This window comes from Dioscorea cayenensis, chromosome 5, assembly GCF_009730915.1.
Source record: "Dioscorea cayenensis subsp. rotundata cultivar TDr96_F1 chromosome 5, TDr96_F1_v2_PseudoChromosome.rev07_lg8_w22 25.fasta, whole genome shotgun sequence".
NCBI classification, from domain to species: domain Eukaryota; kingdom Viridiplantae; phylum Streptophyta; class Magnoliopsida; order Dioscoreales; family Dioscoreaceae; genus Dioscorea; species Dioscorea cayenensis.
The window spans coordinates 20,456,954-20,601,132 of record NC_052475.1 but is presented as its reverse complement, the minus strand read 5'-3'; the positions used below and the strand labels follow the sequence as shown (position 1 = coordinate 20,601,132).

The window sequence follows — 144,179 nt, the reverse complement described above, 5'->3', positions numbered from 1 at the left end:
TAGGTCCTGTTGCACCTTTCTTTTCAGTTAAAGGTTTTGCAAGGAAGCACTCAAGGTCTTGACCTGTCAGTAAACCAGGAAATTGGCATACAAGGGTAAATCACAGTCCATAGCAGAGGAATAAATAAAATACCAATTATGGATAAAAAGTTATACCATCTAGATGGTATTTCTGCGAAGTCTCTGATGCTCTCCAGGCTGATGATGGATGAGCAAAATGCACAAAACCAAATCTGTTCACTTCTCCAGACTTAGCAGGTGGAAGGTACACCTTCTTGATTTCTCCATGACGCTCAAATAGCCTTCTCAATTGATCTCGAGTCACATTTTTAGGTAAGTTTTTTACATAAACTGCTTGACCCTGGAAAAAATAAACAAAAGGCCAATGCCAAACAACAGTTCTGGAGAACTCACCTTAAACATGTAAATGCAACACACAAAGGAATGCTAAAGGTAATAAAAAAGATATTTTAGAACCTTAGTTGGAGCCCAAATCACCGTAGGCACATTGGAATAAAGCTTGAATTTTGGATCAGACATTTTATCTCTAGAATAATATGCACAAGCATGGTTGTAATACTGAACAAATGCACGACCCTGATCACAGTGATCAGAATTCTCCTATAACAAATAACAGTCAAGAATGAAAACATGCACAACATGTGAATCAGAAAAAGGCAAGTAACACAATTATTTCCTAGTTAATATACAACCAGCAATATCCTGGGATATATGTGTCTGCAATTTACCATTTTTAATTCCACATGACTGACTCCAGGACCGATCTTTTCCAATGCTTCTATCAGAACATCTTTTGTCATGCTTCTAGGAACATTATAAATGAGTAAAGAACGTCTTGGATAAGATCTTGAGCAGCTTAACTTCTTTCCCTGAGACAAAAGAAAGCCTCAAACAAAAAGAATCTGAAGGCTGACCTCTATGAGAATAAGCACCTAAATATTTTCTATATCATATTATCCACATCTGCTTGTTTCAATTTTCTAGGTAAGAACAAACATCTCTGAAAAATAGGCAACAGAGAACATGTGCGCTGTAGAACTTAAAGTGATTCACATAAAAATTACTATTTGAATATTCCATTAATCATATAAACTTAAAAGTAATACAAAATGATATATAGAAGTGAGCAAAGCTAACACAATATTGGTTTAGCAATTTGTCTTGCATTGCCACAGCGGTGACATAAATGATGCCCCCTATAGTGACATGTTACTGCCCGACTTTGAAATAACCATATCTCAAGGATTTAGTGAAGCCAAAGGTTGGCAACCATTTTTCTTACCACCAAATTGAAAGTTGAAAAAACACATATGAAACAAACAAAGAGCATCAAAATAAAGGACAAACTAAGAAAGAATCGGTATCAGAGTAACAATCTCAAATCTAACAGAAAGATACCTTTAATGTAATATTATTCAGCTCTTGGACTGCCATTGCAGCCAGCTCATTACTTTCGTATTCAACAAAAGCACCAGAAAAATTTCCTGATGAGCATTTCTTTTTCCATATCTTGACCTGCCATCACAATAAAAAACATACATTCAAAAAATTCAAAAAGATAATAGTCAATGATTTAGGAACATGTAAGCTCACCCGAGCTACTCGCCCAACAGATTCACAGAAAATCTTCAAATCTTCCTCAGATATATCACTTGATAGACCAGCAATACGAATCTCAGATCCATGAGGAGGACAAGCCAGAAGTGCTGCATGGATCACAGCTTCAACATCTGCTATCATATAATCTTTCATATCAGTGCCCCCATTAGAGCTAGTGCCAGTACCATCAACAACTTTCTCTTCTTCCTCTTCCACTCCCTCCATCTCCTTAACTTCTCTTTCCTCTTCAGATTCATTTGGTTGTACAGGCTCTGCTGTTTTAACAGATTCAGCTTGCTTAACAGCAGCAGCCCGTCCCCTTCTACTTTCCATCTTCTAATCCAGAAAAAATCTTGCAAGGAAACTGTGATAGGGGTACAGAAGCCAGAAGCATTTGGAGATGGAAACAAACAAATTTGGAACGGAGGGAAAAAGTTGAGACCCAAAAAAGAGTTCCAGCATAAGAATGGTGATTCGAACCAAGCCATAGCTTTGAATCGAAGGAGAATCAATAAGCAAGAATCTCTGTGGGGTGATAGCAGAGCGGTAAAAACTGAGATGAACAAGATAGATTTTCATAATGACAACTAAGAGCACAACTCTTGAAAGGTGCCATAAATAACGAGATCAGTTTCATGAGAAATAGCATCAAGCTGAAGCAGATATTGTAAAATTACAGTTTGTGGTGTAATTGCATTACCAAAATTCAGTTCCCGAAATAAAAAAAATTAAAACAACGATTGCTACAAAATCCGAAAAAGTAAATAGAAAGAATATACAGTCAAATGAAGAGCCAATAAAAATGTCAAAACAAACAATATCTATGAGCAAAAAAAAATGGATAAAAGAAAATAAACTCTTTGACAATACAATGGGTATTTAATTTAATGAATTTTATTCGCTAAGAAAGTTGACCAGCATTGGATTTAGGCATTATAGATAACCTTCAATCCAAAAGACCTGGCAACCTAAATAGGGAAAAAAAAAAAAAGAACGCAAAAGTTAACAAATTGAGATTGTTTATATCAAAGGAAATTAAAGAATAGCCTTTTTCCAAAAGAGATCCATTTCTTAGCTTTTTTCTGTTACCCAGTGGCAAAAACACACTGTAAAAGAAGTTTCAGCCAAGTATGAAATCCTTCACAATCACCAAAAGTGCACACCTTTTTTTTCAAGAAAACATCAAGAAATTGATGGGAAACCTAAACAACAAAAAATCTAGTAAAAATTGACAGAATAGACGAAAATCCAAAAAAGAGGGGGAAACAAGTAGTTTAGATTAAAGGAAATCAAATGATATCCTTTTTCTAAAACACAATGATTTCTTAGCCTACCTTTCTGTTTCCCTGCACTCCAAACACACTCTGAAGCAATTTTAGGCAACGAACAGCATGAAATCCTTCAAAAATCATCGAAAATTCAGACATTTTTCAAGAAAACACCACGACAATGATGGCAAAATCTTAATCGAAGAAAACTCAAGAGATCACCATCAAAATATATGAAAATCCGCACAAACATGGACATGATTCTTAGAAACCACAAGATAGCTGAACCAATAATCAAGAAAGAAAGATTCGAGAGCGAGCGCATACCAGCGATGCTCCAAGTTCGACGTCGATCAAAAATCACACCACAAATCGAAAAACAGAGAAAAAGGTGGTGGTTTTATCATACGAATGAGAAAACCTTTGAAGAAAGCGCCAAAGAGAAATTTGCGTTTAAGCCCACGTTTTATTTAGATATTAAAAAGGAAAGAACTCAATTATTATAAAATTATTTATACCAGAACGTATAAAATGCTTTTACCCCAAAAAAATTTATAAAAATATAAAACAAAAATTATATACATTTTTTTAAAATACTTGTTTGGAAAGGTGTGGAGTAAAAGAAATTTTTTGTTTGGGTTGAAGGATAAAAGTACATGTATATAATTTGACATAATTGATTATAATAAAAATTAAATATTTCAAAACTAATATTTTATTTTACTAATAAATGATAATAATTATTTATTTACATTAATAAATTAATCAATTTAATTATTAAGTGTATATATTCAAAAAATAATTTTTTTATAAAATAATAATTCTTATATTAAGTTGTTTGGTTAGGGAATAATACTTGTCCGAACCAAAAACATGAGTAAACATTTTTTTAAAAAAACAAGATTAAGATAGTAAATACAGTTTATTGACGGTCCAAAAGCAAAATAATCTCAGCATATATGCTTAAGAAACTCATTTTTCAAATATTAGAGTTTCTAAACTCACAGAATGTGTGATATGATTTATGTATATTATCCTTTTTATATATTTATTTTTAATCATAGAAAGTGACGCGAATACTGATACGACAAACTCTTATCAAATATCAGGTACCCCAAAAAAAAAAAAGTCTTAAATATTTTGAAAATAGATGAAGAAAATCAAACAGATACAAGGCATTTTTACCAGTTTAAAAGCCAGTGTAATAAACAAACAAATACATACTAAGTTAGTGAGTACAACATTCAATACTAACCTCAAAGATTCCAATCACACCTGATTTAGATACATCTGATCAAACACACCAGCTTTCAGATCTAATTAAAGACCTCTGAATCCAAATTTTTAGTCCAATAAACAATATGATGCTGCCAATTCCCATGGATGTCATTAAGTCAATGTTATTTTGCAGAACCATATGAATTTTCCATCCATTCTTCATTTGCCAACTCCTGAAACACAAACCAGAATTTGGTCACACAATTACCACTCTGCATTTGTTGATACAAATCCTCAAGGATTCCACAAACTCCTTCAGCACCATGAGGTAATGAACCCCCTGCAATGAACACATGAACCTTGTTTTTCACCTCAATCCAACTCTGCCCAGGGCTCTTCTTCAACCCTTTCGCCTTCGTCATCACCCTCACCGCCGCTGCCTCCTCCCACATCCCACACACTGCATATGTGTTTGACATCAACATGTAATTCCCTGTGCTTGAGGTTTCAGTTCCAATAACTTTCCTAACAATGTCCTCTGATATGTTCATGTTACTATATATCCTGCAAGAGTTCAGCAGAGCTCCCCAAATACAAGCATTGGGCTCCATTGGCATCCTCTGGACAAGCTCTGCAGCTTCTTGCAATAGACCGGCACGTCCAAGAACATCAACCATGCAAGCATAATGCTCCATCTTTGGTAAAATCTTATGCTCAATTACCATTCTATCAAACATTTTCCGGGCTTCAGAGACACGGCCAGTGTGACTGCATGCTGAGAGAATTGCAACAAAGGTGATGCCATCAGGCTCAAGTCCATCTCTAACCATGGAATTGAAAGTATCCAATGCTTCATCACAGAGCCCATGCATTCCATACCCAGCAATCATCGAATTCCAAGTTATCAAATCCTTGTTGTCCATTCCATCAAACACTAAGCAACCATACCGGAAACTTCCAACCTTAGCATACATATGAACTAATCCATTTGCTACCAATATAGTACCATCCATTGAAGCTCTGATTGTGTGAGCATGGATCTCTCTACCACATTGCAATGCTGATAGCTCTGCGCAAGCCGAGAGAAGAGTAGCAAGAGTCACTGAATTTGGCATAACCCCTGCACAAACCATTTTTCTGAAGAGCTCAAATGATCTTTCTGCCATTCCAGAAGACGCAAACGCTCCGATCACCGCACTCCAACTCACCAAATCTGGTCTAACCTCGGAGCTAGACATTTTAACAAACACCTCATGTGCATCATGACACAATCCAGCCGCAGCATAGCCTGATATCATACCATTCCAGGAAACCACTTCCATTTTCCCTGCCACAGAGAACAAGACTTCGGCGTCCTCTCTATTGCCCATCTTCCCATAAGCACACACAAGCGAGTTCCTCACAAAAGAGTAGTCTTGAAAGCCTTTCTTTATAGCAAAGCAATGGATCTCCTTTGCTTTAGACAATGCACCATTGCTAGCATACGCACAAACAGATAGAGTCACTGCAACGGATTCCGGTGTGGCCTCGCCCCCGCGCACCCTCATTTCAGCAAACAACCTAAGAACCTTTTCGTGCCGGCGGCACCGGGCGTGCGCTGAGAGCAACGAGGTCCACGAAACAGGGCTCGGCCCCGTCCCCCAAGACTCCATCCTCCGGAACGCATCACAAGCGTTTTCACAATCAAAGTTGGTCGCAAACCCAGAAATCAACACGTTCCAAGAAATGACATTTCTCACAGGCATTCCGTCGAACACGTAGCCAGCGAGGTCCATCCGGCCCATGTTCGCGTACATGGCGACCAATTCGTTGCCGACGTGGAGGTGACATTCGTACCCAATCGCAATGGCGTGGCCATGAATGCACCTGCAAATATTCGGATTTGCCGGAAAAGGAGGCGGCTTTGAGTGATGAGAGGGAAGGTGAAGGTATCGGGGAGGACGGCGGCGGAAAGCATTTGCTTGTAAAGAGAGAGGGTTTCGGCGGGGCGGTCGTGCAAGAGGGTGGCACGGAGGATGGAGTTCCAGAGGAGGGAGGGGACCGGGGTGAGGAGTGGAGAAGAAGACGGAGAAGGCATCGGTGAGGAGGTTGAGGCGGGAGTAGACGGCGACGAGACGGGCGGTGAGGAAGGCGGAGGAGGTGTGGTGGTGGAGGAGGATCTGGGCGTGGGCTTGCTTGGCATGGTGAGCGGTGGCGCACCGCCGGAGAAGAAGGTCAAGGGCGTCGGCGTCGAGGGGGAAGTGCGAAAATGGCGGCGTAGCGGCGGAGGCCATGAATCATCAATGCAATCTGCGGACTCCAGAAGGGAGGGCTTTTTGAAAAAGTTGTGAAATTTCATGTGAAAATATCAAAATGGTACATAGTATTTTGTGTTTTTCACTCTTTTAGTTCTTTTAATATAAAATTCGATATTTTCGTTCTCATATTTGTACATTTTTTGTGTTTCCCTATAAAGTGATTAAACAAAAAAAAAGAGTGGAAGGTGATTACAGAAAGTCTGAATTTACTTCATAAGCTCGGTTCTGACATCTTACAAGAGAGGGGATTTCTTTCTTATATAGAGAAGGAGAGAGCCCTTACATGGGTAAAAGAATGCCCTTGATTACACATAATGATATTTTTGTACAATACACAAAGAGTGCTAATAGTAAGATGCCAGCACTTAATTTAAAAATAAAGCAAACAAGATAGTGTATGTACAGCACAAATACTCCATAGGGCTACATTGCGTAGGGATTGGTCTCTTCAATCTTCCATAAATTGATTAGATTCCTTGCCTTTCCTTCTTCATCATCTGAGTGAATTACAAGGAGATTATTCTGTAAATCAGGATTAATCTCACCAAAGTGAGATTCCATTTGTTCCATCATTGAGCTTCCTTTAAGAGGACGATAAGCTGGAAAGTGATCTCCAAAGGTGTGTTTGTTGTACCATGCTCCAATCTTCTTAAGATGTTTTGTTGTTCCAAGAGAGAAAGATAGAGTATAGCTTAAGGGTATTTCAAGTGGAGTAAATCTTTGAGGAAAAAAAATCTTCATGGTTCTGTCCTCCATTACATTACAAGTGGCAATGTAACGATGAATTTAGAACCCTTTTTTGCTAACATGAAGACCCCATTGTTGGATATGTTTTGTAATATCATCTGGGTTGTATAGTAAATTCTGTCAAAATATCTTAAATTGTTTGTGTAGTAATCAAGACTTGATAAGGATAACTTCGATAAATCAGACAGATTTCAATGAAATGCCTTTCTTCGTCAGGGTAACTAGTTTCATATACTAGAGGAATGGATTCAATGATTAAGTTAATAAAAGCTCTAACTTCCATCTTTTTGAATAATTTGTGAATCACCCTTCTGAGTTTCAAATTATTTGTAAATAATTTTGCAATTCCATAAGATTTTCCAGTGAGAAATATTTTCCTTCAAATTCTTGGTCTTCCCATAATGATAGTTCAATTGATAGTTTGATGACCACAAAGCCTTTTTCACAATGATAGTCTTGATGTCTATGTGGTTCTTCTTTGTAGGTCATGCCAGTAATAGTGAACCCTGGGACAAACTCTCATTTTGATGCAATTTTTCTTAATTAATTGGGTTTGGATGAAATCTTCATATTTTGATTGCATGACTTTTTGATGAATTATTTTCTAAAATTCATGTAGCTGAGGAAAACTGGTTAATTGTTCTTCCCTCGCCTTTTTGCATTCCTTGAACATATTGGGCTAGTTCTTTGTAGTCTTTTTCAAGATTTTCTTTCTTTCCTTCTTTTTCTATTTTTTTTTCTTTTTTGCTCCATTCAATCTCAAACTCTGAAAAGTGATATTTTTTTTTTCTGTTGGGACATGGCATATTCAATGTTTTGGGCTTTTTGTGGACATGGGGGAGACTGGGAAGCTGGTGGAAATAAAGGATCTTCTATTAGTAGTTGCAAGTTTGTGGAGTGGAAATACTGATCTAAAGTCCTCATGACATGCACAAAATGGCTTGGATTATTCTTAGAAACCCAAAGGTTATCTAACAGGACATGTTGTTGGATTTGCAATTTATATGGAGTTTTGAACCCAAGTCTTGAATGTAGAGAATGAATAGGCAAAATTTCAAAGTAGGCTCCAAAGGAAGATTACTTTTATTTTCCATACCTGCAAGAATAAAGAAAATTTTGTTTAGTGATTTAATTTATATAAAAAAATTGATTCTTTACGGGTAAAGGACGCTTAATTTCCACAATCAAGGAAGCACACAAATGGACTTGCTGATTTAGCAGCCACAGGCTTCTTGATGCATATGGACAAATTAAGGACTAGGGATCACAATGCATAGTTCCCACAATCAAAGAAGAATGGGAATGAGCCTACTAGTCTTGCAGACATAGTCTTTGATGATGCAATTGGACAAACGATGGGCTTTTTGGGACTTTGTAAAATTGTTGTACTTAAATAAATATCTTGTCTAATTATTTTTAATCCTGATATGATTTCTTTTACTTCTTTTTCTAAATCCCAAATCCTTTTTCTAAGGATATTTTTTGTTTTTTGACAGAATTTTCCAAATCTTTTGCTATTAGTTTTTTTCTTTTTGCTCTAGCTTTTTTTAGATCTATTAATCCTTGTATATTTTTAATGATTCTAGATCTTGTATATGTTAAGGAATAGGTTAAAATATCAAAATGGTACCTCTATTTTATGTTTTCGGTCATTTTAGGCCCTCTATTATAAAATCCGCCATGTTGATCCTCTTATTTGCACATTTTTGTCTTTTTTTATCCCTCCAGTTGATGAGTCCGCCTTTTTGGTCCCTCCAGCTAATGAATTAGAGGGACCAAAAAGGACAGAAATGTGCAAATACGAAGACCAAAAGGGTGGATTTTATATTAGAGGGACTAAAAGGGCGGAAAACGCAAAATAGAGAGACCATTTTGATATTTTGACCTAAGGAATATTTCAAAATTATTTTAGTTTTAAATTCATTCAATTCTTCTAGTAAATCATGTAATTCATCCATATCTTCTATACTAGTATCTGTTTTCCTACTTCGAGATCTATATGATGCAAGAAAAGTAATGTCCATTAATTTTCAAATATTATAAAAAGTTTTCTGAATAATTTTGCTTAATTTATCTGCTAAAAAATTATTTGTTCCTTTTATATGTTCTATATGAACTTTGAAACCATTTTCTACTATATAATCTACAAAATTTAACCATATATTTGTAGAAAGTTTATTTTCATATTTATTGTGATAAAAGGAAACTATAGCTTGGCAATCAATTTGCAAAGTGAATTCTTCAAAAGATATGACAAACAATTTGAATGTTTCTAAAGCTTTCACTGGTGCTTTTATCTCTGCATCTGTGGCTGGATATATTTGTATTATATGTTCCACTATCATATCTACTTACTTTTTCTTCTTTTATCGCACTTTCTTTAGTTGGTCTAAATTTTAAAACTACTCCCCATCCTCAAATTCTTCCATCAGATTCTATAACTAAATAGGCATTAGGAGGTGGTAATTATAAGGGCTTTAATTTTCTAACTACATCCTTAATTTTTTGGACTAATTTGATATCTTCATTATTAAATTTTCTTTCTCCGATTTGTTTAGTCTTATTGTAAAGAGTTCCAGCTAATTGACTTAGATTTGGAATGAAATTTCTGGTATAATTTAATTTTCCTAGGAAAGATTGAATCTGCTTTAAACCTTCTAATTTATTAGGCATTTCTAGTATGCTTGCGAAATATATTTCTGTAATTCAATTTGTCCTTGGCATATTATTATTCCTAAAAATTCTATTTTTCTACATCTTATTTTCATTTTCTTTTCTGAAATTACTAGACTATTATTTTTACATTCCTGGAAGAAAATTAATAAATGTTCTACATGATCTTTTAATGTCTTACTAAAAATCAAGATATCATCTATAAATGTTACAATAAACTCATGACTCTTGAAAATATTATCCATTTTTCTTTGAAAGATTTGTGGGGCATTTTTTAAACCAAAAGGCATTACTTTCCATTCATAGTGACCATTATGTGTTATAAAGGCAGTCCATTTTCTACTATTTTCTACTAACTTTACTTGCCAAAATCCACTTTTCAAGTCAAACTTACTATAGAGATAAATATTTTTAATTTTATTAATTAAAGCTTCTTTTTGTTTCAATGGATATCTATCTTCTTCAGTATTATCAATCTTTTATAATTAAAAAGGTATAATACCCAAATTGGTCCCTTTACTTTTATCTCTCTTCCATTTTGGTCCCTCTACTCAGAAATGCTCCCAACTAGTCCCTATACTCTTGAAAATGGACCCACTTAGTCCATCTACTTTTAGTCTCTTCCCAACTAGCCCCTCTACTCTAGAAAATATAGGGACTAATTAGGCCATTTTGAATCGTAGAGGGACTAAATGGGTCCATTTATTAGAGTAGAAGGATTAGTTGGGAGTATTTCTGAGTAGAGGGACCAAAAGAGAAGAGAGAGAAAAGTAGAGGGACCAGTCCAGGTATTATACCAATTAAAAACCATCCTGCTCTTTCCTCTAATTATTTCACTATGTTTATTACTATAAAGGCTCTACTTCTGTGTGGACTTTGAGTTTCTTGATATATTTCTAGTTCTATTAATTCTTTAATATGTTTATCAAATTTCTGTTGTTCATAAGATGTGGCTTTCATTACAAGACATGTAATTCTTATATTTCGATTTATAATTTCTAATACATACTTATCTTTTGTTCTATCTATATTTTTAATGGGATTTTCTCCTATGGTGCCATCCTTTTTAAATTCTTCTATGATAGGTCCTAATTTTTCTTTTAAAATCTCTAATAGATTGAGTTCTATTTGTAATTCATTATATTCTTCATATTCTTCACAAATTACTTCTCTTACTAATGGAGATGCTTGGATTAAATCATATTTTTTTAAAAGATAATTACTATATCACCTGGAACTATTAATCCTCCTGATTGATGTTTAATGAAGTTCATTTCCTAAAAATGAATTTAATTTTTTCATTTTCTCTAAATGGCTTGATCCACGTTAAAGTTAATGTATATTTTTGAGCATTTATTCCTATTATACCATCAATTAATTTTTTTGTTAATAGTATTTCATTTCTAAAGGCATCTTTTACTAAAGATTTTTTTAATACTTCTTCTTTGTATGCTTTTGGGATTATTTCAGATGCTATATAACTTCTACTAGCTCCAATATCTATTATTCCATTAATAGGTAATTTAAATCCATCAGAAATTTTATCGAAATCAATATTTAATAAATTATTATCTTTATATCCTATAGGATGAATTCTTAAATTATTTTGGTCATGAATCCCTATTTCTTCCATTCTAAAATTTTCTTCAACTATTTGAATCCCTTTTCCTTTATCTTTAACTTTGCTATTTTCTAGTGTTAATTTTTCAACTTACTTCATTATTAAGTTTTTCTAAGTTTTTTTGGAGTTCCAATTATCCTATCTCTATTTTCAAAATTGAAATTAAATAGTTCTTCTGCACATTTTCTACAGAGAGATAAATTACATTGGTTACATGTTACGTTGTGTCTTAATACATGATATCTAAAGCATTTCACATATATTTTTTTAAAATTTGCTTTAAAAGATTCGAAATTATGTGCACACTTAAAAAATTCTTTAGTTTGATTATATTGTTCTAATAAAAATTTTGGATTTTTATCTAAATTATAGGTATTTTCTAATTGTCTATCCATTCTAGACTTCCATATGCTTCATCAAAGGCTATTGTAGGTCTTATTTCTATAAGATTATTTACCTCATTTCGGCGATATATACTACATATATCACTATCATTTTCACTTTCATAACTATCTATACTAACTCTATCAATTTTTTTTAGCTAATTCTAATTCTTGATACATATTTAGCCTTTCTTTTTTAACTTTGTCACTTTTACATTCTTTAGCAATAATGACTTTCTATTCCACATATATAACATTTACATTTTCTAGGTGGTTTGTGTTGTTTAATTTTTTTTAACATGATTTATTTTAGATCTTACTTTCTTATAATATGTACTTCTTTTTAGATTTCTACTTTCTTATATTCTTTATGTATATCTGGTTTTTATTTGGTCTTGTAACTTATATGGATTTGTATTATTATATCTCATTCTATAATCTAGATTTATTATCATTCTTTCTACTATCCTTGAATCTACATAATTTAAGTAAATATTTCATTTTTCTTTAGGAATTCTTTGAGAAATTTCATTCTATATTAAGGTGGCTTATTTAATTCTTCCTTTGTCTAGATTGTAAATGTGGGATATTGATTTTTTTTTAATTTTCTTTTCTTTTCATAATGATAATAGCTGGAGGGACCAAAAATGGCGAAAATGTGCAAATATGAGGACCAAAAGGGCGAATTCATTAGATGGAGGGACCAAAAGGATGAAAAAGTACAAATATGAGGACCAAAAGAGCAGATTTTATATTAGAGAGATTAAAAAGATGGAAAACGCAAAATAGAGGGACCATTTTGATTTTTTGACCTTTTTTTATGCATATTTTACATTTTTGGGGGAAAATTTTGAAGGGAATTGTTGGGAAAAAATATTTAAAAATATCCTTTTTAATATTAAAAATATCATTTATTTTTTGAAATATAAATTTATCATAAATAATGATTAATTTCATAAAATATTTATTATATATACATTTTAAATACATATTTAAAAAAAGGTAAAACTTAAAGAAATTTCTAAAATTATTTAAAATTTTCATCTTAAAAGATCCAATCCGTGAGGGTTAAAAAAAGCGGTTCTAAGTAAGAGTGAGCAAAAAAGAAAAAACCTGGATCCCTTGATATGATCCAATATCTAAATTTTTGGAGAATTTTTTTAGTACCCCATTCGAAAATCGGTTACTATGAGGCCGCACAACCCAAATTGGGGGTTGTGTGGCCCCTGTGCGATGGCAAGGAACCTGCACAACCTAGGTAGAGGCTCGTGCGACCCTCATGCAGCCATACAACCCCTGTCCCCCACCCGAGATCACCTAGTTCATGATTTTCTAATCTAATTCAATTCTTGTGTGGGGTCTGTGTGGTCGCGCACTTACCTACACACCTGAGAAAGTATAAAAGGCTTAGGGTTTTTGGAAGGGAGCTTGCCGCCATGCATCTCCAAAAACTCCTAGGGCACAATACCATTGGAGAAGGATGATTCAAGGGAGAATCAAGAGGAGAAGAAGGTGAAACTCGAGGAAAACATCAAAGATCTCGACGACACTGATCCGGCGAGGTCTCATCACCACCATTAGTAAACAGAAAAAGGCTCTTGCAATGAAACTCTACATTATTCATTTATATCTCTTGCTTTCTTCTCTTTTGATATCGAACTAAACTCCCAAGGCCACTAGGCTCCAGTGAACCTTGGGAGAAAACTTAAATGGATGGCGCTTTAACTTTTAATTGATTGTTAGCATGATTTATTTTGGTTTTAATCTATAATTTTCATGTTAAATCTATAATGAATAGATTCTGTAGGTTTTGATTGTTGAATGATGCTTGTAGAGCAGGATGCTTACATGTATTAGGTCACACATAGATTGAAGGGGATTAAATGTGTCGACAGGCCTAAGGCTTTGGGTGCCAGTAGTCCACCACCTGTATTAGGGTTTAACTCTAGCCTAGAGAACATTAGGGTTTCCCTAGCCAAGACTTCTTTGACATTGTAGCTATATCTTTCGGATGGAGGAATCTGTACAGGATTAGGGCTACATTACTTAGGTTTTGGTGTAGTCAACTTTAGAGTCTAGCGGACCAAAGCCTAAGCCAACATCATATTTAATTCCCAAATTCATTCATGCTTGTTCTTCTCCAAAGGGGATCCTTGCCTGAGGTCTTTCCTCTCATTATTTCTTGTTATGTTTATTTGTTTGCGGGGTGTGCTTTAGCTTGTTTGTTAATTTTCTTACTTTACAATCGAATAATCACAACTGTTTGGTAGATTAGATAGTGTAGTCGAAGAGGAAGTAATAGTAGCTCTTGGGACCCCAGAGAATATGACCCTCTTGCTTTCGCTCAAGAGGATTATTACTTAATAACCAGTGCACTTGCGGTATTCATCAGTAATAATGTGACATTATGGGTTGGTGGTGTAAAGTGAAGGGCGATAGTGTATTTGGGATGTTGGTGCCAAGTTTTGTGTCAAGTGGGGGAGATTATTAGATGTGTAAAGCAAAACTTGCCAGGAAATATTCTATGGAGTCGAAGTATTCAAAAATTTTTCATTCTTGGTCTAGAAAGCAGAATATTTTAGGAATATTTGGATATTCCTTGGTCTACAGGATCTTGACCAAGAATATTATGGAGACCATTAAGGCAAATTTTAGGTGTTTAATACATAATGTTTAGGATTGATGTATCAATAGTCTATAAATAGAGGGGTTCTTCCCCTTGTAGTTGTATAACAAAACACACAATCTCTATTGTACGCGTGCACACACACACACACACACACACACTCACACTCTCTCTCTCTCTCTCTCTCTCTCTCTCTCTCTCTCTCTCTCTCTCCTCCTTATGCAATATAATCCAGCTGGTTGTGGTTTTTTCTCCACCCATCAAGTTCTTCCATAAATATTGTATCTCATTTATTATAGTCTCTTGTGATATTTTCTTGTTGTTGTACTGGTTATATTAGTTGTGTCATGTTATTATTAACAATGAGGGTCAATTTTAGAAGGTAAGCATCTTAGCTTTTTCTTTGGTTTATGATTTCTTGCCCTTTTATGAGAACTTTATAAGATTTCTAAATAAGTGTGTACATCATTTCAATCCCTATAGCTTTGTTGTGAATATTAGTATTATCTACACTTTCGAAAAATCTTGGTTTTTATTTAATTTTTGAAAAGATGTTGGTGCTAAAAGCATGTATTTACTCTGGAATTTATTGCAAGTTGCATGCGATGATCACTGTCTAGAAATGATGTGTGGCGTACTATGCGAATATAACTGGTTTTGATTAAGCGGGGATTCAAGATTTTTAAATATGTTTTAGTCACTATCAGGTTTAGAAATTATATACTACATGATCATGCCCTGATGTGATCTTATCAAGCTTTAAGAATTTCTAGAATTATTCTGATATTGTCAAGTTTTGAAAATCGTATAATTTGTGCTCCTACTTTGCACTAGTTTTGTTGGGCTCGAAATATTATTAGGTTTACACATAGCTATAATTTAAAAAACTCCAAACTTTACATACATGTATATGCATTCTTATCCATTTTAGATATTTATAAACTTTTTTTCCTTTATGCATACATACATACATACATACATACATACATGTAAATATGTATATATATATATATTCTACGATACTTGGGTAATTCTCTTGATATTTGTATATGTGTCTATGCCCTTATACCTCTGGAGATGTTTAGATTACTAGTGTTTGGATTGTTTCAACATTATCTTAGATTGATATTTTTATAGCATTGAGTATTTTTAATTATGCATATATCCATAATTTTCCGTATTAGTCATCAAACTTAATATTTTATGGGAATATTTATATTTTGAGAGTTGTGGAATGTTGTTATGGTTTGCCTATTATTTGTCCTAGTGCATCTAGTTTTATTTAAGAATTATTTGGTGAAATGGTATTTTTCTGAAAACACTATGTACTACAATATGGCTTTGAAAGATTTGAATATTGTTGTAGTCATATATATCCTGATTTTTTTGGAAGTTTGTTTATTATTTTGGTGAATAGTATGATTGGATTATTGAATGTTGTTACTATCTGCATTTCCAAAAAAATTGTACTTGTCCCTATATATGCTTATATTTATTTCTTTGCCAATTGAGGGACTACATTAGCCATACGACACATATTTGTTATGCTGATCCAATTGCTTATCTGATATTTGGATCAAGGTACCCAAAATTGACTCTAAACATCTTTATAACCTTATCCTAGACCATCTATTGTATATGATAATTTGATTCTAGCATCTTAGAAAAGACTATGATATGGTATATTAGAGTTAGCCATGAAGTGGGAGATTTTATTACAGGATTCCTATTTTGAAATTATGTAAAACACGGTTTAGTTTGAGGGGTTTTACTTCTCCTTTATAAATGTTTTAAAGGTTTTGGGGCTATTGTGTATTTTGATGTATATACTTATTTATAATTATTTTGTTTTTATTTTGCTGGATGCTTAGTGAGCATGTCAACTCATCATTATATTTAACTTATTTTCAAATCAAGCGGGTAGAACCCATAGAGTAGAAGATCTCAATCAGTGTAGTATGTCCTATACTTCATGTATATTTATTTAGAGTATTGTAGCATTTTAACTTAAGCTGTTATTTGTCCTATGTAAAGACTAGGTGTAGTACCCCAGAGTTAAACCTACTATGTATTTTTCTAATTGAACCTTGTAGTATTTTTTGCGTGCTTAGACATTCAAAGAGAATAGTATTTTTATCTTTTTTATTTATTTTATTCTTAATATTCTTATGTTACATAGTAAAGTAATATATATATATATATATATATATAGTAAGAACAAAAGTTAAAAAAAAAAAATATTTTTTTCTCAAGTCAAGAGATGATTAGAAGATAACTAAAAGGAAATGCATGCAATAATGGTAACGACCCATGATTTTTTCACAAACAATATAAATTTAGATCAAGCGGGAAACCAATCCATCTGATAAATAGTTATCTATCTTACATGTTATAGGTGGATTCATTTGATTAATAGCCTTATCTTAGAATCCTTTCTGACTATGTGCTAATAATTCCACTATCACTTTTATCAATAATGGAATTGTTTCCTAACAGAGATAGCATATATAATTCAACATGAATATAATAAGTCACGTTTACATTAGTGTGTATTGCTATAATTAAGATGTTTTTATGTAATATGTGGTATATATTATAAGTAAACTTGCATTTTTCACTGAAAATCTCAAATACGATACAAATAAAATATTAGTATTTTTTCTTTACAAGTTAGTTCAATAGATGAAACCCAAAGAGCGAGAAACATCAACCCTAAACATCAAGAAGCCACAACAGAAGATCCATGTCCTTATGGAAGAGGGATAAGGTTAGGTTCTGTAGGCGAAGTTCACCAAGATGGCAGCTAGTTTCTTGGTATTCCTTTGTGTTAGGTTTTAAAGTTGCATTAGTGGGCCTTGCTAAATAGTTAACCTATGATAGTTCAAATGGAGGCCAATGTACTTAAAACCTCAAGGTTATTGGTGTGATCCTCTATGAAATGTATAAGTCCCCTTAGAATTTTAGTTTTTATCCAATGTGAGACTATAATCTCACTCCATCAATTCCAACATCCTCCCTCAAGTTCAAGTGGTTGCATGTCTAGTTGCAACTTGTCATTTGCCTTGGACTTGTACTTCAAGCTTTGGAACCTCATAGGAACTTTTTCTATTTGGGCTTGTGCTCTTTTTACTGGGCATGAGTCTTAGAGGTCCAAATCTATGATTTGTAACTTTTTTCCATTGACATGAAAGGTCTTCTTTTATTTTCTTTTCTTGTTAAGCTTAATGGGCTTTGATACCATGTTTGATTTTAGATTTGCATTAGTGAGCCTTGCGTTCCCCATCTCTCTTGTGCCTGATCCTGCTCAATCTACATGGAATTTCCACATAATGATGTTTTTCTCCTTTGATTCTCTCACGACAATGGTTGCCACCTTTACTTTTGAGATCAGCTATCACCACTCGAATTGTCTAGAGATGTTCAAGAAGGCTTACACTAAAGCAATGTCCTTTATGAAACAAAAAGAGAAGTTGCATGCACGATGACGGTTCATTCTTGGAAACATATCAACAACTTTAGAAACATGTGAGGGTTGAGCATCCTAGTGCAAAACCATAAAAAATGGATCCTATTCTTAAATCGGGAAGATATTATCAACACAATCATAGCATCAAATCCAAGATCAATAGTTTTGGGAGATTATGTGGTAGGCTTTGATGGTGGCTTTGATACCATGTTAGATTTTAAATTTGCATTAGTGGACCTTGCTTAATGGCTAGACAATCTTCAAGTTCACTAACAAGGAGTGACTCAACAACAAGTCTCCACACTACTCTATCATCCTCCTGTCAAAGCATTGCTCCAACTCTATAAGCATGGTAGAAGCATCTTGTAGTCTATGCTAATCTAGGCAATTACTATAGCTTTTATAGTTAGTATTGTAGCGTTGTTATTGTAAACCTAAGAGGGTTATTTAATTAACCTTAAAAAGCTTTTGAAGTTTAGTTTTTTTTCAGAGATAAAGCTTGAGGAGTTGGAGGATGAAGAATATAATGCTAAGAAATTGAGGAAAGAAATATTTGAAGGATGCATAGTTGTATTAGAAGAATAGAAAGAAGAAAGGAAGGAAGGGAAGAAAAGAAGAAGAAAACATAGAGAGCTCAACTGTAAGTGGGTTAGGATTATTTAGTATTCTTGACTCCATATTTGCTTTCATCTTGATGTTTGTAGAATGAGAAATTGGTGCAACATTTGCAAAATTCATTTGATCTTCTCATAGACTAGGAAGTGTTTTTTGGATTGAAGTTATTGTAGCACCTAAAGAAATTAGATATTGGTTCATGCATCTATTTACTCTTCCCATGAACTTCTATAGTATTTCTTTGATTTATGTTAGTTAGAGAAAGTGTAATGTGGGTTTTTATCCAAATTTGTGTGTCTAGAGGAATGCTTGCAAGGTATTTGAGGAATGTAGATGTATGTTTTTTTTCTTGTAAAAATTAAATGATAATGTGATGGGAATTTTGATATTGATGGGAAATTGTAATGGAATTATAGTTGTTTTACTAGTCAGTAGCTTGTGTTAGTTATATAATTCAAATTTGGGGTGTAGGTGAGGTAGTGTCATATATATATATATATACGGGTGAGTGCTTATTGCTCAATATGTAGTCATAGTGTAAGTTTATGAGTTATGAGATGGAACATAACATTTTGGAGGGCGAAGTGGGTGGTTGATGCTTGGCATGTGTAAATTGGTTTGTATATATGTACTCATATTTGTATCAATGCGCTACATAGTGGTAAATTCATTATATTGTTATTCTATTTATGTCTTCATAAATGTTGAAGATAGAGGAGAAATGAGAAGTTAGGTAGTGCTAAGAAATTTACATCTCCTAATAGGCTAGAGGGGTTTGGATTGCTGATACTGTAACTTTTTACTATAGAATCGAGAGAATTAAGGTTTGTTTCTGCACTTGCGTTTCCCATGATTCTGTCTTAATCTTGCTTTCAATTGAATTAATTAATTAATTAATTAATTAGAGAGAGAGAGAGAGAGAGAGAGAGAGAGAGAGAGAGCACGCATAACGTGGGTATTGTATACTACCTTGGGGTATTTGGAGCATGCTTGTCAGGTGTTTGATGAAATGCTCCTTGAATCAAGTTTGTCTAATGATGTTTGATTTAATGCCTAAAAAAATATTTGTGAGAGAGTGTGTGACTTATATATATTTGAATTGATGCTTCTGACTATATGAGTAGCTTTGGTGTAAGTTCCTGAAATTGAGAAATATGTGCATGATTATACATACTTGAAACCTAGAACAGGTTAGAGGAGGCTTGGTTTAAATTACTCTTGAATTGATAAGCCTTGGGATTTTATATAGTATTTTATTAGAGGTATACTATACAAGTATTGGTGCAAGCCTTGAGTTAAGTTAAAGAGAGATATATGTCTTTGTGTTTGAGGGTAATGAGGGATTAGGAACTATAAAAGTGAGATATTAAGGAATTTAATTGTTATAATATCTTTGGACGTATGGAAAAATTGGTAATTTTGATGTTGATAATGATGTTGTTGGTGATATTGGTGAAGACTTTAAGTTTAAGTGGTAAAGTTGAATGCAAATGTGATACTTGAGAACTATGTGTCGAATGTGATGTTTGAGAACTATATATGTGTAATGTATGTCTAAGAGTACAAAGCTATAGCATAGTATATGCATTAGATTCCATGCATAGATTCATTACGGGGAACCTTGTTTTATATTTGGTTTACAATTCCCTATATTATGCCTTTTCCTACTTGTTTTAAATTAGCTTTCCCATTTATGTAATAATGATCTTATTGCTCAGTTTACCATGTTTTAGAATTTGCTTTGTTTATGCCTTCATATCTGAATTTTCAATAATTTATAACCTATGAAGTTTTTAAAAATACAATTTGACCTACAAATATATTCTTGATTTTGATATTTAAAGATGAATGTTTTGTCGAAGGGATTGGCTTGAAAATAAGTCTTCCTATGGCTCTAAAACTATTGAGTATGTGACATGTTCTTGCATGTGTAAAAACACTACTTCTATTATGAAATCATATATATTTCTATGCCAACAATATTGTTTATTATACTATGATATTGAGATATTATTTTCATTAGTGACAAGGAGCCAAGAGCTCCACTTATTACAGTAGGGGTCTCCACTTCAAACCTATTGAGAAGTGGCATGGTTGAAAAAATTATAATTTCCCCCATTAAGGAGGCTCAGAGGGAACCTAATACTGAGTAGGGAGCATATCCTCACAAATATTGAGACACAATGCATCACTACACATGTGAGCTTAGGCCTACACCAAGGCAAACTTTGAATTCTTAGAATGCCTAAACTTTGATTTTTAATATATAGCCTTTGATTTCTATATATTATATTTTGTACTTGTGTATTGTTTCCTATATTCTATGGTGCACTTTATTTGCAAGATTGTAAACTTAAGCTTGGCTCGCTATGTTTTGAACTTGATCTTGTGGTAGTTATCATATGCTCGGTGCATGGGCTAGGCCTGACACCTCTGCATGCAAACTTGATTACACCATGGAAGCCGTTGAACCTGTGATAAGTGTATAAATGACCATATTTTCATATGATTTTATAAGATTAATTGGCATAGATTGTAGCATTCCGTTTGGAAGACAATGCTTAACATGGTGCAAAATTTGATTCGAGTTCATGGGCAATGCATAATGCATAAAAAGTAGCTAAAAGAAGCAAGGCTGAAGTAAAACAAGGAAGAAAGAGCTCTTTCGACATCAAGACCAAGAAAAAAGGGCAAAAAAAATACCTTATGGTCTCCTTATGACTATCATGTATGGTCATAAGATTCATCCAGAAAAACTTACTAGCCTGCTTATGCCTGTAAGCAGGAGCATAACTACTAGACAGAGAGGCTTACAGGCAAGGCTTATACCTGTAAGCTGAGCCATTAGGTTTCATCCAGAGGAGCTTACGAGGAGAGCATGCACTCGTAACGGAAGTCTCAAGCACCATCCAGAGAAGCTTACGGTCCACCAATTATGGGCATAACCTAGATTGTAACACCAAGACAAAAGACATTACAAGCAGGCTTAGGCCCATATGATGCCCGTAAGGCACACACCCCATTATTACGGCCTCATTCTTTTGCCCTAAGTTGCCTATAAGGGGTTAGGTATGAAAGATTTTATTGAGGGCTTGGGGTGAAGGGGGACTTTTGGCTACCGAGAGTAGGAACGAGTGGAGAAAGAATATCAAGCCTTTCTCCAATAATCCAGCAACTTGGAGGGCTTCATCCATGGTCTAGGGCATCATATGAGCAGTCGAGGAGAGTTCTCGACAACGTTTGTGGATGATTCACCTGCACTCTAAGGCAACGAATCTTAGAGAGAGTTTTAATGTTTTTATTTAGTCTCTTCGTCTTCATTATATTGTATAATTGTTCTCCTTTTATGGAGAACTAAATTTTATGGTGTTTGGATACAATGTAGTCAAACATGGACCTACCCAGCTAATTCAATCAAAAAAAGCAAGAATTGGCCACAAGGTTAGTCTGGCCATACCCTTTAGCTCAGATTTGAAACAACCAGGTCAAAAACTGAGTGATCTAACTGATTTGACCGTAAACCAATTTACTCGACCAGATATAATGGGTTAAACAATTAGGTTTTTCAACTTGTAACAATAAAAAATAAATAAATAAACAAACACCATGAGAGAAGTGAAGAAGAACCACAAGGGAGAAAGAAAGTGAAAGAGAAGTCTCGGTCCTCAAGTCAAGAAACACCTAGGAGAGAGAGAGAGAAAGAAGTCTCGGCCCTCAGGTCAAGAAACACCTAGGAGAGAGAGAGAGAGAGAGAGAGAGAGAGAGAGAGAGGGAGGGAAGTGTGTATGCCTTTTGTGAGTCCTGAGAGCATGCGGGAGGGTATAGAATGATGAGGTTTTTTTTTATATTTTATGTTCTTAGGAAATTAGTAATAGTATATAAAACTAAAATTTTAAATATTAAATTTAATTGAATTTAAAATATTTAGAAAATCAAACAAAGCATATAAAATTAAATTTTTAAATATTATATTTAAAAAGTTGTGTTTTTTAATTATTAAAAATTATATTTTATTATTATTAATTATTACAATATATTTTTTAATATTTTATTATTGACTCTTGTTTAACCCAAATTCAACCTCGGTCGAATCCATCGACCCCTAACCCCTAAGCTTGGCTAGGTTAATGCCCGGGTCGAGTCTGACTACCTTGTTTGGACATGGATAGAACCTAGGATTTACTTTTTGATGACATTGATTGCGGACTCTGAAGCTTGTATCGGATGATCTATTGTAATACTTTGTTGTTGAATTCATGATTGATGTACTTGTGTGGTCATGATTCGAGAGATCCACTTGGAATAGACATACCACAATTGAAGGAAACATGAGTCTTCCTAGAAATAGGCCACTTCGGGATTGAGATCTCTCTCCCTATGGTTCTTCTGAGTGAGTTGACACTAGGATTCCAATCGTAATGCAATCATTGGAAAAGATTATTACGAAGAGATTCCAATCTAGCTTCATTTAGGATTAGGGTCAATAGCTTGAGACAGGGATTGGCTACTTATTGAATCTGTGTTTTCTCTAGATAGAGTTCACCGAGTGTAATGCAGTCCTACGGTAGTCTATATCAATGCCGCATGGGACTAGTTATTGTTCTCCTTGAGAAAGAGGGCAATATGATTTAGTAACTCTCTTGATTCAACTATATTGCAAAATCTAGTGCAACCTTATCTGGAACCTAATCAACCTCTAGGGGAAATCTATGCCTAAATACTCTTCTTACATGCTTGACCTACCATGATTTTACTTCTGCTCTAGTTCTTAGTTTATGTTTTAGATTTGACCCACAACTTCATTTAGGCCAATTGATGAGCTGTGAATTAGTACTAGTACTTCTAGTTTCTCGTGGATCGATAATCCTGCTTTTAGCACCCTAAAGGTTGCTAGAGGTTCGTGGGAGTACTCAAAAGTAAATTTGAAACTATTCTGAAAAACTTTGAACTTGTTGCTATTGGGAAGACCTGTCATTTTCCTAAAACACTCATATTAAAGTACTATCAATTATCACCAGAGAGATGTCTAAGAGTTAGAATCTGGTTTGTGGTGCAGTATTTTTTTATAGAAATCTAGCTCCATATTGTTAAAGTAATATTAGCACCTGGCATGCCAAATTACTTAAGCACAAGTGCAACCAGGAATTCCTCCATGCTGGAACCTCTACATAAACAAGTTGACCTGAGATACAATCTTCAACCTCCATACCTAGCCAAGTTGAACCCAACAATTAATGAATGGCTGCAAACCTATAGAGCATGAACCCACTAGGCCTGCAAGGCCTCAAAACCTATCTCAGAGTAGAAAGATATAACAAACCAACAATATCACATATTTACTAACTTTTAAGAGTACAACATCATCCAGAAATACAAAAATCCAAAATACAAGAATTAAGGTCCAGAACAAACAATACAACAACTCAAATACCACAATAAAAAAGGTATAATACCCGAATTGGTCCATCTACTTTTCTCTCTCTTCCCTTTTGGTCACTCTACTCAGAAATGCTCCCAAGTAGTCCCTCTACTCTTGAAAATGGTTCTACTTAGTCCCTTCTACTCTAAAATTGGCCAATTATTGACTGTATTTTTCAAAAGTAGAGGAACTAAATGGGAAGAGATTAAGGGTAGAGGGACTAAATTGGGTCATTTTCAAGAGTAGAGGGATTAGTATGACTCATTTTTTAGTAGAGGGACCAAAAGGGAAGAGAGAGAAAAGTAGAGGGACCAATTCAGGTATCACCATCTATTAACATCTTGCTAAGCACCTACTGGTCTACTACTTTTTCTCTAGAAAAAAAAAATTTTAAACAACTTTATGAGCTTGTTAGCTCAATAAGTAATCTACATAAAAGGATATTTGAAATTCAATTTTAGATATCGAAGACCAAGCATAAATTATCAAAAATTTGAAACAAGTTCATATTAAAGAAATACATCGTAGATATAATTCTATAGCTGAATCATTTTCAAATTATACTAGAACCAGAGTAATGTCAAAAACCAAAAGTGCAATATGAAATATATCAAATTCTTAAAAGAATGATATGAGTCTCCAAATTCGCTATGGTTAGCAGAATACATATATTCATCCTCGGTGACTCTAGTTAGAATAACATAAGTCATTTATTTATCCTCGGTGGTTCAACACTAAAAAACTAGAAGTTGTTATTCTTTTACTAACAAACCAGTGTGAAATTGCAGTTTTATTTTCCAAAAATTCATGTCGACATGATCATTATTTGACTCCCTTTCGATAGAGTTGAACATAACTCATTTAGTGAAAAAATATTTAAACAAATCTTAGAGCCAACCTTCAGAAATATCCGTAGGTTTTTCTAAACTTCTCTACATCAAAATACAAAAAACAAAAGTACATAAGAATTTAGCATGGTCTCACTATTCAAAGAAAATAGCCTGCTTAAATTCTAAATATTCTAAATAGATAAATAAATTCATAAATAATCAATGTAGGTAAATGAATGGTCAGGAAATAAACATGTAGATAAAAAAGATAAATAAATAAGTAAATAAAAGAATAATCAAATAAAAAAATGAAATAATAAATTAATGAATAAATAATCAGAAATAACATTAGGAACAAAGCACTAGATAAATAATGACAAAAAATAAAAAATAAAAAGTAATAAATCAGGAAAAAAATAAATAAATACTTTTGAATATCATATCATAATAAAAACACTAATTATATATTTAATGTCAATAATTAAATTATTGATAGATGAAAGAATAAATAATAAATAATTATTTTTCCAAATAATCAAGTAATAAATAGATATTTGCAAATGATTGGATAAATTATGCATTATTTGCTGAAATTTTATAATTAAAAGAAATACAAAAATTTCATACGTGTTTTACTTACTTGACTATTGTCCAATTCCAAATAATCCTAACTCTTACAACTAGGTTAAACCTCCTAGATAAGACCCAAGTACAAGCAAATTCTAATTGCTTAATAATATTCCTATTATCATAGCCTTAGATTTGGGCTACTACTGTTGGGGTTTGATTAAAGTTGCAAACGTGAAATATGCATATAAGTTTTAGGAGTTGATGTGTCAATAAAACATGGGATGTTAAGAATGAGTCTTTTGTATTGGTCAACATAATAGATATGGTCTGTTATATGCTAACCTAGTTTTTAGTGAGTTAGTTCTAGCTAATAGCATGCATATTTATGGTTTATATATATAATATCTTTATGTAACTAAAGATTGCACTTCAATAAATATTGTTTTTCATTATTCTTCTTTTTCTCTACCTTTCTTCTTTGTTTCTTGCTCCCAACATTTGGTATCAGATCTATTAAATGTAAAAGACCTATGAATGATCAACATAGGCAGCAATATGTCAGGTCTTCCCCTCTCCCCTTCCTATTTTTTTATGGTGAAAATTATGAAGTTTTGGTTATATATCAAGATGAAAAGCTTAATTGAAGGGGTTTGGTTTGTTACAGTCAATTGAAAATGAGAGGAGCATACAATCTTTGGGAGACATTCCAACATGGTATCAGTGACCATTAAACTTAACAGCCCAAGGAAAAGACCCAAGGACTAGTATATAAGAGAGAGAGAGAGAGAGAGAGAGAGAGAGAGCTTTGAGACTCAAGCCCAGTAAAAGGAGCATAAGCCCATGCAGAAAAAAGGGCCTCTGGGTTCCAAGCCTTTAAGTACAAGAGCAAGACAAAAAAAAAGAAGAGTTTCTTTCTTTAATTTCTTCCTCTGTATGAGCCCTCATTTTATTGGAGTTCTGGAAGATTCAAGATATATTAGTCAAATAATTTTATCAGAACTAATTAATGTTTTACAAGCACATGAGCAAAGAAGAAGTATGAGAGAAGGAGCAGAACAAAAGTTAAGGAAGCTTTTCTACCCAAAAGTTCATCTTCTAAAGGGGAAAAAAAGAAGAATAATCTAATGTGAGTATTGCAAGAAGCCAGGCCATGAAGAGAAAGATTGTTGGCACAAAGGAAAACCACAATGTTTCAAGTGCAAAGGATTTGGGCATATACAAGTAAATTGTAAATTTAAAAATGAAGACCAAGCAAATTTAGTAGAAGAGGCCGAAGAAGAAGTTCTTTTTTAAATTAGTTGTGAAAAGTACATTATCTAGTGAAGAGAAGTGCTTCACTAGATGATGCACTTTTCACAACTAATTTAAAAAAGAACTTCTTTGGCCTTTTCTACTAAATTTACTTGGTGAAAATTATCAAGTTTGGGATGTTAGGATGAAAGCTTATTTGAAAAGGCTTGGTTTGTGGTAGTTAATTGAAGATGAGAGGAGCATACAACCTTTGGGACATAATCCAAAACTCAATCAAATGAGGGCTCATACAAAGCAAGAAACCAAAGAAAGAACCTCTTTTTTGAATTAGTTGGTGAGAAGTACACAGCTAGTAAAGAGAGGTGTTTCACAAATTTCTTGGAAGTTTGGAGAGAAGTGCTCCATGAAGTTTGTAATTTGGAGAGACGTGCTCCACAAGTTTCTCTTTTAGAGAGAAGTGATCTACAAAGTTTGAATTTTTATTTATTTATTTATTTTTGAAACTTTGAATTAAGGGAGTGTGTTGGAGAATAATTCAAAGTTCTCATTGTAATCTTGTTTAATTTCCTAATTGTTTTTATTTTCAATTTATATTTTATAGATTTTTCTTTGTTTCTTTGTATGACTAATTTAAGCAAGTGAGTCCACAACAAAACTAATGCAAATCTAAAATCCAACAACTGCTAGGTAATACAGAGTTTTGTGCAAAGCACCTTCCTGACAAGTAATGCAAGCTCCACTCAAAATGTGATAGGATAGCTAGCTATGTTATTAAAAGAATCAGCTTCAAGTCTTTTTCCAAATATAATAGGTGATACCATCCAATTTTAAGGTGTGATACTCACAATTATACAAAAGGGTATAGAAACATAAAGAGATAAAATTTACCATCACTACTAGAGCAAACTAGCGAGGCTATGAAGCAATAATGGGATGACATAAGTTTCAACAAAATCACTCACAACCCACAACTATTGCAAAGAATTGCAATTGGGCTGCAAAATGGCAATGAAAAGCACAAGTCACACAAATAGTTTTAAGGTTGAGTCCTTTACAATGAACACCTAAAAAGGCATGCAAAGCTTTCCATAACACACCCATATGGATCTTAAGGGTCATAACATAAGCTAGGGAATTTAAGATTGCACTCATACTAACTTACAAGAGAACAAAAATCTTCACAAGTGCCCAACTCCAACTCACTATCTGACAGATTATAATTAAAAAGATTTTAGTTATAAAGTTCAATTTGACATGTGTCATCATGAAAATACCAAAAATGTGAAAGAATGGATCCAAGGGACCATACATCACATTCACATAACAAATATAATGAGCACTCACACCTAGGACTCGTAATTCTAGATTAACATCTCAAAAGAATTTTACAGTAATAATAATGATAGAATTTAGCATGCTTAAGTACATTGCAAAGGGCAGGCAAAGCATTACTTCAAAAATAAAATGTTCTTAAGGAGCTATAAAGAGCCTAAACATGCACACACACGGATTTCAGCCAATCTAGCACATATACAAGAATTTTTAGCAACAATTTCCTAGGATTTAATAGCACTACTAGACATGAAGTTTACTCAAACAAGGCTTCATCTATGCCTAACCATGAGATTAAAACTAAGTATCGAATTTGAACTCATGCTATTAAAAGAGAGCAACGCCACCTACCTCTAATACTTGCAGATGAGTTAGTGACGACACTACTATCACTTTGCCATCAACCTCATCATGCAACAACAACTGAGATTCAAGCTTCTTATCTTCTTAAAAGCAAGAAGAGTGAAGATGATGAGTGCATAATATACACAAAGAATATATGTTATTTGAATGCATTTAGCTTGTTTTCTTCCATAACATTTTATATTATTAGTGCTACTTTGGTTATTTTGTGCTTCATTGAACAAGTAAGCAGGTTTCAGAATAAAAGAAAACAAATATGAGCGAATCAAAGAGAAACGAGTGGAAAAAGAGCATTCCAAAGAAGAGCATGGCCTAAGCTCGACCGTGCTTAAGCCATGTAGATCACAGGAGTTAAGAATTCAAAGTGCATAGCGCAAACATGGTTTGATCTCTCCTTAATGATCATGTAGAAGGAAGCATGAGCGTGCTCAAGGCCAGTACATAACACAAGAAGCAGTATTTTCAGTGCATGGTCCAAGCACAGGTAGCTTGCTCCTTGCATGACCATGCTTAAGTAATCACGTTCACAAGATTTAAGCCATGGATTTCACCAGCAAAGTGCACAACCTCAAACACACACCAAACACAATTTTGCACTAGTCGTACATGCAATTAAAAGCCCAAAAATTAGGTTTTCTAAGGGACTTTTTGATGAAGAATCAAGGTGACAGCTAGGGTTTGAAGGAAGATCAAAAGGCAGCTATTGAAGGATGAACAACACCGTTCTTGCAGTCCTTGGGCATCACGATTAACGACTTGGTCTTCCGTAACCTCAGAGCTCCATCACATCCATTGAGAGAAGTTTGAGGGAGTTTTTACTATACATTCAATATTGTTTCTATTTTTGCATTGTAATTGGTTATTTCTTAATATGGGAGGTTAAACCGTCCTTCAGTGCCTCGAGCCATGACTATTAAGACTATTTGTATTTGATTTTCTTTTATTTATAATGGCTATGAGTGTGAGAGCCTCAATTGCATATCCAATTGACATGATTAGGATTGAAAAATAAATCATGTTACGTTATACATAGGAGATAAAGGTTGAGTGCATGCCTAAATATAGGGTGTATGGTGTTGAGTTCTCCAGATTAGGGTTAAACCTAATAGAGGGATTCACAGAGCATAATGATTTTTACCGTATGAGATTAGTGTTGATTGTATGGACCAAAAAGATAAACTAATTTAGGAAATTCCACTGTCTAAGAGTGTTCAACAAATAACTAATATAGGAAATCAATGCAAAGATGTCGTGAGGGGATTGAATCTGATGCACAGCTTCATCTCCTAATTTTAGCCTAAATTTTTCATCTCTCCTTCTTAACTTTTAATTTTCTTAATTAGGGTTAGCAACACCAATCCATTTCTTCCAACTAGATAATAGAGGGTGAATTAGTACTAGGAGCACTCGTCCCTGTGGATTCGACTAGCCGATCTTCGAGTACATTTTATAACTTCTTATGACCAGTGCACTTGAAATGTATAAGCAAGGGGGTATCAGAAGAAAAACAAGAGATCACAGGCTGCATTAGGGTAAGAGAAGCTTAACAAAAATATTTGTTGTCCAAGCTTTGGTAATCATAATAAAAGAAAGGAAACAAATGACGGGTACACAATCATGATGCATCCTAACCACGCAATTGGATTACAACCCATTCCGATTGTTCTCTACTACATGATGCCACATGTTAGAGACTATGAATTCAACAAGACATATATCACTATCAACAACACCAGAGATCTAGGCATCGAGGGATTGTTGCCCAACTCCATCCACATCCCCTTTCCCAATAATGTTGTACATCCATCCATGCACCAAAGTCAAAGATGCCATGTTATCCTTACAGATAGGCTTTAACATGCCACCCTACCTCGCTTTAATGGGTGGTATGCACAACCGAAGTCTAATCACCAAGGACCAGATCTTCACAATTTGGCTTTCCACATCGATTAGGTTGCTGAGAATCAAAACATAATTATTACCAAGGACAATGATAAGTGTACATTTATACGTTATTTAATACCATTTTGTACAATTATTCAGCATGTATTAGAGTATTCTTATGGAAGGTGGTGCTCAATATGATGAAAATTATATTTTCAGGCACCAGGTAATGCTAAAATTCTAGAGAGAGCCAAAAGAAACAATCAAGAACTAAAACGAGGAAGATGGAACTCTTTAGGCATCAACAACTAAAGAATAGGCCAGACGGAGCTACTTACAAGCACCTTACACCTGTAAGCCTCATTTAAAGGACCTTGCGGGGCATGCTTATGCCAGTAAGGGAGCATAAGGATCAACAGAAGGACTTACGGGTAGAACTTACTCCCATACGTCAGACCGTAAGGGTTATCCCAAGGAGGTTAGGAGGAGTAGCATACGCCCGTAAAGATGGTCACAAGTGCAATCCAGAGAAGATTACCACTCAGCGCTTACGATTGTAATTAGCTAGGCCATAATACCAAATAGAAGACTTTACATACGGGACTTACAGCCGTAAAGTGTCCCGTAAGGCACGCGACCCATCATCTTTAGCTCCTTACATCTTCATTCTTACGCTCGTAAGAAACTCGTAAGTAGCTAGGTATCAAACATTCTGATCAATGTTTTGAAATAATCTTTTGATGGCCAAGCTTTGGAAAAGAAGGGAGAGTTTTCTCTAGATCTTTGAGGGTGAATTATCAAGGAGAAAGGGCTTACCCACCTGGAAGGAAGAAGACTAGAGCCATCAAGGAGCACCTTGACGCCATTTGTGGAAGATAAGGAGGAAGTTCTTCCGCAATCTCAAGAGGCGCAATAGAAAAGGGGTTTTAATGTTTTCAATAAATCTTGTTGTCTCTTATGAATTGTATGATTGTTTTCCCTTGATGGAAAACTAATTTTGTAGGTGTTTGGGCATAGAAGAACTCTATGGTTAGATTTTATTGACATTGGTTATGGATCTTTTATTCTTTACTTTGATTTCTAATTATAATCCTTTACTTTTGAATTTAATCTCATGTTCTTATTGTCTTGAATGCTATTGAGGCATAAGCCCTAGTTTCATGTATGATGTACTTGTGTGATGAGTCGAGAAACCCACCTAGCATAGGCAAGCCACGATTGAAGGGGATTTGTGAGTAACCCCAGAGATAAGGTACTTTGGAGTTGAGAGTTCTCCTCTCACAATCCTCCCAAGCGAATTGGCAAGCAATTATGTACTCTTTTCAATCATATGGAGTAGATCTAGAGAGAGATCTCACTTCTACTTTGTATGGGATTAGGGGCGATCACTTTGAGAGAAAGGTTATCTACACTTTGAATTCTTGTTGATTTTTGTTAAGATTTCATAGAGTGTAATGCGATGAGGGTTGTTTGAATCAGTATCATACTAGATCAGTTTCTATTCACCTTAAGAAAGGGGATAGTATACTTTAGGGTTTTTCTCGGTTCAAATAGAATTGCTAACTTACAATCATTGTCTTGGATTTATAAAACCCTAGAGGGAGTCTATGCCCGAGCAAGATGTTTTCCTTTCTTGCTTAGCCGTAATCATTTCAATGCCTTTGATTTCTGTTTACTTTTTTATTATTTGTTTTCACATCACATATTTTCGAGTAGGCTAGTTTTTGGATTAAAGACTAGTACTAGTAGACTCTATTTTCCCTGAGGATCAATACCTTGCTCTTTAGCATACTTTATCATAAGATCGGCACGTACACTTGTGTCCCTATCATTTCATATCCTCAATGTCTGCCTTTCCACATCCATTAGGTTGCAAAGAATCAAAACATAGCTATCACCAAGGAGTATATCTTCATGGTTTGTCTTTCCACATCCATTAGGTTGCTGAGAATCAAAACATAGCTATCACCATGGACCATATCTTCATGGTTTGCCTTTCCACATCCATTAGATTACTGAGAATCAAAACATAGCTAGGCTTTCTATGCTCAACATGGCAACACTTAAAGCCAAAAACCGAAAGCCTTCTCATACAAAATTTCCACTATAATTTTGTCCTCCTCCGACTCAATTGATAACCCTTGCTCTAGGGGCTTAGACAAGCCAATTTCCATGGAGATCCTAGTAAACTTGACCCATGTAAAATTGACTATGTACGTGTTCATTGACTTTTAGTAGCCTCCCAAGGTGCAATTTGATGTGGGCAAGCATCTCACCATCCCAAACTAGATCAGAAGATGGTGTAACTAGATCCACACTACCACCGTATCAAACTTCTTGAAAATAGGCTGAAAAATTTCTCTTCAAAGTGTCAATTGCGCTCGGCATCGTCCTTCCGATGTCCAAAGGCCTTCCTGTAAGGGCTTGTTAATTATCTCTAACAACTAGCACATATAAAGTAGAAACCATTTGGTATATCAATGATGATTGAGAATGAACAAGAGTGACTCCAAAGACTATCAAGTGCCTCTTTGTCTTGATTTAGATGCCTAGAATTTTGCCAAAAAATATAGTCCGCATCATCTTTTGTGCCCTAAATCAAAAGCTTCTCTTAGCACAAATAGTCTCCTTGACAGTGGTTTTCAATTTCTCTATAGTGATCTTTTGCAATACACGATAAGCCATACTAGGCTAAGCCATATTCCCTCTTACCACAATATTGTTCGAAGATCTAGAGATAGGTTTAACAGAGATAGGTGGTTTACCATGATTTAGAGATGTGACTTCCCCCACCCACCACAGCAAAAGAGGATGAAGAAGTTGGGAGTTAAACACGCATGACCTTGAATGTCACCATCCTAAAAGCTTCAAATATTGGTAGATGTTTAACTATTGCAATAAAAAGATAGATATTGTTTTATAAGATTATATATATATATATATATATATATGCAAATATAATTATTTTTTTAATTATGGGAGTATATACCAGCCACCTCATGGATTATTTATTAATTTAGGATTTTAATTAATTAAAAAAATCAAATGGTTGTAATTAAAGGAATGGTGGTAAATATAATAAAAAGTTTAGAGGCAAGATCAAAATAAAAAAAAAAATTTGAAGACAGACATTTTCAATAGTGACAGCAAAGAAGTTTGTTATATAGAGATATATAATATTCGACAATATAAATATTTTACACTTAAATAAAAATAAGCTTGTTTATCTATAATAATTGTTTGCCTGCTAATATTTTTAGTGATTAACTGATTATTAATTTTAAGTTCGAATTGATCCCTCTATTAATTTTCTATAAAAAATAAAATAAAAAAAATCCAAAATTATAATTTTATACGTTGTTTTCTTGCCACTCAAAATGGTCACATGTGAGAGCTTTATGCATCATTTACCATGCTGAAAATTCTCTGATAATTGAAAAAGCAACCCATCTCCATCACTAGATTAGCCAATTCAGAAACAATATCTTCACACAAATCTTATACTAGTCTTTGAGTTCTTCCATCCAACTAATTATGTCTAATTAGCCTCTGTCACAATTAAAATCACACACAAATTTCCATGACAAAATGGACTTGAACTTTTCAAAGTCTTCCAATTAATGCCCTTGCACCTGCATGTCCATACCCATTACTATCATGAAATCTTTCACATATCCTGGTATTAAGATGCTGTAAGCTCACATATAGTCATGCATTCCTTAACTTAATAAAGTGATATTAATTTGTAACCTCTGATATCAACATCTATTCCAAAAGCTTCAAAAATGTGATCTTTGTGTAGATATTCAAGTACCACATTGTCAACATTTTGAAGGAAATTAAGACCTTGTCATTGCATTTGTGAAAAATAGAAACTAAACATTAAATGCATAAAAAGTCCTAAACTTTACACTATCACATGTCCTTACATATATATATATATATAGATAGATAGATGTCTATTCAAAGACGTGACCTACAAGAGAAGATGTGAAAATTCCTTTGGCCTGGAGATAAAACAGCTCTTGGATCATACTTGAGTTTCATCTTAACAAATGTGTCCCATTTAGTAGAGCCAAAATGTTTTTTCCAGTCTTCTTGGGAAGTGTAATGCGGTAAATATTGCTTATACCTAATGCCTCTCTTGTCACAGAAACTTAGTATCTCAATGTTTTGATCCTGTAAATACTGTAAGTTTCGAATCCCTGACCGCAATAGTCCGATCGAATAGAATATTTCTTCATCAGGAACCACTGCTGACATCCTTTCATCCCACCTGCAATACATCGCACTAATTATAAGTAGTGAAATTTTTTGATAAAATTGTGTTACTATTACTGGCTAGCTATATACTTATTGTATTCATACTTGTTCTTGTTCATAGGGTATATAAGAATTGGACCCATAGGGTCTTTGTTCTTGAGAATGCCTTTGAAGACTCCTTCATTGATGTCTGAAATCCTGGACTTAGGGACAAATATATTGAGCCAAGGATGAGGAACATCCCAAAGTCCTTCCGAACGAAGTTTGAGTTCTCCATCATGCACTCGATTGAGAAAATCTAAAGTATGAGACATCATTAGTGAACACAAATCCTTTAACAAAGTTTAGCTCTTCGATCACCGATTCCATCTCCTACCATTCAATTATAACGATAAATTAGTTCTAGCTCTGATACCATGCACGTTAGATTTATGATAATTAATTTACCTTATCAATGGAAGATGATGTAGCCAAGTTGTAGTAGATGGACCCTTCTAAACAGTAAAGTGGTCCATGGTCAGCTGCAAGTGCACCAATTCTCACCAAATCTTTCCCTGTGAAAAAACTAGACCTCCAATTGCTTATAAGACTTTGATCCATGAGAATTGAACCCTCCACATACTGAAAACCCTTTTTCGTCCTTCCCTTCTCTTGATATAAGTCTTTCTTGGTCCTCCGTAAATGCGACAAAATCAGTGTAAATGAGCCTCACCCATTTCACCTTCAATATCACATGCATGCATGCACTATTTGTATGTTAATGTTTTTTCACAATAGGATGAAGAAGAATCAAAGAAAACAGATAATTAAGTAGAGATATTTAATTACCCTATCAGGCGCTGCTTCGATGGCAATTCGAGCTCTTGTGATGATCCCAAACTGTCCTAAACCTCCCAAAACAGCAAAGAACAAGTCTGAGTTATAATTCTCTGAACATGTAACCTTCTCTCCCTTCCCTGCAGTTGTAAAAAACCATCACTGACATGTTTAATATTTGTACACATATATACACACACATATATATAGATATATATATTTGGTTTGTATTTAAACATGGTATGAATAATTCTAACCAGTGATAACGTCAAGTTCGAAAACATTAGATATTTGAGGACCATGAAGAAATGCTTGGCCGCTAAGCCCAGCGTTTGACAATGTGCCGCCCACGGTGAGATAAAGATAATCAGTCCATGCCCGCGGTGCAAGCCCATATTTAAGAGTCTCATGCAACACTTCGATCCAAAACTTCTCACCACCGGCATCAACATACATCTCCTCCGGACACACGACTATTCGACCATCGTTCTCTCCTCCGAGAGCCCTCATCTCTATGACAACACCTCCCGGGGCCATAGCCTGGCCTTGGAGAGAATGGCCATGGCCTCTGGCGGCAATTTTTATTGGCTTTGATACCATGTTAGATAATTTCACGAGAGTAACTATATCATCAATGGATGATGGGACGGAGAACGGCAATGGCCGGAGAGGCTTCAGTGACATTACCGAAGTCTTTTGATGCAGGTAAAGTGATGGAGGGATCAGTTAGGAGTTTAGTGATGATATCATCATGGGATTGTATGCCAAGAATGAAGAATGACATAAAGATTGAATAAGCAGTGGTGTTAAAGAAAGAAGCCATAGTTGTTGTTGAAGGGAATTGGGAAATGTAAGATGGTATTTATAGAAGGAGAACATGGAGAAGAGATCTCTTGAGATCTAGTTTTGTGGTTAGGGTGACGTAGCTTTTTTCTAAATATTTCTTATATAAAAATATATATATATATATATATATTTTTTTTTATGAAAGATTTGTAGGACAAGTCCTAGAGATCCTATCACTTTCTTGGGGTAGTGAAAGAAAGTGACAAAACTAATAAGATCCATGGGACATGCTCCTTGTTGCATCACTTGTTCTTGTTATTTATCTTTTGAGCTTCATTAAAAGAAATTTTGGTTTTTTTATTTTTGTTTAATCTAAAGTCAAATATATTTTGGTGAATGTTCACATTATCTTGGCACCGAATTATTTTATTTGTCGTATTAAATTATTCTCTAGAAAAAACGAAGATAATTATGTGATTTGAAAGAGGAAAAATGACTCGATGACGATCATGTATATGGACTAATTAAATTATAAAAAAAGAAAAGTATTTATAAATTATTGAATAATATAGTTTTATATATTCCTATTTTTTACTAACTATTTATGATGATATTTCATTTTTTTATTTTTTTATTTTTTTGTGATAATTTAAATTTTAGATTAATGTATTTTTCTAAGCCGAAATACATATGTTTTGGGTCATTTTATGACATGAATATAAATAACATGTAATATCGCATCTTAACGTTATTTTGTACATAAATACAAAGCATCAAAATCACATTGGTTTAATGAGGATTTAAATTTAATATCAAATTTAAAATTATATAAAATTGCAAATCCAACCACCAAAACCAAAACAAATATTTACTGATAAAGAAATAAATAAGGACCATGCCAGTAAACGAGTTAGGCAAGAAAAACAAGAGAAATGGATCTCATGTGGTCCAACAAATCAAAGCAAGAATATCTCAATGGCCTACAAATTACTTGCCTACGGTTTTCAGTTGACTTGACTCATGAATTTCAAGAAATTTATCACTTAAAATAATTTAAAAAATTATTATTATCCCATAACATTTAGTTTATTAACATCAAATTATTTATATAATATGTTCATTTTTTTGCTGAGAAAATGAATTTAAAGCTCAGTCCATACAGAGTAAGTATATAGATAGGTTGACATATTAATTTTTTATTTGTACATATTTTTAACATAATTTATTTATTTTATTAAAAAAAAATAATAATTTATTTAAAAATTAATAAAATTTATAAATTAAATAATATATTATATTATATCAAGGTTGGAAAAACAACATGTTGCGTGTTGGCGGGTTAGATGAGCATGGTTCAATAGTGCCCTGTGCCCTTAAGATGTGAATGGATGGTTAGGGTCAAACTTTCTCTTTTCTTTGCATATATGCCCCCAGAAAACTTAATAATTATATTTTTAAGAAAACTAACATTTTTTTCTTGTATTAATTATGCATACTACTATGATAAATAAATTTAAATATTCATGGAATTCAAGATAGAATATTTAATTTTAAAATTTATGAGTTAGATTTACGTAGAAACAAAACATAGAATATTTTTTATGTCTGTGTAATTCAACCAAACACATTATTATATCTAAACCCTCCAACAAACTTTAGATGCAATTATGATGTTTTATTAAAATGCATATATTTGAAGAAACCTTTCTCATATGTATTCAAGTATGTCTGAACTTTTTATTGATTATTTAGACAAGTACTTTCTTTACAATCAGAAGAGATTTGGTCCATGGCATATCTTAGCATTTAGAAGAATATGCCTGGGGTAATGTTGGTGTGATTATGTCAAAAGTAAGATTACTATTTTTATTTTAATTTAATTTATTTGATTTTTGTTTTTGTTTTTTTTATAAACTCGACTTCATGTGTGGTCAAACAAGCCCATAAACAAGTGGGGTCAAGCACAAGAATCGCGAGTGGAAGGGGGGCTCAAGCTAGGTGGGACTAATAAGCATAAAGGAGGGGAGCACAAATTCGAATAAGCTAAGTGGGGCCAGCACGAGAAGAGGAGGGGAAGCATATAGTGAGCTAAGTTTGTCTGGCACGAGCTGGCACATTGTCAGATGATCTCATCACCTACATGTGAGCTCATGTGGACCCAGATCCGACAAGTTCATCATGCTTAGCTTGACTTTTTGAGAGCTCACTGAGAATTAATGGAGCAAACTCACGAGTAATTAAAAAAAAATTGAAATATTAAACAAATTGTATTTTTATAAAAAAAAAATATCCACTACATTAAAAGATAATAGATTGTGAAATGGGGTTTTAGAATTATAAGGATTGAGGACTTATAGAACATTAAAAAAAATTATATGGGATTTTTTAAACTCTTTGAGAATTCAAAAACACTTGTAGTCCATTCAATTATAAAATCTAAATTACAACTCAAATGTACTTTTTAATTCCACCTGATAAACAAACCAACCCAACCATTCCACATAATCAAACCAATTACTTTTTATTTTATAAATAATAGGCGACAAGCGCTATTTTTTATGAATATAAATGATATCGAACAGTAATGGAGCCTGTATGTACAGTACAAAAATAATATAAAAATCCTAGATGAACAGTGTGTGAAATAGTACTGCTGGAGGAGAGACTTGAACCCATGACCTCCCTCTTTTAACTTTGATGTCATACCATTGGACTATATATATATATTTTTGAATAATAGGTGACAAGATACCGACAAATGATACAAAAATAATATAAAAAAATCTTGAGATAGCATGTAAATACAGACTTTTAGGGGAGATTTGAACTTCATATATCGTTTTCTAACTTTCGACAATTATTTTTTTCATTAATTTATATTTAATAAAATAAATACATAGAGTATCTACATTATTTTTATTTTATTTTTATTTTTTTTAATAAAATAAAGAGATTCACAAAAACTAAATGGGACTATACAAGTCAAGGGGCATGCATGTGGCTTTGTGTAGACATGCTCTGACGGGAAGGGGACAACAAACGTCGTACATGAGAAAGTATTTGAAGTGTGGTCACAAATTAAAAATAAATAAATAAATTCATCAATTTTAATTCTTGCTTATAATTGATCAGAAATAAGTTAGATTGAATTATTGTCTTGTTTCATTATTTATAATTGATGTCGATGTTATTCTATGCATGTGAAAAATTTTTTTAAAAATAAATAAATAAGTGAGTGAACACAAAATGGTTCTAATTTTTGAATATTTAATTGAGTCATTCCTTCTAATTGTCTTGCTACAAACTTTAATATGCATGTTTATTATTACTTAAAACTAAATAATAAGAGAAATATGTAATGAATTTTTTTTAAAAAAAAATGGATAAATCATCATTTTATAAAAAGAAAAAAAGCGTAATAAAATATTTTAATTTTGCATGTTTTACCGCACTATGCAAAGTACAAATCTTTTTTGTGAAATAACCCAATTTTGAATCGGATGTTACTAATAAAAAGTAAAAATTTTAAAATTTTAATTATAATTTTTTAGTTTATGATAAATTTATCAATATTAATAAATTTAATATCAATTCATAAATATATTTATTTAATTAGTTCCTTCTGGTAAAAAAATAGAGAGCTAGATAAGGGGGGACCCTCATGCCCAGTTCCCAGGAAATACAAATTAATATGTAGAAAGCTTCAATAAAAAAATTACATAAAAATTATGTTAAATATTGATTTGAAATTAAAGTTATGTCTCATATTACTAGTGGATTTTTTTAAACTTGGTCTTTTATTCATCAAAAAAAAAATTTAAAATAACATAAACACTAAAATATCATGGCACTTACTTATACTTATTGTATTATCTTTTTCTGCAACATGGGTTATTCATTTCCTATTTTTTTCCCTTCTTTACACAAATGTCATATAATATATAAAATTAAGAAAACACCAAATGATAAATCATTCTATTTAATTACTTCTAAACTTAGGAGAATCTTTTCATAGCATGGCTCATATTAATCAAAAATATCTTTTGAATAGACACCACTACTTTAGTTACAATTTTTCCACTTTCAACTTAGCTATTTCTCTTGATAGAGTATGTATTGATCTTTGCTTCATAATTCAAAGTTTCATTTATTCTTTTTGAACATATTAATTTGGTTCACACTTCACAATAATCTCTATAATTTGGCGTGTTTCACAATCTTTTGTTCCTTGATAATTAAGCAAATGCACATGCATGCATGGGTAGCAAAAATAAGCACAACTTAAAAAAAAAAAAAAGAACTTAATTAAATTTAAATTTAAATTGGTAGCCAAACTTTCAAAGTCAGCATGACAAGGATTTTATACATCAAATCAATATATCATAACATATGGAAATACAATTTCTTTTGGTAAATACACCCACACACACATATATTGTTTATATGAACAAATAAAACTAATTACATGCTTTTATTTTAAGGGATGATCACTTTTATGTTTCACTTGTTCTTTATCAATATCTAGCTAAATGGCTACAAATTAAGTTCAATTAGATCAATAGCATGGTTTTTTCGATTTTGAAAGAGTTGTTAAGTTATTCTTTTTGGCTTAAGTGAAAATGGTTTTTAAAATTTTATTAAGCAAATTAAAAATTACAATATGAACTACAATAAATTAAGTTTTAAAATAAAATCTCTTGCTATAATTTTCTTTATTTTAAAAACATTAATATATAGCACAAACCATATGGCCTAAATATAATTATTAGTTAATTTTGTAACTATGAATTTAGAACTGGAATAAATTCTTATATAAAAATTTTATTAACTAAATCAATTTAATCAACATTTAATAGTAAAAAACTATTCAGGATTTATTTAACTACAATTATTATGTTTAATCAATATTAATCAAATCAAAACTCAACAAAACTCAGGTTAATTTGAGCTATTATTTTTACCAATATGAATTTAAATTATAAAACATTTATTTGAAAAAAAGAAAAACTTTTCCTTCATCTTGGATCCTTCCCTTTCTCATGTTATCAAGTGAATAATTAGAAAAACATTCTATTGCGCCAAAAAGCTTGAATATCATACCTAACAAGATGATGCCAACTTGCAAACCTTTTTGTTTTAACCATGAATTAACCAATAATATATCATGTTTGTTTTATATAGGACCCAAAATCGAACTCCAAAACCCGCACAAAGCGAGAGTATAGATGTTTGTTAAGCTTGCAGTTGCACTCTACACTTGTGTACATATCGAGTATTTCTCTAATCATGATCAAAATACCAAACTAGTCAATCAAAATCTATTTTTTGCTTCTTAAATAAATAAATAGATACTCAATCTATTGATGAAGATCTCGTATCTTTTTGGCATGGTTTAATATAGCTAAATATCCAAAGAAGCCAAAATATAAAGTTATGACCTTACTAAAGAGAAAAACCAAAGAGAAATTTTCATTTTAATATTTGCGCTCTTGAATTAAAGTCTTTTAACTTTTGTTGGTTTCTCATTTCATTTCATTGTATTTTTCTTGACTTTTTTTATTACTCTATCAGCCATTATTTGAATATGATATTATCGTAATTATTTAAAAATGATTTATCTATGTTTCTTGAAATTTCTTGATCATGTAGGCCGGCACGATTTTTCTTTTTTGTCTCATCCCGATTTCTTTTCTCTAGAGTGATCTGACCAAACATCTAGAAACATAAATCCAAGATCATATTTGTTATAATACTTACTTCTTCTATTTATATTATATTAAATTAGATAATCATTTTAAACTTTTATATATATATATATATGTTCTAATCACTTTTGTTGAATTGTAAGATCATGAAAAAGTAGAAAAGCAATACAAGGAGGGAAAGTAAAGGTGCCCTTTATTTTATTTTAAAATTTTTTGGGTTTGTTTTGACAAAGATCTCAATGAGATTGATGTTGGCCAGCCTGCCAAAGATTCTTTCCTTCATGAAAACCTTTTTGATATTTGAAATCCTTGCCAAGGATCTCTAACCACATGCAACTCCACTTGTTCTTTTTCTTTCTGTTATATATATATATATGTATATATATATATATATATATATATATATATCTTTTCAATGAATTTCCAGCTTGTGTTTTCATGATCTTACCTATATATTGATTATCAACATATGAATATTATATTATTATTTAATATATATTTATATACATATATAACAACCTTATAATTAATTTAGACTAATGAAAGAACAATTTAATGAATTCCACAATGAGAATTAAAGAGAAGGAGGCGTGTTTGCGAAGAAGCCAGTGTTTGCTTGAAAGGAAGTCAAAGAAAAGGAATCGTTTATAACGTGCAGTACTGTTTTAATGGTTCATGTCTGCCACCTTTTGAAAACAAGGTTGCAGGAAATATAAGTACTGTCACTTACTAACAACACGAGAGTTTCAAAACTTGGATCTCTTGCCAGTGGATTTGCTGGTTTTTTTTTTATATACTACTGTTCATTATTCATGCATGAAAAGTTATAAGACTTTGATGTACTATATTGATGTTAGTCAGTCAATTTGTGTGCAATCTCTAGCTCTCTAGATCAGGGTTAGGGTTAGTAGTTTCTTGGCTAGATGTCACTTTATGCCAGCGTGTCTGGTGTACTACCTATGTTATTGTCATCAAAGTTTAAGACAAGTTTGCATGTGATGTCCAGTGAAGTTACTGCATGCGTTGATCATATATCCTGCTCACTTTGGTAGGTTACCAACCATTGAGACTTGAGACTCTCATGTTTTGAGTTGCATTGTCCATTAGTATTCATTAATTGATTTATTTTTCATAAATTCATAATTTTATCAAATATTTTATATATAATTGGGTATATAATCTGAATTAGCTGTTGTATAGGTAAATCTAATTAATTATACTATGCAACAATAATTAATATCTATTGATCACATTAACCTTCATTAATTAAGTTTGTATGCTTTCACGTACACGTGTATAAGAGTGAGATTCTCTCGTCCGTGACTCACTCACAGTTTTCAAAGAAAATGAAAGATGATTATCGTGTTACAAGCTAGCTACATGCATGTGCATGCATATGTGAATGAATGACCTACATGCATGCACATGCATAGCAGCATATGGGCATCTGCATGCATGGGAAATTGGAATCATTATATTTGGTTGCTTTTTAAGGTCATCAGAGAAGAATATATAGATATATATTGTGAAGAATATGTATATGACATCACATGATGAGAAAGAATGAGTTGAGTGGCAGGCAAGTGAAGTAGGAGATGAGCTGGGAATCATGGAAACAGGCAGGCTTTATAGGATCTGGTAGAAGATCTGATCAGAAAGCGAGCAGATGTTACTGGACAGCATGCATGTGTTTGGATTCTGGAACAACATGAAATGTTCTCACACTGTTTGCACTTTAATGTGCAAAAAGGTTGGCTTATTAGCTGGTTAGATTCGAACAGCAAGATATCTCAGTTACTTAGAAACAAACTTCAAGGACCTAAAACAGTACTTTGAGGAAGGACTTAGGTCTTGTAGTGGAACAAGTGGGGTCCTTTCTTTTTCTGCAAAATTTAGACGCACTCTCAAAGTTTCAAACTGTACCTGCATATCAATGCATGCATATTCACTGTGTTCCCTGTGACACAGATATAGTCTAGTTTATCAAACATGGACATCACTGACAGTCAATTCTATTCAGTACTCTTTTAATTATTAATTCTAATACTGCATCTTGGTATATTAATAATGTTATATATAAACAATCCAAATTTAAATCTGTGTATGGAGAAAAAATAGGAGCTGATCGAGTTTATTTTTAAAATTTAAATTACAATTTAACTTAACAAATACAATTAATATTGGAGTCACACTTACTGCTTTTACAATCACAGACATGAACAATTAATACTCATCAGGATGTGTTTGAAATTAGACCCTCATATTTATATGTCATAGCTAGATTTCTCCATTTATACTAGCCTAGTAGCTTTCCATGTTGTTTCTAGTCATGGATATGTTATACCCCCTATCTCTCATTCTCCTATTACTAAATGAAACCATAGTTGCAACAATGACAATCATGCCCACCCTCAGCTTCAAATCTGAAGGAAACACAGGCATTATTTGGTAGCAATTAATCGAGCACGGCATCTATATATACATGTGGTACTAATTGCACAATTAATAGTGGAAGAATCTACGCGATTATCTTCTGCTGATGAGCTAAGTATTTTTCATGGGCGGATCTAGGGGTGGGAGGGGAACTCATCTCCCTAGGTTCTGGAATTAGGGAATACCCAAGTTCCAGCCTATTAAAACCTGAAACGTGTCCCCAATCACAATAGAAAAAATATAATAATATCACATGAGACACGTGTCAGAATATAATAGACTGGAATCAGTGTATTCCCTGATTCCGAAACCAGGGAGATGAACTCGAGAGGGGCAAGGGGGTGCTCAAGCTCCCCTTGCCCATGAATATAATATATATATATATATTATTGATTGAAAAAATATATATATATATTATTAAAATAATAATAGTATAATTTGTATAGACACTCTTTATTTTTTAAAATTCTACCCACAATATTTTAAAAAAATTAAATAAAAATAATAAAATTATTATATTAAATTAAACTGATGTTGGGATAATAAATAATAATAAATAATATCACTAGCCAAAATAGTTCTTCAAATATTTTTGTTTTTAAATTTTATATTTAGATATATTTTTTTATTGAAATTATTAATATATAATTATAATTTTTTAGGATAATAATAATAATAAAAATAATAATAATAATAAAAACTTTTTAAAAAATTGCAATTACTATCTCAAAATACCTAAAATCAAATCATTGCATTAATTGTATCTATTGATGAGTTTTTTCCCCCTTTTTACTCAATCTATTCCAAGTATCTTTCATAATAAAACTTATTTTATTTTTTTAAATTTGTTTCATATCTAATTTAATTTGCTTAATTTTTTGTGTAATTATATGTTACGTAAATTTATTTGATATTTCGCTAAATCTTTGTTTGATTATTTATTATGAAAATTATTGTGAAAATTGTTAGATATTTGTTGTGATTAATTGATTATTCGTTAGATTATTTTTTAAATAATTGTTGTATTTAATAATTATATTTGTGTTAAGTTTTTTTAATTGTATTATTTGTTAATTAGTGTTTAATAGTTAGTTGACTTATTTACTAATTATGTAAATATTATAGGTTTTTTTACACATATAATATTAGATGAATGTATATTTTATATTTTTCGAAATATTGATTATTATCCTCTCAAATCTGAATTAATCAAATTATTTAATATTTATAATTTTTTTAAATTTTAATTCAGTACCCCTAAATTTTGTCTCTAGTTCCGCCACTGGTATTCTCACTAATATATTGGGACTTTTGGTGCTGATCTATGTATATATATATATATATATATATATATATATATTATTTAGGATTATTAGGTCATTACCCAAAAATTCCAAATATTAAAAAAAACTCTTAAGTTTTCTATATATTTAAATTCATATTTTTTAAATGATTTAATATGAGATTATTAATTATTTTAATAGACTGCAAACGCCTCCACCGTAAGACAGTATTTTCTTACGAACATTACTTATGGGTTTTGATTCTTTTGAACTAAAACATAAATGTATCCACCTTTGTTTTGTGACCATCTTTATCTTCTTTTTCAATACTAGCACTACGTTAGTTTTGATCTATTTGCGAATCTTGTCAAGGTGTACGTCAACAGTTTATAAGTTTCTGGATTGAAAGATAAGACGTTAATTAAATTTTTAATTTTTGAACTGTGGCCCAACACCTTATCGTTCCCTCATCTTAGGGTGCTTAACCTTAAATAGATATAATTAAGTTTGAAAATGATGATTTCATGATAATCGGAAAATAATGATTTCCTGAAAAAAGTTAATGGAAAATGACGATTTCATGAAATTCTAACTAGGGAAATGTTAATGCTATAATTTATTATTTTTTTATTTTTGGAAAATTGAATAGACTATAATTTATTAAAAGAAAAGAGACAAAGCATGAGAACAACATGACAAAAGCTGATATAGACAAAAGCTAACTAAGACACAACAATGAAAGAAAAATAAAAGCTCACATGAAAGGGCCAGACTACAATCATAATACGAGGTTTCTCAAGCTAGTGATGGTCTTCTCGAGTGGAAACTAATGGACGAACTGTCCATATTAGTGACCCATGTGCCCATAAAATTGAGGCTTTTTTTTAATCTCCGAGATTAATTCCTCCAAGTTTGCCATTAATCCATTTAGAGCTATAAGAATCCATACAAGAAGAGTGTGATTTAATTAATTTTACAAATTATCATACCCCAAACCCGATAGAGCAGGACCAGACGCACTGACAAATGACTGTAGTCCCACCGGGAAAAAACCTAATAAATCTACAAGGTCTCAGAACCTGTTTTAGGACGAAAAACATAATACTCTAACATAAATTCAAAAAACAGACTTAAGGAGTTCAATACAACCCAGGGGTACCAAAATACAATATACAAAATACAAAATATATGGTTCAAAATAGAAGAATACATCAACTTAAGAAGACAACAAGGAGGTATGACTACTGTTTAGCCTGGTAAGCAAATGCTTGGTCTACTACTCCTGATCTAAAAAGTGGTTGAAAACCAAATCATGAACTCACTAGCCCAGTAAACAATCCAAAATATATATAGATAGAAATATATATATATATATATATCACAAATCAACATGATCAGAAAATTTAAAACATGAACTGAGATAATTTATTTATCCTCGATGACCCGATATCAGATATCATTTATTTACCCTTGGTGACGCGAGATTGACATCAGATATCTTTATTATTTCATCGACGAATATGTGTAAAACTACAGTCTCATTTTTTAGAAATTCTTGTTAACAATGTTAATATTCACTACTATTGATAGGGTTAAATAAAGTTCATTTGGAGACAAATTATTCATACAATTCACATAGCTGAAGTACAAAAATATCCACATGTTTTCTCAATTTCCCACTCGACACTAATAGTGACTTCTGGAAGGGTCTTATAATTAAAGACATCGAACTATAACTAAGTCTCTAAAACAAACAACAATTCATGGAAGGGTTTGAGAACATGTTTAGCACAATATAAGGTAATAAGGCACATCCTTATAACCTTATTCCCAAGAAAACAAATCCCAAGCAAAAAATTCCAAACAAGGAAGTGCATGAGAAAACAACACACAAGCAAACAAAAAGAGAAATTTAACTGCCTTAGGCATAAGCAAAACATGCCAATATGACTAAGTGAACAAGAACTAGGTATTTGCTTAACAAATCATGCATGGTATAACATAGGTTTGCAGGTTAGGGTAAGGGTGTAAAATCCTCTATAGGTTCGGAAAAATATGCAACCACACTCACACTCTCATTTACTCATATATATATATAGGGACATCTATTGATCTAGGACCCATCATTGATCTAGGGACATCTATAGATTTAAAATCTAGGGACGTCTACAGTAGCCATTGGATTATCATTCATGAATAGTATTAAACAGTGTTATACATTGATGCACAATATCATAAACAGTAAATCTGCATAGTACTATATAAATAATAGTCATTGGATAATTAACTAACAGCTGTAAATAAACATCCCTAATTAACAGTCATCTACATACGTACATATTAGCACTAGATGGCTCTTAAAAACATATGTATACATATATGAATATAATATAATATCAAAAAAAATGCAAGAGACCAAATATATATAAAAAAAGATGTCTTTAACACACACAGAAATTCACAGCTTAAAACTTAAGTATGCCCATATATAAACATTAACTATAAACCAATTAATGGTTAGGACTTGGCATTTACATTTGAACTTAGAGTATGAAAATACTCAAGGTTGCACAACAAAATTTTAATCATGTGCACAACCAAGCATGGAAACCAACCATCATAAGGGTATTGACACTACTCAAACTACCAACATAGTAACTCAACATTTTCCAAACATATATGCAAGAGTTGAAAATGCACTAAAACAAGAAGAACAACATATTAAAGGGCAATACAATCAAGCAGAAGGAAGACTTGTTGTGATTAGGAGGAAGGTGGATAGAAGAAACCTAAAATTGATGACTTTGAAAAGCCAACTGCGCAAAGATTTCTGAAGTTAGGAGGCACTACATTATCAAGGTGGTAGCTGACACGGGGCTTGTCGGCGTGGCAACCTTCAAGACTCCTCCGTGCGGCACTTGTGCGCACTCACAAGTCAGCCTGCTCTCGTTGGTGCAAAAACCTACACCAGCCCAAGGACACGCACACAAAGTATAGCAAGACACAAGGATAAGAGAGAAAGGCTTAAACTCTCTATTGATGAATGGAAGCTATTACAACCACCCAAGACACTCTCCTCCTAAGAGCACTCCGGGCTCCTAGTGTTACAAGAGAAACTCTCTCAAGTGAGGAGAGGAGATGAGAATGAGAAATGGAGGATTTGAGGATGTGAGGATGATCATCCAAGGAGAGGAAGGTCCCTTTATATAGCCACAAGAAAGGTATCTTGGCCAAGGGGAAAGAGACGGCCGCATTCCCATGATTCCATGGCCGAAAGGAAGAAGACGAAACATGTTCCCCATCCAATGGCTAAAGTCCGAATAGCCGGGGTCCGTCGTCACTTTGTGTTTCCCACTTGTCTTCCATCCGTCCAGTAGTGCGGATAATTGCTGCATCCGCCCCTGATGTCTCGATAATCGCCTCATGCTCGATCGGAGAGCGGTCTCCGCCCGTACGCTGTATGCCTATACGGATGATGATCGATATTCTCCATGTCTTGGTAGTTGAGCGGGTCGCTACTCCGCCTCGGTCACGAAACCGGATCATGCCCGAGTAAAAATATCCGACCGTCATGGATCTAGACGTCTGCAAAAAGCGGTCTAAGGGAATGGAATAACCACTCCCGGCTTCACTTGGCCTTGTCACTCCCGCGCCAAGGGCGTGACGCCAAAAAGCCCTGTAACAGTAGCCATGAAGGAGAGAAGCAAGGCTTAGAGAAAAAAAAAGTGGTGACCAACTTCAGGCTATCCGGTTCACATTTTTTCATAGGAAATTAAAAAAGACAAAGAGGATAGATTTAACATCCAAAGCTCATAAGATCAACTATCACACTGATGGCCATGGCCACACAAATGATCTAATGCAAAGACAAAGCAACGCAAAAAGCGGTTATTGTGTTCTAACCAAATGACCAACAAATAGCCTAAATTAGTAGGCTCCCAAGACCACAGAGACTATTATTGCTCTTGTACCTCAGAATCTAACTTCTTTGAGGAAGGTGGAGGATGAAGGCAATTAAAAATGTGACAAAATTGGTCCTGCACCCAAGCAACAAAAGGGAGCACAACGAATAAGTGATTCACAATTTCCTCTGCCGCAATACATAGCACGCAAGTGGCCATGGAGATTCTATTGCATTTCCCACTTTACAAGATTGTTCATGGTTAGAATCTTATTGTCACAAGTGAGCTAGTTGAAAATGATGATTTTGCAAGATTGTCCATGATCAGAATCTCAATTCTTTTTCAAATGAATAGACTGATTGCAAGAATATCTTTGCTAGGGTGATGCCATTCATATCCATATAATAGAAAATGATTTTGAGACAAATTGACCAAAGGAGTAGTGTATCACATATCAAAGTTCCAAATCACTGGAGTAGTTAGAAGAAACTTATCAATTATGAGAGAATTTGCCATCTTCTTTACATCCAACACATTATTGAAGGTAATCCCTAATGATCCTGCACCTTACCCAAGATATAACTTTCAATATCTTGATTGAGAAAAAACGGGCACTATATAACTTTCAATTTGTTAGGTAAAAGAAACTTTTTTTTATTTTATAATTAAAACTACAATTCACACTATCTTATTAATGTTGCACTATATATCGTATTATTTTTTTTACAAACAAAACAAGTCTATTTATACAAATGTAGATATATACAATCGGTGCTTTGATTCCTATAGGATCAATTACACTAGTCTAATTAACCAAATTTGACAAAACAACTCAAAAGGGATGTTATCATTAGAGAGACAAGTTATGTAATTCAAAACCAACTTAGATTATATTTTTTTCGTATTTCATACACATATTTACACAATGTTTTAAATTTTTGTAATTCCAAAAAAAAAAAAAAAGGTGGTGATCAAAAAATTGAAGTAGCTATATAGGACTCCTGTTTTCCTCAATTAAATGATGATGAGGTGCTAGAACTACTGCCAAAACATATACTTCAAGAGTTAAGACTTTTAGGGATAATAGTTTTGTGTCTCCTTGCTATTTTGGTACAAATATTAGATTATTGTGTCAAAAACATTAATTGACACTATTGTTTAGATTAATTGAACAATCATGAGTAATTTTCTTATTTAGTGCTAGATCCAATTCAACCTCCAAAACCTTGAAAAATAACTCTATACCTTCAGGCTTTGCACAAAAAAAAATGTTATCTAAGCCAAGTCTATTTCTAGGGCCGTATCTCATAAACCATGATCTTATACAATCTGAAATTGTGCTAGTACTTAGCTAATATAAAACACTGCTACTTCCTAGTTCAACCCTTCTCCATAATCTATATCTGAAGGATCTAAATTTGGAGAAAAAAACCTTCTGGTTTAAAGCCAATTACAATCCCTACAATTGCATGTATGTAACCATGCATGTTGCTTTCGCTTCATCATGCTACCAACCATTATACTCTTAAATGTCTAGCATCACTCAATTTCTTTAACCTCTTCACAATCTAGCATCCATGATTAGACAAATGAGACACTACTCTTTTATGATTTGAACAACCTCTTGATGGCTAGAAATTCCTTTTAGCATCCACAAAATGATTAACATCAACATCCTCATCATTCCCTCTTTAGCTACAAGTCCTCGCATTCTTTTTCAACAAGCTTGCTTTATTCAATCTTCCGTGTTAGACTCCCCACCACCTTCAATTCGCATCCTCAAAAGTAATTCAACAATACTTACATTTCTTTTTAATAAAAGTGGATAAACTATTAATTTATTCAAAAGGAGTAGAACGGAAACAAAAAAACCAACATGAATGATTGAAAGAAAAGTACAAGAAACACTGAAACAAATAACTCTCACCAGAGATGAGGGGAGCAAAGAAAAAACAAAGTAGAACAAACTGGGAAGTTGGGGAAGGGAAGCAGTAAGACAGGTGAAGGCAACCGTCTGAAGACACAGGCATATCTTAGCTGCAAGGGGAAGGGGATTACTCCTGGTCCATGTTGTACTCTGAATCACCGGGAATATCTGTGAATCTTGCGCTCACGAAGTTGAGAGTGTGCTTTATCTTTTCCGAGGCTTCCGATAAGGTTTGTTGATTTGCATGAGGAATTGCAGAAAACCAAGAAAGAAGAGTGTTAGCGACTTTAAGAATAATAGTAAAAGGAGGTAAAGCATTGGAGTAAAAAATGTGGTTGTTTCGCTCCACCCAAGTATGCCAGATAATGACTCTAGCACTGAGATCCCATAAAGTCCGAGATCTAGCATTTAAGGATGGTAACCAGGAGGTCCATAAGCTAGGAATAGAAGGAGTAGTCTCGCGTAAACATAAGGTATGAAAGAAGAAGTTCTGAATTCGATTCGAGAATTTGCATTCAACAAATGAATGTTCCACATTTTCTGATGCTTTATGGTAGAGTACATATGTATCTGTGGTGTTTTGGTTGCAACCTTTTTTGAAAAGGTTTGTGAGCGTGAGAATTTTATCTTCCCAAATGAGCCAACAAAAGAGCTTGATTTTTCTTGAGCAATGGACTTTCCAAAATTGAGGGAAGAGTGGGCATCTGGTCCCTCCATCAATAAGCATCTTATAGAAAGACTTTACAGAGAAGGTTCTACTTTTTTCCAATCACTAGTTATTTATGTCCTCCTGATCATTAGAGCAATCCGGTAAAGAACTCAAGATTAGAAGTAGATCATCTAATAAAGCTGTGTGAAAGAGACTCTCTGGGTGATTAATGCAAAGAGAGAATTGTCTTAGAGTTATCCTAGGAAATAGACAATCATTGAAGAAGGTTGGCCATCATTCTTTTATTGTTTGCCAATTGTTCCATCAGTTAAACCAAAAAGAAGTACTTACCCTATTCTTGCCAGTTTTGGAGAAGTACAAACGGAAGGGGGTAGAGAGTCTTGAACTCCTGCTTAGAAGAAAGATTTATTTCTGGGAAATGGATGAAACAGAACACCATGAGGATTTCTATTTTAGTAGTTGGCGTTGATTATTTTGGCCCAACAACTATTTGGGTTGGTAGTGATCTTCCACCACCACTTCCCTAGTAAGGCTCGATTAAATTCCTTAATGACGAGAATTCCCCAACCACCCATATTCCGAGGGCGACAGATTCTTTTCCAAGCAACCAATCTAACTCCTTTAGAGCTCAAATCTGGCCTTTTCTAGAGAAAATCCCTTCGAATCTTATCAATCTCATGGATTACCCAGGCTGGAATCTTGAAAAATGACATCCAGTACACTGGGATTGTAGAAAGAACGAAGTTGATAAAAGTTAGGCGTCCCCTAAGGATAGGTATATTGTTGTCCAAGAAGTGAGTTGAGATCGGACCATCCCAATAAGTTTTGTCCAATCTTGACGCCTTGGTCGCCGTCCTGAAAGAGGGATTCCTAGGTAAGTAATGGGGGAGGCTATCTCTGCAACAATTAAGGATCATAGCAGAGGCAAGATTTGGTTGGTAGCCATAGTTTGTGGAGTAGAGACAACTTTTTGAGAAATTAATGGAAAGACCAAAAGAACCTTCAAAGAGATAGAGGATTAATTTGATTATATGAAGGTATTCTTGTCTTTCAAAAGAGAAAATGATCAGATCATCTGCGTTTTATAGATGGCAGATGTTTTTTGATTGATCTAATGGAACACCAATCAGGGCTATTGATCGTAGAGCATGAAGGAACATCGCACTGAGGATATCTACTGCAAGAGCGAAGAGAAGAGGAGAAAGAGGATCTCCTTGTCTCAGGTCTCATTTACATCAAAAAACCCCATGAGTTGTCCCATTTATGAGAATATGGGTTTTTGCAGTTTTGAGGATCATGTGAATCCAGGTTAACTATTTTAAGCCAAAGCCCCTTGCTGCTAAAATCTCAAGAAGAAAATCCAAGTCTAAAGTGTCAAAGGCTTTTACGAAATCTACTTTGAAAATGTACCCAAAGCTACACTTGGACACAGCTACACTTGGTAGATCCTCCGTTGGGCTATTGACACTAAGCTCATTTATATATAGTTTACCAATTTATAAATCATTTTTAGAGTATATATAGTTTAAGCTCATTTATTAAGCATTAAGCGTCAAAGGCTTTTACGAATTGATAGATCTCCTTTATTTTTATCTTCTTGAGTAAAAATAGTGTTAAAATCACCACAGATCACCCATGGAACGGTGATAGAATTTCTTACTAATCGGAGTTCATTCCATAATTGAATTTTAAGAGGGCGGGCATTTGGCGCATAAACGTTAGTACAAGCCCATGTTGAATTATTAGCTCGGTTTGTGAATTCAACTGTAATTGAAAAAGTTCCTTTGTGAATAAGCGTACCACTAACTTGGGAATGATCCCAGGCTATGATGATGCCTCCAGCTGTTCCCAAAGCTGGTAAAAAATCGTAGGTGTCCAAGCGCGGACCCCTTATTGATCTCCAACAAGAACAGTGTATGTAACAATACTTACATTCAACTCTCAAAAGCATTCCAATAAACACCTTAAATATGTACCATCCATGAATCCCAAATTTACAGTCAAAGCAAAAAGAAAAAAAAAGAATACCTTAATAATCAAATGCAAACAACTAACATAAACAAAGGAAGTCCTTGAGGCCTCGGTTTTCCCTTTTTTTTATATAATATTTATTTAATATTGATATATATAAACTAGAAAAATGATTTCTTAAAATATATATATATATATATATATTTTACAAATTGATACAAATAATCTAATAAAATTATAATTTTAGGAAAAAAATATTTGTGAAAATTTATTATTGGGTTCTTTGACATTTTAAAAATGATTTATATAGTTTTTTTTTGTAAAATTCTATTATTTAGTCACTTAGTTTTTTATACTATATATACTTAAAAAAAACTATAGTTATAAAAAAAATTATAAAATTTTATTGTTTGGCTATTGACATTGGGTTATATGACACCAATTTTTTTTTTGGCAAAAACTTATTATTTGGTCTTTTGGTTATTTATAAATTAGTATATATATATAATATAAAAAAATATTTTTTTAGAACCGAAAACTTTAAGGCTTAGTGGCTCAACCCCTATACCTATATATATACCCATTTCATTTCCTCACATCAATCGATATGAGACTATATTTTTTTTTAGTTCCAAAACTTTGTTCTTAATTAATTTCCCATTGAATAATGAAACTTTATTGAAACTAGAAAGTTTGTTACTTTTCACAAAATTTCTTGACCATTTTGCTTCTCTTCCTTCTCATTTTGTATTAGCTAAAGAAGAATTAAAATCATTGTTTAGTTTTGACTTATCCTAACTTGAAAATATTACTATATTTTATGTATCTACTATTTAATTTTGCAAGTGTATAACATTAACTAAGATTCACTTCATGTGCTTCAATTAGTTTGTCATTAATACGAGTTTACATTGTTCCCCTTGGAATCTAGATTCAAAATAAAAGTTTTCACTCATTAATTGCAACAGGATGATAAAAATCAAATAAGTAGAAATCAAGCACCCCAATATGTTGTGGATGAACGGTTTGAAAGGTTCAATTAGCATCCAATTATCTTCCGATATTTTTTACTAATTTCTGCGAATTGCTAGTAATTATTTTAAGTTCATTGACTTCTTTGTTTAAATTGTGCAGAATACAAAACACAATATTCATTTTTGGTAGGAATCACTAAAGTTCTCAATACCAACCTTTTAATAAAATTGATTGCTGATGGGATAGAATATGTATACCAAAGGTATTAAAGGACTCTGTTTATTTCTTCCCTAGGAACTTATTTAGATAAGCTACTTATCTTGGAAGATCAAACAAATCTGACTTGAACACTAGGCCTGGCCTGAAATGCTTAAGCTATAAATCCATGTTTAACTTAAGGCTTAAATTAAGGTAGATGGAGTATGCTTGTTTTAAGCCATCTATGCTAGGGTTTGTTGTTTAGAACCCTAGTGATATATATCTTGCAAAAGTTAACTAATATTTTCATCCACATATTCTTAATGATGACATGTAATTAACTTTGGTACTCCTAGTGTTTCTTCATTTTTTCAAAACTAGTAAATTTCTATTATGTTATAGACTAACTATGCTAGTGTCTATGCTATTAACTGATCTTATCAATGGTTTACAGGAATCTTCGAAAGATCTAAAACATAAAAATTCCCACTTTTGAATCTTTCACTCAATTTGGCATAGCTTCAATAATAGTGAAAAATATTGACAAACTTGGTGTCATATGGCTTAGACTATCTCCAAGCCAAAACTCTATATTTGGGGCTTCAGTACTCATAAATACATCTTCTACATTGAAAGCTTCTCCAACCACCATCTCTATTTTTAACTCTAAAATAAAATATTCTAAAAATATTCTTCTCACTTCACAATTTATATATTCATACTATCAACAAATTTAATCATCTTTAAATTTTTTTCACTTTTAAATATTATATTATTTAAAATATAGTTTTAATTTTTATATTTATTATAAATATTTATTAAATATAAAATAAAAATCTGATTGATAAAAAATACAAATACAAATATAAGCATTACATTAATTACTTAATAAAAACATAACATACAAACAAGCACCATTAGTAAAAACAACACATTATTGGAAACTAAAATAGCTCACAAGTTTTTAATTATCTTCGTTATTTGCATAGTGCAACCATAAATGTTCAATTAATGCATTGCGAAGTGCAATATGAGTGTCTTTGTCCATAATTTGGTTGTAACGACCAAGAAATTATTCAAATTGAGCATCTTCATCTTGTACCAATTCAGCTACTGGGTGCGCCACTTCTGTTACATCCACGATTGGTGCGTTAAGATCTCGTTCATCCTCGACTATCATGTTGTGCATAATAATGCATGCAGTCATTATGTTGTGTAAGACATTTTTCCCTCAAAAACCTTGTTGGTCCTTCCATAATTATAAAATGAGATTGTAGAACACGAAAGTGCTTTCTCGATGACTTTTTGATATACTTCTGATCACATTGCAAAATATTTTTTTTTCGGGAGTTCGTGGTTGATGAATAGTTCATACAATAGTAGACTATTTTGGATATATGTTATCAACTAAATAATATCCCATATGGTACTCATTTCCTTGAATGACATAATGACCAAGAGGAGCAATACATTGTGCTAGGTTGGAGAGCAAATTTGAAGACTCCAAAACATTTATGTCATTGTTGGTGCCTGGCATACCGAAATAAGTGTGACATATCTAAAGATCATAATCTGCTTCTGCTTCAAGAATAATGGTTGGGCATCCATAGTTTCCTCTATATTATCCAGCCTATGCTATGGGACAAATTTTTCCACTTCCAATGCATACAGTCCAAAACTTCCTAACATTCCAGGAAAGCTACATTGTTCTCTAATGTATAAGAGTCTTGCAATATCATTAGCATTAGGTGATCTAAGATATTTCTTAGCAAAAATCTCTATGATGGCTCGACAAAATCATTTGAAGCTTTCAATTACAGTTTATTCACCGATTTTGATATATTCATCTATAGCATCAATAGATTTAACCATATGCTAGCATTCGAAAAGCAGTAGTAATTTTTTGTAAAGTAGATAACCCAACTCGACCAAGACCATCACAGCGTTGTTGGAAGTAACTATCATGGTCCTTAACTGCCTCAATAATGCGAAGAAACAAACTTCGTGACATATGATATCTTTGGCAAAACATTTCAGCATTATACCATGGATTCTCCGAAAAGTAATTATTCCACAAATTGCAATCTATTGCTTATGGTTATGATTGATAACAATATGGCCTGCAATAGAGCCACCATGGGAGTGACGGTTGTTCAGATGACTAAGGGTTAACTCTAATATTATGTTATTATTTTGAATAACATGATGCATTGCATCCTCTTCGCCATTGAAAAGAGATCATACATCCATAACAAATTGTCATCATCATCTGAAGATGATGATGACAATATGTTATTTTCAGTATTTGAACTTCCTCCAATGTTGTAATTCATTTTGAGTATTTGTTTGTGGGCTATATGAATGTAAAGAGTAATAATAAGGCCCATTTATAAGAAATGGGGGCATTATTTAATTTTGCTTATCTTTTGGCATTGGGAAGTGTGATAAGATAGGGTTTGATAGGATAAATTCAAATCCAATGATGTGGATGTAGATGAAATCCATCTGACGGTGGGTAAGAACATAAGGTGGCACATTATTCAAATTGCTTACTTCTGGCATTGAGAAGTGTGATAAGATAAGGATTGATAAGATGAAATTAAATCCAATGGTGTGGATGTAGATGAAATCCATCCGACAGTTGGTAAGAAGATAAGGTGGCACATTATTCAATTTGCTTATCTTCTGGCATTGAGAAGTGTCACATTATTCAAATTGCTTATCTTCTGGCATTCAGAAGTGTGATAATATAGGGTTTGATAAGATGAATTCAAATCCAATGGTGTGGATGCAGATAAAATCCATCTGACAGTTGGTAAGAGGATAAGATGGCACATTATTCAATTTGCTTATCTTCTGGCATTGGAAAATGTCACATTATTCAAATTGCTTATCTTTTGGCATTGGAAAGTGTGATAAGATAGGGTTTGATAGGATGAATTCAAATCTAATGGTGTTGATGCAGATGAAATCCATCCGACGGTTGGTAAGAAAATAAAGTGGCACATTATTCAATTAGCTTATCTTAAGGCATCAGGAAGTGTCATATTATTCAAATTGCTTATCTTCCAAGGGTTTGATAAGATGAATTCAAATTGCTTATCTTCTGGCACTTTAGCGGGTCATGTTACTGGTTAGGTGTCTTCAAACCCATGACCCTGTGGGTTGAATTCTTTTTTTTTATTAGTTTATTTTATCAAAACTTTTTTTATTAGTATAAAAAATACATGTTGCTCATGGGATTTGAACCCATGAGCTCAAAATTAGGAGAATAACAACTTACTACTGGAGCTATAATTTATTTTTAACCTATTGTTGGAAAAGACTATATATATAGATAGTTGTAAGATGGGGATCAAAAAGTTTTATATACAAATAAATTTCTAAAATATCAAAGTACCAAATAATAAATTTTCACAAATATTTTTTTATAAGAATAATTTTTTTGTTAATGTTTTTTGGCCCATTATCACCATGCCCCTATGCATGTATGCCCCTAAATTCCTTTAAGTAAGGGGCACTCTTATTTGTCATATATATATATATGTGTGTGTGTGTGTGTGTGTGTGTGTGTGTGTGTGTGTGTGTGTGTGTGTGATTATTTGTATTACTTTGTAAAAGAAAATAATAACATTTTAAAATATGTACATAAATTATAAGTATCAATTGTAAAAAAAAATAGTTTAAAAAAAGTAAAAAGATGGGTCAAGTGGTCAACTTCTGGCTCTCTTCTGAACATAAATATAAATTTCAATATATTTGAATAATAGTTGGCACCATATTCTTTTGATTAGTTATAAAAATATAGGAAGCTTTAAAATTAGTGACTTTGATTTCAATAATAATATAATGAGCACGATAATAATAATTGGTAGAGTTTGAGACCAAAGTCAAAACAAAGAACTATCCCTGATTGCAATGAATAAATAACTGGATGATAATTTTGATTCAAAATAAGAGAGCTAGTTGATATTTAATTTTTCTAATACTCAAGAAGATATGTTGAGGACTTAATTCAATAGTTAAACAAATTAAAAATGTAATATTTTTTTTTTATTTTGACTTGTCTCAAATTCTTTTATAAATTATTTTTAATTTTTTTGATTAAAATTAAAAATTGTTTTATGATTTCTTTGTATTTATTTGCGTTTTATATCACCAAAAAATATTGTAGGCTTATTGGTGAATGTGATGGTTTTTATGCAAAATGCCTAGGTTCGAATCCCATCAACAACACAAACTTTAACTTTTAAAAAAAGATTTTAATTTTAGAATAAAATATTGTTTAAATAATAATATTTAAAAATTTAAAACCCGCCCTTCAAACGGGCTTGGCTCGGACCCGACGGGTTCTATTGTGAGGTGGGTCGGGTCCGGTTCACTCTGGTGAGGAACCGACCCGACGGTTCCTTATTGTGGCCAGGCCTGACTCGCCGGCCCATATATATTTTTATTATATTTCACATGTTACATGGTCGTTCAATATAATTGCTAGTCTTCAGGTCAGGGTGGCCCCATTCACATAGTGGTTGATCATGGGAACCACAAGGATTGAACAAGTTATATATATATATATACTAATATTTTTTAAGGGTAAATTTTTTGTTATGTCACTAAACTTGGACTCATTTTCACTTCGATCACCGAACTTCAATTTATATGATTTGATTTGATTTAATTTTTTATTTTATTTTATTATTATTATTATTTGATTTGATTTGATTTTTATATTTTACTTTATTATATTTTTTATGATTATATATATATATATATATGCCTCGTGATTTGCATTCACAAGTAATCTTGATATTTGGATATTTTAAATCGCCTCGAGATATGTACTCTTGGCTGATATTGAGATTTGAATATTTAGATCGCCTCGAGATATGTGCTCTTGGCTGATTTTGAGATTTGAATATTTTGAATCACCTCCAGATCTGTGCTTTCGGAGTGATCATGAGATTTGTGTATTTTAGATCACCTTGAGATATGTCCTCTTGGCTAATCTTTGGATTTGAATATTTTAGATCGCTCGAGATAAAAGCTCTTGGCTAATCTTAGGATTTGAATATTTAAGATCACCTTGAGATCTGTGCTCTCAGCTGATCTTGGGATTTGAATATTTTAAATCGCCTTGAGATCTGTGCTCTTGGGCAATCTTAGAATATATATATATATATATATATATCCTAATATTATGAAATTTGTTAATCATATATTATCCTAATTCCATTATGATTTGGCTATGAATGATTGTGATAAACATATTTTAAAATTTTGATTTGATTTGAATTAGAACACGTATAATTAATTAATATTTGAAATTTTTTATATAAACAGTTATGAGTATAGCTTTTGTAGCTATACTTGATAATATATACCCCATAGCTAAATATATACATATTAAAGAGCCAACAAGAAAAGTGAGACTGTGGTAAAAGAAAGAATACATGTTACAATTTAAATTGTTATAGAAAATAAATTATTATATTATATCCATCTAATTTTTAAAAAAATAATAATTCAACTCCTTTTATATAGCAAAAATATAGTAATAATAAATCTAAAATGCTTTATGTAATGAATAGACTGTTTGAAAATATTCAAAATAAATTAAAATCTAAAAAAAACTGCCAGTGAAAGACAAAATCCTCATTAAATATATATTATGCAATGGGAATCAATATGAAAAACACTAACAATAGGAGAAGATTCTTTCCATGCTCATATTCATGCCTGCCATCACCCTAAAAGGTTGAAAATATATATATATATATATATATTTTTAAGCTTTTGGATGAAAAAAAACAATAAACATTAGACTCTTTATTGCGAAAGAAATAAAAAACCAAACACTCATTTCCTAAAACCCCTTTCAATAACACTCTCATCAAATACAATACGGTCATAATTAGTTCACCATTCAACACTTAAAAATACATCAAAAAGTAACTAGCAAAAGTCAACTTAAAAAGCTAAATAAAAAAATTATTTTTTTATTTGGATCTCTCCGTATCTCCGTAAAAAAGATAACCCAAGTCTTTCTTCATTTTTATCTACAACAAAAAAATAAAAATAAAAAAATGAAAAAAAACAAGATAAAATTTTTAAAAAATAATAAACTGAAAAAAACAAGATAAATATTTTAATTTAAAAATAAAAAAAAATGTAATATATATCTTTAGTTTACAAGCATGGTATAATTTTCTCATAGCAATAAATCTTCATCATCAGTACCAGGATCGGATTCTGTATCTACTTCTACTAAAATTTCATCAATAAGATTCACAACAAAGGCAAAAGCTAAAAAGCATTTACACTATTTCTCCCCAAATTTATTAAGCCATCATCCTCTTCAATTTGCATTGCATCAACATTTCCCAGACCTTTTATTGGTAAATCTTAAAAATTTTTAGATTGATTTTTTAAAACAATAACCCAATTAGGATTGTAGTTTTAATTGAACCGAATGAAAGGATCCAAATAAAAATTGATTCAAGATTTGTTTTTTTACATTATTTATTATATGCAGCATATAATTATATTTATGTAATTATATTTATTATATTATATTATGTTTTCAATTCAGTCAGGATGTCTAAATAATATTATGAAAATTTTTATCCAATTTAGTTAGGGTATAACATCCTTGTGAAATTATGATCATAGATATTTGTTAAAAAAAAAACATGATCATAGATGCATCAATAATATTTACTTTGAGAAATTTTAATTGAGAAATCTATCAGATTAGGGCACCAGTAAATTTCAAAAGCATAAATATCTACTAAATCAAATTTTAAATGTAAATATTCAAAAACCCCCAATAAAACATGAAATAGATGGGATTTTATAATTTCCGGCCAATATGAAGAAACATATTTATATTAAAAGATGGGCTTAAAATTAATCTTTCACATTATAAGTTACATTGCTAAATTTATATGTAAAATTGTTTTAAAAAAACAAAAACAAAAAATAAAAAATAAAACTGTAAGATAAAAAAATATTGGTTAATTTTTTATTTAATTCTTTTCAAAGGAACTAAAATAATTAAATAATTTTATTTTGGATGAAAGTAAAATACTTTCAATTCCCTCCTTGTGTTATTTGGGAGGGAAATAAAAATTTTAATTTCCTCCTTAATTTTAAGATACTACTAATATTTGTTCTTGTTTTTTTTTATCAAACCCTAATTTATAATTTTTGTTGTGTCATCTTCCTCTACTATAGAGATCAAAGCTCTACTAATATTCGTGAAGATCTTATCAGGTATGTCTTTTTAAAATTAATCTTATTTATGCATATTGAGATCAGGGATTGTAGTCATATGGTTCCAAATCATACTAAAACATAAAATACTTCAAAAATTGCAATTTCATGCCTAAGCTTCTATAGAATTTCTAAGTTACTTTTTTTTTTCTTTATTTCTTGTCAACTTTATCAAATTGGTGGCTATACAAAATCAAGTTAATCAACCCATATTCCCCTTCAACACAAAACCACACACACCCCATGTTATATGTCATCTCTCTCTTTGCCCCCTATATTCACACAATTTCTTCATAGATTTTTTTTTTGTAGCTCTAAATCATGACATGATCGTATTTCACTTTTGATTATATGCAATTGTTTTGAATATTTAATATCAAATTTTATTTACACAACCTTAGTAATTATGGTCTTTTAGTTTTTTTAATATTTTTCTTTCATATTGTTTTATGTCAATTTTGTCAAATTGGTACCTATACAAAATCAAATTTATCAACCCATATTCTTCTTCAACACTAAACCACACACCCCACTGTCATGTTATATGTCATCTTTATCTTAAATAAATATTGTTTGATTCCTTCTTTGATTCTTTTCAAAAGGAAATAAAATAATTTTAATTCCCACCATATATTTTTTGGATCTAAGATAATTAAATAATTTTATTTTGGATGAAAGTAAAATACTTTCAATTCCCTCCTTGTGTTATTTGAGAGGGAAATAAAAAAAATTTCAATTCTCTCCTTAATTTTAAGATGCTACTAGTATTTATTCTTGTCTTTTTTTATTAAACCATAATTTATATTTCTGTTGTGTTATCTTCCTCTATTATTGAGATCAAAGTCTTACTAATATTTTTGAAGATCTTGTCAAGTATGTTTTTTAAATTAATCTTATTTATGAATATTGAGATCAGCGAGTGTAGCCATATGGTTCCTAATCATACTAAGACATAAAATACTCGAAAGATTACAATCACATGCCTAACTTCTATAAAATTTCTAAGGTAGCGTTTGGTTGGATGTAATTCTAAATGCAGTAGATTTCTAGTTACAATGTAACTGGAAATCCTTGGTTTTCAAAATACAATGCAGACAAATCTTGTGCTTGGTTGGATGTAATTGAAATTACCGTATTATAAAATTTTATGTTTGTTTGAAAAGATTTGTAAATCTGGAATTGAAAAATACATGTGTATATGTGTATGTATATGTGTATATATGCATATATGCATATATGTATATGAGTGTATATATATGTATAAATATATGTATAAATATATGTATATATGTGTATATATGCATATATGTATATGAGTATATATATACATATACACATATACATATATATATATATGTATGTGTAAAAATACCTGTATATGTTTATATATATATGTAAATGTATATGTATGAATATGTGTATGTGTATATGTGTATATATATTTCTATATATGTATGCATGTATGTATATATATATATATACATTGGTTTTCAATTCCCAAGATTTGGTTTTACGCCCAATTTGGGTGTAAAACCAAATACGGCAAAATTTTTTGGCAGGTAACTAAGGTTTCCTTTTGTTTCATTTCGGTTACTGAAGTTTGATTTGTTTCCAATCGGTCACTCAAATTTAATTGTGTTTCACCAGCAGGTCACTGGCGAGTAATTGGATACTTCTAGCTGACGTGGCGCCCAAAAAATTTACACTCAGCTCGCCTGTGACACCTCATCATGTTGTGTTGGAGACACCACACCAGCCCTAAATCCTCCACATCAGCCCTATATCTCTTCATCTCCCATTATGAGAAGCCGCCGCCAGCGATCACCACTTTCGCATCCATTCTTCTTCTCATTTCCCCATCCTTTTTCCCCTATCGACGATCACCCGACAAGTGAGCGCAAGCTCCACCACAACGTGAGAGAAGGGAAGCATCGCCATCGGAGTTCAGGCAAAGAACAATAACCTTTTTTGGAGTTAGGGCACACCAACAAGTTTCACTACAATACAATTCTTCTCCAACCTCTTCTTCTCCCATCGATAATCACCTAATAGTGAGGGCAAGCATCACGACTTAGCGAGTGAACACAACCATCACCCTTTTCTAGAAAGGGTTTTCCAGCAGGTTGTAGTCCCATCTTTTTTCTCCCAGGGTTTCTTCTTCCATCCTCATCTTCATTTTTCTCACAGTTGGTAACATTCTTTTTCTTCGTGTAGGTGGTCATCCAAGCAAGGAATCGGCTGTTGCTTCATGTTCTCTGCCAGGAGAGGTTGTTGGAAGAACGATCTGTGAGCATGTCAATTAATTGGGAGGTTCGACTTGAGGGAGGGGAAGCACCGGAATATTGTAAGTGTATTTTTTGTTTGGAAACCCTATAATTTCATGATTTCTGTCATTCTAAGTGTGTTTTAAAATATTTGCTTTTACATTAGTTGGATTTGAATATAGTTTTTACTTAAATCGTTGTCAATTGGATTGGGTGTCACTGTTTTCATAATGTTGATGTTTACATTTACATTCAGTATATTAAGTTCACTAGTTCTGAGAATCTCAAGCGGTTTAGTTAAATATGGTCAATTAATTTATCTGGGAACCATCAGATTGTATACAGGAACTAAAAGATACAACCAAACACCAAATATTACAGATTGGCTTAGGTTGTCACCATTCTTCAAGTGGAAGAACTTGCATATTAGTTGTTAAATTTCTGCCACAGTATGTCAATGTCTGTAGAAATGAAAGATTTTGTATAAATATGAAGCAATAAGAATTTATGATCTTGTACTCCATCCAAGTATTATTTTGTGGATGAGCTAATAGTGAATAAACCCCAAATAATGCCAAAAAATAAGGTGGTTTGGTGTGTAAGTTATAGCATGTCCATCTTTGTAATGAAGCTGATCTACTGATTGATAATTAAAATCACATCAAAAGCATAAGCCAAAAATGAAAAAACAAAAAACCTTCAGAAATGATTAAGCAATCTATGATTTTGAATACTGTTACAATAAGGTTTCCCTAATGTAATTCTTCAACAGTACTTCTCATCAAACTATACACAAGTCATGAGTATAATATACATCCAAAGAATGTTGGTATCTGTCATTCCATTGATTCTACGTTTTGGTCTAAATTTACAATCTCCACCAATCCATAACAACTAGTCTAGAAGAAAAAGGCCAGAATGTTGTTGTTTATTCCTATGTAATATGTAGGGACAAAGGAAAGTGATCAACATAATTGACATGACTAATAATAATCATTAACCTATTGGTTATGCATATTTTATTGAAGCAATGCCCACATCTCCTATGTTTATGCAATTTTTATATGTAGAATTCAGTTGTGATGGTGTGATATTTGTTCACTTTATATCCTTCCATGTTTGCATTAAACATCTTTGTTTACTTGGATAAGTAGCTCCCAATTTTACTTTTGTTGTCTACTGTGCTAATCCATAACAACTAGTCTAGAAGATAGGAATGGGGGTGGGGCGGGGCGGGGCGGGGGGCGGGGAATGGGATCCCCGTCCCCATCCCCGCTCTCCACGGGGCGGGGATTCCCCGGTTAAAATTCCCCGCTGGGAAAAAATCCTCCTCCACTCACTCCCCCGCGGGGATCCCCGCCCAACCCAAAACATTAATATAAAAATTTTCTATAAATAACTATAATATTTCTAATGCATTTATGTTACACATGCTAAAGATGCTATATACAATTGAAAATAAAAATATAATGTATGATGAAAAAATTTAGACAAATGGATATTTGAATAAAAAAAATATAATGCTTATATGTAGCAACACATGGATATTTGAATAAAAAAAATCTAGACAAATTACAATTACCTAATTATCCAATTCATTTTAAATTAAATAAATAATTAGTTTTTATGAATATTAGAAATTTGAAAAATTAGAAGTTTGAATTTTAATTTTGTAGATATATTATATAATAATTTTTATTAAAAATAATTTAAGATTTTTATTAAATAAATATGTTTTAATGAAATATATAAATTTAAATAGTTAATAAGTTGTATGAAATAATTGTGAGTTCCATAATAATAACTAAAAAAATATTAACAAATAAATATTTATTGATTATATATATATATATATATATTATTATGTTAATGTTGAAAATAATCTTTAATAAATATATTAAAAAAATATATAATATATTCTTTTTGGGGAATCCCCGAGGAGGATCCCGTGGGGCGGGGAGACCATTCCCGCCCCCTACCCCGCTAGGCGTGGAGGAATTTTTCTCCGCTCCCGCCCCCAGCTGGGGATGTTTCGGGGAATCCCCGGCCCACCCCCATTCCTACTAGATGAAAATGCAGTTTTCCATTGTTTAACACTCTAGGTTAACAATTTTCCCCCATTGACAACTCACTTGTTGACAAGTACAGGGCAGGAAGTTAAGTGAAACAAAGTAAAACTTGAGTGGCCTAATTAAAATTAGCATACTGAATGTATTTTATTTGCTAGTTATATCATATTATATCCATCACAATGAATGTATTCCGAGTAACACCCTCCCATTCTTTGCTTTAGAGCAACCTGAGCTATGGGATAATGAGGCTTTTGAGCCATAAATCCTGTCCTCAAACCGTTCGGCTTTGTAATGGGTTGGTGGGATTCGTTATTCATTCAAAGTCTTAGGGATGTGAATGCTAATCGTTGTATGTAGATTTCAGTTGTGATAGTGTGATGATGTGAATGCTAATGTGTGGACCATGTTCAGAAGGTGCTAAGTTTCCTATTGAATGGTGAGTATTGTTGTTTTATCTTATAATAAAATATTATTATTAATTATCACTTCACAATGTTTAAACAGATTCACTAAGTTTTTAAAATTTATAATATTGAATAATTTTATCATATCATGTGGAGAAAATTGCCACGAAACCATTGCGCTAAGTAAAAAAATATTACTTTAGAGATTATCTTATAAAATGCTTAGATTTTATTTTATTTTATTTCCTGAACCATAAAACATGCTAATTCATTAATATATTTATATAAATATATCCCATAGAGAAAATGCATGTTGCAAGGTGATCCAAAATAGCAACATGACTTTCAAAATAAATGGGATAAATTCCAATTTTGCCCATGTGTGCGTATATATATTATCTTTCCTCCCTGATCACTTCCTATGGCCGTACTAGCTTTTTTTATATTTTGTGAACTTTTAATTTTAATTTTTATGTTTTCCATTATATTTATTGAATATTTAATTTAATATTTAATGCATTCAAAGTCTTAGAAAAGTGAATAATAACAATGTATGTAGATATTAGTTGTGATGGTGTGATATTTTTCAGTATCAGATGCAGAGTTATTTACAATTCAAATGCACTACATGTATAATGGTATAGAGAGGATGGCAGGATATGTAGATTTTGTTTGTTCAGACCAGATATCAAAGATTGAAATTTTAACCATGGCTAAACAGTTTAATATAGATGTGGAAAGATGCAGCATATGGTGGTTAGATGGAAATGTTGAGAATAGAAACTTCAGGGAAATAGTAACTGATGTGGATACCCTTGCAATGGCAAAGTCTGTGGACTCCAGCAAAGAGGTCCATGTAAGAATAAATATTAGAGATACAATGGGGATGTCTATTGCAGAATGGTGTGGCACAAGTGGTGTTGGTTGCAATATTGGTTGGGGTGCTAAGGAAGGATCTGAAGATGAGGAAGACACTGGGGTAGATGACTTGGGGGCTGTTTTGACAAGGAAAATAAGTAGGGGAAGAAAAGGTAATGAAGAAATGGAGATCAATGACTCAGATTACAATTATGATGATGACTCTGATGAAGAAGTAGATGGAGATAGGTGCTTATCTAGATCTCTGGAATCTGTGAGTGAATAACCAACAGTTGTTGATGATGACGCAATGCAGTCCGATTGTGCAGAAACAGATGATCTACAATCTTGCTCATCAACTGATTCTGAAGGGATGGGATCTGCTAGAGAAAAATTTTCAGAGTTCAATGAGAGTGTTGACATGAGAAATCCTCACTTCAAAATTGGCATGAAATTCAGGGACTTCAAAGAGTTCAAAGAGGCAGTGAAAAATTATGGGATTAAAAACAAGTATGTTATGAACTTTAGGCCAAACACAAAAATTAGATGCAAAGCATACTGTGCAAAAGGATGCCCATTCTATTTGTGGGCCTCGCCAATGGTGAAGGATGGGATAATAATTCAAATAAAGTCAGGGGTACTGAAACATGAATGTGGAAAAGAACACAGGAATAGGCATGTAAATGCTAAGTGGATAGCAAAAAATTACATGGAACAGTTCAGAGCTGACCCTGCATGGAAGTTGGCTAGAATTGTTCAAGCTGTTAGGACCAACCAGGAGATTGAAATAACAAGGCTGACAGCATATAGGGCTAAATCCATTGCCTTAAGGTAACCATCAATTGCTTCATGGGCACTTAGTATAGGCAGCTAGGTATTGAATGATTGTGTTGCTAATTTTTTTTCTTCTATTTCCTTCTCTTGTTTGTGTGTGTCTTTATGTTGAAATTAGGGAAATAGATGGTGATGAAGAGTCACAGATGCGCATGCTGTACGATTACAAGCTGGAGCTCCTTCAGACCCATCCTAACTCAACGATTAAATTTAGATGTGATCAAGGAGGCTTTGAAGCAATGTATGTGTGTTTGTCACCTTTAAGGGATGGGTTCTTGGCAGGTTGCAGGAGGATAATCTCAGTGGATGGGTGTTTTCTCAAAGGATTATATGGGGGCCAATTACTCACTGCAATTGGAATAGATGCTAATAACTCTAGTTACCCTATTGCATGGGTTGTGGTGAATAAAGAAAATAGGTATAATTGGATGTGGTTCTTACAGCTCTTAGCAGATGACTTGATGATTAGAGACAGTCAGAATTGGGCCTTCATGAGTGACAGACAAAAGGTTTGCAACAACCCTTAATTTTTTTCCTATTGGTTTGTTTAACTTTAATGCTTTGTTTGCAATGTTATCTGTATGCCTAATTTTTTCTTTGTTGTTGTGTGTTCCTATTGTTGTGGGGTGGTGGTGTGTCCTATGTAGGGTCTAATTAATGCAATAGATGAGTTGTTTCCCGATAGCGAGCATAGGTTTTGTGTGAGACACATTCACACCAACTTTAGGAAAATCTTTATGAAAAGATGTACAACCACTCATTGCCCTAGAATATTAAAAAAATTAGAGACATACAAGAAGATGAGTTCTTTTTATAAAACTACTTGGTCAGGGGGGGCTAAGTATCAGGTTTTAGGCCCTGATGGGCAGTTTGTTGTTGACAAACAAGAATCAAGTTGTTCTTGTAGGGTTTGGCAGCTCTCCGGTGTGCCCTGCAGTCATGCAATCTCAGTGATTTATTACAACAAAGAAAAGCCAGAGAATTTCTTGCATGAGTGTTACACTGTGGGCATATATTTAGATATTTATGGACACACCTTAAACCCCACACATGACAAGGATTCCTGGCCTAAAAGTGATCAACAGCCAATGATTCCACCTATGCCTGTAAACAAGAAGAGGGGAAGGAAGACACTGCTAAGGAGGAAGGAAATAGGGGAAGAGAATAAAACATTCACTAAAGGAAAGGTGGCCAACAAAGGAGGCAAAATGAAATATGGCATATGTGGAGCATTAGGACATAACAGACGATATCATGGGAAACAGGTAGGTGCTGTATTTATAATTAATTATGCCTTGGAAATTAACTATGGAGTATGGTTTCCGTTTTTTTTTTTTTTTTTTAATTTGTGTATTCTTTTCATGGTAGGTTAACTTAGACAATGCTCAAGCAATTGGGCCTCAACACAGCCAGGCAGATGAGGATGTGTATGTGGACATGCCAATCCAAGCAAACCCACAAGTCAGTTAATCTTTGTTTCACTATGAATGTACTAATCCTCCATATTAGCAATTTTCTGTAAGATGTTTGCATAAAATGCATGATAACCAGGACATTCTGAGTACAACTTGCCATGTACAAACACAAGTGGCTAGTGATTCACTTGTTGACATCCTAGTGCAAAATTGGTCACAGGTCAGTTATTCTTTGTTTATGACTAAGAAAATTGTATATGTTCAACAATAATAACATCCATTGCAAATTAGGGAAATTGTTTCTTATTTTCTATTGCTTAAATGATAGGGAAATCAGGATCATTTGCATGCATTTGGGATCAATAAGGCATTTACCGGCATCCAAGAACGGCAAGAGAAAGTTACCAAACCTAATGAAATCTCCCAAGACCCCACTTCAGAGGTTAGAATCATTTAACTTTGCAATATCAAATTCTCAACCCTACAACTATCTTTCATTTGTTTTCTATGTTGCAGGTAATGTCCACACTTGATCAAGTTTTTCCTGCAAGTACAATTCCCACATGTGGGAATTTGGTGAAAAGGAACAAACTCGGCATTAGAAGAATGGGGTGTTGGAAAAAGGAGGGAGAGTGACAGCTGAGCACAGGTAATGGAAGGGAACATTTGACCCAACATGGAGGCAGAGGGAAAGGGAAAATTCATAATGAGAATGCAAAGGAGGTGAATGTTGGCAAAAGGAGGAAGGTGTGGCTTCCCCCAGGGATTGGGGCTCCTGGTGGTGGTGGTGTCACTCAGGAGAGACATTATTGAGTGCTGACAAACTCTGTATTATTGTTGATTAATGTGACAAGTTTGTTCATTTTTAGTTTTTGTCATTTTGGAAATGGATGTGGAGGTTTTGGTTGTGTGTTGTTGGACAAGTGAACTTAATACACTGAATGTCTAGTGCTATTAGTAAATGTAAATGACAATATTATGTATAGAATGTTCCCTTAAATGAAGTATTTTTGGGTGAACTTTATGCACTGAATGTTTTCTGTTAGCAATTGATTGAACTTTAAAATTGTTTACATGCAGGAATGTTATTGTTATAACATGAAATATGTGTTGTGTGATGAATACTTTTCATTGTGGTGATTTCTCAAAGGATTGTATTTAAGTTCATTTGAACCAAAAGAGAAATATGTTATTGTTGTAACATGAAATATGTGTTGTGTGATGCACCCTTGAACCTGCAGGATTATATTTGGGCTCACTTTGTACCAATTATTACATTGTTACAGATTATTTGCAAATCTCAAATAAAACATCAAAGTGTTTAATACCATGATAAGAGAAAAAAATAAAAAAACCAAAAGAGAAGCACTAAAAGTATGAAACATCTCTCCCAATTCAAACCAACCATTTAAGTCAAAACGGCTCTCATAGGCATTCCAACAAACACCCTAGATGCTATCAAAGCTTATGAACTATCTTCACACCAAATCTACCAAAATTATCACAAATAAAACCAAATTACACTCCAATTGTACAGAAATAATTTTAGCCTCTCAATTATACACAAATATTGGAAACAATCAACAACTTACAAGCTTATGATCAACTTCTATACAAATACTAAGGTTTGTGAATTGATCTGATTGCTTCCAAATTAAGGAGTTGCATCTACCAAGAAGTAGTAGATGCCATAATGAAAAAAAAAGCTCAAATTTCAAATTTATAAACAAAAGAGTCTGCACATCCTAGCTAGGGCTTTGATGAAACTCCATGCCATGGCAGTTGTAGCGCTCACCACTCTCGTCTCCATCAACCCACTATCTACCTATCTCCTCACATTAATCACGTTACCTTTCATCTCCTCGCTATCGGAGTACCATCGTCTTGGTTGAGTGATGAAGAAGGAGATGCTGACGTGGCAACCCAAAGATGATGTGGATGACTAATGTGATGTGGCAGCCATCTGAGGTGTCACAGGCGAGCTGAGTGTAAATTTTCCGGGCGCCACGTCAGCTAGAAGTATCCAGTTACTCGCCAGTGACCTGCTGGTGAAACACAATTAAATTTGAGTGACCGATTGAAAACAAATCAAACTTCAGTAAGCAAAATGAAACAAAAGGAAACTTGAGTGACCTGCCAAAAAATTTTGCCAACCAAATACACCAAAAAAACTATTGTAATGTAATCCCGATTACATCAGGGTTTGCAGATACACCCAAACAAACAATGAATTTCATAAAGTAAAGTATTTGATTTTACATGTAAAACCAAATACACCCAAACAAACACACCCAAGTTTCTTTTTTTATTCTCTTTATTTCTTGGCAACTTTATCAAATTAGTGCCTATACAAAATCAAATTAATCAACCCATATTCTCTCTAAACACTAAATCACACGCACTACCATGTTATATGCCATCTCTCTTTTTGCCCCCTATATTCACACAATTTCTTCATAGATTTTTTCTTGTAGGTCTAGATCATGACATGTTTGTATTTCACTTTCGATTGTATGCAATTGTTTTTAAATATTTTATTTCAAATTTTATTTACATAACCTTAGTAATTATGGTCTTTTTGTTGTTGTTTTTTTTAAATTTCTTTCATATTTTATGTCAATTTTATCAAATTGATACCTATACAAAATCAAATTTATCAACCCATATTCTCATTCAACACTAAACCACATGCACCATACTATCATATTATATATCATTTTTCTCCGTGTCCCCTATATTCACACAATTTCTTTATAGATTTTTTTTTTCTTGTAGGTCTAGATGATGACATGTTTGTATTTCACTTTCAATTGTATGCAATTGTTTTAAATATTTAAATTCAAATTTTATTTACATAACCTTAGTAATTATGGTTTTTAGTTTTCTTTTTAATTTTTTTCATATTGTTTTATGTCAATTTATCAATTTGGTATCTATACAAAATCAAATTTATCAACCCATATTCTCCTTCAACACTAAACCACACGCGTGACGCCCCCCACTATTATGTTATATGTAATCTTTCTTTTTACCCCCTATGTTCACACATTTTCTTCATAAATTTTTTTGTAGGTCTAGATCATGATATGTTTGTATTTCACTTTCGATTGTAAGCAATTGTCTTTTAATATTTAATTTCAAATTTTATTTTCATAATCTTAGTAATTATGGTCTTTTAGTTGCTTTTTTTATTTTATTTTTCTTGCATATTGTTTTATGTCAATTTTATCAAATTGATACCTATACAAAATCAAATTTATCAACCCATAATCTCCTTCAACACTTTTTAAGTTTCCCTTTTTTTGGAATTTAGGTGTTAAGTTTTTCCATTGAACCCCTGAGTTTTAATTAATTTGGAACTTTTGATTTTTCAAAAACAACCCTCCTTGTCATTTCACAGAAAGCTCTTGAATCAAAGTTTATATGTATTTTTTGGTGATTTAAAATATATAATTTTTCAAAATCAACCTTATTTATTTACTATTTTTATAGGGTCCATACTATAGCATGTTGTTTATTCATTATTCACTAGATCCCACTATGAGTCCATGTGGGAGGGGTTATATTCTCCATATCTCCATAATTGAATAGCATAAAAATTTTACAATTATTGCGTTATAGTCTTTGATATATTATGTTAGACGCACGTAGTATGTTCTCATTACTCTGTGCGAGGGTGTTACCACATTTTGGGACCCAAGATGTGAATAAAAGTCGGGTCATCCCAATTAATGAATAATTGATTTATTAATGTAAACATGAACTTACCCAAAATAATATAAAATACATGGTTGCTACTTTAATATAATATATATACATATATATACAAAAATTTTTAATATTTGAATTAATATAAGATTGTATATTATTAATTTTACAATTCCATATATATGCTATATGATAAATAATATTAGTCTAATTTTATATTTTAAAAGTTATTTTAAAAATATTAATCTAATGAGTATGATAATATATTTATCATTATTAATATAAAAGTTTTATTTATCATAATATTTTTGAGTTTTAAAAAATTAGACCATAAGATTATTTCATGTAATATATATTATATTATAAATATTTAATGTTTAGTATTATTGTAATATTTTATTTATGTTTTGGTGGGAAAATTATTCATATTTGATGTGTGAGCTTTCATGGTAATTAAGCATCCAATTTTTTAAATATAAAATTCATATCTTTTAGAATATACTTACCTATATAAAGTGTTAAATTTTAACTTTTAAATTTTAAAAATCATGTGTGAGCTTTCATGGTAATTAAGTATCCAATTTTTTAAATATAAAATCCATATCTTTTAGAATATACTTACCTATATAAAGTGTTAAATTTTAACTTTTAAATTTTAAAAATCATGTGTGAGCTTTCTTGGTAATTAAGTATCCAATTTTTTTTTAAAAAAATTAATATATTTTTAATTTATCTTTTTATAATTTATATCAAATAACATGATAAAATACTTTTAATCTAGCCCAATTCTATTGCATACCATCATCTTTTTGTTCTCTCCCACGGTTTCCTGTCTTTGATAATCACCTTTTTCTCAATTAGTAAGAATATCGGAAAATGGGTATCCAAAGGTTGCTTCTGTTACTGAAGACAGTCATGGCTCCGATCACCATCGAGAAGCTGAGAGATCAGACTATCGTCATTAAAGACTATTCATGACTCCACAAGGGTGCTTTCTCATGTAGCATAGAGCTCTACAAGGGATTCCCCACCTCCAGGTATTTGATCTACTTGATTCTTATATATTTTTTTAGTTATTATTTTTTCGATTTTATTATCATTGCTATAATACCCTAATGATGAAATAAATTTAAATAGACATTAATTTTTTATTTAATTTGCTTTCATCCCAGAAAGATGATAATATATATTATTTTATTATCATTAGTGCATGCTGGCACTAATATATGGGCTGTACAAAAAAAATTAATTATATTATTATTTTAATCATCCAAACCAATAAATATATATTATATAGATTATAAAAGTAATTTATTATATGGTAATAGTACACCATATATAACCATGGGTTATTATAATATATCATTAACTTGTAATATTATATGGTTAATAACTTTATTATGATAGAATCCACTAATAAATAATTTATATACACTACAACAAAAAAGGAGGTTTGTGACATTCGTCATGTGTCGTTAAATAGCTGAAAACGTATACCGACTTTTGTAACAAACGTCGATTATATGTTATAATTGCTATAGTCGGTATATTTTATTGTGACATTTTCATGAAACTTCAGTACCTTTATATTCCAACATTTATTATGATATTTTCCTAACATTTGTAAACAGTCGCAATATGAATTTTATCCTAACATTTGTATATGGCTTGAGCAACACTTTTTTTTTATTTTTTATTTTGTGTAACATGTGTAGATGTTGCCATAAGTTTTTATCACATTAATTTTGAAATATTGCAACATTTGTAATTGTTGCTATAGAGATTATATAGGAACATTTGTTAAAGGCCTCTTAAATTACTTAGATTGACCTTTTGTAAATACTGGTTTAATAAAATAGAAATTGTGAATCCAAATTAAGTCGATATTTTTTAATGTTAGTAAAAGTTATTCATCATATCTAATTTTAAAATTAAATTTTATTTTTAAATGTTTGTTCAAAAATTATTTAGTAACATTTGTTAAGTGGTTTTCAAAACTCTTATATAGACATTTCATTATTGTTGTTTTAACCATATAATATTTGTGGATGATAGCAAAATGCAACATTAGCAAGTGTTGAAAAAAAATTATATTTTTTTACAATACTAATTTAAATATTATTTGTATACAATTTAAATATATAAATATGAAATAAAATTTAAATTTTGTAAAATTAATTTACATATATAATATAATAAAATAGTAATTAAAATTATTTATCACAAATATAAAAATTCCACCTACCATTAAAACACTAATTAAAATAATGTTAATAGGTTCTACAAATCTTAAATAAATAGCTTCAAACATTATAATAAATCTAACGCTTCAATCCTTCGAATTGTCTTCAAATTTATCATGGTGGTCTTTTGTCTGCAAAATAAAATATACAAATACATTAGTTGATATCCAAACCAATTTAAAAAAATAATAAATGAATAATAAATTTAAAAATTTAAAAATTTAAAAATGTAATCACTAATTAAAATAATGTTAACATGATCTACAAATCTCAAAGAAATAGCTTTCAAAAATTATAATAAAGCTAAGGCTTCAATCCTTGGAATTATTTTTAAATTTATCATGGTGGCGTCTTATTAGCAAAATAAAATATATAAATACATTAGTACATATCCAAATCAATTTAAAAAGGAAAAGTAATAAATAAATAATAAAATTTAAAATTTTGAAAATGTAATCACTAATTAAAATAATATTAACATGATCTACAAATCTCAAAGAAATAGCTTTCAAACATTATAATAAAGCCAAGGCTTCAATCATTAGAATTATCTTTAAATTTATCATAGTGGCCTCTTATCTACAAAAATAAAATATACAAATACATTAGTAGATTGTAAAATCAATTTTTAAAAAAGTGATTAATAAATAATAAAATTTAAAATTTTAAAAATATAATTAGATGATATTATAAAAATCATAATATGTTTATTATCTTTATAATGAAATTGAGAAGTAGTTAATTGAGAACAAGGACTACTTCTAGTATCTCCAACTTACAATAATTTTTATTTTTAACAAAATCAACATAATTTAATAATAATTATTATATTATATTAAATATCAACATATATGATATATTAAAATCAATAATATACTAATTTGAAATACTAAAAAAACTATGTGGAGGATATATTATTTGCATAAAAAAGAATACAAATAAACTTTTTTATTTAAATGGAGAATATATGAGTTGTACTATAATAAGAACCTTTAAAAAAATTAGGTGTAAATATCAAAATGTGCCTCTATTTTACGTTTTCAGCCCTTTTAGTCCCTCTAATATAAAATCCACTTTTTTTTGTTCTCGTATTTACACATTCTCATCCTTTTTGGTCCCTCCAGTTCATCAACTGGAAGGACCAAAGGGGCAGATCCGTCAATTGGAGGGACCAAAATGACAGAATTGTGCAAATATGAGGACCAAAAAGGCAGATTTTATATTAGATGAACTAAAAGGACGGAAAATGTAAAATAGAGGGACCATTTTGATATTTTGAACAAAAATTTAACTTAAAAAAAAAGAATAAAATATAAAACTTCAACAAACCTATCACCTATGTGTGGGTCATAACTATAACGATAACCCTATAAAAATAAAAATTATATAAAGGGCAAATTGTAAAACTTCACCAATGTTATGAGTGTCTCATAGCAAGAACATTATAAAAAATTTTTAAAATTAAAAAACGGAGTTAATTCTAAAACTTCAACAAAACTAAGGTTAAGGCCATGTTTGGTTGCCACTAGATTTCATATGAATGGTGGTCATTCCCATGAAATTTAGTATTATGTAGAAAATAAAATAAAATGGTGTTTGGTTACTATTTTGATAGTAATAAATTCCTATGAAATCACATGATTCCATAGGAATTTGTAAAAGAGGTGACCCCAAATTTTTTTCCTTGTACATTTTGGGCTGTGCGAGTGTGAGATTGGGAAATAGAAAGGCCTTCATCATTCTCCACCATCTTCATTCTTCACGGCCGCCACTTGCCGTCGCCGTTTGTCGGACCGCCAAAGAAGGGCTCACCGTCTCCATTCTCTCTCTCTCTCTCTCTCTCTCTCTCTCTCTTATTTCTCAAGCTCACGGCAATCCGAAGCTTCGCCTTTCCTTGCTCCCATTCTTACTTCAGATACAAGGTACTGAGCTTACTTCTCTTGTTTCTCAAGGATCTCAAGGTTTTTTTAGTTTATTTTAGTTGAAACTGGAAATTATGAAAGAATCTCAAGGTTTCTCAAAGGATCATGGCTGGAAATGGAGGTGGAGCAACAGCAAGGGTGGTGGGGCGTTTGATTAACACTGTAACGATGGCAGCCGGTTCTGGTGAAACAAGAGTCTCTCCAGTTTAGCAGGTATACGCTCATACCCTTCGTATCTGATCCTTTTTCTCCAATGGTATGCATTTTCTTGTTATAAAGAGCTTCATATCTTGGTGGTATGGATTTTTCTGTGATGATGAGGAGGTGTGCCTTTTTTTGTTATAAAGAGCTTCATCCTTATCTTCTTAATTGGGTTTCATAGTTTGGTGTTGTTCATCCTTAACTTCTTGTTGTTGTTCATCTCAGTAAATTAATGGAGTTTTTTGTTTATATGTGGAGAATGTAACAAGATGTTATTCATCTGGGTAAATGAGTACAAAGTTCATGGTTTTGCTTTTGTTTCTAATTATATTTGTTATCTAGATGTTATTTACCTTGACTAACACTGGGCAAGGAGAAAAACAGTTGTAAGAAATTCAAATTTATATCAATATTTCAAAACAATTTAAGAAACTTAGAAATATTTCTCTCATTTTATCTTCAGATTTTAAATTTAAACATACAAATCAAATATAAATTATCAACAAGTGTTTATCTTGTCAATGGTTTTCTGCTATATACTTATGCTCTCATGATTTTACTTTATCTTATCAATGTTTTTATTTATCAATGGTTTTATGCTATATACTTAAGCTATTTACAAATACATCTGTTTTTTGTGGCTAATAATCTCACATCATTCAATAAAAACTGATAAAATGGCTACATTAATGATTAACATATACGTCTCAATGTGCATGTACAACCAAACTTTTACATTTATATAGGATTGGATTCTAACTACAAAAATATCTTTTAATACCAAGCATGGTTTATTTTAGATATGTTTTTATTTTGAATTGGGTTTTTTCTGTAATGATGAGGATTTGTACATTTTGTTCAGTCATGGCTTTTTTTATTATTATTATTGGTCTATTCTTTGTGAAAATCAAGATCATGCCAATATATATATATATATATATTGAAAGTTTGTATTTGACCAACGAACAGGGAATGTGGAAACTTTTTGATTGGTTCTTTGATCTGTAAAATATGATGAGTTTTGGTGGAGTTCCACTTCTGTTGGGAATTCATTTCCTTTGTTATAGTTTATTAAAGTTTTAAACTTTGTTCATTCCATATAGAATATTTGTCATTGGATACATAAAAAAGGGCATCGTTATCCATTACCAGTTTGTTCATTGTTTGGTTCTAGCCTTCAAATTGAGAACTTTATGAGTTCTCTGATTCATGATACATAAAAAATGAGAAACGTTTTTTATATGTATGGTCTTAACTCTTGTGTTTATCTACAATAAGTTTTCTGCAACTTGTATTATATGATTTCTGAGGACTTTTCAGCTGTTTATTTTTTAATACATAGCTGAAATTTTCAATCTTACTCAATTACTTGCTTTTATCTGCATAATATTGATGTTCATTTATCATCTAAATTTTTTTCATTATCTGCAAGATCTTGATCATTAATCATGATTAGAGTACTAATTATATTATATATTATTTTACTAGTGTACTGCCACACACACACACGGCTTTATAAAGGGGGTAAAAGCCATTAAATCAAGGTAATAACATAACTGAAAGAGAGCTAGATAATTAATGGATAGCTTCATCAACAAAATCTATAGCTATGCAAGAATCTATGAGACATCTTGGTAATCCCATTCTGAAGTTGAACATTAAAGGTTGATGATTATGTCTTACCAAAATGCTCTAATTGATCAACCAAAATATTTTTCTCACCAGAGATATGCTCCAATTAATTTAGCATTTAAGTATTTAGCAATGAAGACCTTGTTACTAGTTCTCCAGAAAATGTAGTAACCTTTATAAGTGAACTATCATGGTCACTAACATTAATGAATTGTGATATATATATATATATATATATATATTTTGACTGCACTTTTTTTGGTTTTGGAGTATAAAATAAATTCTTCTATTATGGTCAGCATGTATGATGTGAGAATTGGATTTGATTGATGCCATCAATCTTATATATGACATACAACATTAAGCCATTCCTTTTATATATGACATACAGCTAGATATTCATCAATCTTATATATAACTATTGCATGCATTATTGAGCCGTTCCTTTTTATAATTCTCAGTGTTAGCTTGTCCTTAAAACCTATAAATATCTTGCATGTTTGATTGCTTTTAAGGCTCATTATATTAAGATAAGATGTACTTATATATACACACATGCATGCTCAATGAATCAATGCTTTGTTATCACTTATCAATGTGTGTGTCTCTGACATACAACTAATACCATTTAATTTTGTATTATAGATGGCAAATCAAGAGAAGTCCGACACAAGAACCAAATGGAATGAAAATCATAGGGCTCATCTAGTGAAATTATTAGGTGATTATAATGTTCCAACGTATCGGTCACAAAATGGATGGACTAAAGAGGCATGGAATAGAATATTTCATGACATGGTAACGAAATTCCCTAATTTAAAATGCACTGTTGTACAAGTTAAAGCATTAGAGCAAGAGTTCAAAAAAATTTACAAGCTTCTAAAGGGGTTTACCCAATTAAGTGGATTTGGATGGGATTATGAAAAAAATATGGTAGAAGCCACTGAAGAAGTTTGGGCACCACTACTTGAGGTATATATTTTTATCACATAATTTACAAACTTTATGCAATAATTTCTTTTAAACATTTTCATCAAAACACTTTCCATATTTCACAACATTGCATGAGATTTATGAAGGTAAAAAGGTGTTGTTTACTAATGTTTGCTTTAAAGATTTGTAGTAAATTTTCTAATCAGTTGTACATTTATTGCACAGGGAGATATGTAGAAGGAAGACGCTCTCGTGAAGTAGATTATTATACAAATGTGCCAATGGGCACTCCATCTCCAAGCATTCCGGCACCAAATGATCCCATCCAATCATTGTCTACACCCGAAATAGAGACAGAGGATCATGATTTTACACAAGTAGAGCCTCCATGCAGTTAACCAAATATTTCACAACCCCAAAACTCATGTAGTGCAAGCCGGCAAAGGTTAGGAAATGAAGTGCAAAGAAGGAAAAAGGACCGAAAGCGAAAAAATGTCTAAGAGTCATTCTTAGAACAATATATAGATATGAGTTGAGCTGAGATGGATAGATATATTGATGCTATGAAAATGAACCGGTAGAGGAGAAATACACCATAGAAGAATGCATGGCGGAATTTAATGTGTTGTGTGATCAATTTCCAGATGAAGATTTTGTTAAAATTACAACATTGTTTAAAGATAAGGATAATCGTGAATTCTTCTTGAGTCTCATCAATGAAGAATGGAAAGTGTTGTGGATTCAACAAATGATTAATTAAAAACAATGTTATGTTCTATGTCTTTCATATTTAGTTACATGTAAAACGTTATGTTTTATGTAAGATGCTATGTTTAAATGACTTAAATCTTTTATGTAAGACATTATGTTTTTGAGATGTATTTATTTGTTTGAGATATACTTATTTATTTGCTGGCAGGTTTTTGAATTATTTATGGATATTCTATTGCTTAATAACAAGAAAGAGGATTTTATAAATAAGGCAACATTGATAAAGTTACATATTGATAATTGTAGCCCCAAAATTAAACAACATCAATAAACTTACACATCAATTAAATTACATTTCTACGATAGTTACAGTAATCATTCCACATTTGCATTGTTATTTCACCTCTTTTGCGAGCACCTGCAATACTATCAGAGTTCAGAATGTTGACAACATTTTGATATGTATCATCTCCATTTGGGACGGTAACTTAATCAGCTTCATTACTGATTTTTTCGATTTCATTCGTGCCATTGTGTATACGTATGAAATTATGCAAGACACATGCGGCAACTACTATATCAGTTTGGGAATCTATAGAATGAAAGGTTGCAACTTTAAGTATAAGAAATCTCATTTTCAAGACACCAATAATGCATTCAACATGATTTCTCAATGAAGCATGTCACAAATTAAATAGTTCTTTGTAATTACTTGGTCTACATCCTGCCCGTCCTTGCTCCTGTAAGTGATAACGTATACCCCGGTATGGAGCAATAAAATTTGGAGTATTTGCATATCTTGGATCCACTAGGTAATATTTATTGGGGGGACATGGAAGCCTTGGTCGATTGAATGTTGAAGTACTCTAGCATCAGAAGCAGAACCTTGCCAACCAGCCCGAACATATACAAAACGTAGGTTAAAATTCGCATGCAACCATCACATTCTGGGATAATGTTTATTTTCTATTTCTATAAGGATCTTGCAAGACCAAAGAAATAGTGATTGGATCATGTGTTCCATCAATAGCACCAATACAATCCTAAAATAAAAAACCCATAATATTTGTTAAGAGAATATATAAAAAACATAAATAATAAATAAAAAGACAGTATAAAGATTTCTAACCTTGAAATATGGAAAAAAAATGTCTATTATTCTAGATAACTGGTGATGTAGTTGTTGGTGGCAATTCTATATATGTAGTCGCAAGAGTAGTAATAGCTTCAAGCACTTTTTTAAAATAACGGCTAACCGTTTCCGTTGAATGTTGAAAACGTTCTTGCACATCACAGTTACTAGCGTTGTGCGCAAACGCGTACATAAACATTGCTAGTTGTTTCTCGATTGTAACCCTTTTCGAGCTTCGAAGAAGAGATATTTCTCTTAAACAATTAGCAAGTGCTTAAAATATACGAGGCTCCATACAAAATTCACCCTTACAACGTGCCTCATGACTTTCAAGAATTTCTTGAACATATGCATAGCCAGTTAATATTGATGTATGGCAAGGCCTAGTTTCCGAACTTAAAGGAAATAAACTTGGTAAAATGGTGAACATAAATTCGTCATCATGCTCATTAATCTTTCTCCATTGATCCAGATCCATATTGAAGAGAGATAAGTTTACAAATGGCATAAGAGTGTTGGCTTTAAATAGAGAGAAAATTGTTTACGGCTAGTTTTTAAAAAATTCCAACGGCTAGTTTTTCAAAAACTCCAACGGTTAAGTTTTTTTTTTAAAACTCTAACGGCTAGTTTCATTTTCAAAATTAAAAATTTCTATGAAAAAATTCCTGTGCACATCCAAACACTGATTCCGTAGGAATTTTTCCTGTAGTAAATTCCATAGGAATCATTTGTGAATCCTATGGAATAAAATTCCTACAGAAAAATTTACTATGCATCCAAACAGGCCCTAAACAAAAAAACTAAAAGGAAATCTCAAGAGTTAAAGCCTTAGATCCATGCCACGACCACCGCATGATATCATGATCTCCCCATCATCACATCAGCAAAGAGACAAGGCAAAAGAGGATATTTTGGAGATCTCATCCCAATTAAATTCAATCTTCTTTTTTTTTTAAAAAAAAACCCTAGGATTAGATTAATTAAAATTCTCATACTTTTTATAACAAAATATAATTAAAAAATTAATCATCTATTAATCATTAATCAAAATAAACCAAAAAATTAAATATTTAAATAATTTTACAAGAAAAACAATGCAAAAAATATTATGGAATAAAGAAAAACAGAGGTACTTACTTTTTCTCCCGATAAGAACTTTGTTTTTGGTCTTTTACATTATTAGGGTTTCTTTCTTGTCTTATTGATCTTCTATATATAAGCCACGCGCGTAGGTTTTGGCGCTCAAAAAAAAAAATTGCCGCCTAATTTTTGGCACTCTTGAAATTTAAAATATTGTTGATTTTATTTTTCCTTGAAGATAGTTTTTTTATTTCAAATCATCTTTCATATTTTTTGAATATATATATATATATATATCTCCTAACTTAAAATAATGTTTTCAAATATGCCAAAACAAATTGATGCAATAAAATTCATATTGAATTAAGACATTTGTTACATAGGTCATAAAAAGCGTCTTAACAAATAATATTGTGCCGACATTTCTTTCAACGCCCCTAAAATCTTCAAAAATATCACAAAACAAAAACCTATTTTGACTACAAGTAGAAATGCCATTATAAACATAGGAGTAAATAAAAGTATACCAACATTTATTACAACTATCGCTTAAAAGTCATTTTAATGGTTTACAGTAACATTTATCAAAAATGTTGTTTAGAAAATGTCACAATAAATCTTTTTTGCTGTAGTGATACATAGTTACATATTATTAATCTTGTTGCATGCTAATTGGTTGAATTTTTTTATATGGTATATGTATTATATAACATATTATAATATTATATTAATATTATATTAATATAATATACATATAGTTGTCAACATATATGCTATATGCTCATATTTTATAAAATTTATTAATTATATATTTAATAGTTAGTGTATATGTAATATGCTAATTAAATTTATTATGTATATATATATTAGTATACATATTAGTATTACTATATAATATATATTAGTGTAGTTAAGTATTTATACAATTAATGTTTATATGTGCTTTATAAACCAATCTTAAAAAGTTTGATGGTGTGATGGAGATAATAAGATTTATTAGGGTTGTAAATGTTATAAAAACCCAAAGAAAGAAAAAAACCAAATAAATGGAGATGGGCATTTGTCTGCTCCAAAAAAGGGTTTGAAAAGAGATATTTTTCAAGGATAAAATTAATATATAGTATAATATATATGTATATTAATAGCCTTAGCTTCAAAGTTTTTATGCTCAAGATTGAGAGCCTCAGCATGCTTTACTATAGCTTAATTGAGTGCAAATTATTTTTTTAATATTTGTGTTATTAAAATCTCAGGCTTGTTACCTTAATTAAAACAGTGGACAATTTTTTTTATAATTTTTGTTCTCTATTAAAGACTATAATTACTTGAAAATTTTGAAAATTTTTTGAGTTTCTTAATTAGTACTAGAAACCGACACGATAAATCAAATTATTATTATTATATTGTCATTATATATGTGGTTTTAATCTTCATGAAACATTGGTTTATTAATGCCTCAAAATCAAATGATATATTTTAGTATTTATTATCAGAACTGAACATGATGTTGTCTTCTATTAGATTATTTTTTCAATAGTGTTATATTTAATTAAATTTGAATTTATGATTAGAGTAAACAATTGATGAATAGTAATTGGTAGTTGGTAATTTTCATTATTTTTCAAACCCTATATCTATCTAGAATGTTACATATATTTTTAACAACCTAGTTTATGTTTTGTGAACGGAAAGAATCTTAAATTTAACAATTCATATGCTTTTATTGAATATGATTTTTCTCTAAAATATTCAGGCATATTGATTATTGCATGCATAGAGTCAATCTATTATGCAACCATAGTGTCAAACCTATTCTTGTATTTGATCGGGGCTCCTTGCCGATGAAGATTGATGAAGAAACCAAATATGCCAGGTATGTGACAATAGATTCTCTTAATATTGACATGCATTGGTAGGGAAATTTCAAACCAATATTTCTTGAGTAGGTAGTTATTTGTATGTTTTTTTTTTCTAATTTTATAATATGATTTTTTTTAACCTTATTTAAGCATTTTATCTTTGCATAACTAACAATAGTTGAAGAGGTAGTTGTCTTAGTAACTTTAACATTGCAGGGCGAGGAAAGAACACCTTGAATGGGCACTTAAGCATGAGGCTACCGGAAATTCTTTTGCTTCTCATGAGTACGTTCAAAAGGCTATTGATATCTCACCATCAATTGCTTGGGAGCTAATCCAAGTAATAATTGAAATTTGATTTGAATAAATGATTTCTATTGTAGGATGAAAACCATATTGTCCTCCTTCTGTCGTTATACTAACTAAAACCCAGTTTAAAATATATTAGTTAAGTCAAAAGCTAAATATATAGATGATATTTTAGATTTATCATTTTTATTTTGCCATTATATTTATTTCCCTTCATAATGTATATTTGAACTACTCTTGTAAAACTAATATTAATTTATGTTTTAAAGAAGGAAAACATTGATTATGTTGTGGCACCCTATGAGGCTAATGTGCAAGTGGCATTTTTGTCCATTAATAAGCTTGTTGATGCAGTCATTACTGAGGACTCAGACTCAATACCTTTTGGGTGTCATAGATTAAGTTATATATAATATCAGATTCATTTGTTAAACTCAACTTTTCTTAATTTATATATAATGTGCTTGTCACTAGTTAATCAATAGCCTTTTTCTCATATTGTTTTCTTTCTTTGTAAAATTCCATTTCTTGGAACATTCTATTTTTTATATTATTTTCAAAATGAATAAATTTGGGCAAGGTGTTGAGTTTAAATGTTCAGTGTTAGACAAAAATAAAGATCTTGATTTTACTGGCTTTACTAAAACTATGTTACTCGAAATGTGCATTTTTAGTGGATGTGACTACCTACAATCATTGCTTAGCATCGGCTTAAAAAAGCATATGCACTTGTTAAAAAATATAAAAGTTATGAAAAGGTAAAGAATTTCTCTTCTTTCTTTCAATTGATTGATTAATTTTGCACAAATGTTCCATGCTTGATCAATAGTATGACATAATTGTTGACTTTTTTAGATTTCCCATTAGGTAAAAATTTTGTATTTCCTTTGGAGGTCGCTAAACAAATTTTTGAATCCTAAAAATGTTGTATCACTATGCTTCTCTTTCCATGTAGGCATATGGGAATATATTTTCCTTAAACTTATATTATAGTGAATATTGATGTTCATCTGTAACAACAATGGAAGATATATTTTTTTCTTAAACAAAAAGTAGATAATCATATGGTATATTAGGAGAAAGCTAATAAAAAATTCATGTGATCTATTAGTTATTGTAATGTTTTTGTTCTCCTCATATTATTAAAAGTTGTATTCATTAAACTCCACTTAAGATATCATAGATTTTTTCATCATCTCTATATAATAGTTGTATTGTTGTTTGAATTATTGCTACTTTTGTTTTTTTTTTTAAGATTGTTAATGGTGGTCTCACATAAATACTAAGTATGTTGTCGTTAGACAAGATGTAGATATTATCTAGTTAATAACTGACAAATGAGGTGGATAACTAGTTTTCTATGTAGAATATTATTATTGCAATATTTTAATGCTTGTTAAATATATTCACTCACAACTAAAGAGAAGATTACCTATTAGTTAGCAATGTGTCAATTGCATGAAATAAGTCAATTCACAATATTCTATAGGTTCCTCTTGCAAGCTTGAATTCTTAATGATAATTTAGCTGATGGTTATTTTTTTAGGTTATCAAACACTTATGATGCACTTCTATTGCTATTCCACCTCATTATGAGGAATATTTTTAAAAAAAGCCATTTGGGACATTTCATCACCAAAGAGTTTATGATTTTGTAAAGGAGGATATTGTGCATTTGTCAAATGTTCCTCATGATTGTGGCATCGATTTGGAGTTTTTAGTCCCATATCCTTTAATTTGTATATTCGTTCTATCTCATTATAGATGTTTTCTTTTTGTGTTAAAATATATGTGGAATCTTAACAAATCATACATGGCTGCCACAAAAGTTGGTTCAAGGCATAGCTAAAGGCGATATTGATCCTTTGACAAAGATTCCATTCCAGGTATTATATAATTTAATTTTAAATAGAAACATTTATTAGTTAATAAACTTCTTAGCAATGCTTATTTTGCTTGCTTTCCTAATGAGTACTTATCTTTAGAAGTTTAAGATGGCTGTCATCGAAAGATATCGAATTATGGAAAGTTCAAATGATGAATAAAATATTCCTCTTATGGTTGATGAGTCTCAAGAAACAAAGGCTCACATTCAGCATTCCAATGCTATGGTTGGAACTTCAAATAATGGACTTAGATCAAAAGGGCAAGTTGTTGCTGCCACAGGTGATGTGATACTAAAATTATTTGGTTACATGTTTTAATTTTTATCAAACAATATATGTTAATTAATTGTTATTTTTTTATATATAGGAAATCGAAATTCTCAAAAACGTAGATGAGGACCGACTATCATTGCAAAACTTGCTTGGAAGAAAGCTGGAGTAATGCAAATCGATGTTCAATTTCCTCCTCCATACTATAAGGTGTGTGGTAAGCATGCCCGCCTTTTCAAATTAGACATCACTATAGCCATTCGACAACTTGCATCACTTCGGGTCGCTAGTTGGAAAGAGATTTCTGATGAGGATATCAAGGCAATGTGGATATTTTTAAAGGTATGTTCAAATATTTATAAAAATTGTTAATGGATACTGTTTAAAGTTATGAATCAAATTTTAATATTTTAGGCCCATATATATATCATTATTTAGATATGTTGCATTCAGTTGTATTTGACAAAGTTCTCTAATTTTTAAGGTTCATATTGGGAAGGAATTTAAAATCAACTTGTGATAGGAATTATAATATTTTTGTTCAAGTATTGATTAGTTGAATTAGTTAACTACATTTAAACTTTGTTTTTATATAAATTTCAGGATAAATTTAATTTTTCAAATGATGTGCAACCCTTTGTGATGAAATAAATGAAAGAATAATACAAAAATAGGCACTATCATGTGCAACAAAGATATCAGAAGAGCAAAGATTACCCAAAAGATGTGGATGAAGGTAATTGGCAATGGCTGATTGATAATAAATGGGAGACAAAAAAAATTTAAGGTAAATTAAAGCTAAGTTTTTTGACTTATTTTCTATTTGATTTCTCATTAAATATAAATTATCTATTGGTATGTAGGAGCAAAGCAAAAGAAACACAATTAATTGCGGAAGTATAGAAATGAAAGTAGTTAGTGGCACAAAATCAATTATTCAGATTGCATATGAGATGGTAAAGTAATTGTGCATTTATTTATATTTAAAATATATTTTTAAAAAGTAATGTTTGTGAATAATTATTATTGTTTATATGTTTTTTAGAAAGATAAAAATATTAATGAATGGCCTGATGTTGTTAAAGTTTGGAAGTTAACACGACAAAAACCAAATGGGACTTGGTTATGTTCCAAATAGAGAAGAAATAATGGTATGGAAGTTATAGTCATATTAGAGTTATTTTTTTATTAGTTTTTGAATTTACCTCAATTTATTCATAATTTCTATGTTAATATGTAGAATAAGCTTCAAGAAGAGGTAGAGAAGGATAAAGAAAAGATTTCATCTACATCTTTACCACTTGTTGAGCATTTTGGTCTTGTTCTAAAAAGAAAGTCAAGTTACTCACGTGGTTTAGGTCTTAAAGGAATAACATCTACATCCCAAATGAAGAGTCAAATTCTAGCAGAAGCTGATGCTGCAAAAAAACATGCAAGTGATTTAAATGATGAAGCTGCAAGACTAACTGAAGTCACAAAAAATAAGAAGAAGAGATTCAAGCTCAACGTGTGGCTATTGAGAAGCAAGCCATAGAAATTAAACATGTCTCATCTATTTTTGCACATTTGGCAAATATTGGATTAATTCCCAAACTGTTGCCAAATGAATCTGCCGCTATTAACGATCTATCAAATGTTACAACATCAAGTGTCCCAACTAGTCATGTGAGTATACAAAGTTATAAAATATTTAATAGTTATTAATACTTCTTACAACTATCATTATATTATTATGGATGTTAGCCCTAAATAAAAATCCTATTAGTTTACAAACTGATTGATTTTATTTTTTAGGTTGTTTTGTAGGAATCAAATGCATAGTGGAGTACTTCATCTTCAAATTTACCTGAGAATATAGTTTAGAATTATTATAAATTTTATAATAATGTTTGGGTATTTTAGTATAATTTCATATTTTCAAAATTGTGTACATTTGGAAGATTTTTATTTTTATATTATATTAAAGATTTAGTTTGGTACTGCGACAATATTTTGCCGCTTAAAAAAATAAACTATTATGACAGCTTTATTGGTAACTATCGTGTATTTTTTGTGACAACAATATTATAGCAATAAAATTGACTATTGTGAGAGCTTTTTCATCACTAATGTGTATTTTTCTATGTGAATAATGTTACCACTATAAAATGGACCATTGTGATGACTTAGTCATCACTGTTGTATATATTGCCATAATAAAATAGACTATAGTGACGGCTTATTCGTCACTATTGTGTATTTTTCAGTGTCAAAAATATTGTCACAATAAAATGAAATATTGTGACGGCTTATTCATCACAATTGTGTGTTTTATTGTGTCGACAATATTGCCATAATAAAATAGACTATTGTGACAGCAGATTCATCGCTATTGTGTATTCCTCAGTGTAAAAAATATTGTCACAATAAAATGGACTACTGTGACGGTTTATTTATCACTATTTAGCATTTTTTGTGACAACAAAATCGTTACAATAAAATAGACAATGGTCACCACGTATTCGTTACTATTTCATTATTTTTTTATGTCAACGAAATTGTCACAATTGATTGAACTATTATGACCACTTTGTTTGCCACTCTTAAGAATTTTTTGTTTCAAAAAAATTAACATAAATAAATAGAGTTATTATTTCCACATTACTTTGTCACAAATACTTAAATTTTTAGTGTTGTGAAATTGGTCACAAAAATATGGTGTAACTGTGACTATTTGTCTAAAATGGTCACTCTTATATTGGCATCAAAGGTATTTGTGACGGGAGGTGACGACTTCTAAAATTTACTATTATTACTAATTGTGACTAAAATTATTGTTTCTAGTGATAACTTTTGTTATCAATAAAAATATAATTTATTGTAGCCATATTGTTTTTGTCACAAATACTAAATTTTTTAGTGTAGCCAAAACAACCAATTATTTGCTACAACTTTATATTTCATGGCAAAATATTTTAATCTCTTAGACATGAAAAAATAAAAGTTGTAGCAAAATATATTAACACTTAGCTACAAAAATCATAAAATATGTGGCTAACTTTTAGCTATGGCATTTTTTGCTATGAGATTTATATTTGAAGCTAAAGTGTTTAGCTACAGGATTTTGTACTTTTTGCTACAATTTCTTCCAAAGCTATAGATACATAATGTTGTAGTGATGTCACACTTATATTTGGTTTGGAAATAAGACCTACTCCAATCACTACAAGAAAATATGCGATTTGCGGTGCTCATTTAGTGGCGGTTCAGTATAAACCACCACCCATACTCCATTTCCCGATCATTGTCGTGGAGGTTTCAATGGTAGGCGGGAATTCATTAAATTTGATGGCGGTTTATTGGATAACCGCCGCTAAATATAATAAATCCACGGCCATTGTTGTGGCGGTTTCAATGGTACCGAGAATTCATTGAATTTGGTGGCGGTTTATGAGATAAACCACCACAAAATGCAATAACTCCACGGCTGTTTCCGTGGCGATTTCAATGGTACCGGCAATTCATTGAAGTTGGTGCGGTTTATGAGATAAACTGTCTACAAATGTAATGAATTCGTGAAACCACCGCATATATGCAAGGAAAATTGGGTTTCTAAAAACAAAACCCAACTTTCCTAAGACCCGGCCCATTCATACACGGAGAGAGAGAGAGAGAGCAGCTCGACCACCCTGACAAAATCTCACGACGAAACCCTAACAATCCCAATCCCTCGCCTTTCCATCCCTCTCTTTTCCTGGATTTCACTCTCTCCTTATCTCGATCTACATGTTATAGCTTGACCCCGGTCTCGAAACTTCCCAAGTCACTGAGTCTTTGATAAGGTTTTAATTTGACACTCTCAATGGAATCCTAGCACCGTTGTTTGGGTTTCATGTATTCCAAGACTCTTCCATCGCTCTTTTTGTTTGCATTTATTGGTTTTCTATCTTTGATTTATGGATCCAAGGTATTCTTTCTTTGTTTTTTTTAATTCTAAAACTGTCTGGGTTGTGTGCTTGTTTGTGAATTTAGTTTGGCAGTCGGTGAAGAGGGAGCTATCAACATTGGTATGTTGCAATCTGCGAGAGGCTCCTCCAAGGATTCATGATCCGTTCCACCATTTGCTCAACGATCGCCATTTAAGGTATATATTGTGATGAAATCCAAGCTTTGGAAGTTTTTCTTCATAGATTATGATGTTTGTAGTCTTAAAATCTCCTAGGTCTCTTGATTTTAGTTTCTTGGAATTAAATTCATGAAGTTGAGACCTTTTTCGTCTTCTATTCAGGCTCAATCTTTAGGGATAATTCAATTTCATGTGCTATTTGTCCGGAAGGGTGCTCCTTCCCAGGTAATATTTTTTTGTTGTGTTTTTGTTATGCATCATGTGGCTATAAGAGAGCTGAACATTAAGACGGATTTTTCATTGAATTTTTAGGTGAAAGCTGCCAATTTGTGGCATCTTTTGAAGCAAAACAACTGTTGTATGCTTTTGTGTGTGAGTAAGCCTAAGGTAGTGCAATCTTGCTTTTGAAGGTAGTTAGAGTTGCTTTTGTGTTACCCCCTGTTTAAGTATTCTCCTTGGTTTGTTGATTATGTCTGGAATGTTACTGCATTTGAAGCAATTTGGAAGATGTGTTTATATGGCTATGTTTTTATTGGAATTGAATTCATGAGGTGATTAACTAATTGGTGTGGAGACTCAAAATTCATTCAGTGAATGTGTAATGTGGGATTCTAATCTTCTAAAATGTGGCTGTAGGAATTCTAGTTTAGTGAATTATCACTTTAGTATTGGTGTCCATTAATCATGGTTGATTAATAATTTCAATGATTGTAGTTTACTCCATTAGTATCATTGAAGATTGATGTTAATGCCAGTTGCATGGTTTTCATGTTTTTTGTTGTAGTTTTTCAGGAGATTTTCTTTGTCTAGTCCACGTTTTTCTTAAAGTTTCCTCATTTCTTTTTTATTTAGACACTGGTTTTCTTGGCATGGATTATAACCATGTGCGCTTGGCATTTCACAGTTTTTTTCTTTGTGCTGGAGAATAGTTGTTCTCTATCATCTCTCAAAAATGATAGAGAACTATTATTCACTTTGGTTAATTTGTGGCAAATGGCAATTGGTTTATATAACACACATATGCTCAAATAGTTATTGAATTAAATCACATGCCTCAACCTTCAATGCAAGCTTTGCATAGCTAAAGTACACTACTATATGAATGCCTATTTGAATGCACTACTTAATATACTTGTATGTATCTATAATATTAGTATATTAAATGATGAGTGTCCCGCAAGTGCACGGGGTCGTCAAGTAATACCTCTCGTGCTCGTCGTATTCTCCTGGGCCCAAGGAGCTACCCTTACTTCCTTTTCACTTGTTGTCTAACCTACAAATCACTTGATGCTTAAGGCTACTAATAAAAATAAAACTAAGAGAGTAATTGTGAAAGACCGATTAAGAAAGTGGAAATCAAGAAGTGAGGGAGGTCACGGATGTGGATCCCCCCGGGGTTACTAAGGATTAGAAGAATGCTAGAAGTGCTAAGCACGTGGTGGTTCAGGCCAAGAGAGATCCAAAGATAGATCATCCCGATGGTCACGGTAATGATCCCTAATCCCATACAAGTATTGGTACGGAATCTCTTCCGTCCAAATCCTCCTACGATTGCAATTCACACAGGGAAATCTCTAATTAGGGCCGAAACTCAACCTAGGTCCAGCCCTAATGGTTGGAAGGGTATGAGACACCTGATGGTCACGGCGTGCTCATACATACATCCCCATTAAGCGAGGTGTGTCTAGTACAAGGGCGATGGTCACCCACCGAGTACAACCTAGAAGTTGAAATACAGAGTTCTCATGCAAGATCAACACATAAAAGTGCACCAAGCTTAAACCATGAACAAACCACATGCATTAAGCGAATCAAAGCATTCAACAACACAAGTTCACCCCAAGGTTTACCGACATCCGGTGACCTTGGGGGTTTAGCCGTCCATATAAGAAACTACACAAGATAGGCTCATGAAAACAACTAACAAATGCATATAAAAAACTCCCTCATACAATGAGAACAATAGGAGGAAGAGGAAGGCCGCAAATGTCTTCCACGAACGCCGCAATAGGGGCGGCTTCCCACCTCGTCTCCAAGCTTCTCAAAGGTGGAATCGATGAAGATCTTGCCCAATGACGCTTCTTCCCTCAATTTTCCCTCTCTAGATCGTCGGTTGTGGCCTCAATTAGCTCCGGTAAAGTTGCCCCCGCCGAGAGCCTCCAATATTGCAAAGAGATATGATGATGGAGAAAGAAGAAGATCCCCCAAAATAAGCCCTAGCTTTACATAAAAAATCATCTGCCCCGAGTCACGCGGCCTGCGCGGGCCGCATCGCGCCCGCGTGGCTCACTGTCTTTCCACTCGCAAAAACCTGGGTCGGTGCTACAGTGCTAAGCTACAGAGTTTTTGCTACAGTGAATCGTCTGCAGTAACTGGCACTGAATTCTCCAGTGGCCCACGCAGGCACGCAGTGCTCGTGAGGTTCACAGTCTAATCCAAGTAGGGCCCCAGTTCCTTGCTACATAACCGCAACACTGTTTTTTGCTTCGAGAACATGATTTTTGGTGCTGATTTCACCACAATTGCGTTCTCGAGTACAATTTAGCTTCTTTGAGGCCTGCAACAAGAAAATAACCAATCTAAGCGAAAAACGAGCACTGATTAATCTAAAATAGCATGCAAGCATATACAAAACCAACATATAAATACATACATTTAGGCTCTTATCATTAAACAATCACTCTCTGATTTTCTTAATTCAGTACTATAATTAAATATCAATATGTAAATAAGTGATGCATTCACTGGAATTACCTCTCCTTTCTATACATTTATAATGACGTCCTTCTACACACACACACTCACACACATATCTATATAAACGGGTGTTTGTGTTATACTTTTGATTTTTGAATTATTTTTTTGATCTAGTTTGAATATAGTGCTAGATTTTCATTGGTTTGATGGTGATCAAATGATTGATGACTATTTGATTCTTGTTTTTTTAAATGATGTTCTTGAAATTATATATATATATATATGTGTGTGTGTGTGTGTGTTATACCTTTGATTTCTAAATTACTCTTTTGATTCATTATGAAAGTACAACGAAATTTTCATATGATGGGTGACGATTGAATGATTGATGTCAATTTGATTCTAGATTTTTGAAATTTAACAGTTCAGTAATGCATTCACCGGAGTTACTTCACCTTTTTATGCATTAGAATTAGGTTATCATTTCCATGGTTACATTAGGACTGCTTCATTCTATGGAACTACACAAACTCAGTATAGTGGTTGATGGGAGTTTAATGCTATGTTAATTGCTTATTGCCGTTTGGAAGGTTGGGTAAAAGTTAGCGTAACAGTTTCCATGTTTACATATAACTGATGTCTAATTTGATAAAATTTTTGCTTATAATTTGATTTTGCATAGAATTTTGGGTTGATTTTTTCAGTATTTAAGCATTTCCTACAAGCTACAGAAACAGTTTTCACAGTTAATTCCTACTTCATTTATCTTGATGGCCAAAATTTTGCATTTTCTTCTTTTAAATGATTTACTCTAGATGAAAAGTAAGAATAAGTATATAGCATTATGAAAAATAAAAAATTATAATGCAAGGATTAGAAACCAACTAGAAATGAATAAATCTTGGTTTTGCTAGGTATGGACAAATCATAGATTACAAAGTCGCGAAATTCACTTGTGTATGCCCAGGGAGTTAGGACTTTTATCGAGTTTGCTTTTTAACATGCTTCAGTCAATAACATGATATTATGTCCACGCCCTATATGTGGATTTCATAAATGTCAAACACATGCGGAGGTGTATGATCATCTAATTTGCAAGTCATTTCCAAGAGGGTTTACAATTTGGTATCTTCATGGCGAGCTACATCCAAATGAAACAAACAATGTTTTTAGCAACGTTGAGGTTGTTTCACAAAGCAATGTCTTCGTCGAAGGTCTGATTAGGGAGATGGTAAATGATGCATTTGGAGTACATGAACATCTCACTGAAGATGCCTTGCCCTCACTATACGAAGAGGCAATACAAAGTGGCAATGTGACTCCAAGTGTAGATGAAGATAAGAATTCACAAGATGACTTTTGTGAAATATCAAATAACAATAACCAGCCTCTCTATGAAGGATGTACAAACCATTCAAAATTATCTTTCATTTTGAAATTATATCACATCAAGTGTCTCTGTGGAATAAGTGACAAAGCGATGACAATGATATTGGAGTTGTTGCAAGATGCTTTTCCAAATATAAAAGTTCCAAGTTCTTTTTACGATGCAAAGAAAATCATCTTGAATCTTGCATCGAATTACAAGAAGATACATGCATGCCCGGACAATTGCATGCTTTATTGAGGAAATGCAGAAGATGAAGAGAGACAAGTCTGTAAGATTTGCAATGCCTCTAGATGGAAAATGAACAAAAGTAGTGGTTCTAATATCATTTCACCTGGCAGTAAAAGTGGAAGAAAGATTCCTGCGAAAGTGGTTAGATATTTTTTATTGAAACCTCAATTACAACTGTTGTTTTTTCTTCAAAAACGGCTAAAGATATGAGATGGCACAACTTAGAGACCAATAATGATGGATTATTATGACATCCAAGAGATTTTGAAGCATGGAAAAAGTTTGATTTGACCAATAATTGGTTTGCAGCTGACCCACGGAATGTGTGACTTGGATTTACTACAGATGGTTTTAATCCTTACCGGAACATGAGTCAAAGTTATAGTATTTAGCCAATTATTCTCTTCCCATACAACTTACCTCCGTGGATGTGCATGAAATAGACATCATGTATCATTTCAACAATAATACCTGGTAGGAAAATATCGAGAAATGACATAGATGTCTACTTACAGCGTTTGATAAGGGAGTTGAAAGAGTTGTGGTGTGATGGTGCCGATACCTATGATTCTTTCAAAAATGAGATGTTCAAAATGCATGCTGCTTTGTTGTGGACAGTTAGTGACTATCCTGGTCTCGAAAATCTATTGGGGTGGAATGTTTATACTGGTCGTACATGTATACATTGTGGTCAAATGTTTATAATGGTGTTTCATGGGACATCAACGCTTTCTTGATTGTGGTCATAAGTTCAGATTAAACAAGATCAGATTCAATGGTGAGCAGGAGCTACACAGTCGTTCGAGATTACTATCAAGGGCAGAAATATTACAACAGGTTAAGGATATTAATGTCACATTTGGTCAATCTGTAGATAATCAAGTTAAATGAAAAAGAAAACTTAGTGCAAGCACATCTCAAAATGAGTGACAACAATGGAGGAAGAAGAGCATATTCTTTGAGCTCCCATATTGGGAAATATAACTTGTTGCGTTACAATCTAGATGTGATGCATATAGAGAAGAATGTATGTGACAATGTACTTTTTACATTATTGAATGATAGTTCTCACTCGAAAGATCACCTAAAAGCTCGTAAAGATCTGATAGAAATGGGTTGCAAGCCAAATTTATGGCTGGATGATAATGGAAAGTATGCGCTAGCAGTTTACACAATAAGCAAGCAAGGGAAGAAGTTATTTTTGGATACTCTTAAGAATGCTAATAATCTTAAAATTGTTGGCACATTGAAGAGTCATGATAGTCATATACTAGTACAACAATTTCTACCATTGGCTATGGCGTTGGCCTTGAGCATAATGTATCTGTGGTATTACTTGAGTTATGTTCATTTTTTCGACAAATATCCTGCAAAGTCTTAAACAATACAGAGTTGGATAAACTACAATACCAAATTGTACTAACAATGTGCCATATGGAAATGCTCTTCCCACCATCATTTTTCACATTGATGATGCACTTGGTTGTTCATTTGGTTGATGAAGCTAAACTAGGTAGTCCAGTATATTACCGTGGATGTATCCAATAGAAAGGTGATCAATGTCTAACCATTTTATTTGTAATTAATGATTCAAAAATATATACACTTTATAATTATGAACTATCTGTTTTGGTAGGTACTTAGGATTGCTAAATCCGTACGTGCATAATAAAGCATGACTAGAAGGATCTATTGCAGAAGGTTACATCGCACAAGAAGTTCTTACCTTTTGTTCACAATATTGGGAATATATTGAGACAATTTGGAATCAACCTAGACGTGTTGATGATGAGGCTACCATTTCTCAATCCAAATGCTCGAATTAGAGAATTATTTCCATATGTTGGCAAACCAATTGGTCATTTTACGTGGTTCACTTTGACATCCAACGAGAGATTGCAAGTCCATTGGCACATTCTAATAAACTGCCCTGTAGTTGATTTTTATGTTCAGTGCGTATCATAAAGTGTCTTTTTATAAACTACTAGATTTAACATAGCTAATAAGCCACCAATTTTGCACCATATAGGGAATTCAGGATTGTTGCAAAGAGACCATTAAGGACTTGAAGTAGAAATCCTATAGTGGTAGACAAGATTGTTCATCGAGAGTTTAATCAATGGTTTGCTAGTCGAGTGAGTAAGCTCTCTATTGATATAATTTTATTTAGTAAAATGCATTCAAGTAATTTTAATTTTCTTTTAGATTATCCGAGATCACGACAAGCTCCAAGATCTTGATAAAAGCATGCTCATAGTTCTTGTGTAAGGACCTATTAACCAAGCAAAACGATATACTGCCTAAATGTTAATAGGTACAAGTTTTGATACTTTGGAACTTGAGAGAGGATTAAAGACACATAATAGTGGAGTTTTTGGAACCTTTGGAACAAGAAGTTATTCGAGCGCTAGTGATGTTAACATGCGATATGGAGGTCTGCCCTATCATGGAAAACTAATTGATATCAATGAACTTAATTATAACAGGATGTTTATGGTGATTTTGTTCAAATGTGAATGGGCCAACACAACTCACCCAAGCGGTATAAAAATTGATAAATTGGGTTTTACTTCTGTAAATTTTATAAGACCTATACACGCTGGGGTGCTTGAAGACGATGAGCCATACATTAAAGCTTCTAAGGCACAGATGGTATTCTATTTTGATGATCAAAAGGAGGATGGATGGTGTATACCTATACATCTAAAACCTAGAGACCAATATGACATGGGGGAGAGTGATGAAGACGCTATGCCCATTATTGAAGCATACCCATCACAAAATTTGGATAGCTTATTCGTTGATGATGATGCACATTTGCAGTTGAGTCGAGATAATGTAGATGATCCGAATGATATGTAATCCTTGAGTATTTGTGAAAATTATGGACTTCATGACAACATTCAAATCATTGAGATATGAAGTGGTAAATGTTGTTTATTGTTGCTTTTATTTGCCTCATTTCTCAGTATCTTCTTGTCTTTAAATGCTATTAAACTAATTAAACTAATCATTTACTTATTTGATTTGTTTGTAGAATTCCAAGGACAAAATGACACATTGTTTCTAATCATTTGGTAAATTCCAGTGAGGACTCCAGTCCTACTGAGTGCCATACTACATCTACATCCAATTTATCCTCTTTTTTAGGCTTCTTCGTAAGAGCATGCAAGTTAAATGGAGATGGAGCGTGGTTTATATATATATATATATATATATATATTTATATTACATAGGGAAAACCTATTAGGAATTTTGGACTTTGTTTATCACTTTGTAGTTTGAATTTGATCCATTTTAAGTTACTGCTTATTGGATTTCTGAATATTAGGTTATTTGCTTTTGTGGTATTTGTGAAATTTCAACACTGTTTTGTTAGGATATATGCATGTGTACCTTAATTTTCAATCTCTAATGTTTAGTGTTAGATAATATTGGGTTGTGATGCCATATTAAAACTTTTTGACATACTCCCACTGTGGCAAGGGGAGTTGGAGGCTCACAACTCTCTTGTTGTGGCAATCTAGTGGCAGGAAGCTCAGATAGCCACTTTCAAGCTGTGGATATATAACAAAACCAAGGTCTGCCATTGCTTCCTACTGCTATTATTTGCACCAGCAACAACTTAATCAATTTTTTTTCATTATTCACTTGTGCTCTGGTAGGTGCTGCTGATGAGCAATTTTTTAATAGAGTTGGTAGTCAAATGGGATCTGGTTTTCAAGTTCCGATTGCTGATCCATTATATGCGTAATTTGTGCAAGGAGCCTCTGATTCTATTGCACATGTTGTGAAATTCAGGTATATCTTATCGGTTGTATATGTTGTATTTTTTCATACAATTTGTCTTCAAAGATTACTAGAGGCCTCATTTTTTTTTTCTTTTTCTCATGTTATCTAGTATGGATCAATACGGAAGACAATTCATTCAACAAAAATTACAAACTGCCTCCACAAAAGAGAAAAATAAGATCTTCCCTGAAATTCTTCCTCAGGCTCAGTCTTTGATGATTGATGTTTTTGAAAATTATGTTATATAGCATGTGTTATTCACTGTGGTGGGTGCCACTACTTCTAAAAAAAGTTCTGATGCCAACACTTTGTTTTGCAGTTTTTTGAGAGAGAAAGCAATTGGCTGGCCAACTCACTGGTCATGTGTTACCTCTAAGTCTTCAAATGTATGCTTGAAGGTTCCATCTGAACTTTTTTATTTATCATCTTAAATGACTCTATTCAAATTATTGATCATTCCATGCTCAAAACCATATCACTATTTTTTGCTTTAGTTCACCTATTTGTTTTTGTGTTCTCCCTACCCATATGGGGCCAATTAATGAAATATTTTGGTATTGTTCATGGGTAAATTTTGTGTCCAAGATAACAGTTTATTTGCTTACCAGCTTGTGTTGGCATCTGATATTTTGTTATTCTGCAGTTACTTTAAAATTTTTACCTTTGTCAATGATGTGTGATAATTATGCTATAACATATTGTTTTCCAGGCTTTAGAGGTAGTTGATGTAGTGTAGCAAACCAAAATGGTTCTTGATCTTGAAGGTTCAATTATGAAGTATATTCATGATCAAAGTGGCAATCACGTAATCCAGGAGTGCATTGAGTGCATTCCTCAAGAAAGTATTCAATTTATTATTAAGACCTTCTAAAGGCAAGTTGTGGCACTCTCCACCCACCCATATGGTTGCCGTGTGATTCAGGTTCTCAAGCAAATTTATCACTCTTCATATAAGACACGCTACTTCCATTTTGGTCAATTTATTTATTGTGAATGTATTTATGCTGGTCCATTATCTAATGACTTTATTGATGCTAATAGAGGGTTTTGGGGCACTGTGATGATCTTGAAACACAAAGTACCATGATGGATGAGATACTCAAATCTCTCTACATGTTGGCACAAGATCAATAAGGGAACTATGTTGTTCAGGTATCTGATGAGCATCAGTGATAATTTTATTATTCTTTGTGTTAAATATGCTTTTAATCTTGTGTTCAATATATGTGTTTTACTTTCTTAAATTATACCAACTATTGTGTTATACATGGCGTTGCTTTAATAATGATATGAATTTGGTTAATCTATTTGGTTATGTAAGCATGTGCTGCAACAAGGCAAGCCAGAAGAACGATATGCTATTATTTGCAGACTCATTGGGCAGATAGTAAAAATGAATCAGAAGAAATTAGCTTCTAATGTAGTTGAGAAGTGCTTGACTTTTGGTAGTCCTAAAGAACGTCAACTGCTAATAAATGAGATGCTTGGTACTACTGATGGGAATGAACCCTTACAGGTATGCTACACTGCATTTTCCCTCCATATTGTTAATGTAGAATATCAGTTCTTCATGATCATGGAACTGAGCTAATTATATTTTAAACTAGGATTAGTCTATTTTTGCGCAAAGTGTGAGTTGGGAATTATTACTTCGTTTAGAAGGTTCTCAAGATGTGTGATGATTGCAACAGAGAGCTAATCCTTTCACACATTAAAGTTCACTTAAATGCCTTAAAGAAATATTCTTATGGAAAGCACATCATGTTCTTTTGAATCTGAACAATTGAGTGAAAATTTTGACAGCATAAGAAATATTCTTATGGAAAACACATCATGTTCACTTTGTTTTGAATGGATGTCTAAAATGTAGTTAGCTTCTTTGTTGCAGCTTACGTGATAAAGATGGTGTCACAAAGTCCATTTGTCTGCATCTTGTAAACAAAAATGAAGTTCAACCTTTGGTGTAAGTTGCACTCATGATTGATATAAATTGATGAACTCTTCAAATTCAAATCAATTGAAACTGTTCTTTATTTGATTGACTACTTTTTGGGAAAATTGTTGATGAATAATATTGAAAGATTGCATTAGTGAAATCTGAATTCATGTGTTCAAATACAACTAGACTTCATTTTTTCGTTAGAAAGCTTGTATATATGTAATTACTTGCAGTTTTTTCAATGTTAATTTATCATTAATAAAAATTTATAATATCCTAAAAAATAAAAAAAATAGTAATATTTAAAAATAAGTTGCCACTTGTGATGGTTCAACCCACCATAAAATGGAGATTATTATAATTATTTGAAAAATAATAAATTAATAACAAATTAATAATTAATTATAAATTTAAAAATATAATAATTCAAAAAATTATTTTGCACTCACGGTGGTTCACATCGCCTTGAAAACCGCCGCAAAATCATGAAAGGTGTCTTTATATGTAATTTACGGCGCCTACCGTGGCGGTTTTATCGTCGTTGTCATATGCGAAGATGTCACACGACGCATGCATATTATGGCAGTTTGGGCGGTGGTTTTAAACCGCTGGTAAATGCATATCTGGGATGTCACGGTTGTTCCGACAGTTGTTTAAAACTGTCGGCAAACGCTTTGCCGACGCCTGTAATCACGACATTTATGTAACCGCCGCCAAACACATATTGCGGCGGTTAAAACCGCCACAATATACCTTTAAAACCACCCCTAATTATGTACCTTCTTGTAGTGAATGATGGGGGTCTATTTTCTTGAGGTATTCAAAGGCACCTGAAGACATATCCTTTAATTGTTCCATGGATTTCTAATATGAAGGGATGTTGGCTGCTTTGCCACAATTCCACACTTGGTCCTTTAAGGCTTTTCCTCTATAAGTTTTTTTTTTTAAATTAGGCTATTTTAAAAAAAAAACAGGCAAGCTAGAGCAAGAAGGTGAATGTAAATATATCTTTAAGGACTTCTATATAAACGATTCTACATCTCACTATAATACATTCTAGGATTTTAGAAACACTTTTTTTTGCAAGATTAGTAATGAACAAAGATAATGAAAATTTGTTATAACCACTAATCATTGTGCAGTTGGTGTCAAATGAAGATTGAGTGAAGATTGAATGAGCTTTTCTCCCTAAGAAGTAAAGCTCATTCAATTAATGTAGGACAATCCTTCATGAAAGGTTTGTTTTCTAATCCATTATGGCCTTTTGCATGATGAAATAGTGTATCCATCATAATAATGTAGGACAATCCTTCATGAAAGGACAATCCTTCATAATAATTAAGCATAATCAAAGCCTTGCTTCAATGGGCCTCTTTCACTGTTGGCATAATGCATCTTTAATATTAAGAACTTTATATGGTGAATTTGAAGTAAATTAACAAAGACTGAGACCTATTCAGAAATGACCATAGATTGTAAGGCTTTTTAGACATTCTGCACAAACTGGTTGTCACAAATTGAAGAATTTAATATCAATCTTCTTGTTAAATTTATTAAAAGATAGAATGCAAGAGTTTCTAGTTGTGGATAAAGACATCCTAAATACCATTATATTGTCTATGACAAGGTTTAACATGAGATGGAGCATATAAAATCAACTTGGACAGTATTGTCCAGGATACAAGGTCGTCACGTCACCATTCATCAATTTAAGAAACTAATGAAATGAGCCACAATTTTACATTGTTCTTTCACTGTTACATCATTCCAAGAGAACATCTTAAATACCATATCCATGGTAATCAGGTTAAACTTAAGACAGAAATTTCAAAATTTGGATTAAACATTTGTATAATAAAATGTCGAATGTGTCAAAGATGAGATAACCAATAACATATAAACATATGACATTGATCATTTGATGAAGTACCAAAGAAAGACAAAACCATAGAATATACAAGACATTCACAGTTTTTGCATATTTTTCAAGTTCTGGTCAACCTAGAACCACAAGAAGGACACATTATATTCCACATGAGACCCATATTCCACATGTTATATTTGAGTTGTGTTCTCTTTGATTGCAACTCCTAATTAAACACTTCAACAACATTGACCAATTCATAAAAACCCACATCTGGTACATCATCCAAAGTAAAAGTGAGAACCCTTAACCAAACTGCAAACCCTAACTCCTAATCGATGGCGGAATGCAATGCTACAAAACCAAATAGGAAAGAAACTAGAAGCAAAGCTGGGGTTTCCTTGCAATACTCTGGCGGCTCCTCCCCTGCTTGTTAGATCTCCCAATTGATTGACAATGTGCGCGATTAAACATTTGTTGTTTTCTTTCACAGGTGAAAGCAACGCTTCTTTCCTCTCGATCACCGGAGATAGTCAAAGCCACCAGCTTAGAAGTCTCCAGAACAATGGTGAGAAGAAGAAGACGACAGAGAAGAAAAACCAAAGAAGAAAGGGCGGAGGTGTCGTTATTTTGCCTAGTCAACCACTTAATCTGACGTGGACAAGGCAAGTAAGCTTGATGATGTGGACATCAGTTCCTAACTTAGCCTTTACGACGACCACATAAGCTTTTGGGTATCGGAAAGTCTTGGGTGGCTGTCCGATGAATGTTTTTAAAACTTGAGTAACCACTTTGATGAATTTTAAAGTTGGATGGCTGAAGTAAAAATAAGGCAAAGTTGGGTGACTGTTCAAAAAATTAACTCTTATTTTCCCACGTACCAAACAACCCTAAAAATAAGTTATTTTATCAATTATAGAAAAAAGATGAGGGGTTTTTCTACAACCCTCTTTTTTATTTTAATTGTCAAAATAACTCCATGTAAAATTTATTCACAAACATGGTTTCAAAACATCTCATCAAGTTTAGTCATCACTTTGGTAATGAGTGGACTTTTTAAAAATACTAAGATATTAATTTTTTTTTCATATACACCCTTCTCTTTAAAAAAATCAAACAAATAATTTTTTTTCAAACAGTTTTTAAGTTATTATTAATTTTTAACAACTTTTTTTCAACCACATTTATTTAGGAAAAATATGTTGTTATTATTATTTATACATTTTCTTGGTTTTTTAAGCCATTTTTAAAAATTATTATTATTAACATATTATTTTTTAAATAATCACAAAGTCAAAATTTTTAAATCTATTTAAGTTTTATTTTTTTTAAATGGCAATTATTATTATTTTTGATTGAATAACTTGTAATTTAAACAACAATAGTTACATTCAAGTACAAATAGAAGATAATCAAATACATCCATAACTTATTTTACATTACATATTTTTACCATATGTTAGATAAGTAGTTTTATAATGTCTAGTTGTTTACATAAAAAGCATGAATTATAACTAATAGAATTAGGATTTTTGTCTATGTATACGTCTGAACTTTGGTCAGCTCACAATATGTCTCTACAATTGAATCATTTTTAATCCTAGGTTGCCCAAAAACAAATAGTTTTAAACAATTTAAAATGTAAATAAGTTTTAAAAAAACATGCAAAATAATTTGTATTTTAATAATAATAATAATAACAACATAAATTTCCAAAATAAATGCAATCTAAAAGCAATATAACTTTTTAAAAATTAATGATAATTTAAAAATGGTTTAAAAAAACAAAAATATATTATTTTTGTGATTTTTTTGAAAAGAGAAGAGTGTTAATGAGAAAAATATTAATATTTTAATATTTTTTAAAAGTTCACTTAAAAATAGTTTGGATCCGGTGAGAACACCGCCTATCTCCGGCGGGGAGACGTGCTTGCAGAGCTCGCATCAAATGGCGAGGCCTTCGCAGGTCGCGATTGACAATTTCATCAGCTTCACCGGCTCGACCGAGGTCGCTGCCATCCAGAAACTTGAGGTGAGACCTCTAATCCTGCGTTTTTTTTTTCTCTCTCTGAATTAGGGTTTCTGGCTTGTGTTGATCTCTGTTTGTGCTTTGATTCGGAAGTTTGTGAGTTTGTTTTTGTGGATTGTGATTGATTTTGATTGTACGTTTGTTTGATTGTGGAGGTTTTTTATTCTGATGCTTTGATCAGTTTGGTTTCTTGATCTTCAATTTCTATGAAATTGAAAATGATAATTTGAGTGTTTGAGTTCTTCAGAGGTCTAGGGTTTCTAAATGTATGAACTTCTTATTGTTGTGGAGTGCCCAGTTTTGAATTCTGGCAGTTGTGATTGCACTCCCCGGACGAGTATGGTGCGGCCATGGATCCTTCTACTTCTCCTCTTGCTCGCAATCTCGCCGCCTTCTCACTCTTCCACGGTGCACAACAACAACTGGGCCGTTCTGGTTTGCACTTCCCGTTTCTGGTAATCAATTCCATCCTAAATTAACTTCCTTTCTGTGTTAATTCACCGAATTCTTTGTTTTTGTTATTTGATTCATAGTATTGAGGTTTATGGGTGATTGTGAGTTTGGTTTTCCTTTTTTTAATCTTTTTATTTGGTATTATCAGGTTTAATTATCGTCACATGGCTAATACACTCTCATTGTACAGGCAAGTAGTGATTCGTGGTCTATATTTTCCCCTGTTTTTGGTAGGTTTTTAAGGTATGAATGTTTTGTTTAATGGAATTTGAATGTTTTTCATTCAGGACGGTGAAGCGGCTTGGTATTCCAGATGAGCGGATTATACTAATGTTGGCAGATGACATGGCTTGCAATGCTAGGAATAGCTATCCTGCTCAAGTTTTCAACAATGAGAATCACATGCTTAACCTGTATGGAGATAATGTCGAGGTTGGTTTCTGATTAATTTTGTTTTAGTTTTAAAATTTCCAATTGTGGCTTATGTCTTACTGTGTTGTTTTCTAGATAAGTTTAGCTTCTATATTTTGGATAATGATCTAAGTAATGATGAGAGTTTAAGATGAGTTTATCAAACACTTGTTGATCTCGCACGCTGTTGTGACATTGAGGCCCATACCTGCATAGGAAATTATGGTATAGACTTGTGATTTGTTATAATTGAAAAATGATACGAAGAGTGAAGTAAAACTGTTATGTTGTCAGGATACTTTTTTTTCCTGTGTTTTTCCAACCCGTTACCCAGCAGGTTGCCCGCATTGAGCAACCTGCCATGTCCAATCTGGTGTGTTTTAAATTATTTTTTATTTAACAAAAAAAAGGTTTACATGGTAACCCGGTGGTTAACTCGTGAACCAGTGGGTTGTGGCTTAATGGTTCTGGTAGGTCTACCTGGTCTGCCAGAACTGCTCAAGAGGTGGATCTGGCCCGGGTCAGGATTCAGGTTAACCAGACCCAGCAGGGCGGGGCTGTTGGGTCTGGTTATTTGGCCAGTGCCGACCTCTAAATAGACTCACAGGTTGCTTGGGTTGAAGGGTGAGTCATGAATGTATGTGATTACTTCCTTTATGTTTATTCTCTTCTTCTATCTTTTGAGAAAATATCAAGTCTCCAGTCTAACCTTCTTCTTGCCTCGTGACGTTTAGATTTTTTTTTTTTTTATGTTGTTTATGGTAGCATCTTATTGTCTGGGGATATCAACACCATCATTTTGTACTTTATTTTGAAGCTTTTCCTTTTTCATCATTTACCTTTGATTTGTCTATTTTCTGTTTATGTTTTAGACTGTGAGCATGAGCGTATTTTGCTGAACTTTTAGTGTGCAAATAGTTAGATGACATGTAGAGAAATATAGTAGTTTCCATTTTGGCATTTATGTTTCCAAATAACCATTGTTTAAGTGAGGACCCCCTTTTTCTTTCCAATTTCAATTCTCAGGTTGATTATCGAGGCTATGAAGTGACTGTTGAAAATTTTTTGCGCGTTTTGACTGGGAGGCATGAGACTGCTGTTCCCAGATCAAAGCGCCTTTTAAGTGATGAAGGGAGCCATATTCTCGTGTACATGACTGGGCATGGTGGAGATGAATTTTTAAAATTTCAGGACAATGAAGAACTTCAGAGCCATGATCTAGCTGATGCAGTGAAACAGATGAAAGAGAAGCATAGGTAAACCTCTTCTTTCTTCTCTAATTTTTTTTTATATGTTTATCTGAAGGAAGGGTTTCTAATTTTTTTTTGCAGAATGTATAAATGTTCATTACCTTTCCCTGTTCTTTATTTTCAGATTCAAGGAACTACTGATAATGGTTGATACTTGCCAAGCTGCCACACTATTCTCCCAGGTTTGCTTTGTATTCTCCATTTGTCTATGAATGATCCTCTTGCCCAATTATTTGACTTTGTTTTCCTTGCAATAAATGTCAGCACCAGAGGAGATTATGTATTGCTTTCTAGCAGACTTTTATTGTCAAGTTGTGTTTGTATTAATGTATTTGTCTTGATTCAACTAACAATAAGAGCTATTTTCTCATTTAACTCTTTATAATATCATTAGACTGTATACTCCTATTATTGGTACATTTGACTTATGTGATGTCTGCACTAGTCATAAAATTTCATAGGAGATTGACATTATCATCGTTGGCATGAATTTAAAATTATTAAAATCTTTGTACCAATAATTGATTGGCAGTGAAATCTCATGGAGGTTTCACCAGTACTCACACATATCATACATGTAATAAGGAAAAGTTAAGAATGATTCATGGATTAGAGTCATGCATATTATGGGCTACCACTATTACTTGACATTGTCTAAGGTTAGTACTCATTTTAGACTTATGGTGTTGTGCTTCCATGAATTTGAGTTTGATGGTTATCTTGGTAGTTTTATATTGCATAAGCGTCCCAACTTTGTTGTGCTTGTTTTTGAGCTTTATCAAAGCTTGAGTTTCTCCTGCTAGTGCTGTTAGTTTAATCTTAAGTTTGTCAGTATGTCTAGAAGTTAGATAAGTTGTTGTTTAATTGGTTCCGGTTTGTTATCTTGGTTATCAAGTCTACTTGTGTTTACACTTTAGCGAGATTTATATCCTTTATAAAAGGAAGACGGATCTCTTCTAGGAAATAAGTGAATGGATGAAAGATTTTGTTTTAGTTTATGCTATTTTTGTTGCACATTTGCCCTCTTCAGTGTGAATGCTAGGAATTCGAGTGTGATTTCCTGGGTTGTCCTGGATTGATTTGGTACTAGAGCTGGTAGGCCTAATGCCTACTTGCATTAGTGGCATGATGGACAGTTTCAATGCTCGTCTTAGAATGTTAGAATCTAAAGAATCTATGCATAATGGCTCACTCTTATATGAATTATTGTGGGGGTTAAACGAAGGTGATATTAATGGTGGAAGGCTATTGAATCAGATGGAAAGTTCACAAGTCGGGAATCTAATTCTTTCTTACAACAACTAACTGTCCGTGAACCTTATCAAGTTTCACAAGTTCGTTAAATAGATTGGTAGAAAGTGTCTGTTGAGGAAGACTGCCATGAGCATCATCAGGATATCCTTGAAGATATCAGAACAGAAATGAAGTTGGGGATTTCAGATTTTAATCAAAGTTTGGATTCTATGGCATTTACTTTCAAGGAGGGGGCCATGGTATAAGCTGGTCTGACCAAAGAAGTGATACTAATAACAGTTTGAATTGCCTATGACATTGCCTACAGGAGTCTCCAAATTATTGGAAGACTTAGGTGTGCTCGTCATTTCTTTTCTGGTAGCACTTTTAGAATAAAGCTTTCAACAGTTAGAGTAGTGGGATAATCACAAAACCCTTATTGTGTATTTGGTGGAAGGGTTGGGACTAAACCTGTTTAAACCGTTTCAGTTCCCAACCAGAGACACCTTAGATTCTTCTGATCAACCATAGAGCATGAGGAACCGAACATCATGCTGACCGGAAGAAAATAGGAGTATGTGTTTGTAGAGTTTGTGTTCTTTACCAAGAGTTTGCAGGTGCTTCCTCTTAACAGTGGGTTCTGATAATGCATATGAAATAAAATATTATTTTATTTTTAGTTTGTTAATTTGGATGATTGCATCTAATTCTGATATGTAAGCTTAGTAGCATTTTCTGTTTAGCATCAAATTGTGTCTAGGTTTATTACCTTGGATTTACTTTACTGTTTGCTGATAGGGTAAACGAGTCATGTTCTTTTTGCATCAGTTGTTTCAGCTAACTTGTTGCACACTGATTTCTGACCCTAGCATTGGTGTTCTACAGCTTCAGTCACCAGGTGTTTTGGCCATTGGGAGTAGCAAGAAAGGGGAAAATTCATATTCTCATCACCTAGATTCCGATGTAAGATAAGTTCTTTCTTATTTGTTTTAGCATGAAAATTGTTTTATGGTCATCATACTGTTTTGCTCTTTCAGAAGTTTCTAGCATGTTTAATCAAATTATCAAAGTAAGCATACAGAAGTATAATTTAATATCTTTTTCTTGCTTTCTTTTTGCCCAATATAGATTGGTGTATCTGTTGTGGATAGATTCACATATTACACGCTTGCTTTCTTCGAGAAGCTGAACATGTACAGCAATGCTTCATTGAGCAGGTAATGCATGGCATCCTATTTCTTTTTTGTAAGACTATAATCTTCTCGTGTTTGAAATTTTATATCTGCATAAAAGCACTTTATGCATCTTATGATTCTATGACTTATGTGAATCAATTGGTATTACATGCGGCGTGGTAGAAATCCTTTTAAGTTCTTATATTGTTAAACCCGACTGAAGAAGATTATAATTCTGATAAATCACCTAATTTGCTTTGAGATTGCTGCCATTTTAGTGTTTTTGTTAAGAACTATATTTTCCTGCTGATCATGTATTCTGGTAAGTTGCTGATCTATAAAGCTCCTTGTTCAAATATGCCATTACTTATGAGGTTCCTTGACTTTTGAATAATGGAAATGTGCAGCCTATTCAATTCATATGATTCACATTTGTTGATGTCCACTGCATCTTATAGAGAAGATCTCTATCGAAGGCCCTTGAGTGAGGTATGGTCTAAGCTAAAGCCTAGATGACATCTATTTTTTATCAGCTTCAATAAGGCTGATGGTTGGTGTGAATGCAGCTTTAATTTGTGGAATTAGCATTGATAGTTTATAAACAAATGCTACCTTAATACTAATTTTTTAGTGGATTATATTCAGCGTAATTAGTATTGGTTATTAAGAAGAGAATCACAAGAATTGAGCTTATTGTGGCATGAGACTTTGTGAACCCTCACAATGTACAAGGTCTAAAACAAAGTACAGATTACACAATGGCATATCATGATTTTCTGGAGTTTGTCTTGCCACTAATATCTGAAGCGAGATATGGAGCTTACTCTCTTTATATATGTATATATATATATAGAAGGTGACTTGGAATTCTGTATTTTGGGCCACCCCAGACTTAGGTTGCTTTTCTGTGTAATTTTTTTTTTTTGGTTTCTTGTGTTCATTTAGAGATTTTAGATTTATAGTTGTTACCATCTCTCTTTCAGCTTGACAATATCAAGCCCTAGAATTACTTGACAAATTCCCTGTTTTCCCAGTTCATTGGACCACAACTAAAACTTAAGTACCATATGTTCTCAAATGGTTTATTGAGTCAGTATTACCTTGCCTTGAAGGGAAATATTTTTTCTTTTCCATAAATTAATTTTAGACTTCTTCAAAATAAGAAAAAAAAAATCAAAATTAAAAATAATTAATCCATGAAGGTGAACAATTTTTAGCTGTATTGAATAAGAATGTTAGAAGCAAGTATCTTCTTGGTCCGTTGATGTTATTCCCTTTCAAAAGAAAACTGAACCTAGATTTTTTGGCATGATGTGTTTTTCATTTGCTCAACTGTTTGATTACAAAAATATATTCAACATTTATAGACCTCTGTTCTTCTCGAGATATAATCCACCTATTTGACTAATACAGCTGTGAGCATATTTGTTTCCTTTGTTTTGTTATGTGGGGCAGAATTACTGATCTGATTTAGCTACCACTAATTAGGTACCCGTAACGAACTTCTTTGGCTCGGTCATGAAAACATTTCACACAGACTTTGCGTATACTGGTTTCTCTATGGAACCTGAGGCTCACATATCTTTAGTTTCTGAAACCGATAGCCGGAGAACATTAGGAAGTGAAAATGCTCAAACTGAAGCAGCTAATCACAATGCGAAGGTAATCGTCTCTGTTTCCACCCTTGTTTCTTTTGTGCCTGGAATCTTTTGGCAGAAAGCTAAATATATGCAATCTTGCAACAGGATAACTGCCCTTTCCATGCATGGTTGAAGGTTTTAGAAGACAAGTTGGATAACGAAAATGCCGAAAAATTGGTGTTATATGGTCTGGGAAGCATGGTACTTTTGCTAGCAATTTCAACTTTATTATCAGTGTAAGCATTGAAGGTATATGAATGTTATTATGCATGGGATACCATTTTTGTACCATAGACTGCATGTTTTCAGTTTTCACCACTCAATTATATCAATTGCTCATCTTCAGGTTACAAAATTCAGGTACATGTTCATTGAATGCTTTGTCTTTTTGATGTTTTATTGCAAACTTGCTCTTAGCTGTGTTTGGTTGTGGGAATGGATATCTCTGTCAAATGTGGACAAACAATGGATTTGAACAGAAATTGTTATACTTTTGGAATTAGGCCCATATTATTAAGACATTAAATTCTTAATTATCATCAAATATTATTTGAGGTTTGGAATCGCTTGCTAATTGTTCTCTTATTCTTATTTCTTTTTGTCCATTTTCCTAATTATTCAAAAATTACTCATTGCTCTGCCTTTTGAGACTTGTTATACTGTTTGAAGTGAAGGACTTTGCGTGTATACTTTATTATATCTTAGTCCCTGAAGTTGTTTTTAATTTAATCTCATTTATTACATTATTATGATGATAACATGGGTAGGGTAGTATGGCCTATGGCTATTACCCTATTAAGCTAGACAAAATGTAAGTGCGTTTGGGTTCCGTGGTCCTTTGGTCCTCTGATGTCCAGCTTCTAAACTCGATCACAATGTGGTGAATTCCAGATCCCGAGGCACTCTGGGCTCATTGAAGGGCTCTTAAATAGACTCATTATATTAATTTTTAAAATTCTCTACATAAAATAAAATAATATTTCACTCATTTCTTCACTTGTTTAAGTTTGTCTATTTAATTAGGAAAATATGAGAGAGGTATGGTATTTTGGATATTGATGTAGTTTAAAATTTGAATATTTTATATGTATTAAATTTCTCTAAACATAAAAGAACCATTAAATTATTATTATAAATTATGTTATTTTATATTTGAGATATTAAAGTCTAAATCTTACTTAAAAGCAATTGAATTGTCTTTAAATTATAATTAAAAGCATAATTAAAACTATTCTTTAAATTAATATCCAAACACTCATGACGTAACCCTTATATAATAAAACATATAAACCTTTGAATGATATTCAATTCCGTCCGTAAAATAAAAAATATTATCCATATTTTGTTTTTTAACGGTCTGTTTTTTTTATTCGTTTTATTATTTTATTAGTGACTTATCCTGCACCGTTAACTTACACGTACTAGCACATCAATGTCTGTGAAGGCATTATCACATGGTGATTTAAAAAAAATATATTTCATATTTTTTTAGTCAATTTTTTTTAACTTATTATCATTTTTGTAAAAATTTTATTGTTATATATCAGTATCTAACACTGGTCTCGCTTACATAAGCAGAACATCAGCCACCCTCACCAAACCTAACCCCCATTTTTTTTTTCTTTATATATATATATATATATTTTTTTAACAATGGTATGTATATATTTTTTTAAAAAAGGTCAATAAATTATAATAAATAAAAAGAAAGAAAAAGGGGAAAAGCAAGAGAACATTTCCTCCATTGCACTCAAACCATTAGATCCGGTTTCGGACTCGAATCTCGAGGCAATTGTGCGGCATATTCCAAACATCAGTACTACCATTACTAGTACCATTTTCTCAATCTTTACCGCACAGATGCATCGAGATCCGTACATGTTTCGCATCTTAAGGCAAATCAACGGTGGATCCGACACCCGTACCCATGCATGAACATATACTAGTACGACACCGTCTGCCACTTTCCTCCTTATTTCCTTCTCTTTTCTTTTCCTCTCCAAACAATTACAGAGAGCGAAAACAACTCCTCACATAAAACTCAAATCTTAACCATTCCTTTCCCTCAAGATTGGTGTTGGCACAAATCTTAAAGCAATCCTACGGTTCTTACAAGACGTCAAACGCGTGCGCCCCTTTTCCTCCTAGTCCTAACACTTTTGCCATCTTTTCTCGCCACCAAAAAAACAGAAAAAGACCCATGAAAATATATAAATATTAAATAATATAATAATAAATTAATTAATTAATAAGAAGGCGTAATTACGGGAAAGTCCCTGAAAAGTGGATAACATCTCTATGGGGTGCCTCTTTCTTTTCTTTTTTAAAAATTTATTTTTATTATAATGAAAAGGATCTGATTATCTTATTTAACACTTTCATTCCTGGTTTTTTCGAAATAAAAAAATAAATATAATACAACTAAAAAAACATAAAAAAATCATCGTAGAAAAAAAAATTATTCAATATATGAATTTAATTTGAATAATTTTTAAAATATAAACAATAATTTATAATGATATTAGTAATAAAAAAATACTTTAAAATAAGATGATTTAAAAAGTAAATAGTCAGAAATTAATTAAGGGAAGAAAAAAAACAGGAAAGAGGGACGGATGAGCAAAGAAACAGCTGTACAGGGATTGTTCAGTAATTACATTAAATAAAACGAAAAAGAAATAAAAAAAAATAAAAAATAAAAAGGCCAAAAATCTCTGCACGCATCCCCGCATCTCTCTCTGCTGCCACCTCTCCCTCTTCCCCCATTCTTTGTTTGCCAACGCGTGGGATCGCAACCCAGAACCAAACCCTCGCCCCTCGATTTCCCCCAAAATCCAAACCCTAAAAATCTCAATCATCCGATTCTCATGACTCTCTCCTCCTCATGGATCCATGTCTCCTTCATCTCCATCCCCATCTCTTTCTCCTCCTCCTTGGCCTCCTTGTCATCCCTTTGCTTCCCTCAAACCCTAACCCTAACCACCGCTTTGCGACCGCTTCGTCGGAGGTGGACGATGACCCCTTCTCGATCGTGAATCTTGATCTGACGTGGCATGATTACTCGCCGCCATCGCCACCGCCCCCGCCGGCGTCACCTACTCCGCCGTCATCTTCCTGCGAGGGGGACATCGGGGGGGTTGGCTCCTTTGATACCCTTTGCCAGCTCAAATCCAGTGTGAACGTTACTGGAGATATCTATATCAAGGGCAACGGTAGCCTTGTGCTTCTCCCTGGCGTCCTGCTCAGCTGCCCTGTTGCTGGGTGCTTTATCCTCGCTAACCTCTCTGGTGATGTTACTATTGGGAAGGATGGAGGGATTGTTGCTGGTGCGGTTATTTTGGCGGCTAATAACATGAGTATGGCTGAGGGGTCTGTGGTGAACACCACGGCGCTTGCGGGTGATCCTCCGCCACAGACCAGTGGTGAGCCGTCTGGGTTTAATGGAGATGGCGGGGGACATGGAGGCCGTGGGGCGAGTTGCTATGTGAAGAAGGACCAGACACCGGAGGATTCGTGGGGTGGTGATGCCTATTCTTGGTCGAGCTTGGCGAAACCTGATTGCTTTGGTAGTAAAGGTGGTTCGACTAGCCAGGAGAAGGACTATGGTGGTGGTGGGGGTGGCAGGATTTGGTTGGAGATTAAAGACGTCTTAGAGATTGATGGGGTTGTTTGCGCTGATGGAGGTGAAGGTGGTTCCCATGGAGGAGGAGGTTCTGGAGGGAGCATCTACATTACAGCTTCAAAATTGTAATTGACCTTTACCCTTTTAATTTTCCCGTGTTTTGTTTATGGAAAGCAGGATACTTTACATGCACTACTCATGGGAAATGCAGGCATAAAAACCGAACACTAAACACTTTGGTTTTGGTCTCCTAGGAGTTGATAGTTACCCTTTTATGCATGCTCAAATATTTCTCATATATTAGTTCAATATGCTTAATGATTAAATCTGGCTAACGTAATTCTCTGCTCTTGTATGGAAAGTTCAATTAATACATGTTCATCATTGTTGTGGCTCATAGAAGAACAGTGTTGCTGATTTTTTTTTTTTTGAGTGAATGTTTGAGATAGCAGCACAATGGTGGACATAGGTTAGCTTACAATAAATTCTTAACAAACATGTTAGCAGTAATTGCAAATGACTCTATTTATTTAACAAGGTTTTCTGCTCATTAAGTCACACTAAATATGTAACAAACATTTTGAACACTTATTGCAGATGATTGTATATATTATGAAGATTTCCTATACTGTTTAGACCATCTTATATTGAGGCTTTTGCTTTTATTTCCCTGAAAAATGGTGAAGCACCTATTGTATCATAGCTTATATAGTTTTTATCCAATGATTTTCACTATGCATTGATCTTGGCTTATTTCAAAGTTGACTATTTCTATTGGCTTTATGGATGCATATATTTTGTTTAGAACTTCAGAATGTCTGTTGCTAAGGTTGTGTCTTTTTTGGCTCCCCTATTTTGTTAAGGAAATGACAAATATATGTATTAGGTGTCAAATAGTCTAGGATTGTGTTTATTGGTTAGAGCATACTCTCTTGACATGATCACTTCGCCTTTTCAAATTGGTCTTACAAAATCAGTCCTCACCACTTCTAGTTATATTTTGTTTGGCCTTGAAACCATTGTGTTATATTTAACATTTTTAAAATGATAAGAGGATCTTACCCTTGTGTTCTTTGAGATGTATGAATACACCAGTGTACAGATGGATTCTCTACCTTACATTTGCTTAGTGCAATGCTTTCTCTTTATTCAATTAGGCTCTTATATCTTGAGTTTTAAAATTGGTAGCACTGCATATCCTTGCTTTAAACTTCTCCATTTTTCTTTAACTATCAAGTAGGAACCTCTTTTATTTGAATTCACTGATGACTTCTTGATTAATTTTTGGGTTTGATTTCAACTGGTTCTTCCACCATTAAATTTCTTACATCTTTTCTAGAACCTTCCAGATTTATTCCACGGAGTTGATGTAAAGCATGCAAACTGACACCATTTTGACCAAGTAATCAAGTGTCATATGTTTAGAACAAAAGGACATCGTAATGTGAATACTTAATTTGCTTTCAAGTGCAAATACGGGCTGGTTCAAATGCAATTGGCCATGTGTTTTAATGGTTTCCTTGGGATTAAGTATGAAATTAAGTTTTAATTAGCAAGCACATAGAAGCACCTTTTGCCTCTACAAGATGAATCACCATTCTATTCTTATGCAAATGTGAACATCATCCGGGAAGCAATTTTTCTGAAGAGGACCACCCGTGACGGCTAGACTGCATCATGCTTTTCTTCATTATGTATAGCAACTTATGCTTTATTTGGATCCATGTTTAGATTTTGTCACTTATTTTGAGGCCTTGTTAGATTCTTGTCTAAAAACAAACCTGAATGCCTTGTTCTCTACAAGATTGCAAGCTTTCCTTGATGGATGTTGTCCTTGAGGTAAGCATTTTGTCCAAAAATTAGTGCTGCAGGTTGTCATTGGTCTGCGATAAATGTGGTTGTTCAGAAATTATATGTGGAAAAACTCACCTTGATGTGAGACTTGTTTATTCTGTATGCGTTGTCATAACTAACTTTAGTCTGGCGGTTTCAGTGATTCCCGATTGAATTTGTTAGCAATTTTCTTTTATTTTCAATTTCACTTTACCAAATGCAGGAAAGGAAATGGCAAGGTTAGTGCTTCAGGTGGCAATGGTGTAGCTGGAGGAGGTGGTGGTCGAGTTTCTATTGACATTTTCAGCCGGCATGATGATCCAAAATTTTTTGTTCATGGTGAGATTTGTTTTTCTGATCTAGACTAAGGTGGTCTTGTTTACTGTATGTTTTTATTCTCCAACCATAACTCTTTTGAAATAGGTTACCTCAAAGACTCCTGTTGTTTAATCTGCATAGAATCTATGCCTCTGAAGTACAGTTATGGATTAAAGTTGTTGAATTTAGTAGTTTGTACACATGCAGGCACAGTTGCTTGCAAGCATGTATACCCTTGTGCATATACAGGCTATTCATGTTGTTGCTTTGGCCCTTGATTACTTCTGTAATGGTCCCTACTGCAATCTGACTTCGACAATTTGCTTAACAACTTGACAACAAGTTTCCCTACCTATGATTAATTGTAGGGTGCCATGTCGTACATTGGAGAGTCATGGTTTTACTTATGATTACGGGGATCATGCCTCAAGATATGACAATTTTGTTAAATTGCTGCGCCATTTTTAGTGGAATCACTATTTTTCTCAAACATCTTGGCGCATACTATCTGAAATATAGTACATTATTATATGTGATGATAATTTCAGATCTCTCAAGGTAGCCTTAAAGTGCCTGCCTGCCAACTACTTTACCTAATCTCGATAAGATTTGCCCTAAAAGCTATAGGTAGAAGTTTGAATAGAACATATTTGCAAAATGTTACAAAATTTTTAAGATTTATCATGGTGCACTCTATGTCAAGTGCATATCAGTACAACTGGATTTGTGAGGTTTGTTCAGCACCCAATATTTAGATCAGACACACTATTAATTTGTGTTTCACGAGTTCCTTTTTTTTGCATGTCATGCTTTGCTTTATATATCATTGACAGATTGTTGATAATATACTTTTTGTTAATTTTATATGATATTTTGGATGCTCTAACATGTGTTTTGCAGGAGGTAGGGAGTTCTGGCTGTCCAAATAACAATGGTGCTGCAGGGACTCTCTATGATGCGATCCCTCGAAGCCTGACTGTTAGCAACCACAACTTGACAACTCAGACTGATACTCTTCTTTTAGAATTTCCTTATCAACCTCTTTGGACCAATGTTTTTGTGACAAATTGTGCTAAAGTGGTGGTTCCCTTACTTTGGAGTCGAGTACAGGTCAGTGCTGAGGCTTATTACAGTATGCGTTAGCACAACTGTGAGATGTTTATTTTAGAAGAAGTACCATGCAATGACATGCTTTTTTACCCTTGTCTAAGCTATAGAGTGAAAATTTTGATGCTATGACATTGTTTCGCTAGTCCTGGTTCAATCTAGTTGCATTATACTCTTAACAAGCTCCTTAATTAATTAATTATTACTATTTTGCTGTTTAGTGCATTAACTATTGTACCACTCTTATGTCCTATAGTTGCATATCTTGTCAATTGGCACTCAGAATTGAAAAATACATAAGATTGTGTTTAGGTCCGCATTTTAATGTTGTCCAGTTTCTCTTGCAGAGCCCTATATGCTACTAATAAGTGTGAATGTGATTTTGAGGTTGACTGACATTTTATTTTATGTGGTGGAATTAACATGATACGTATATAGTTTTGGAACATATGAATACTGTACTTATCTTTGTTTAGTTATATTCTTTTCTTATTGCATTTTAATATGTCTTGGTGCACATCCCAATTCAGATTCTCCAACAATTCCTTGCTTTAATAATTACTGCACAAACATTTAGGTTATATGCATTATTTAGGATTTGTTTCTATATTGTAGATTTTTTTATGGGATATATTGTATATGCCCATGTCAGGCTTTGGTATCGCACTGCCCTTGAAGGGATTTTCATTGATCAATTGTGCAGGTCCAAGGACAGCTTAGCCTGCTGTGTGGTGGCATATTTAGTTTTGGGCTGACTCATTATCCATACTCGGAGTTTGAGCTCATGGCTGAAGAACTGCTAATGAGTGACTCAGTAATCAGGGTTTGTGTCGATTACATTATTTTCTTTGTGCTGTCAACCCCTTCTTAATTTTTATTTTGTTTCTTATATTCTTCAATAAATCTAGGGATTAAATGTGCTCTCTGTTTTATGTGTTCATATAAGAAGCAATGTGGTAATATCACTCAACATGAGAAGCCCATTTATGAACTCAAACCAGAGCACACAACATGCTTGGAAATTGCCTGTCATCATACTTCTGCATGTCTTCTTTTCACAAATTCCTACTCTACTAAATGTTTGCAGTTCATATACAAGTACAAACATCTTGTGGCTTATAATGCTCTCTGTAAGGAAAACCTCTGGACAGCTTAGCTTCTCACTTTTTACTGTGATCTGGCTATATGTTGTCATAGGGCCGGGCCTGCCGGCCAGTCAGGGCCTTGGCGATGCACTCTTCTCTAACTGTTTTGCCAGAAGAGCAACATTTTTCTATTGGCAAATACTAGAAATATTAAACATATGATTTAGCACAGTAAAACTCATTAAGCATGGAAAACAGTCTTCTAATTCTTAATTTGCTACAGTAAAATACATTAAAATACAGTGAACAAATCTTCAGAATTAAAAGATTGTTTTCTAGCAAGTTATCTAACTATTTTGTCTATTTCTTTATTCTTGATTTGTTATTGAGCCTCTTTTAATATAATTAGGACTTTTCCAGAGTTTGGTCAAGAGTGTAGGTTAAAATTTCTTTAACAAGAATTGTTTTGAAAACTTGTTGGTATTGTTGCTCAACGCTATTATCTAAGCTCTAATAGAGTTATTAGCTTGTTGTGTTCCCCCCATCATTTTATGTTTATAATCCATCTGAAATGATATGTTGAGTTGATCTGTAACTGATTCTCCTCTCAGTGCTCAATTTTTGTTTTTCTTAAAATTTTCCCTGTGAGTTCCTTTTTTTGTCTATTGTCAGATTGGTTTCTCTTGACTTGTTATCTAGAACGATAAGTTTTCAAGGAATTGTTATAGATTTTTTCCACAAGATTATTGGGGACATAAAGTATCCATGATTTCATATTATTTAATAGTTCACAAGTTCATTTCTATGCTCTGCTTGCATGTATAGGTATTTACTCAAAAGCTTGCCTTTTCCTATTAAAAGTTTTTTACTTAAATCTTATTTCTAATTTCCATTTAAGTACAGGTATTTGGGGCTTTGCGAATGTCTGTAAAGATGCTTCTGATGTGGAACTCCAAAATTCTTATTAATGGGGGTGGGGATTCATTAGTGTCGACATCCTTGCTTGAAGCCAGTAATTTAATAGTTCTTAAGGTAGCCCTCTCAATTCTTGCTATTGTTGTATGGCAATTTGGTGACAGTGCTGAATAAGATGGCTTTCTGTCTTTACTCAGGAATCATCAGTGATACGTTCTACTGCAAACCTCGGGGTTCATGGACAAGGCCTATTAAATTTATCTGGACCTGGAGATCTGATTGAAGCTCAGCGTCTAATTCTGTCACTGTTTTACAGCATCAATGTAGGATGGATGAATTTTTACCCTTATTTTTTGTTGTTGAACTGCTGCTCTTATTTTAACTTAACCTTTTGTTCTATGAATACTTTGCTGTAGACACCTTGATTATAGTCATATTATGGGCTGCAATCTGCAACCTCTTGAAGAGGGAAAGTTAATGGCCTATCATGAGGCTTCTCTTTTCCTACAATAGCTAAATCTGAGTTGCCTTGTCATTTTTGTGGAATTGTTTAGATGTTCAATGATGTACTTGTCTAAGCTGAAATTACTTCTTTGCAATTAGAGATCATCAGGTTCTAGCATATGTCAATTGTCAACATTTACCTTAATTTTTAGTACTAATTGCAAGCATATTGTTATTCATGTCAGAACCTGTGTTAGTGTTGGGAGTATTGTTGTCTAGAACTGTCATTGTTAGCTCCAGGCTTGGGTCCTTACATACCAACAGCTATCCTTTCTTGAAAAATAATTGTTGGTTTTATGTGTCTTGGAGTTAGATATGATTTTTATTGTGATATGTTAAGCAATTGTCTTCCCTTGATTGTGCTCATGCCCATAGAAATCCTTGAGGCTTATTGTGTTTATGTTTTTCTCTCTCTTTTGTTTCCCATACTAATTTTGTTTGCAGTCAGATTATGATCTGCCCTTTTTCGGTGTATTTAAAGAGTTTCATCTGAACTGAAGATTTTTTGTTCCTTCTGTAGGTTGGTCCTGGGTCTGTTTTGCGTGGTCCTTTGATTAATGCTTCTAGGGATGAAATGTAAGTGTGCATTCTGATAAAATTAGTTCCTTAAATTTCATGTTCAATTACTAAACTACTTTTATTGTTTCTGATAGGTCTCCAAAGCTCAACTGTGAACTCGAAGATTGCCCAATGGAGTTGGTTAGTCCCCCAGAAGATTGCAATGTGAATTCTTCTCTAGCTTTTACCCTCCAGGTGCTCTTTTTTCTGTGTTATTATTAGGATTCTCCTACCAGCAATCATGTAATATGGCATTATTCTGGCCATACATACACTTTATTGGATTCATTCTCTATATTTTTATTGTCTATTTGTTTTGACTGTTGCAGCCACTTTTTGCAGATCTGTCGTGTTGAGGATATTGATGTTGCAGGCCTTATTCAAGGAACAGTCATTCATTTCCATCGAGCGAGAACTGTTGTTGTCCAGTCTTCTGGAATAATTAGTGCATCAGGCTTAGGTATTCTGACAATGCCAGTCTGATTTAGATGAATGATAACCTTATGTTTTTCAACTCCCTTTTAATTAGTGCATTGCTTAGTTACTCTGAGAATGGCAGTCCGATTTAGATGAATGATAACCCTATGTACTTCAACTTCTTTTTAATTTCTTCATCAATTGTGGAGTTTTCAACATTGTCTTTTGCTTTCTTGTTTTCAATTGCAAAATAAATTTGTTAATGGCAGCTGATAAATGAAACCTTTGACTGAATGAGTTTCCTTTTTAATAATACGCAGGCTGCAGGGGTGGGGTCGGCCGAGGAGGCGTTTTAAGCAGTGGTCTTGGTGGTGGTGGTGGGCATGGTGGCAAAGGTGGGCGTGGTTATTTCAATGGGACCTATGTTGATGGTGGCATTGCATATGGTAATGCTAAATTGCCATGTGAGCTTGGAAGCGGTAGTAGTAATGAAGACTTATCTGTTTCGACTGCTGGTGGGGGTATCATAGGTATATCAGTCTCTCATCAATGAGGGTTTTCGTATAATATTGTTCTCAAATTATTTCATGATAGTGGAGTGGTGTGGATGCATCAGTTTCTTCTTTGAGGTCACAGCAGCAAACTTGTTTCAGTGTCCATTGTTTGCCACATGTATATTTTCATTCATCTGTAGCTTGCTGCCACCTCATCACTAATCACATGGGCACTATAATATCAATTGGTTTTCTTCTTCAAATGATTTTGTTTCTTGGCACAATTATTCCATTGAATTTATTGTTCTTATATAATCAATTCATACATCAATTCTTTTTGGGCTTCTGCTCCTACTCATTTCTCATTTTTATTTGCAGTGATGGGTTCACAGGAGCACGCGTTATCAAGTTTGTCTATTTATGGCTCAGTTGAGGCTGATGGTGAAAGTTTTGGAGAATTAACTAGAAGGCTTGGAGGTTACTTCTATAATTTCTTAATGGGGGGGCCTGGCGGTGGCTCTGGTGGTACAATTCTTCTTTTTCTACACACTATGTCCCTTGGTGACTCTTCTATACTTTCAAGTGTTGGGGGGTTTGGTAGCCACAATGGTGGTGGTGGTGGAGGTGGCGGAAGGATTCACTTTCATTGGTCAGACATTCCAACAGGTGATGAATATTTTCCAGTTGCAAGTGTGAAGGGAAAGATAACTACAAGGTCTGGTCTTTGTTCTCAATTATGGTTATTGTGACATTTTTTTTAATAAATTCTCATACGCATGCTATCCATGGTTTTCTTATTTCAATAGATTTTCCTCTATATGCTGAAGTTTATGGACAGTCTTTTCCATTCATTGAGGTGGTTGAATTTTTGTTGACTTTTATGAAAAACTTTGAGTGGCCTGATTCTTTTTTAACTACTTTATATCTACATGCACTTTTAGTTCAAATGACCTGGTTATTTTATTCTGGGCTAGTTTTGGGAAGATGTTATTTATTTTGGTTAATTTAGGTTTGATAACTTTGAACAAATCATATATATATATATATATATATATTTTAAATGTGATGTAATCTTCCAAAGTAATATTTTCATTAGATCACCTAAGACCAGAAATTAATAATTTATAATAGCACGGTAGAACTTATTAAATGTGCTGTCATTTTCACTCTACTGTATGGAGTTGTGAAGTTCTAATGCTAATATTTGCCAGCAAATGCAATGCGATTGATAAGATTAATGTTTGATGTTGTGAACACGGTTTGTTTCTGTTACTTAGGACTCAACTTGTGTGTACCATTTGCTTTGCCTGGTATTCCTTAAGGTAAATACTCAATTAAGTTGAAGTGAATCCAAGCACGCTTTTAATGGGGCACAATAACTATAGCAGCTCTCGCTTGCTTTGCTCAGCTAAAGTAATAAATTCTGTTCGTGGACACAACTTTCCATAGCCAGCATATAGTCACTTTTTTGGCATTTTGGAAGTAAAATGATTGCATGCTTGTTAACATTTCTTGTACTAAATTGTTGGCAATTTAGTACAAGCTTCGGAATGTCAAGTTAAAATCCACCTATTTAGTCTGAGTCTGTGTTGAAAAACACCTATTTATTCCTGGTAAATTACTATATGTATTCTGATTGAACTTTTTGCGAAGGATGGTAGTAGTCCGTGACATCATTGACATGTTAAACTCAAAGAAATTGCATATCAATGAGTAGTAGGATATTATTATCTTATGTACTTTGATGTGATATGAATGGTTGCAACTTATAAACTGGTGAGCCAAGAGTTTTTATTTTTTTATTTTTTACATTTGCATCTGGGAGCAATTTTTAAACCTTGTTCCCTTGGCAGGGGAGGTTTGGGCATGGATCAAGGTTCTGCTGGGGAAAATGGAACAGTTACTGGAAAAGATTGCCCCAAAGGGCTTTATGGAACCTTTTGCAAGGTAAATTTTATCTTCATGGGTCTTTTTGGTGGAGGCTTGTTGTTCTGCTAGATGTTTCACTGAAAGTTGTCTGTTATCATAATTTTAGGTTATCTTGATGGGTCAAGGTGGTTTGCTCCCTGCATTATTTATTTTCTCTCTCTTCTAACTCTTTGTTCTTGATGTCAGTTTTATGATTTAGTTGAATGGATGATCAAGTTGAGAACTTACTCTTAAGTTGTTCCATCTTCTCTTAGATAGATCTAGGGAATGATGTATAAAACCAGCTGAGAAAATCTTGAAGTCCATATATACTGCAATATTGTTCGAAAATCCAAACACAATAATATCCTTGACTAGAACTTGGTTTTCAAGTGTCCTAAATGGCTGATTTTCAATGAATGTCAAAGAGTGGGAAAGAAATGCATGCTCGTAGATTGTGGCTGTCAGATGGATTCATTTGTTTGCAACCTTCTGTTGTGGAAATTCTGATTGTAAGATTATTCTCCATTTTAGAGTCTATGTGATAAGTTGTAAAAGTATAGTGGAAGATTATGGCTTCTTCTTGAATGCCACAACTTAAGGCACAGGCTTTGCAATATGTAATTTTCTCTGACAGGCTGACAGCTAATACCTATGTGTTAAAGGAATATTATCTTTTTAATTGTCATTTCTGTAGCATTTATTTTTCACTTGGCCACACAGCTGTAGATTTGCAATTTAATTCACAAAGGTTAATTTCATAGAAGTAGCTTCTTTTCTTAAATAGTTAATGTCGGGTGTCTGTCATTTTGCACATCCGTGCTCAATATATTTCATGTGATTTCATAACTGCATCTGTAAATTCTCTCAGCAATTTATTTTAATTTGATTGCTTTAGGAAAGGTTCTTAGTGAAGTGTTTTTATCTATTCCCATTAAATAGTTAGCTTTCAGGAGTCTGACATTAATGTATTTCCTGTCCTGTATTTCTATTTGATGTGCCTATTGGAGTACTGAACTTTTCTCCTACACTGATATTGCCAGCTTACATAATGATTAAATTCCTAATCTCTGCGTAGTAAGTATGACTTAGTCAATGGCTGTCATTTGTTTTTCTGGCAATTACTTTGTTGTCTTTTTAATTTGAGTATATTGCAAGGAACATTTCTAAACTTCATAGAGCATTGTATGAAATGTAGATTCCTCAGGTGCGATATGCATTGATGCCAAAGCCTGTCTTGGCTATTTTAATTTTGTGAAATTTCTAATGGATGTGAGGAAGAGTACTAGACATTGCCATTGCTACATGTGACTAATAATCTGTGCGGCCGGAGAGGAAGTATGAAGGAGGCAGAGAAAATTTTCATTTATGAGCATTGATCAGGCACCTGAACTTTGACATGGCAAGCTTATTTATTAACCTTGTAGAAGTTTTAGGTCCCTACTACTGGTGGAGACTATTGATTAATCTACAAGTCATGCTTCTGAGGGGTTGCTCTATATTTTAGTGCCTATGCTTTATTCCTTTTAATTGTCATTTACCCAACTTTGTTTAACATGACATTCGTACCTAGTCATGTTGGCATATGTGATTAGTTAAAAGATAAATTGTACTGAACATTCAACATCTGTTGATGGCTCGATATATATTATAAAATCATCCAAAAACTTAATTGTATGTTGCTAGCTTCTATTATCAAATAAACATCTCATGTTACACATGGTTATTATTGCCTGCTCCATACTTATATTTTGCTACCTGCAATGTTGCTCTGAACTGTTTGTTTGATATCAAATTCTGATTTCTTGCAGGAATGCCCACTAGGAACATATAAGAATATCACTGGATCTGATGAGAACTACTGTTACCAGTGCCCTTCTTATGAGCTTCCTCGCCGTGCTGTGTATATTACTGTTCGAGGTAGTTCATTTTTTTCTCTTGGTGTAAATGTAATTGGTTGTTGTGATTTTTTATTTTTCCTAGAGTAATGTATTTCAGACTCAGTTGTGTTTAGTTGTCTCTATTTTTTTTGGTAGTTTTTTGGTTCTTTTTTTTTACCCTTTTTAATGTCTGATGTTGTATGTTATTCGTGCTGCTGGACTAATAAAACATTTGTGCATAAATATTTCAACAGGTGGTGTTGCTGGAACGCCATGTCCTTATAAATGTGTATCTGAAAGATATCATATGCCACACTGCTATACAGCTCTCGAAGAATTGATATACACTTTTGGTGGCCCATGGCTGTTTGGTCTTCTTCTTACTGGGCTGCTTGTCTTGTTGGCTCTAGTGTTAAGTGTTGCACGGATGAAATTTGTTGGTAATGATGAACTTCCTGGTCCTGCGCCAACCCAACATGGATCTCAAATTGATCACTCCTTCCCATTTTTGGAGTCGCTGAATGAGGTGCTGTGCTAATTATGGTGACCTTACATCGTTGAATTGCTATTGTAGCCTATTAACAATTTTGCATGTGTCGGTATTAGTGAATTACAAGTTTTTCATCGAATAATGCAGGTTTTGGAAACAAATAGAGCGGAGGAATCCCAAAGCCATGTTCATAGAATGTATTTCATGGGGCCTAACACTTTCAGTGAACCTTGGCATCTTCCCCATTCTCCTCCAGAGCAGATAACAGAGATAGTGTAAGCATCAGAGTGGATTTTTGACTTGCTTAATCCCATTTAAGGACAACAGAAAAACCTTTTTTTAGTGGTAATTTACTATCTTTAAAATTACTTGGGCATGAGTCTGATCTTGCACTTTATTCGTCATTTTATATGCAGGTATGAGGATGCGTTCAATAGATTTGTTGATGAGATAAATGCCCTAGCAGCTTATCAATGGTGGGAGGGTTCAATCTACAGCATTCTTTGTGTGCTTGCATATCCTCTTGCATGGTCTTGGCAGCAGTGGCGTAGGAGAAAGAAATTACAGCGACTGCGTGAATTTGTTCGGTCAGAGTATGACCATGCATGCTTACGATCATGTCGTTCACGAGCTCTTTACGAGGGACTTAAGGTTTTCTTAGTACTCAGACTTATTTTACGTGGTTGTTTATTGCTATTAATTTTTGTTCATCGACTTCTGCTGGTACTCTCTATTAAAGAGGAAGTTAGTAGATTTAGTAACATCATATTAGTGGGAGAATTTTAATAAAACTTGCATATTGCTGGAATATGCACGAGCCTTTAATTCAATGAAGATGGTGTTCCCTTGCTTAAATTGTCAGTTTTGATAGGCTTTCAAGATAAATTACTACAATATCAAACATCTGAGATGTATATTAGCATGAGGAATTTACATGAATACAATGAAGAGATTCTCTTAAAGGTGATGTTTATCTGTATCCATAATCTTAGAATTGATACTGTTATGTTTTATTAGTCCAGTTTGGGCCATTATCGAGCTAGTCAGTTATGGCTGATATATATATATATATATATATCAATGCCCTGATTCATATTTGTAGGTATTTCACAGATCTTGTTCATAATATGCTGATTCTGAGGCTTTTTCTTTCATTTCTATATGCATCAGTTTGAGTATTTTCTTGAATAACTTTTTTTCATATATGTATATATTTGTTGATTTTCTTTGTACCATTAAGGTCTTGTCTGTTAGGGTGTTTTCTTATGGGCACGTCATTTCACTGGTTTGTTGTATACCCTTTGATGCAGGTGGCTGCAACCCCAGATTTGATGCTAGCCTATGTGGACTTTTTCCTTGGTGGGGATGAAAAGCGACCAGATCTTCCTCCTCGCCTGCACCAGAGGTTCCCTATGTGCTTAGTTTTTGGTGGTGATGGAAGTTACATGGCGCCCTTTTTCCTTCACAGTGATAATGTCCTCACTAGCCTCATGAGTCAGGTTTTTTTACTTGATCAATGCCATAGTAGTTCCTTTTTATTTTTTGGTCCAGGTAATTATTTCCATTATTTTAACTGCAATTATTTCTTGTTTTGTAGTCTGTACAACCAACCATATGGTACCGGCTTGTGGCTGGGCTGAATGCACAATTGAGGCTAGTTCGTCGTGGCCAGCTGAAAGTTACATTTTTGCCTGTTCTGAGCTGGCTTGAGACTCATGCAAATCAAGCTTTGATCACACATGGAGTGTGTGTTGATCTTGCCTGGTTTCAGGCCACTTCGTGTGGTTATTGTCAGCTTGGACTTGTTGTGTATGCTGTGGGAGAATCGGAGCCTACAACTGTTGTTGATGGTGTTTCTACGAGATTATTAAGTGTCAAACAACCTTCTCGGTAATTTCCTATTATTCAAAGTTTGTTTATCAAATAAATTTTTTTAGGCCGTTTTTTGTGACTGATGCAAACAGTAAATTCCGCTAGCTCATACATGTCAGTGTTCATTTCAGTTTTTCATTTTCTCTTTTTTCTGCAGTACATTTAACATTCATGAAGATAATCTGGGGAATTTGAGGAACAGGGAAGCTGTTGTTCGGAAACAAATAAGTGGTGGTGTTTTAGATAGTCAAAGTTTGCGAATGCTTGAAGACAAGAGAAATGTATGGTACCCATTTTCACTTATACTGCACAATACTAAACCTGTTGGACGCCAGGTGCCACTTCTGCTATATTTCATTAAATCTTTTTTCACATAGGGATGAGTGTTTCTGCAAACTATGGTGTTTGGTTTTTATTATTTTGTCATTTTTTTACTACTGCAGGATCTTGTTGGGCTGGTCATCTCAATGTTACTACTGGCAGATTTTAGCTTGGTTCTGCTTACTTTACTTCAATTGTATTCTTTTTCCATGGTGGATGTCTTCTTAGTTTTGTTTCGTCCTTCCTTTGGGTCTACTTTCTCCATTTCCTGCTGGAATCAATGCCCTTTTCAGTCATGGACCTCGACGATCAGCAGGACTTGCTCGTGTGTATGCGTTGTGGAACATTTCTTCCTTGATTAATGTTGTAAGTTATTATCATCCTTCCTATGAATACATTTTTTAACCGTTGTTTCAAAATTTTATGTGCTCATGTACTTGTGTTAGCAATCCCGATTTAACATCTTTTCAATTCTCAGAGAATCATTTGTGTTTCTCATGGTACTCATGTTAGCAATTTCATCATTGCATAACCGGGTTTTCATTACTTATCATGTTTTATGTGTCAAAAAAAAAAGTATTTTTGATTTTAGAACTACTAACGAAAGTGATATCAACTTGTTGCATTAGCGTAGCAACTCAAAGTTTGCCCCCAGCCTGACTTTTTTGAGCCTGTTAATTGTGTTGATATGAGTGCTTGTGTGGAAACAGTTTATACATTCATCTGCCACTTAGCATGTCCGCATTGTGTTGCTAATAATGTGATGATATGGAATTGAGATTATGTGACAACTGTGCTTGTGACCTTAATGCACTTTTTTTTTTCTTTTGCTGATCAGTTCTATTTTCATAATAATATGTTCTTCCCTGTATCTATGTAGGTTATGGCCTTTATATGTGGGTTTGTACACTACAAGATGTCATCTAGTCGGAAGCATCAAAGTTCTCAGCCATGGAGTTTGGGCACGTGAGTAACTAAGGAAACTTTTGACTCATAATTGATTTCTTTAAAAGAAAATCTATATTTGGGCAGTGTCTAACCACCTACCCAACCTATTGTTTCATTGGTTAATTACAGTAGGATATGCTTATACTAATTAGCCACCTTGTTTGTTGTGTGTTTATGCCATTGACAGGGACGAGAGTGGATGGTGGCTGTTTCCTTCTGGCCTAGTGCTGTGTAAATGCATTCAGGCACGTCTTGTCGACTGGCATGTTGCTAACTTGGAGATCCAAGACCGTTCTTTGTATAGCAATGACCCAAACTTATTCTGGCAGTCGTAACAAATTCCGGGTGACTCACCTGAGGTTGCTTGCAACTCTAGTTTTTACTTTTGTTTTATTTTTCTCTTTTTTTTTTCTTTTTTTGGTGGAGTTGCAAGGGGAATAGTGAAAGGGGGCCTTATTTTCGCAACAGGCCTGTGAAAGTCATTCATCATCATGTAGACTCACCTTCTTTAGAGAAATTGTGCAGTCAGCATATTTCCCTTCACTGTAAATACAAAGGTCCGCTCCACATTCTTTGTAGTAAAGTAGTTTTGTTGCAATGTATAACCGTGGATTCTCTAATTAGTTAAAAAGGGAGGGATAAAGAATTGTTTGATGATATGCATTTATCTATGATCTGATAGACAATAACCTTTTTCTTGTATTTTGTTATTGTATTCATCATGATGTATGTTTTAACAAGAAAGTGTTTGTTGACCATTCCTGCCATGGCGATGTTTTCCTTGCTTTGGCAGTTTGATATAGAAATATATTTGATGCTTTTATCCTTAGTCTGATTGACAATGGCCCCCCCCTTTCCTTATATTTTGTTTTATTTGTCTGTGTATGTTCTGCATTCAATTCAACATGGTGGAGCTTTGTAGTTTTGTTGCGTTTGGTTGGATGATCCTAACCAAATATGTTTGCATTCTGTGGAACTTGTGTTCTTTTAACCTGTCTCTCAAGTAAAAAGTTTTTGAGGAGCTTTTATCATCAAGATTCTGTGGTGAATTTCAATTTGAAATGTTATCTACATGATGCTTCAGAACTTTGAAGAGAAATTCACCACTCTGATTCCCACGCATAACTTTGCTGTGCGCATTTGTAAGATGGCGTGTGGCTCTTAAAATTCTTCATGTGAATATTGACCGGCACCACAAACACAAAGCTGGATGTATTATAGTCTTCACAGGCTCACTTTTACTCCATTCCCCCAGTCTCTCATTGTCCTTAAAAACAGCATCAATGCTTTGGCAGTTGAATGTAATTATTATCAACTCCTCCTGGCTCTCTTTCAAACAGCATTAACTTCATCACCATAAGTCTATTTGAGTGAGTGTCCACTGTTCGCTGTTCACCTCTCATTTTGTCATTTGGAAGACAAATCACTCCTCCATAAAGAAACAAAGATATCTACACCGTATTGGTTTCATTGATCACGGCCGCTATCTCCACTTTTTTTTTCAAGTGTAACAGAGAGAGAGAGAGAGAGAGAGAGAGAGCATTGAAGCAATGCTGCTTGGGTGTTGTTCACTTGTTCCCATGAATGCAAGAAGGCAACCACATGAGGCCTCATTTACACCCCTCAACCCCTCTTCCAACTACCAAGTCCTCTCCCAACTCTTATCTCCCTCTATTAAGGGCTCTCTTTTTTAGTTGCAGGATTAATGCACTGACTGTGTAGGACTATATCCTATTTCATTAAGCTCTGTAATGTCTTTAATCTACAGCTAGCCCACATGCTTGTCTTCAATGCTCTTTAACAAAATTCAAGAACCCTCTCTCTCTCTCTCTCTCTCTCTTATTCTCACTCTCACTCTCTCTTCTTGCTTATATATAAGTACTAGTAGTTAGTAATGAGTTGCATAACAATGGGGGGGCTAGCCATGAAGACGGTGATGTTGATCTTGTTCTTGTCATCAGTTGTCGTTGTTGTGCATGGGCAGGCTTTGGTGCCGGCGATCATAACATTTGGGGACTCAGTTGTGGATGTGGGCAATAATGACTACCTTCACACCATATTCAAGGCTGACTACCCTCCTTATGGTAGAGACTTCGTCAACCATGAACCTACTGGCAGGTTCTGCAATGGCAAGTTGGCCACAGACATCACCGGTGAGTTGTATTGCTACCTGGTGTTGTTCCTTTTTTCTCTTCATCCTTTTCTTCCTCTTTCTTGATATATATATATATATTATTAAGGTTGTTCTTAATTAATTACTTTTTTATGTATGTATTTATTTATTTATTTATTTATTTATGGATGGATAGATTATGTTGTTATTATTTGCATGTATATATGGCAGCTGAGACTTTGGGATTCACTAGTTATCCACCTGCTTATTTAAGTCCACAAGCTTCTGGGAAGAATCTTCTTATTGGTGCTAATTTTGCCTCTGCTGCTTCTGGCTATTATGATAAGACTGCTTACTTTTATGTAAGTATATATATTAATCTCTTCTACTTTTGTTTTAATTAATTAATGATTTAAGATTAAGAGTTGTTGTTGACTTTTCTTATAACACTTTTCCTTAAACTTGTAGACAATTAATCAACATAGTTTTTTTAACTGAATGTTGTCCTTGCATCATATTTATAACTTGGTCCACTGCACTCTTATTAATTTATTCTTGAGATTTTATCAAAAGATCATACAAGTGATTGTCAGTGCACTACACCAAAAGAGGGTTTTTGAGGCGGTTTTCAAACCCTATAGAGGTGGTTATAACCGCCTCTATAGTTTATAGAGTTGGTTTTCACCCGCTCTAAACTGCTTCAGTATCAAAGCCCGGCTCTACACTTTGAGCCGGTTTGTCTCAACCGATGAGTAAGTTTTATCTACAGTGTTGTTTTAAATAACATGTGTGAGGCGGTTATAACCGCCTCTATAGCTAATAATGGCCTAACTCTTCACAATAGTTTTAGAGGTGGTTATAACCGCCTCTATAGCTCATAATTTTTTCTCTCTTCAATGGTTTTAGAGGCGGTTATAACCACCTCTATAGCTAATAATTTCTTAACTCTACTCAATAATTTTAGAGGTGGTTATAACCACCTCTATAGCTAATGATTTATTATCTCTCTTCAATGATTTTAGAGGCGGTTATAACCGCCTCTATAGCTAATAATTTCTTACATTTTCATATGTTTAGAGGCGGTTATAACCACCTTTATTGAATTTTAATTTATTTTCCTACTAATAATAAATAAATTTATTTAACCTGTACATAAAAAACAATGAAACGAATCTTTCAAAACATTTAAAAATATCATAAATTCAATTTCATTGACTTTTATTGACAAGTAATAAGCTCAAGTGTAATGTATTCTCATTAATAACAAAATGTAAAGAGTTTTACACTATTTGTCTACGTTTATTACAAAATATTTTTTGGTTTAATTACACAGCAAAAAAGCTTCATGTATCCTCTTCATCTTCAATCCTCTTGATCTTTAACCATGAATTCTTCTACATAAGTAAACAAACATTATCAAATAAAACGCTATAATTGTAATTAAAATCAAATAAAAAACAATTAAATGCTAAATTATTAAATCGATATCATGCATAGTTTGAAATATAATCCGGCCAATGGTAATTTGTTTGTCCTTGTGCATTTATATGTGTATTTCTAGAAACTCAAACAATGAAATTGAATTGGCCATGATTTCTAATTAACTAATCACACTAAATTTTTTCCTAAGTGGACTATTCTAGTACTCAGTTCTGATTTGCTCCCAAAACATCTTTCACAAAGATTAATCTCTCTTAAATTATTTTAAATACAATATAGGATTATCCACCTTTAAAAGTTTAACTCAAACTTCATGATGTTATTAAAGGTGATTTGAAAAAAAGCCATGTCACCTATGGGGAATAAGGACTAATGAACTTATCCTCTAATTCATTTTCTATCAATTGATTGGCATATTCCTAGAATGTCCTGAGTTTCTACATTTACTGCCCTAAAGGCAAGTCACATTCAATGTTAAATACATAAAGGTAGTTGGTAGAAGAATTTATAACTTTAATATTCACTGAAATCAACAAGATTCCAAAAAAAAAAAGGGACTCAGCCATCAACTAGAAGGCAACAACATAAGAGAAAAACTTCAGCTTCTATCTAAAACAAACGCATGGATCATGCTCATTTATACGAAGACATAATAAATCAACTGATCAATGGCAAGTCAAAAAGGCATATCCAATTTGTATGTTAGCAACACATTGATTGTGTACCCTATGGAAAATACAAGTTGTTCCCAATTTTGTTAACTTATTTTATGAGAACTGTTTTTAATAGGTAGAACACCCAATTTTGTTAATTAATACAAAGATGACATGAGAGCTTGTTAGAAGGTACTACACCCAATTTTGTCTGCTGGCCAATTGTTTAATATGTCTACCAAGACCATTCACCACATTATTAGTATGTTTATCAAACTCCCAAAGTCCATTTGTACCCTATGACTGTAGTCTCAAATCATCGGTTTATGCATAGGAAAATCAGCAAAAAGTTTAATTATGAACCTGCCTCTAATATTAGATATAAAACTATATATATATATATATATATATATATATATATATATATATATATATATATATATATATATATATATATATAAGTAGTCATATTCATGATGGAGTGGTACTTTATCAATTGCTTTTAGTGGTGTCTCTCTTCTCTAGTTTTGATGGTAGTTAAAGGGGCCCTTCTTGGGAGAGACAAGGTCACACAACTCTATGTTTACTGTTCTATCTTTGTTGTCAGTTGCTTCCATACATGAATTCCACTCTTTCCAAGTGATTTGTTTTAAAACTGTTTTTTTTAGAAGCCAACAAACAAACAGGTGTTTTTTTGGGGGAAAACACTTCCAAGAAAGAATGTTTTTTGAGGGGACATTATTTTTGACAAAAAGAAATAATTAAATATAACCTTTTCATTTTTGTTTCCTCTTTTTTAAATCTCCTCTATTCTTAAAATAACAATATGTAATTATAAAATATTTGTATTATTTTTAAAGCATATTTTGAAAAAGAAACACTAAAATCATGGCCTAAGAAAAACAGTTTTTCAAAATCTATCTAAATTAGATCTTGGTCAAGATTTAGCAACTAAAGTTGGTGCAATTTGATTGGGTTTCAGTGAATGCTAGTCTTAGGCATTGAGACATGGGTCTACATTAGTCAAGGGATTGCATACAAAATTAAAACACCACTGATTATCTATTCTTAAAATAAAAATATGTAATTATAAAATATTTGTATTACTGGTTTTAAAATCATATTATTTTAAGTAGTTAGATCCATCATCCATAATGACCTTTGACATAATTAGGTTATATTTACATAAAAAATGACCATACCAATAAAAAAATAAAATCAAATAACAAATCAAACTCCATCTGCTCATAATTAGGTTATATTTACATAAAAAATGGCAATAACTTTTAATATTGATGATTTATTTTTAGAGATGATTGAGTAGAATTATAATAAGACTGTTACTATCTGTTCACTCCTTTCATGTACAATATGAGAATAAATTTTATGATTGCTATTGTAATATACTATGTCCATATAAAAATGGTGCAAAGAAAATAGAGTATCTAAATATGCGTTCTTGGACTTAATGAGAAGGCTGACAGGTAATAATGTCCATATTGTGTCATTTGATCAGCTGCTCTATGTCAATGAAGTGGTGCACATCATCATTTCTAGTTATAGACTACGAATGATAAGTGTGGACAGTTAATTAAAAATGAAGAATGGGAAAACCTGTGATTGTTTTTCCTTTACTGCAAGTAGCACCTGTTCCTCTTTTTTCAAAATGTCAAGGAGATCAAATGCCTACATAAGAGAAAATTAGGTAAGTCACATCACCAATCATGATTTATTTCATGTTATTACTCACAACACAACTATGGAAGATTTTTTATTGCTTTATTGTAAAATATTCTAGAATTAAAAGCAAGATCAATCTTTCCCATTGTGGGCCATAACAAAAATCAGTTCTGTTAGGGCAGTCAATCATGTTTTTACCCATATTTTAAAGTCTAGCAGACAATAAATTTTGACTAGACATGGATGAATTATAGGGAGCACAAAGGCAGTAACAAAAAGGTACTTAAAAATCAAAGCATTGGAAAATGTTATTGCATAGGCTTGCAACAATGATGCGCTTCCAACAATGTAAGCAGGTGGTGTTCAGGTTGTGCTCATGTCTACACAAATTCAACACAATCAATTTACACTTGAAACAAACACAACAGATTTATCAATCAGGCTAGGTTCCTCAACAATAAACATGATCCATTTGATAAAACGATTGATAACACAAAACACATAACTGATTTGATAAATATGTTATGTTCACTAAACACACTTAACTCATGGCATTCCATGAACTTTTCTGTATCCATAAACAAGTCGATCTGTTTAAACCAAACCCCTTAACCTGTTTTGGGTCCCTATCATATGGCTTGCACATTGATAACTTGAAATCTATATTTAGTTCTACCTAAATAGGAATAATACTCTGAAAGCAAAATCCTTATATGCAATGCAGAGAAACAAATAAATTGATTGTGAGAGTGCATTATGATCTTGTATGTCTAATGTGCTCATTGTTGATGGTGCTGCAATTTGTGAACTGTGTGGTCATGTGGACAATGAAGATTCATTTGTGAGTCAAGCTACTATATTTTGACAATACAAGTAATTTATATCATTTATTTTTCTTGAGCCAAGTTACTTGCAATATCCTTTGGAGGTTCAATGATTAAATTAAAAATTTTCTTTTTTTCTTAGTTTGGGAAAAAAAACTCAAGCTAAATTATTAACCTTATTCATACCCTTTCTACATGCTATGATAAAGAAAAAAAACATCATAATGAATTCACTAGCGCACACTGTTTTCCTTCTGTCAAGTTAAAAATGCAAGCAAGAAGTAGACAAAAGACAACCAAAGCATATTTGCAACAGCTGAGCAATTTAGAAGATGTTAATGATTGGATTTTTAAGAAGATCAATGAATGCATTCGAGAACAAGAAAAACAACAATTTCTTAACATTCTCATACTAAAACCAAGGAGTAATTTTGAGCTACAGGATGTTCACAAGGAATTAATGATTGTAAGAGCCTTATTCATCAGCTTCTCTTCCAAAATACAAGAGTATACCTAGGTAAGAGAAATACAAAAGTAATTTTGAACATAGGTGGAATGGATCAAGGATTGTGAGATAGCTTTTCAACAGTTGAAAAAATATTTAAGTTTTGCTATATTGCTTACTAAGCCAAAGCTAGCTCTAAGATGAATTATTGTGTACCTAGCCACATATGGCTATGCGATTAGCTCTATTTTACTAAGAGAGAAAAAAAGTATCCAAAGACCAAGTTCCAATAATACAGATGCCAGATTTCTTCTAATAGAAAAACTGGTCTATGTACTAGTCACCTTAGCTTGTAAGTTGAGATCTTATTTCTAGATGCATGGTATGTATCATGGTTCTTACTAATAAGTCCCTCAAACAAGACCTTCAAAAGCCTAAAATATCAAGAAGCCTATCCAAATGGCCAATTAAGCTATGTAAGCATGGTCTATAAACCATGAACCACTACCAAAGTGAAAGTTTTAGCTAACCTTTTGGTAGAGCTATACAAGGTAAATTGTGTGAAGGCAGAAGGCAAGAGATGGTACAATTTGATTATTGGATTTACTTTGTGGATAGGTTAGCCATGGAGAATGGATTAGGGATTAGCTTGCCCTCAAAAACCCCAAAGGGTTAGAAGACTAACATTGCACCAAGGTTTGGGTTTAAAGCTACAAATAATGAAAGCAGAATATGAGGCTTTGGTTGCTAGATTGTGTTTAACCCTGAGCATTGATGTCTGAAACTTGTTTTGTTACATAAGCTTTGAACTCATAGCAAATTAAACAAGTAAGGAGTATGAGGTTAGAGATGAAGGAATGACCACGTATAAGGTCAGGGTAAGATTGAGTGATCAACAAAAAATTTAAGAGATTTGAGATCATTAACATGACTCGTATTAATAATGAAGAAGCCAATTCTCTCTCAAAATTTACATCATCCTATAGCAATAATCTTAGGAAAATTGTTCATCTTGAGTACTTATCTCATAGAAGTAAAGATGAGTAATCACAAAAACAAAGACATGAGGTTTGAGAAGAATCAAGTTGGATATATCCTATTTATTACTTTTTGAAAATAGGGATTCTTCCTCAAGTTAAAAAAGGAAGCTTGGATAATTGCACACCAATTAGCTCATTCCATCCTTGTTAATGGACAACTCTACAAGCGACCCTACTCTTTACACCATTTGAGTTGTTTGCATCCTCATCGACTGATTATGTCCTTTTAGTGACATATGAAGGCATTTGTGGTAATTGTCTCGTATGAAAGTCACTTGCCTACAAAGTTGAGGCAAGACTCTTATTGGCCCACTCTAACTGGAATTACAACATCACACGTCCAATATTATCTTTTAGATTAAGATCTAATGGCTCACATCATTCTATATATCCCTTGATAAGCCTGACATCTTAACACATAGTAGCACAACCAAGCGAGCAATGATATTACTGGCTACATGAAAGAATGGTAGTTGGTGCCTTCCTAGCCCATACTAAAAACCTCATGACGTGAAGCAACGTGACAAAAACCCATTTGCAAAGCCATTGTCGCTGTGAACACAAATTACTCTTCTCCACCCTAATCAAACCTAAATACAATAAATCTTCTCAATGTATTGAAAACCCTAAGCTAGGGTTTCCAAATTCCAATTCGGCTACAAAACTAATTCTTCAAAGTCAAATTCGAGTCAAGCCCTAATCATTCAGTCTCTAAAAAAAATCCCAAATCAAAGCAAGCGATCCATAAGACAAAAATCTCAATCCTAGAAGAAAAAAACCAAGAACTCACCGAATCGAGTCAGCAGCCGAGAGGGCAGGTGTCCGAGGAGGATGGCGTCGGTGATTTGAGGGTGGCTCCGCGAGCAGCGCCATCGATCTAGTGGTGGCGGGGCCTTGAGAGGAGATGCCCGCCATGGTGGGGGCTAGGGCTTGGAGAGAGAGAGAGAGCAGGAGAGGAAGGGGCTTCGTGGAATCTATGGGGTGCTTTGCTCTCACGAACCCGAACTTTGCAAAGGGTCAACAGTGACCTAATGTTTTTTTATAAGAAACACTTATACTGCCGGTTGTTTTAAACCGGTTCTAAAAATGGGATTAACTTTTTAATCCCATTCATTAGAGCCGGTTTTAAAAAACCGGCTCTTTTTGTCTGCCTCTATAACTATAATTTGGTGTAGTGGTGGTTTAGAAGTCATGATGTTTCAAAGCCATAACATAATAACATCTTTAATTAATTCTCCCAACTTTAATTTGACCTTTTGAGCATCTCCATATCAAACTGAGTTTGGATATATACTAATTGGTTTAAATCTGCACGCTAAAACGTACCTTTCCCTTTAAATTGACTTTAATTCAGTTCAATTCAATTCATTCATATTGAATTAATACTGCAACATTCAAGAAACACTCAATACTGTCAGTGATTCATTTGGTAAGCCTATCACTTGCCACCTTCTCACTATGAAATAATATATAAATTTATTTAGAAATGATGCATATATATGTATATCATTAAAGATGATAATTGGTTTTTTGCAGCATGCCATCCCATTAACACAGCAAGTGGAGTACTTTAAAGAGTACCAATCAAAATTAGCACAGGTTGCAGGAAGTAAGAAAGCATCTTCCATCATCTCAGAAGCTTTGTATCTTGTGAGTGCCGGTAGTAGTGATTTTGTCCAAAACTATTACATCAACCCATACCTTAACAAGGTCTACTCACCTGATGAGTTCTCATCTTTTCTCGTCTCCATCTTTTCCACCTTTATTCAGGTACCTACCTTCTACTTCTATATATATATATTTAAATATCAAGGACTTATATATTTTTAATTCATGCAAAGACCTTTTTATTCAAAAAGAAATTATTTTTATTTTTACTTTGGTTGGTGTTGTGGTTGTGGGATGTATGAAGTTCATTTTTGAAGTTTTTGTTAAAATAGCTTTTGAATATTGATGATTTTGGTTTGATTTATAAAAGTTTGTTCGAAATTGGATAAATCTAAATGACTTATAGGGTGTTTATTTTATGTTTCTGTTGAGCATGTTATAACTATTAGAAGAATTGAAGTGCAGAAATAACTTTTTATAATTAAGTTCAAATGTTTCAACCCAATTTATACCAAGACCATCAAATGAAGGGCATTAATTGGAAGTAACTACTTATAATTATATTCTACCACGTTTAATCTTAAATGAGTATTAATTGTGAATAGAAAATTTTTGTTTTTTTTGTTTTTTTAATTTCAGTATATTGTCTCCATCAATCAATACAATTGAATTATACTTGACTTTTTACACAATCAAAACTTCAGATGATAGATGAAAACTTTATTCAAATCCATATTTTTCAAATTAACGAGACTATTATATATATATATATATATACAGACCATTTATGGATTGGGAGCTAGAAAGATTGGAGTGACATCATTGCCGCCATTAGGATGTCTGCCGGCAGCGATAACGCTGTTCGGATACGGCAGCAATGAGTGTGTGTCAAGGCTCAACTATGACGCTCAAGGTTTCAACAAAAAGCTCAACGCTGCTGCCACCTCTCTTATGAAGAAGTACCCAAAGCTCAAGATTGTTATCTTTGATATCTATCAACCTCTCCTTGATCTCGCCACCAAGCCTTCTGATCATGGTTACATTCCTTAATCCTTTAATTTTTATTTACCTTTTATTTTAACAAAGTGAACCAGAGATGTTGTGTGTGGGTTTGTTTTGAATATATATATCACGCACCTGCTCACACCCCTTACATCTCTCGTATATATACTATATAGAAGATTTTGTTCATCATGCGTTTGGTGAGAACTAAATGTGCACCTTCCGCAAGGGACAAAGTGTCTTAACTATTGGGCTAGTTCAACGTTGGCTACTTCTTCTTCTTCATTTTTTTATAAAGAATTATGACATATATATATATATATTTGTATATAAATGAATAGGATTTTTTGAGGCAAGAAGAGGATGCTGTGGGACAGGGACAGTGGAGACAACTGTAGTGTTATGCAACCCGAAATCAGTGGGAACATGTCCAAATGCCACTGGATATGTATTCTGGGATAGTGTCCATCCAACGGAGTCTGCCAACCAAGTCCTCGCTGATGCCCTTATACTCCAGGGCATTGACTTAATCTCTTAAACACATATATATATATTTATATTGAAGAGCCAAACCTCATTGTTGTTGTCATTAATAAATGCACCTACTGTTTATTACAACCTTCTTTGAGGATTATTATTATTATTATTATTATTATTATTATGGTTTTTGAGAGTTTGGAATAAGGTTTATGCCATATTAGTGTGGTGGTGTTGTAGAAAATTGTTCTTCTTCTCTAAATGAATATGAATTATGTATGCCCATCCATTCTCCCTTTTGAATTTTATTTTGGAGTATTTATGTGTGTGCATAGTCTCATTTCCACGCATGTAATTTCGCTTATTTCCACGTTCCACAATAATATAGTAATATATATCAAAAGATACAGAGAACTATCAATATAATTTTGTATGTTCTATAGCTGAAAACACTGGGTTTTGTCTTTATTTAGGCTTTTGAGCAGTTGTGATAAATTTTGTATGTTCTCAGCTATATACTATATAGCTCCTGTATTCGAGGGGAAAAAAGATACAAGAGAATTTCTATTATCTCTATTGTAAAAAATTAGCCTTGATGTGGACTAATTCAAACCCACGTAGCACTCCACTATCTCACATCACACCCACTATTCACATTACACCCACTATCTCCTTTTGCACCCACGATCTTGAACACGTAAAGTATTTACATAACTGTAAGTATACATCTATAAATAGCCTCCCTCATTTAAGCAAGAAGAGGACTTTTGGAGGAAGAGGAGAGCAAAGGAAGACAAGTGTTTTTCTCTACTGACTTAGCCATCGGAGTGTTTGTGGGGAACACTTCCCACACTGCTACAGGTCTCGGCATCTGAAGAAGGAAGAGACTCCAACTCCTTTTGTTCGATCTCCAACTCCAAGTTCGAAGTTCTACAAGTTCAAGGTCCCCTACAAATTCACTGTTGTATTCTGGCTACAACAATTGGCGCCGTCCGTGGGGAACCGATCAAAAGGCCATCACACAAGCTTGCTTTTGTGTAGTCTTTTCAGTCTACGCTAATGCCACCAAAAAAGTCCCAGACATCACGCTCTCAAATGGCTACAACTCAAGATGAAATGATTCCTCAAAGTGCCAACCTTCAAGAACAATTAGAAGTTCCACCTGAGCCCTCAAAAGATACAATGCCAACGATTCCCTTAAGCGAATATGAAGCGCTTAAAAAGAAGTTCGATGAAAATAACAGAAAGTTGGATGATTTAATGCACTTTGTCCAACAAGCTCTACCTCAAGCAACACTCCCATCCAACCTCTATCATAAGGGAAAGCAAGCTATCGAACAACATGAGCAAGGTGATCCACGTCCTCATAACCAAGAGAGGGTTGAACTTCCACTAGCCGAAAAAAAACACAGAAAAAATCCAAGAGGTGGTAGAAAGCACCTACAAAGGAGAATCAAGAGCGTTTGAGAGAGATGCGGAGGAATCTACCTTTAGCATAAAGGAGACAGCTGATCTAAAAAAGATGATTGAACAGGTACTAGAACAGAAGAAGCTGGTTCCTACTGAGGAAACACCACAGAGAAGTAAGGTACCTTTCGTCAAAGAAATCATGTTAAAGCCACTACCCAAAAAGTTCAAGATGCCACAACTAACAACTTATTCTGGGAAGGGGGACCCTTATGACCATATGCAAAACTATGAGGCAGTGATGCTTCTCCATGGATGGGAGGACGCAATCATGTGCAGAGCATTTCCGCTTACTTTAATAGAGCATGCACGCATATAGTTTAATAATCTGAAGGAAGGATCAATTTCAAACTTCAATCAGTTGAGGAAGGAATTTATAGATGGGTTCCTCATTAATGCTAGAAGAAAGAAGGACGCTTCGTATCTTCTGACCATTAAACAAGAAGAGAAAGAGAGACTGAAAGACTATGTTGAAAGATTTTGTGCCGCTACCTTAGAAGTACAGGATCTTCAAGCCACAGCTGGCCGTATCAGGAATGCTTCAAGGGACAAGGTCAAGAGATTTTCAAAAATCCCTTTCCCTAGAACAACCCCTCACTCTTGGAGATCTGTTCAGTTGAGCTAATAAGTTTATCCTTTTTAGAAGATGTTATGAGGCACATCAGTGCTGGAAGCAGAGATAAGAAAAGAAAAGATAGGGATGAAACGAACGATGAAGGGAGAAAGACTAGAAGGGGAAATGAACACAGGCAAGTTCCAAAACTCAAATTTGAGAACTTCACACCATTAAGCCAACCACGTTCTACCATCCTAGCAAGTATAGAAGGATCTGGGC

At 33.1% G+C, this 144,179-nt stretch overlaps 6 protein-coding genes and 2 pseudogenes across 8 annotated transcripts in view; 5 read left to right on the top strand and 3 right to left on the bottom strand.

The window, feature by feature from the left end:
• Positions 1 to 4,230, bottom strand: part of LOC120261881 (heterogeneous nuclear ribonucleoprotein Q-like) — a 5,614-nt gene extending 1,384 nt beyond the window's left edge. The window contains exons 1-7 of the mRNA XM_039269889.1: positions 4,144 to 4,230; positions 1,615 to 2,173; positions 1,420 to 1,536; positions 750 to 890; positions 478 to 621; positions 157 to 361; positions 1 to 63 (exon numbers count right to left, since the gene is read on the bottom strand). The exon at positions 1 to 63 is cut by the window's left edge and continues 566 nt beyond it. Of these exons, the coding sequence (XP_039125823.1) occupies positions 1 to 63; positions 157 to 361; positions 478 to 621; positions 750 to 890; positions 1,420 to 1,536; positions 1,615 to 1,953 (1,009 nt within the window). The 5' untranslated portion in view covers positions 1,954 to 2,173; positions 4,144 to 4,230. The remainder of the gene's footprint in view (positions 64 to 156; positions 362 to 477; positions 622 to 749; positions 891 to 1,419; positions 1,537 to 1,614; positions 2,174 to 4,143) is intronic.
• A 58-nt stretch (positions 4,231 to 4,288) lies between these two features.
• On the bottom strand, positions 4,289 to 6,379 carry LOC120260087 (putative pentatricopeptide repeat-containing protein At1g17630). Its single transcript, XM_039267530.1, has one exon. The coding sequence runs from the start codon at positions 6,377 to 6,379 to the stop codon at positions 4,289 to 4,291; it is 2,091 nt and encodes a 696-aa protein (XP_039123464.1).
• A 27,534-nt stretch (positions 6,380 to 33,913) lies between these two features.
• On the bottom strand, positions 33,914 to 36,078 carry LOC120260599 (cytokinin dehydrogenase 5-like). The gene is given in 9 exon segments (XM_039268108.1): positions 33,914 to 34,184; positions 34,186 to 34,459; positions 34,552 to 34,748; positions 34,750 to 34,818; positions 34,894 to 35,074; positions 35,076 to 35,167; positions 35,275 to 35,402; positions 35,520 to 35,907; positions 35,909 to 36,078. Coding segments are annotated over 9 exon segments (1,509 nt in total). The 5' UTR covers positions 36,047 to 36,078; the 3' UTR covers positions 33,914 to 34,142.
• A 38,737-nt stretch (positions 36,079 to 74,815) lies between these two features.
• LOC120260086 lies at positions 74,816 to 89,651 on the top strand (annotated as a pseudogene).
• A 10,788-nt stretch (positions 89,652 to 100,439) lies between these two features.
• Positions 100,440 to 102,102, top strand: LOC120260085 (annotated as a pseudogene).
• A 3,905-nt stretch (positions 102,103 to 106,007) lies between these two features.
• On the top strand, positions 106,008 to 112,682 carry LOC120262390 (putative GPI-anchor transamidase). 3 transcript variants are annotated; one of them, XM_039270489.1, is made up of 11 exons: positions 106,008 to 106,164; positions 106,453 to 106,616; positions 106,763 to 106,804; positions 106,902 to 107,046; positions 108,052 to 108,281; positions 108,400 to 108,457; positions 110,394 to 110,471; positions 110,637 to 110,725; positions 111,091 to 111,172; positions 112,172 to 112,345; positions 112,429 to 112,682. In XM_039270489.1, the coding sequence occupies exons 1-11, from the start codon at positions 106,081 to 106,083 to the stop codon at positions 112,561 to 112,563; spliced, it is 1,281 nt and encodes a 426-aa protein (XP_039126423.1). In that variant the 5' UTR covers positions 106,008 to 106,080; the 3' UTR covers positions 112,564 to 112,682. The 3 variants fall into 3 exon arrangements, with proteins under 3 accessions (XP_039126423.1, XP_039126424.1, XP_039126425.1); XM_039270490.1 differs by having other exon boundaries at positions 106,024 to 106,164; positions 106,460 to 106,616; XM_039270491.1 differs by lacking the exons at positions 106,453 to 106,616; positions 106,763 to 106,804 and having other exon boundaries at positions 106,068 to 106,164.
• Positions 112,683 to 115,035: 2,353 nt separating this feature from the next.
• On the top strand, positions 115,036 to 131,226 carry LOC120260904. Its single transcript, XM_039268486.1, is given in 23 exon segments — positions 115,036 to 116,070; positions 118,002 to 118,126; positions 119,004 to 119,206; positions 119,907 to 120,026; positions 121,192 to 121,320; positions 121,401 to 121,526; positions 122,228 to 122,283; positions 122,361 to 122,460; positions 122,608 to 122,725; positions 123,003 to 123,212; positions 123,555 to 123,891; positions 125,030 to 125,123; positions 126,896 to 127,004; positions 127,219 to 127,490; positions 127,602 to 127,729; positions 127,871 to 128,105; positions 128,765 to 128,953; positions 129,052 to 129,344; positions 129,484 to 129,661; positions 129,770 to 129,880; positions 129,882 to 130,013; positions 130,528 to 130,613; positions 130,783 to 131,226. Coding segments are annotated over 23 exon segments (4,362 nt in total). The 5' UTR covers positions 115,036 to 115,207; the 3' UTR covers positions 130,931 to 131,226.
• Positions 131,227 to 132,467: 1,241 nt separating this feature from the next.
• Positions 132,468 to 142,171, top strand: LOC120260903 (GDSL esterase/lipase APG-like). Its single transcript, XM_039268485.1, has 5 exons — positions 132,468 to 132,748; positions 132,940 to 133,070; positions 140,327 to 140,560; positions 141,179 to 141,434; positions 141,742 to 142,171. Exons 1-5 carry the CDS (start codon positions 132,490 to 132,492, stop codon positions 141,936 to 141,938), a joined length of 1,077 nt encoding a protein of 358 aa, XP_039124419.1. The 5' UTR covers positions 132,468 to 132,489; the 3' UTR covers positions 141,939 to 142,171.
• The last annotated feature ends 2,008 nt before the right edge of the window (positions 142,172 to 144,179 follow it).

What these genes read in the sequence shown, in the direction of transcription:
- LOC120260087 (XM_039267530.1), bottom strand. Translation starts at nt 6,379, where the DNA reads ATGGCCTCCGCCGCTACGCCGCCATTTTCGCACTTCCCCCTCGACGCC.
- LOC120262390 (XM_039270489.1), top strand. Translation starts at nt 106,081, where the DNA reads ATGGCGAGGCCTTCGCAGGTCGCGATTGACAATTTCATCAGCTTCACC. An exon ending in GTTTGCACTTCCCGTTTCTG is followed by an intron (nt 106,617 to 106,762) that starts GTAATCAATTCC and finishes TGGTATTATCAG; the next exon opens with GTTTAATTATCGTCACATGG. An exon ending in ATCGAAGGCCCTTGAGTGAG is followed by an intron (nt 111,173 to 112,171) that starts GTATGGTCTAAG and finishes ACCACTAATTAG; the next exon opens with GTACCCGTAACGAACTTCTT.
- LOC120260903 (XM_039268485.1), top strand. Translation starts at nt 132,490, where the DNA reads ATGAGTTGCATAACAATGGGGGGGCTAGCCATGAAGACGGTGATGTTG. An exon ending in GTTGGCCACAGACATCACCG is followed by an intron (nt 132,749 to 132,939) that starts GTGAGTTGTATT and finishes TATATATGGCAG; the next exon opens with CTGAGACTTTGGGATTCACT. An exon ending in TCTTTTCCACCTTTATTCAG is followed by an intron (nt 140,561 to 141,178) that starts GTACCTACCTTC and finishes ATATATATACAG; the next exon opens with ACCATTTATGGATTGGGAGC.